The 144179-nt window shown below is 38.5% G+C and overlaps 10 protein-coding genes, 1 long non-coding RNA gene and 3 pseudogenes across 13 annotated transcripts; 5 read left to right on the top strand and 9 right to left on the bottom strand.

Moving 5' to 3' along the window:
* The first annotated feature begins 16270 nt into the window (after positions 1-16270).
* On the top strand, positions 16271-17146 carry LOC147514942 (uncharacterized). Its single transcript, XM_086592747.1, has one exon. The coding sequence runs from the start codon at positions 16271-16273 to the stop codon at positions 17144-17146; it is 876 nt and encodes a 291-aa protein (XP_086448873.1).
* Positions 17147-18634: 1488 nt separating this feature from the next.
* Positions 18635-19177, top strand: LOC147514941 (uncharacterized). Its single transcript, XM_086592746.1, has one exon. It carries the CDS (start codon positions 18635-18637, stop codon positions 19175-19177), a length of 543 nt encoding a protein of 180 aa, XP_086448872.1.
* Positions 19178-19256: 79 nt separating this feature from the next.
* LOC147514940 (uncharacterized) lies at positions 19257-19811 on the top strand. Its single transcript, XM_086592745.1, has one exon. It carries the CDS (start codon positions 19257-19259, stop codon positions 19809-19811), a length of 555 nt encoding a protein of 184 aa, XP_086448871.1.
* A 91-nt stretch (positions 19812-19902) lies between these two features.
* Positions 19903-22691, top strand: LOC147514939 (uncharacterized). Its single transcript, XM_086592744.1, has 4 exons — positions 19903-21244; positions 21363-21697; positions 21757-21905; positions 22004-22691. The coding sequence occupies exons 1-4, from the start codon at positions 19903-19905 to the stop codon at positions 22689-22691; spliced, it is 2514 nt and encodes an 837-aa protein (XP_086448870.1).
* Positions 22692-27776: 5085 nt separating this feature from the next.
* Positions 27777-30794, bottom strand: LOC147514938 (AAA-ATPase At3g50940-like). The gene is made up of 2 exons (XM_086585617.1): positions 29603-30794; positions 27777-28580 (listed from the first exon to the last, which is right to left on the bottom strand). The coding sequence occupies exons 1-2, from the start codon at positions 30593-30595 to the stop codon at positions 28221-28223; spliced, it is 1353 nt and encodes a 450-aa protein (XP_086441743.1). The 5' UTR covers positions 30596-30794; the 3' UTR covers positions 27777-28220.
* Positions 30795-50691: 19897 nt separating this feature from the next.
* Positions 50692-51237, bottom strand: LOC147514937 (uncharacterized). Its single transcript, XM_086592743.1, has one exon. The coding sequence runs from the start codon at positions 51235-51237 to the stop codon at positions 50692-50694; it is 546 nt and encodes a 181-aa protein (XP_086448869.1).
* A 7456-nt stretch (positions 51238-58693) lies between these two features.
* LOC147514936 (serine/threonine-protein kinase STN7, chloroplastic-like) lies at positions 58694-60777 on the bottom strand. The gene is made up of 2 exons (XM_086585610.1): positions 59647-60777; positions 58694-59566 (listed from the first exon to the last, which is right to left on the bottom strand). The coding sequence occupies exons 1-2, from the start codon at positions 59836-59838 to the stop codon at positions 59360-59362; spliced, it is 399 nt and encodes a 132-aa protein (XP_086441736.1). The 5' UTR covers positions 59839-60777; the 3' UTR covers positions 58694-59359.
* On the bottom strand, positions 60493-61164 carry LOC147514935 (protein HYPER-SENSITIVITY-RELATED 4 pseudogene; annotated as a pseudogene).
* An 11729-nt stretch (positions 61165-72893) lies between these two features.
* Positions 72894-100876, bottom strand: LOC147514931 (uncharacterized). Its single transcript, XM_086592742.1, has 4 exons — positions 100548-100876; positions 90024-90031; positions 73846-73861; positions 72894-73456 (listed from the first exon to the last, which is right to left on the bottom strand). The coding sequence occupies exons 1-4, from the start codon at positions 100792-100794 to the stop codon at positions 72894-72896; spliced, it is 834 nt and encodes a 277-aa protein (XP_086448868.1). The 5' UTR covers positions 100795-100876.
* On the bottom strand, positions 73944-77040 carry LOC147514934 (eukaryotic translation initiation factor 2A-like; annotated as a pseudogene). The gene is made up of 7 exons (XR_015214475.1): positions 77008-77040; positions 76570-76917; positions 76297-76489; positions 75197-75439; positions 75044-75112; positions 74322-74374; positions 73944-74234 (listed from the first exon to the last, which is right to left on the bottom strand). The product of XR_015214475.1 is annotated as a eukaryotic translation initiation factor 2A-like (transcript).
* On the bottom strand, positions 79327-88658 carry LOC147514933 (uncharacterized). Its single transcript, XR_015209742.1, has 3 exons — positions 88530-88658; positions 79552-79640; positions 79327-79463 (listed from the first exon to the last, which is right to left on the bottom strand). It is a non-coding gene; the product is annotated as an uncharacterized LOC147514933 (long non-coding RNA).
* On the bottom strand, positions 99123-99875 carry LOC147514932 (peptidyl-prolyl cis-trans isomerase FKBP62 pseudogene; annotated as a pseudogene). Its single transcript, XR_015214474.1, has 4 exons — positions 99839-99875; positions 99507-99575; positions 99250-99418; positions 99123-99162 (listed from the first exon to the last, which is right to left on the bottom strand). The product of XR_015214474.1 is annotated as a peptidyl-prolyl cis-trans isomerase FKBP62 pseudogene (transcript).
* Positions 100877-112221: 11345 nt separating the features above from the next.
* LOC147514930 (TIM-barrel signal transduction protein) lies at positions 112222-118327 on the bottom strand. The gene is made up of 9 exons (XM_086585594.1): positions 118153-118327; positions 117222-117872; positions 116171-116377; positions 115514-115729; positions 115147-115369; positions 114383-114630; positions 113602-113780; positions 113241-113494; positions 112222-112528 (listed from the first exon to the last, which is right to left on the bottom strand). Exons 1-9 carry the CDS (start codon positions 118282-118284, stop codon positions 112377-112379), a joined length of 2262 nt encoding a protein of 753 aa, XP_086441720.1. The 5' UTR covers positions 118285-118327; the 3' UTR covers positions 112222-112376.
* Positions 118328-118336: 9 nt separating this feature from the next.
* LOC147514929 (F-box/FBD/LRR-repeat protein At1g13570-like) lies at positions 118337-120492 on the top strand. Its single transcript, XM_086585598.1, has 4 exons — positions 118337-119289; positions 119374-119529; positions 119637-119915; positions 120279-120492. The coding sequence occupies exons 1-4, from the start codon at positions 118480-118482 to the stop codon at positions 120396-120398; spliced, it is 1365 nt and encodes a 454-aa protein (XP_086441724.1). The 5' UTR covers positions 118337-118479; the 3' UTR covers positions 120399-120492.
* Positions 120493-144179: the final 23687 nt, after the last annotated feature.

The raw sequence follows: 144179 nt of genomic DNA, 5'->3' as shown, positions 1-144179 counted from the left end.
ACCAAATAATGGCTGCCTACGTACCCAAGATCTATTCTCTAGGGATCAAGTTTCCATGTAGTTCCTTATGAAAAATAATGTAGTATTTATAGAGGTAGAGTAAAGAGTCCTTGTAACTCAAGTAATCTTGTAGCTTGAGCAATTGTGATAGATATAACTTTCAACTGATAATTATCTCTTTGATAATAAACGAATCTGGACATAAATCAATGTACATTAGTGGCAAGCCATGTGGCTAAGGTTCAGCCTTAGCCACATAAGTTAATGGGCCTGTACATTGATCCATGGCATTGCAAATTGGGCTTTTGCCCTGTTGCTTAAACGAATAAAATGGAGACCCCTACTAATTGGCGTTTGCCGCGTATGTGGGGTCGAACACCCCCCTCTTTGTCATGCGAACAAAGTTCACATGGCAAAGAAGAAAGAAAAAAAAGGAAAAAATGAAATACGAAAATAGTAAGTTTAAATGTATAATAAAGTGTCGTGAACGTAAACGATAGGAAAATGGATAATCGGAAAAAATTCGTGAATTATCGGAAATGAAATAATGTCAAATTAACGTGGACGGGACGCAATGACGTAGTTAAATAAAAGATGGCCGAAAATGCACAGAAAAAACAAAAGATGCATAGAAATAAAATTGCAAAAAAATTCGATTGGCTTAAAACTGTACGAGCAGCGTCACGTAATATCTGAAAGTTGAATTCGACGATGCGTGCCAACGGAATAGCGATACTTGGATTATACCGTTGAAAACTGTTGAGAAAAATTCGCGAATTATTGTGAACAGAATAATTGGAATTCGATAAATGTACAAGAGTCAAAAATTTGTTCCGAAATATGAATACGAGTAGCGTGATAAGTGAGCATAAGGAAATATAAAAGAAGTGTACATCATATAAAACTAGGACTCTAAAATAAATCCGGATTGGATAAAGCTTAGAATTGGTCACCCACCTTAAGTCGGTTTGTATAATAGACTTACACAAGGACTTAGATACCGGACCACGCAAGTTTCGGAAAAAAAAAACTATAAAAGCGGATGGTTTTCCCGAAAACAGAGCGAGAGAACTTAAGTAGAGAGTTACGCAAAACAAACCCCTATTACCACAAACCTCAGAGAGAGATAAGTGTGATCGAGCTAGCTGTGTTAACCGAGAAGAAAATAGAAGTAAACCACTGCGAGAGTGATCGAGTGTCCGTACTGTGCCGTTGTTGGTGTCGAAGAAAACGAAAAAGGTTAGTACTGTTGTAATCCACCTATACGTTCCTATGGTTCCAGGTAACTCCTCTCCTCATCTTCTTTATCTATTCTTACTATCGCACCAGTAAAAAGGTGATCCGGGCGACCAAAAAAAAAAACCGCGTATCGGCAAAAAACTCAACCTATTACTGGGATGCTGAAAAAAAAACGTTTTGCATCTTGCCTGAAACAGCAAGATGTGAGAGGCGTGTACATACAAGGTCCTCACAGGAACCAACAGCGAACATGCGAGAGAAAGAAGAAAACAAAAAAAAAACTGACGATGGCGCTCATGTTTGAAACTTGATAGTACAAAACATGATACGGTGCAACGCCAGCAAAGGCAGGGCACCATACCTGTGTTGTATTAAAATGGATAAAGTGAATCCGGTTTTGAGATTTCTGACTTGATGACGATCGCAGACTTGGTGAGGTGGAAAGAAGGTGACAGATACAACGACTACCTGGAACCGCGTCGATGGTCGCTTAAGAAAATATAGAAAATACTAGGACTCGAGAAATTTGAGATTGATGAAGTGTACGAATTTGAAACGAAAGTCAAAGAAGATGAAGTAGTAATGGCTTACACACAATTAAATTGCAGGAATGCAATTCCGTTGAGCAAAGAAATTGCACAATTATTGGAGTGGTGGCAAATAGCACCGGGACAACTACCAATATCGTTCTGGTTGATCTTTACGAGAGCGCACCGTTTACAAAATGAATTTAACAGAAGGTTCGGGGCTCAAGAAATCTTCACGTTGATACGACCGAAAGCCATACTGACAAAAGGGTACATAAAATTTGAAGTTGAATTCAAGGATTCAAACAGAAGTTTTCAAGGGTTCCTAAAAATATACACCATATGGGATAGATTTTTGTACCGCTTGCGAGGGAAGTGGAATCCGATAGAGTTTAAAGTGCCGAACAAATTTCGAGGTAAGCCAAAACATAAGTATAGAAAATTGTACTACGAGTAAACTGTTGACTAACACGAGTTATTATTGTGTCTAACAGAGAACGCGAGTACACTACCAGACATTGAATTGGACAAGGAAGTGGAGAACAATCTTTGTTTCTTCTTTCATGAATGCTCTGATTAAAGATTGGTAGATCTGAGCTATTTTGATGATATCGTTGATTTCTGACATTATGGGGGTATCGAACAACGGCCCGATAGGTCCAAGGAGACACATAGTGAAATGGCGAAGAAGAGTAAGAGTCTCAGAAATGCAATATTTGGCAGCGACAGCGATAGTGAAAAAGAAGATGGAACGGAGTTAACACAGCGAGAACTAGTGCTGAGTTTGCCAAGCACAAAAATCGAATTGTACAAAAGAAGATGTGCCACAAGAAAACGGGCGAACGGAGACCAAGAGAGACAACCAACGTTACAATGTATGATGCCTCGAGGGACGAGACTACAATGCACAAAACATCCCAGACGAAATATAATACATACGCAGCATCAAGAGGAAAAGGTATGTACCGTAGAAAACATAGATATGTAAAAGTGTGGTGAGATGTAATATCTCGCTTTGGTTTGGTATACACAGGAAAAGAATGGAGGGGAAAAGAACGAAATAGTGATACTTACAAAAGATAGTGCAACGAAAGAACACAAAGTCGGTAAAAAAAATAAAACCGCAAAGCAAAATCGCGAGAACAAAGAATCCAACAACCAGCGGCAAGTCTTGTCGGGGTAATACTACTCATGGAGGAAAACCACAGAAATCATTAACAATGAAGTTAACCGTTGATTTTTACTATTGCGTTAGGATGGTAAAGAAATTTGTGTCCAACACTAAACCGATGAAAATTGCAGATGAAGCAGAGATGTTCAAGCTTGGAAGACGAAGTGAAGGGATCGCCCAGGATTACGCCAATGGAAGGGCTCGAAAAATATCAAAAATGTGACTAGAATACGGAGAACATCGGAGAATATGACAGAGCAATGTCAATGATTTTCGATAGTATAAACTAGGTATGATAGTATTATTTTTATCAGTTATTGCAAACTTGTGTTTAAGTCTGAAAAATGATGAAATCAGATATTTTTCGCCGCAGGTTAAAACGACGGTAGTACGGGCCAAAGAAATTCATGAAAAAGTCGCGAAGAAAAATATCATTCCGAATAAAGTCAATGCCTTAGAAGAAATAGAGAAAGTGAAGATACTCAACCAAAAATTGGAAGAGGCAAACAAAGCGTTAAGCAAAATCATCAGAGAGTTAGAAGACGAAAACAAAAACTTAACCGAGCGGACGGAAGAAGCAGAGGAGAGATCGTACGAAGAATTTGGGAAAGCCTGTGAGATAATGGAGGAACACAAACACTTAAAAGTAGATGTGATAGAATTGAAGTCACTCGTGGCGACCAAAGATCGAGGAACTTAAAGCGTCATAAAAAGAGGTAGAGAAAAATAACAAGTTTAATGATGATTTAAACGAGCGGCTCGGCCAAGATCACGTGCAAATGGCACACTGTGAATCGTCTGTAAGACAACTGACATAGACTTTAATAGAAATGGGAGATGAACTAGAACGTGAGAAGATGAATTACAAAGATTTGTACGAGTTGTATATGCGAAAAGTTGGGAAGAAACCATTGGATTTTCCCAAACCAATGATCATGTGATTGCGAGTATGTAATACTGTAAAGCTAAAAATTCTTTTTATGAAAATAAAAATAAAGTATGTGTTAGCTATTGAATATCATTGTGATGTCAGATAACATACCTGTATAAAACTTAGTGTTGTTGATTTATGAATGTAAAAGAACGAGACGCCCCCATGTAGAGAGAAAAACTTCCCAATATAGAACCATTGGAGAAAGTTATTGAAAGGCAAAGGGGACATGATCGTCCTCAATGAACCTAGCTATTCAGGTGTTAAAATATTTGTACCAAACGTGAAGCAAGGCCTGACAACTGTTGGAGTTGTCACAGGTTCAAAGTCGTCACCCCCGGCTTTGGGACCAAACTAAAACACAACGCCATTGCCTTAGTAGTGGAATTAGCACGGATATTGTATTGTGGGAGTATTGCAATAATTTTTCCGAGCAAGAATAACCATCTTATTGACTCGGATTTCCATCAAGTAGGCATGAATGTGACTTACTTGGACCGAAAAAGGCATAATATGAATGACCTCCCTAGAATGAACGTTAATGAATGACATTGTTGAAAGTAAAAGTCTGAGAAGAATAGAAATGTAAAATGACAACCAAACTAAGAGAATGGAAGTTGAATGCCTTTATTGATGGATAAAATAGAACGAACTACATAGATGGATAGATTTGTTATTGATGGAGTAATGTAAAATTGCAAAAAAATTCCTAACGGTAAAACTTGCGAAGGTGGTAAGCATTCCATGGCTTCTCTATTATTCTTCCAGAAATAGTACGGAGGAAATATGACCCCTTAGATGCTGGACGATCTATGATGTAGGGTCCTTGCCAATTTTCCCCAAACTTTCACGATTCTATAAGCTTTGGGTTTCTCTGAGAGAACCAGTCTTGAGAACAAAAGACTTAGGACGGATCTTCTTGTCGTAGTTCCGTTTCATGTCGACTTGATACTTAATAAGGCTGTTGTAGTCCCTCGAGGCGAACCTCATCAATAAGAGCTTTTGGTGAGCCAAAGTAGTGTCATTGGAACTGTTTCAACAAAGAACCGACCCGAGATGATCTTGGAAATCAGTTACGTAGGTAAAAGGCGCCCTTGACACCATATGCAAGGTTAAAAGGTGATAATGTAGTTGAATATTTTTGCGTTGTCCTATAAGCCCACAAGGCGGTGGTAACTCCTTGACCCAATTTCCTTTGGCGCCCGGTCAAGCGCCTCTTTAGGTTGGCCAAAATCACCTTATTGATGGCTTCGCCTGCCCATTGGGTTCGCGGATGATAAGGTCGCGGAGAAGTTATGCCGTATCTTCAAATTAGCCGCAGGCCCGACGAATTTCTTCAGCATCAAATTGTTTACCATTATCGATACAAGTGCGCGAGGATGCCAAAGCGACAAACAATATTTCTCCATAAAACATTTTGACGTTGGAAGCATGGATTTGGACCAAAGGCTTTGCTTCTACCCATTTGGTAAAATGTCGGTTGCCACAAGAAGGAATCGTATACTACCTGGAGCTTTAGGTAAAGGGCCGATAATGTCTAAGCCCCATTTGGCAAATGGACATGGGCTAAGCATGGGATGCAACTCAGTAATAGGTAGTTTACTCATATTATCGTGCTTTTGGCATGGCTCACACCTCTCAGATAGGTGTTTTGCATCCTTTTGCATCTCTGGCCACCAATAGCCCTGTGTCATAGCCTTATGAGCTAAACTTCATCCCTTGGAGTGGCTTCTGCATAAGCCGGAGTGAATCTCTTCCAAAATTTGAAGTCCTTACTGTTTTGAGAGGCATCGCAACATAGGGTTTAAGTCTGAGCCTTTACGATATAATTGCAAACTTCCGTCAGTAACAGATATCACCAAAAACTTCCATGCATCGCGTTTGATTCTTTCAGCGAGTTTTGGTTCTGGCGGAAGCGAAGAAACTTGCAAATAGTGGATATAAGGAAGACGCTAATCTTGCTCATCGAAGATCATCGGCGCTCGATAGTATCATATCGGGAACCGGGACTATCATCGCTTCATGTACCAATTCACTATCTATTTCGGGAGCGAATTCAGGAGGAACAAATGGATCTATAGATTCTAATGGAAGATCCAAAGTATGGTCATGTTGTGTATTTTCCATCTCCCTTTTCCGCTTCCGAGTCATGATTGGTGCGATTATCGTGGAATTAAGTATTTGGCTTTAGCGTACAAAGCAAGAACAAGTAATTGCTTTCATGTACATACAAGTCATGCAATTCTTTTTCGGTAAAAGTCAATGCTTGGCTCTTTTCCGGAACTCCACGGTGATGTGTCTTGACTCTTCGCTTCTAACGGCGGAGAGAGATAAGCCAATGAATCAGCATGGCGTATGTCATTTCGGGGTCTTTGAGTGATAGAGATGCTATCAAATTGTCGAGCAAGGCTATGTATCAAACCAAGATAAGCCGCCATACGGTCATCTCTTGCTTCAAAAGACCAGCCAAACTGATTGGCCACCAGGCGAGAATCCGTGTATAACTGGACCTTTCGCTCCCCCAGTTTCAAAGCTGTTTTCAAGGCACAAACGGCAGCCTCATACTCGGCTTCGTTATTTGAAGCGGTGAAGCCAAGTCGCACAGATTTCTCAATCTTCTCTCCGCCGGGTTTAACAAAAACGCATCCAATTCCAGACCCAGATTTAATATGGGAGCCATCTGAGTAAACAATCCATAGGTCAATGGGATTAGGAATTGCGTTTTTAAGTTGGTCTTCGTCGCCCCCAGTTATTGGTGGCAGAATGTCTTCCATAGATTCTTCCTGGCGCAAGGAATCATCAATAGGAGAATCATCAATCGGAAAATCAGCTATCAAAGAAGCTAGAGCATGTCCTTTCTCAGCAGTACGACTTTCAAAGACAATGCTATATGCACTAAGATAACTTTCCCATTCGACTAATCTGCTTGATTCCTGTGCATTATGAAAGATCTTGCGTAAAGGATACTCAGTATAAACTCTGACCAACCTCCCCTGGAAGTATGGTTTTAACCGACGAGCGGCATGAACCAATGCAAGTGCAATTTTTTCCATCTTTGAATAACTTGAGACTTCAGCTCGGTTAATGTCTTCTCGATAAAAAGGCGGGTCTACCATCATCGACGAAAAGAACAGCACTAACAGCTTGAGTTGTAGCTGCTAGGTACATGCCAATAGGTTGACCCGTTGAAGGACTTGTCAATATAGGAGGACTAACCAAGTATTTCTTCAGTTGTTGCAATTTCATATCACAATCAACGTTCCAAGTTGCCGCCCCTTTTAAAGTCTGGAAGAAGGGATGACAACGATCGGAATATTTAGAAATAAATCTATGAAAAGCGGCAAGCCGACCAGTAAGCCGTTGAATTTCCTTCTTATTTTTTGGTGATGGCATATCAATAACGGCACGTATCTGATAATGATTAGCCTCAATACCTCTACGAGTCATGAGGTATCCCAGAAATTTTCCAAAAGAGAGGCCAAAAGAACATTTGGCCGGATTGAGTCTCATGTTATTATTTGGTTAAGCCAATCAAAACAATTTGAAGATCGGAAAGATGATCACCCGGTAAGCTTTGATTTACGACTATATCATTAATATAAGCCTCCATTATTATCCCAGCCAGATCGGAAAAATTGTATTGACAAGCTTTTGGTAGGTTTACGCAGCATTTTTTCGGACCAAAAGGCATAACAGTGTAGCAGAAAATGCCTTGGTCAGTAATGAAAGCGGTGAACTCTTGGTCATCCACATTCAAAGAGATCTAGTAGTACCCTGAAGAAGCATCCATGAAAGATAGGCGTTGGAATCCCGAAGTGGCATCCACTAGTTTGGAAATTCGTGGCAATAGATACGGATGAATCGGACAAGCTGCGTTAAGGTTTGTAAAGTTAATACAAATTCTGATTTGTCCGTTCTTTTTTGGCACTGCGACGACATTAGCAAGCCATTTTGGGTAAGTAACTCGTCAGATAAAGTTAACCGCAAGTAGCTTATCAATCTCTTCTTTAACTTTGAGCTTCCGATCAGGTGCCATTCTTCTTGGTTTTTGGCGAACTGGCCTGAAACTTGGATCAATGTCAAGTTTATGACAGGCAACAGAAGGGTCTATTCCCGGCATCTCCTCAATTTTCCAAGCTAATATATGCTTATTTCGCTGTAAAAGGGAAACCAACTCTTGTTGTTCTACGCTCGAAAGTTCAGCGGAAATAAAAGTGGTTTCTTCTGCTGAATCTCCTACTTGCACTTCCAAAAGTCGATCCACTGTAGGCAGCCCTTGCACATGAGCCTCAATATTATAGATGGAGGGCACGCCGCTTGGCAACCTGAATGGCAGGCTTGCAAGGATCGTATTACCTCGAACTTCAGATTTTTTATAGTCATCCATTGCTTTGTCATGACAGGCATGGGCAGATACCTAGTCACTACGAACCTTGCAAATATGCCCAGATAGTGGAAACTTGACACACTGATGAAATGTAGAGACTACAGCCCCCATGGAATGTATCCAATCTCTGCCCAAAATTGCGTTATAGTGGGAGCGACAGTCCATCAATAAGAAATCGATCTCAACTTCTTTGTTCATTAATTTGATTGGTAAGGTAATTCTTCCAACCGCTGAAGACGTTGGCCCGTCAAAACCGATGATAGGATTGTCTTCGGCGATGATCATACCCTCGCGAAGTTGCATCTGAGAATAACATCCACTGAAAATGATGTTGGAAGTGGCCCCTGTGTCGATCATTACCCGTTGAACACGAGAAGCACCTATAGACACAGAAATTATAACTGTGTCATAGTGAGGGTGATATACACCAAGGAGATCATCATCGATTGAATCGGAGGGCTCTTCTTGAAGTTTCGGTCGGATTCCTTTGACAAAATCGACTTTGTTGATACGGTTAAACTCACCAACATAACTAACTTTCAAACGCTTTTGATTCTTACTCTGACTTTTGGAAAGAGACTCAACATGAGAATGGGAAACATTAATGACATGCTCATAAGTTGCAGCAACTGCCTGTTGAGAATTTTTCGTAAGATATTCGTTTAAAAGTCCTTTCTCCACTAATTTCTGAATCCGACCCCGGAGAGAGCGACAAAGTTCTGTGTCATGGCCATAGTCATTATAGAATTTACACCGTAAGGCTTTGTCCCTTGTACCTTTGGTATCTTCTGAAAGTGGATAAGGCGGGGAAAGAAGATTCCCACTTTTCAACTTCTCATATATAACAGAGTACTTGGCATTGAGCGGGGTTAGTTTTAGCTCAGGTAGAGTTTTTCCATCACGATTGAAATTGACTTGCTTCTGATTGTCATTCTTTCCATCGTTATGTTGTTGATCTGACTGTCCTTGCTTCGGCTTAAAATTCTTGCTGTCAGAAAAATCTTTACTCCGAATATCTTTGTCTCTTCCTGCTTTCGCCGATAGGTTTTCCTCGATACGAATGTGTTGTTCAACCCTAACATACAGATTGTACCGAGTTTTAGGGACATCTTTAATTAGAGAGTGGTAAAGATCCCTTACAATGAAGTTCAAACTTCTGTCTCTTTCATAATATAATGCTTCTTTAAAGGCGAAAAGAAGCATCCCATCAGAAACTTTTGGAACATCTGCTGCTGCCTTTCAGAACCTAGTAACAAAAGTACGTAACTTTTCATCACGTTGTTGCTTGATGTTCAAAAGTGAGTCGACATCCTTTGGCGTCTTGCAATTGTGGCGGAAACGATTAACAAACTGATTTTCTAGTTCATTGAATTTATGAATTGATCTTGAAGGCAATTCACTAAACCAGCGTAATGCTTCTCCCTTTAGAATTGATGGAAAGAGCTTACATATGAGCGGGTCATCTCCACCCCATAACACCAACTTATTTTTTAACGATAGAACATGCAAGCCAAGATCTCCTTCCGACTCATCATAAAGTTCAAAATCGGGTTGTTTGAAGTCGGGATGGTGGTAAGCTTCTTGAATGTCGATCGAAAACTTTTCAAGTACGCCATCATTGACTGTCAAGTTTTTCATTCTTACATCCCTTGACTCTCTATCGTTAAGTTCTTTTGCAATCAACTCTTTCAACTGTTGTTCTGTTAGAGTTAAAGTATTGGCTCGAACAACTGGACGCCCCCAGTCGTGCCCATGTGGAGAAGGATACCTTCCATCATCTCTTATTGGAGTTAGAGATCTTTGGCAGTACCCATGATCAGCTCCGACCGGTGATTGTCTTTGTCTATCCTTGTAACCAGCCTGTCTAGGCCGGTAGTCACCCTTGGCCGGGTGGTCGGAATAATTATACCACTTCTCCATGTTTTGTTGCTCTTGTCTGGGATGCCCGCCTTCCCAGTCATGTCGGACATATCTCGGAGGACGGCGGTCTTCCCTGAAATTGCTTCTCAGAGGTAAATCTTCCCTTTGAGATCGGACATGTCTAGGGTAGTAGTTATCCCTGCCAATCCGATTCTCCCCATAAGTACGAGTAATAGGGTCATTACTCCTAGAGCGTGCACTGGTTGATTGTGCTTGAGAAATAGCACGTTGCTGAAGACGACGAAGTGGATCGTCAAGACGGTCCCATACACTGGAATAGCCTGCGTCCCTTCGTGGTCGCCTTGATGTTGTTGAATTTGCAACATCGTCAACCGGCCTTTGCCTTTTTGCCAGCTTCCTTCTCAAGTTCCTATTTAAATTTTTGACTAGTCGTAACTCCCGCTCAACCGTATTAGGGGTGAATTGGCTGTTACTATCACCTTTTCCGTTAGTTGGCGTGAGAGTAATGTCCACGTCCATATCCATGTCAACTGAAGGATCGACATGGACAGACGGGCGGACCGCGATGGAGGATTCTTACCGACTTGTCGGTTTTCTTGTTGCAAGGCTGTTAGGGTTGGTGCGGCGGTTGTATGCGGCCTTTTCGCGATGGCGAGGCGGTGGTGGTTTTGCCGCTGATCCGGATGTTGAGAATTGATCCTACCACTAGGATCAACTTGATTGTTCAACGGTTCTTGCATTGGCCGATTTGAATTTCGAGGGTTGCGAGTATTATTAGCAGGAGGAATATGTCGACTATTTGGTCTGCTTCTTGTGCTTACCATCTTGGTTGTTTCACGTGATAATGAATTCTAAATTCCCCACAGACGGTGCCAATTATGTTTCGGCTGTAACCTGCTTCAACACAACGAGAGCAATGGTGACGAACGCACTAAGAAACAGAGGATTTTGATGTTAGGGGAGATGAAACTGAACCAAATAATGGCTGCCTACGTACCCAAGATCTATTCTCTAGGGATCAAGTTTCCACGTAGTTCCTTATGAAAAATAATGTAGTATTTATAGAGATAGAGTAAAGAGTCCTTGTAACTCAAGTAATCTTGTAGCTTGAGCAATTGTGATAGATATAACTTTCAACTGATAATTATCTCTTTGATAATAAACAAATCTGGACATAAATCAATGTACATTAGTTGCAAGCCATATGGCTAAGGTTCAGCCTTAGCCACATAAGTTAATAGGCCTGTACATTGATCCATGGCATTGCAAATTGGGTTTTTGCCTTGTTGCTTAAACGAATAAAATGGAGACCCCTACTAATTGACGTTTGCCACGTATGTGGAGGTCGAAACACCCACAAATTCGATACTGAGACCAGTATCAAAGTCGATACTCGAGAACCAAAGTTTGATACCCATACCGAATCAAGTATATAGCAACAATAAATTCAATACTGCCCTTAACAACCAAGTTCAATACCGATTTCGATTCGTCAACAACCAAATTCGATACTGCCTTCAACACTTCAACTTCAATACCGATACCCACAGCCACATAACTAACGCCCATAACCAAAATACCCGATACTGATACTGGGGGCGACTTTCCACTGTCGACAGGAAGACCATGAACATAAGTTTCGATACCAAGGAGGAAAAGAAGATAAGTTTCCTCTTGAAATCTTTAAATTTTGTTTTTTTCAAACAACCTCAAATTATTTTTTATAATTGTTATTCCCATTTTTCTATAATTTGATCATCTCTTACATTCAATTCGGTGGTGATGTCTGTTTTTGGGTTTAAGAATAATTAGAAGAGGGGTTATGGAGAAATAAGGAAATTTGCCGATATATGTTTTTGGGAGAAAGAAAGCGAATATGAAGTTTAAATTGTCTTGCCGATGAGCTTGGGCTTGGGCCTAAGAGGAACCAGATTTTCGATACCAAAATTTTCGAGACTTAGATTTCGAGATCGAGACCAGAATTTTCAAGATGGACATCGAAATTAATCACTTGGGGGCAAGATGCCGTGTTGGTTAACCACGACCTCGATGCAGAAAATTTCAGTGCCAATAGAAATATAAGATACTGAGATTTGGTATCAAAATTGATTATTTGGAGGTCAAACCTAAACCCTAGTGATCTGTAGATCCTCATCTCGATACCAGGTCAAAAAATCTAATTATTGGCAGAAATGTGAGTTCAGGTAAATTAAATCCAGTTCTTGGCAGAAATGTCGAGTTCGGGTCAATAAAATCCAGTTCTTGGCAGAAATGTCGAGTTCGGGTAAAAAAATCCAGTTCTTGGCAGAAATGTCAAATTTGGGTCAATCAAATCCAGTTCTTAGCAGAAATGTCGAGTTTGGATAAAAAAATCCAGTTCTTGGCAGAAATGTCGAGTTCGAGTAAAAAAATCCAGTTCTTGGCAACAATGTCGAGTTCGGGTCAATTAAAATTCAGTTCTTGGCAGCAATGCGAGTTCGGGTCAAAAAATTTCACTCACAATGTCTAGCCTCGAGGTCAAAAAATTTATCATTCATGACGTCTATGTCTAAACTCGAGGTCAAAAAAATTTCACTAATGATGTATAGCCTCGAGGTCAAAATTTTATCACTCATGACGTCTATGTCTAGCCTCGAGGTCAAAAAAAATTCACTCATGATGTCTATGTCTAGCCTCGAAGTCAAAAAAATTTCACTCATGACATCTATGTCTAGCCTCGAGGTCAAAAAAATTTCACTCATGACGTCTATGTCTAGCCTCGAGGTCAAAAAAATTTTACTCATGATGTCTAGCCTCGAGGTCAAAAAAATTCACTCATGACGTCTATGTCTAATCTCGAGGTCAAAAAAATTTCACTCATGATGTCTATGTCTAGCCTCGAGGTCAAAAAAATTTCACTCATGACGTCTATGTCTAGCCTCGAGGTCAAAAAATTTATCACTCATAACATCTATGTCTAGCCTCGAGGTCAAAAAAATTTCACTCATGATGTCTAGCCTCGATGTCAAAAAAAATTCACTCATGACGTCTATGTCTAGCTTCAAGGTCAAAAAAATTCACTCACGATGTCTAGCCTCAAAGTCAAAAAAAAATTCATAATGTCTATATCTAAACTTAATGTCAAAAAAATTCACACTCGACGTCTATGTCTAAACTTGATATTCCAAAAAAAAAGAAAACAAATCTATGAATAGTATTAAAGAACAGTGTCGATGCACAGTGTTGGATGAATAGTATCTATGGAAAAAAAAAAAAAAAAAAAAAACCCTATTTTCTAATTTATTCTCGAAATCTTCAAAGTTTTGCTTATAAAATTTGAAAAATTCGAAAGAGGGCGATGTGGTGTCCAAATATCGTACATATCGATATTCGACATTATTTCAATAAAATTCTAATACAATATCGGCATGAAGGCGGATATATTCATTATAAATTTCAGGTACAAAGAAAAGAGACAAAGATAGACACATGTTAAAAAACTATTGAATGGACATATGTGGAGCAACTATAAAATGAGTGGAGACAAAAGAAAAAAGGACCAAATTCATTTTCTCCCACTTTACTTTTTATATTTCTTACATGTGGTGGACTGTAAACACCATTAATGCATAAGAAAAATTTTTGTTAATTTTATCTTTTTCTTCTTGAATCTTACATAAGCCATCAGGAGTGCAATTATAACGAAATTACAAATACCACATCAAACCTAAACAAAGAAACAACAGTAGAACACCCGTTGCCAAAGGTCTCAATAACATGGGTGGGAGCAACGGAGCATTCCATTGCCACCCTACCTTTCTAATTAACTACACTTTTAATTTTGAAAAAAAAATAAAAATAAAAAAAATAAAAAATAAAATCATACCCAAACTAACTATGCACTACCAGACTAACCAGAGTGATCTATATCAATACATCTATAGCCCTTTCCAACTACAGATTCTTCCGTACCAAAGCCTAATGTAGTAGTTAACAACTCTTGAAATCATAAACAAAATAGTCCCAGAGACACTCCATTAACAAAAAAATGTCTTTGGGAGCCCATTAAGGCATCAAACTCCCCAAACAAAGAGGCAGCACCATCACGGCATCATCGCCATGTAGGGGTGTTCATTTGCGTCGGGTTGGGTTACTCGTATCCAAAATATCAGTTTTTTATGGGTTTCGGATTACCCGATAATTGAACCGATAGTTTCGGGTCGATATTTGTAAATTACCATGGTATTGGGGGGCGGGCATGGCATCAGAAAGCGAGTCTTCCTCGTTACAGGCGGGGTGACAAATAGTCCACATCCGCATATGTAGAATCAACCTAAACCACAATTGACTGGCCACAGTTGTTATCATTCGTGGCACTTTCCTTCCTTCCCCCAGGCAACAACACCTTTGGAAGGAAGGCGATCGAGACCGGAGAAGGTCAAACTCTGGGCGGGCTGCCAGGTTTCGCCTACACTACGGTTGAACAAGATTTCACCTTTTTTGAGGGCTATCTCGTGCCTCTCAATTCCCACTTCAAGCTTGGGAAGTGCCTTGCTTTATCTCGGTATGGGGTTCAAGTAGAAGATGAAAACCACCAACCGAAACCTACTCTATACCCGATTGGGTCGGGTATTCTGTGGGTTTCAATTTCGGATAACCCGATTAAAACCCGATTCTCCAAAACCCCAAAAAAAAGTACGTGAATTTGTGAAAGAAGAAGAAGAAGAAATTGGAAGATGCTGGGTGACTTGAACATTTTCATACAAAAAGAAAAACAAATAACAGCACACCACAAAGCCAAATGAACTCAAACACATCAATAACCAAGCATCACCTATGCAAATGCAACACCACCCGCAAGTTCTTTCAATGTCAGTAATTCTCGACGGCGAATAACAACTTCTAAATCACTTTCCATGAATTCAAACACAAGATACAAACCATCCTTGTGAAAATGCATCCATTGATTGAATTGTATTCAGATATTTTAATTCTTTGAACAATTTTATTTTCCTTACTACTATGAAATTCATTATTGAGTTGGTGGTTTGTGTCTTGTTCATTGGTAGGGTGGATTTCTTTGAAAATGAAGAAGAAGGGTGTGTTTGGAAAGTGGAGATGTGGTGTGAAGGTTTCACTTTTGATGAAGTTTCCTTGTTATCCTCGATGAGAATTTTTTTGCTCCCAGGTCTGAGCCCCACAGTGCTCACAGGCACGACACGTGTCCAAAAATGTCAACAAAAAAATAAAAAACCAAAACAAAAACCGAAAAGACTCGGACTCTCACTCTCTCTTACAATTCCTCTCTTTCCAACCCGGAAACAGTTCCTACCCATCTGCAAGCAACAATCCCACACTGTTGAACTCGCCATTGAATTGTCGGGAAGTCATAAATAAAAAGCATTCCAACTATTATTACACCTAAAGCATGGCATTTATTTGAATCTATTTGGGCTTCTTGTTAATATGAGGTTTCTTGTTAATATGAGGTTGTTGTGATTTTTTTTATTTTATTTTATTTTTTTGGTAAAGTGGGTTTTGTGTGAGTTTGGATTTGAGGTTGTGCGCCATGCGTGTGAGGTGCTGAAGATAGAAGATAGGGACCTTGGTGAATATGGGAAATGAGATTGAAGGTATAAAGTTTCTTTAATGGTGTTAGAATATGTCGGTATTAGAATATGTCAAATATGGAAAGTCTCACGTTTATATAAGTGTGGACATTCATATCTAGTAGTTTCTATTTTATTAGGTTTTAGTTTAGTATAAGTATGTAACTCTAGGTAGAGAACTTTTCCTTGCTGTGGGAGATAGCAGCACTTTTCCTCTTCCTTTGGGGCTACCTTGCTGGCCATAACTTCACAACTCCTCCTCCCTCTCTCCTCCCCTAAACCCTTTCTCCTTCTCCCCCTCCCCTCTAAACCCCACCCCCCCCCCCCCCGTTTCTAGCTTTCTTTTTGATTCGTACGCATCGTTGTGTCCTTTCTTTGGCCTGAAGGCAAGGACTGGCCTGAGTTAGTGGAGTATCTAACTCTGGTTGTGAGGTGTTCTTGGGCTGGCAGCTGAACAGGGGAACTATGAGCATCTTAATTGAGACAGATATAGTCCAGAAAGAAGATAATAGTAACACCAATTAGATTGAGACCCTTCAACAGAACATGAAAAACCTGTTCTTTGGAAAGAAAAGGACTACAGTTATAGAGCTCAACTGCATTAATATAAAGAAAAACGTCATTGAGGAGCTTACTCTGATTGGAAAGTTTCTTGGTAGATACCCACTAAAGCTAGAGGAGGTTGGAAAAGATATGCATAGAATCTGGCAAACAAAAGGCAGCATAACTCTTGAGCGCCTGGATAGGGAACATGTAAAGATGAGTTTTGAATCTGATAAGGAATGGCAACATGTGCTACATAATGGCCCATGGATGCTGGAGGGTCAGGTATTCTCTGTAAAGGCATGGTGTAGAGGATGGAGCTTAGATGACTACCAGTTTGACCTAGTCCATTTCTGGGTACAAGTCTGGGATCTTCCAAAAGAAAGAATAAATAAGGTTAATGTCTGGAAGATTGGGGCTGGGCTAGGGAAGGTCTTGGAAGTGGACATATCCTGTCCACTTGAATTCAATCAACAGGTAGCTCGGATCCAAATAGAGATGGATGTTAAAGAAAGACTGCAGAAGGACCAACAGATCAAGTTGGAAACAGGAGAAGAGATAGTGGTTAGATTCAGGTATGAGAAGTTGGAATTGTTTTGCTATTTCTGCGGTGTTATTGGACATGACCAGCTAGCATGTAGATTGCGCAACCAACACCGATATGATCTGATGAAATGTGGAGGATCTCTGAAGGATGTCAAACAAAATTTTAACAGCCAAATTAAAGCCAATAAGTTTTACAATGGAGTTGCTTTTATGGGGAAACAATCTCTCATTATAGCTGGGCTCCCATCTAAGCTACGATTCGAAGAAACTCCGGCATCGGAAAGAATGATCTGGGAAAATAGTGGCCGGAAAAATATGGTAAGGAATAAATAGGACAGCTGGGTAGGGCCTAGGGCAACTGACACAGGGGACGAAAAAGACAAGAATAAGGAAGGAGCAGTGGTGTCAGGAACAGGATTCAGAACTACAGTCTCAACGGCTACCTTAACAGATACCCCAACGGCTAGTAAGTCAAAGGTCGCCATGGGAGCTAAGATCAATTCAAATGGGGAACACGGACCTGGGCCTCAGGCCCAAAGGCTAGAAGTACAGAAACAGGGAAGTGGGCTCAAGGACCTAACTGAATGGGGGAAACAACTAAGCCCACAAGTGAACCAGATGAGTCTAGGGCTCGTGATGCTGGATACTCAAGCGACTTTGGGCTTAACCCACTCTGGAATGATTTGGGATAATAAGATGGAGGCCTCTCACACAGAAGCGGTTTGGGTGTTGGATAATGCTAATAAAAGGAATCAGGTGGAAGGTAAGGCTGATGAGTGCGATAGGAGTAGGACAGAGGAAGATAAATTAGGTGAGCAGAGTGATTATCCATCCCCCAAAAAACCTTCGCTTGTTTTCAAAAATGGTGCCTCGAGCCTCAAAAGATCTGTATCAGACAAACCAAACCAGAAGCTACATATGCAAGAGGACCAAGCTGGCAAGCAACCAACCAACCCCAACAGACCAACACATGGTAGAGGCTTTAAAATCATGGTTTCCCGAGGTGGAAGAGAAAAGGGCACCAGAGCTGAGCTTAAAGCAAGGCTGGAAAGAGAAGAAAGGGAGCAAGGTGAGAGCTTTCAAAAAAAAAGAAAAGAGAAAATTAGATCTGAGTTGTGTCAAGGAAGGGGAAATGGTGTTGAATGGGGGAATTGGATGGGTTAGGAGGAGGAAAAGGGTAGTAGAACAAAGGTCAAAGAAAGCTAAGCAAAAGGCAGCTGAGATTAGGAATCAGGGGAAAGGGCACCTCTTGATTCCAGAAAATGCTTATATAGTGCAAGTATCGAGTGACTCAGCCATATCTAACTCCTCAGAGGAGTATATTGATATTGTTTCTACTATAGATACTAACCCAACTGCATCGGAGGAGACGATGGATACAACAGCAAATGAGTCAGGAATTTCAGAAGAGATGATTGGGGAACATCAAGTACCAATGGAATTTTATTTTTCGGATAATGAAGAGGAACTGGAAAACGAAGGGGGAAATCAGAATCAAAGGGGAAGACATGGACAGGAGGAAGAGCTAGTAATCCAACCAGCACCGCTGGCTATCGATGACTCAACGGTGGATAGAAATGAAGTCCAAGGAATACAAAGGACACAGAGGGAACAAGGAAATGCTGGAGTAAGCAAGACATGTTCAGAACAGAGGATGGAGGAAAAACAAAGCATGGGGAACTCTTACAGTGGGGGTCTGGATACTCCTCCAGGGTTCGCGGCGGCTGTCCCATCACAGCTGCCTTGGTATCCATGATGATCCACGCCTGGAACTGCCGGGGGATAGGTACCACCACGGCGGTTCAACAATTAAAGGACCTGATGGGTAGGCACAATGTAGATATAGTGTGTTTGGCTGAAACTAAAGCAAGCAAAGAGGGTATTGGTAGGTTAAGTAAGAAGCTCAAGCTGAGTGGACATTTTGCGGTTCCTGCACAAGGTCTGAGTGGAGGTCTGGCTATTCTATGGAAAGAAGGAGTGGACATAGAGATTATGGGGGCATCTCACAATCAAGTCACAGGTAAAATTTCAAATTATTTCAGTACTGTTGACTGGTTTTTCTCTTTTGTTTATGGGGAACCAACTGCCCACAATAGGAAAAAGGTTTGGGATGAGTTGAGGGGACTAGCCCCTTTGATTCCTGGCCCTTGGGTTTTATTTGGTGACTTTAATGCCATAACTCAGTTAAATGAGAAGGGGAGAAGTATCTTTACCAAGAGTATGCAAGAGTTCAACAGCTTAATTAATGATCTTGGCTTGGTGGACTTGGGTTTTAAGGGACCCAAGTTCACCTGGAGCAATAATCGTAGACCTGGTGCCCATGTTCTTGAAAGGCTAGATAGATCGAGCTTTGGCCTCTCCTGAGTGGTTAACTCTGTTCCCTCATGCCCTTGTCCAGACTGTGGCCAATGCCTCCTCTGACCATATTTCTCTTATTATTAAGATGGTTAAAAGGGAGGAGTATAACCCTAGACCCTTCAAATTTTTTAATATGTGGCTCGCTAATGATATGTGTAGACCTGTGATAGAGAAAGCTTGGGATGCTATTACTCATGACCTTCCTGATAGCAACTTGATTCATAAGCTTAACAAAACTAGGGGGGATCTGTCTGTGTGGAATAAAGTTGTGTTTGGTAACATTTTCTCGAATATCAAGGCTACTCATAAGGAGCTGGACAAGGTCTTGGCTAAGCCTTTCTCTAGGGAGAATTATATTAAACCAAAAGAGTTGAAAGAGACTCTGCTGGACTGGTATGATAAGGAGGAGGATTTTTGGAAACAAAAGTCCTCCACTGACTGGATTAAGGATGGGGGAAAGAATACCAAATTCTACCACCTCTCAAATTTATACAGAAGGAGAAAAAATAACATTGAGAAAATAAAAAATGAAGATGGGATTTGGCAGGAAGGGAGAACTGCTGTGGGAAACTCTCTCAACCACTATTTTTCTGAGATTTTTCATTCTGATCAACCTGAAAGGGATGATCGGGGATTATGAATCTCTGTTCCACAGAATAGTGAGTGAGAGAGAGAATGAGATTCTCATTAGTGTCCCCAGTAAGGAGGACATTTGGAAGGTGGTGAATAAAATGGGCAGCCTTAAAGCTCCTGGTCCAGATGGTTTTCAAGGTGTTTTCTATAAAAAGTGCCTGGACATTGTTGGTCCAGCTGTGGTGGCCTTTGTGCAAGACTTCTTTACCAATGGCCAGCTTAACCCTAGTTTCAACGAGACCTACATTGCCTTGATACCTAAGGTGGTAAACCCTGATCATGCCTCCAAATTTCGTCCTATCAGCCTATGCAACTTTGGGTACAAAATTGTATCAAAAGTTCTTGCCAATAGGCTGAAAGGGCTGTTGAACAGGATTGTGTCTCCTTTCCAAGGGGCCTTCATCAAAGGCAGGAGCATTGGGGACAATGTAGGTCTTGCCTGTGAAGTCTTCCACAATATGAAAAATATGAAACATAAGGGAGAGGGATGGTGTGCCCTTAAGCTAGACATGGCCAAGGCCTACGATAGGGTGGAATGGACGTTTGTGGATAACATCTTTAAACAACTTGGATTTACAAACAAGTGGAGAAGCATGATTCACCAGTGCTTATCCACTGTTTCTTTCCAAGTTATGCTTAATGGCTCTCCATTGGAGAAGGTGACTCCTGAGAGAGGGCTGAGACAAGGGGACCCCCTATCCCCATATATCTTCATCTTGATCTCGGAGGCCCTCTCAAGGATGATTGCTAGAGCAGAGGTCAACAATGAGCTTCATGGTGTTCGGATAAGGAAAAATTCTCCGGCCCTAACACACTTGCTCTATGCTGATGACTTAATCTTATTCATTAAGGCTAATCTTGCTGAAAGTGGACACCTAAAAAAGATCCTGGAGGATTACTGCCAAGCCTCAGGGCAGAACATTAACTTTGAAAAGTCCAGTATTTTCTTCAGCAGAAATGTAAAGTATAGACAAAAGATTAAGCTTAAACGTTTCTGGAAGATGAGGAACTTTGACCCAAAAGAGAAATACCTTGGTGTCCCCATTATGCTGTCTATGAAAAAAGCTGAGGATTTTGACTTTCTTGTGGACAGAATCCATAGGAAAGTCAAGGGTTGGAAAGCTAGAGTGTTGTCTCAAGCTGGGAGAACTACACTCATCCAAGCTGTTATCCAAGCCACCCCCCTATATGTTATGTCTACTTACATGTTGCCTGTCTCAACATGTAACAAGATAGACAAAGCTTGTAGGGATTTCTGGTGGAATGGAACAGATCAATCAAAAAGTGTTCACACCATAGGGTGGGATCAGATTTGTAAGAGCAAACTTGAAGGGGGCCTAGGGCTCAGGAAAACAAGAGATATGAATGTGGCTATGTTAGCCAAACTACCTTGGAAAGCAGCCACAGACATTCACTCTCTGTGGACTAAAACTATGTTCAGTATTTATGGAAAGAAATAGATAGGAGATGTGGAGAAACCTCCTGATCAAGCCTCCTACTTCTGGAAGGGCATACATCAAACTTTTAACTCCATAAGTGGGGCTGATATGGAGAATAGGACAGGGATCTACTACTTCCATTCTGAAGGATCCATGGCTAAAATGTCTTGATAAGCCTGTGACTCTAGAAGAATTGGGAGTAGTGGATGACTCTCTGTCCAATTTGCATGTGTCCGACCTCTTCCTGCCAGACAATAGTGGCTGGGACTCAGCCAAACTTAATCAGCATTTCCATCCATTCATATGTCAGATGATTCAAGAGATTGTTGTCAGACCTGAGGGGGCAACAGCTGATAAAATGATATGGGCTATGGAAAGGTTTGGAAAACTTACTGTTAAGTCTGTCTATGAGTATCTGAGGGGAAATAAAATGCTGAGATGGGGCAAAGTTCTGGTATGAACTGCATAGCTCTTAAATAAATATGGAAAACCCCTCTGCCTGCCTATATCCAGATGTTTGTCTGGAAAGAGTATATGAATGTGCTCCCTCTAGGAGACAGGCTGGCTGAAAAAAATATGAAAGGGGATTTCACATGCCCTTTCTGTTACAAAGAGCTTGAGACAGCTGAGCACTTATTCTTCAAGTGCACTGGACTAGAGCAGTATGGTTTAGCTCCCAAGTGGGATTGCGAACCAATCACTTCCAGCAACATCAAGACTTGAGGGAAAGAATTGATATGTTCCTGTCCTGGTGCCATAGCAAAAATAGTGAGATAGCCTGGGCTGGGACTCACATCATGTTCTTGATCCAACATATTTGGAAAGCTAGAAATGAAGCCAAATTTGAACACAGGAAGGCAAATAGGGATCGCATCATCAGACTGAGCAAAGGATTGGCAGACAAGTGCTTCGAGGCTTTCAGAGAAGCTTCTCTAAACCCTCTAGAACCTTCTCTCTCTGAATATGATTTGAATAATATGTTTCCTATTATACCAAATGATTGCATAGTGATGAGATTTGATGCATCTTTCTGCAGGAACACAGGATGGACAGGGGCTGGAGCAATCTCCAGTAACAGCGAAGGGGATATAGTTGGAGCTGCAGTAAGGAGATTCAAGGCTAGGGAGTCAGGGGAAGCAGAGATGGTTGCAGCAGAAGTGGCAGCTCTGTTGGCAAAACAGCTGGGACATAGCAATTATGTTTTGGAAGGTGACAATCGGGAAGTGATCAAGGCGCTTCAAGGAGATGACTGCCCTTGGTTCCTAGAGACGCTGAAGACATCTATATCATATAACATTTTGGGTTTGAATTCATGTTCTTTTGTTTGGAGAAGTAGGACTTTTAATGGGGATGCAGACACCCTAGCAAAATGGGCTAACCATCAGCTGGGTGGGTCTGATCTTCTGAAGTGTATGCTTGATCAGAATTGTTTTCCTGTTCATCTTTAGCTGGTTTTATCTAATCTAAAAAAAAAAAAAAAAAAAAAAAAAAAAAAACTCTAGGTAGAGAACACTCTATATACAAGAATATAATGACTCTAACCCTATTATTCTAGCCTACTCTCTTCTAAATTCTTCTTCTTCTTGGTTTTCTCTCATTAAAACAATGTCATAACTCTCCTAGCATCAACACTAATATAAAATTCTACATGGTATCAGAGCATTATGTTCAAATATAAATTTGGTATGCTAGGAGAGGTATCTCCTAAAATTGGTATACAAGAAGAAGAAAAAAAAATCAATTCTTTTTCAGTTTTTTAGTATTCAAGTCAAGTTTCAAGAAGAAGAAGGATTTCTCACAAGAAGAAGTTCTTATATCTCAATTCAAGTTTCAATTTTTTCTCTGGTGGGTTTTACTGTTCACATGCACTATTCACAGGCAATGTTCACGGTTACTGTTCACCAGTACTATTCACAGTTACTATTCACCAACACTGTTCACGGTAATGTTCATCGCCATGTTAAAGTAAGTTTTCGAGATTCCGCTAGTGTTTAAAGTTTGTTTGAAGAATGCTAGGAGAGAGATCCGAAGTTTCTCAGTATTGGTTTATTAGTATTGTTTCGCTTCCACAATCTACGTCTTCCACAATCACTCTATCTTAATATTGATAAGAGGGGCACAACCTCTTTGTATCCCGGAGTCTTTGAAGTTAGTATTGGACAGGCGCGCACGCGCTCAGTCCGCACGCCAAAAGTTGATTTTCAGTATTGTTCGTTTTGTATTCAGAGAAGATGGCATGGGGCACGCTCCAGAATTGCCTGAGATGGGCGCTGGGTGCGCTCTTACTTGACTCGACTTCCAAGCAGTTAAGCACGGGGCGTGCTCCAATATGCCTTGATGAAGGCGCGCCCGCGCTCTAGCTTCCACACATCAGGTTTTGAGATTTTTAGAGATTGCCATTCCAAAAGGTAAATATGTTTACTTTCTTAGAGATTTTGTATGGTAATCTAGTGATAAACGTAAAATGACTAGCTTACCTACAAAATGAACTACGTATCCACAACGTAAGTAAACTAAACTTTTTACGTTTATCAAAGATTTATTCTACTCTCAACCAATTGAGGTATAGTGGAGTAGATAGAGTTCGTTCCACTCCTAGTACTCTAGCATGCTTGTTCTCTAATCTAACTAGTCGTTTTTAAGTCTATGAGAGATTTACGAAGGGAAATTAGACTACGATGCAACTACCCACGAGATGCAACTAGTCGCTTATCAGTCAACTAAGGGAATGCTACGTTGATTCTATGATAAGGAGTTAGAGGGGGATTGATTCCACCTTAACTCAACTTAATCCACTAAACGAATTTAATCGTCAGTAATCCGAATTGAGCGCCCTGAGAACAATTGGTTATTCCTAATCCCTAATTATACATGGCATTTCTACCAATTATAACTAGCATGTGAACAATTAAACCCATTCTCATGGTGAACTAATCATTTCTAGAGTGGAATAGAAAATACGACGACTTCTACGATAATCGAATCAAGCTTTCATCAAGGCTTCACAACCCTCTAATGGAGGTTTAGCCTTGAATCATTCATAATCATTTCCATTTATATTAAAACTAAACATAATATAAAGCATTGAAATTTATTTAATTAAACAATAATGAAATCTAATTTAATGACTAAATTGAACTAAGGACATAAATTGAAATTAGATCTAGAATTGGAATTGACAAAATCGAAATGGATAAAGAATACTACTTTATTGATCTAATCAAATGAAGAACAAGATTCAAAGGTTTAATCTAATAAGGGATTTGAAACTAATTAAAGAAAACAATTAAATCTAGATCTAGAAGCTATTTTAATGGCTACTTTCTATTCTAAGCTATGAACCCTAATTCTCTACTAATTAATCTACCCTATGCTACCATTAACAAAGACTTAAGCTTTTGTTCTTATACATTCAGATCCAAAATTCGTGCATGGGCTTGGAGCCATGGGTTGGGCGGAGAATCGGGGCCCAAAACCCAATTCTTTTCAAATTCAAAAGGCCTCTTCAGCTGCAGTTGACTTCCACAGACTTTTCGTCCACTTCTGCTCCTCTGATTGGGTCAAGGCTTGGACCATTGCAAAGCTCTTTCCGAGCGGTCGTTTTGACATAAGGTATGCCCAATTCGAGGTCCGAGTCCAAAGATACGGCTTTTGGAAGTTCTTTGACTTTTGCTCCTTTATCTCGCTAAAGTGGTACATTTCTGCACATAATGGACTTTGAAACCTGAAATGCATAAAAACGCGTAATCAGTGTTAACTCTTACTTATTATTCACATAATTGGTCTAACAGTATGATTATTAAGGGGTTAAAACTACAGTTTTGGGCTCTTATCATCTAGTGGTGGATAATAAAGGTCCAGTCACGCCTATGTGGTATTTAATTTAGTAATAGAGATTCGTTACTGACTAATGGAATTCAAGATTCTATTGGTGAAAATATTGAGGTTCATCCTTGCCGACAGTTACATATTATCAGCTCGTTTCTATATGGAGTTTGATTATAGGCTTGTTGGGTGTTGTGATCTGGTATGTAAATGGGTAGAAAAGAAGGTCAAATTGGGCAATGTTGAGCTATTTCCTATGTGAGTTATCATGTTCGTGTTACAGATTTAACTCACTCGAAGAACAAATAGTCGGTCAAATTGGGCCAGATTCGATCTAGTTCGCGGTTTTTTGTTATCCTCATCATGTTTGGGGTGATTCTGTCCGCGTTATTTTTTGTGATCCTCATCATGTTTGGGGTTATCCAATTTGCGTTTTTTTGTGATCCTAATCATGTTTGGGGTTATCCAGTTCGCGTTTTTTGTGTGATTCTCATCATGTTTGGGGTTATCCAGTTCACGTTTATCATTTTTTTTACCCTTTATGTCGCTATGGTGCTCAGTGCTCAGTTCAAGTCGGAATAGACAAGCCTTTGTATGTTCCAACTCCATCTTGTATATGTAAACTTGAGGGGGAGATTATGGAGATATGAGGATCCAGAGTAATATATAAGGCAAGGAGAATATGGAGGCGTATGTGGAAGAGTACTTATGTCTCCATATTCCATCATGTCTTGGCGAATATGGAGACGTTGGTGGAAGAGTACTCATGTTTCCAGGTAGCAGTCAAAGAAAATATGGACTCTTCAGTATTCAGCTGGTAGCAGTCAAGACTAAACTGCAATTTCACTATTCAGTATTCAAGAGTACCTATAACAGTATTTTGCAAGACTTTAACAATGATATTGATAGTAGCAACCAAGAAGCTCACATCAAATCACTATTATTGTTTGCAATTTATGTTATGCAAGACTTCAACAGTGATATTGGTAGTAGCAGCCAATAAACTCACATCAAATTAGTGTTATTGCTTGTCATTGCCTAAACCGACAGCTTCATTTCCAGAATGTCTTAACAGTTGTTCGAGTTCTTTAACTAAAGATAGTTTTATCAGAAAGGGGGAGCTGCATTATTATATTTTCTTTCTGCCATTCAAGCTGCAATTTGCAAGTTTGCAGCATTACAACTTGAGGGGGAGTGTTAGAATATGTCAAATATGGAAAGTCCCACGTTTCTATAAGTGTGGACATCTATATCTAGTAGTTTCTATTTTATTAGGTTTTAGTTTAGTAAAAGTATGTAACTCTGGGTAGAGAACACTCAATATACAAGAATACAATGACTCTAACCCTATTATTCTAGCCCACTCTCTTCTAAATTCTTATTCTTTTTGGTTTTCTCTCATTAAAACAATGTCATAACTCTCCTAGCATCAACACTAATATGAAATTCTACAAATGGCTAATGAAGAAATGGGTATTTAACAAAATGTAAGGTTACCAATTTACATTAAATCATTAGGAGAAAATTAAAATGAATGAAAAGATTGATTTATTTTTTCCAAAATTTTCATGAATAAGTAGTTGGGTTAATGGAAGGATTGTGGAGAAGTGGTTGGTGGTGAGTTGTGGGAATCAAAACAATTTTATTCCCACATTTTTCAGCCGTAAAGGAGTTGGACTGATTTCTTTAAATGTCTCACCGGAAATTTGATGGCGATATTGTTGCCGGCACTGATGGTTGGAAATAGAGGAGAAGTAAGGGAGATAGAGAGAGAGGAGAGAGTTTTGGTTTTTTTTAATTCTGACTGACTTTTCTTGGACACATGTTGTGACTGTGAGCAAAAAATTTGAGGATAACACTCAAACTCGAAAACGACTTTATCAAATTTAATCAACTCAATCTTCCCTCCAAAACTCGCCTCCATGGTGACTGCCTGGCTGGTGAACTACTGAGTGGGCTGGGGTTTGGAAGGGTGAGCAAAGCCCACTCTCAAAGCTAAAGTTCGGCTCAATAAAAAAGGATTCCATCAGAATTTCATGGGGCAACTGAGAGTTTGAGACTACACATATGAAAGATGCACACATTCTAAGGGGGCCCTGAGAGGCTGAGACTAACCAGGCACAGCTACAAGTTTAAGTTTCTAACCGTCTGTATATCGATTCTATAATATAAATATGACAAACAGTGAGGAAGCTGGAATTGATTGCAGAATGGACACTTGAATCAGTTCAATCTAAGATTGCAACTCAGAAATCACAGCACTGAAGCTACGGCTACTAAATGCATTGGGAATCTAGAGTTAGTAATCTCATTCTTTGTAGCAACTAGTCGACTACTGAAGCCTGGTCGATTAAATATCTGGTACATGAATATTGTTAGTGTGTGTATACTGTCATACTTGAGGGTCAAGTGTCTTTTGTTTAAAATTCTGAAACCGAAGGGGGGATTCTGTTTTTTGGAAGGTAATGTACAAGATCGGCAGGTGCCGACTAGCAAAGTCGGTAAAACTTTAAACCCGCCGCCATCAAAGAGTTACTGATCTCATTTAAAACAGGCTTACCAATAAATAATAATAATAATAATAATATATACAAGATGAGCTAAACAAAACAGCTCATACCCTTGTCTCTATTATCTGATGGAATGATCTAGACTTTAAAAAGAAAAAGAATAAACATATGAGCAATCAACCAGGGCGGTCCTGTTCATATACAAGAGGCCATTCTTTTACCGGTCCAGTAAACAATATTCACAAATTCACTTTGCATTTATTGATACACATTTATGCTTTTTTTTTTCTGATAATAACAAAAAAGTTCTGAACTATAAATCAAACTAAACACACTAATCCTCTTATGAACGCTACTATATCTGACAATGTTATAACTAGGCCTCCTTACACCAAAAACTTCAGAAATTGTGTGCCCAGAATTCGTACCAAAACTAAGAGTTGCATATAATGTAATGCAATTGCTGCTGCTTTGTTACACATTCTATTCTTATATCCCTTCAACAACTTATTCTCAATAATCTTGCTTCCCTTCAAATCTTTCTTATCTCCATCAGCATCATCCTTGTCACCTTACTCTTCATCCTTACTTTCTCTTTTGTCTTGTACTTCGGTGTTATCCAAATTTATTGCTTTGGTTTCTTCAGGTGGAGTTTTCTTTTTTTTCCTCGAGGAAATCAAGGAGTTCTTGGATGACAATATCGGGTAAGTCGTTCTTCATGAGTTTCTCAGCAACTTCTGCGGGGGTTACCTCAACGTTCTTCATCAGATTTTCAATATTTTCAAACAGAGGGTGCTTCTGAATCTGCAAGTAGTTAGAAGCCAGGACTTTGAAGCCATCAGGAGTGCAATAAGACATATGAATGTGCACGTCCATTCGGCCTGGACGTAACAAGGCAGGGTCTAATTTGTGCTTGTGGTTAGTTGTGAACACAATAATCCTTTCATCACCACAGGACGACCATAGCCCATCTATCGAATTGAGCATCCCAGAGAGAGTCACCTGTGACATACAACTTGAGCTAAGAGGCTTTCCTTGGAATTCCACAGAAAGAGATAATCACAATTAATTTTGTAAGTGCTTTATAGTACACGAATCGCTTCATATAAACATAAATACGATGGTCCACATGGACCAAAATATCGCCGATAGATATATATCGGTATATTGGTACACCGATATCGATATTTCCGATATATATCTACCGAATATAGAATTCTTTTTTTCCGATATATATCGGAATTTCCGATATAAAACTTTATATCGCCGATATAATCGATATATCCTATATTTACGATATATATCGGTTGACTTTTTGACTATTTTTTAATATAAATCCGATATTTCCAATATATTTCCGATATTATATGTCCGATATATATGATATTTCCGATATTTTAAATAGTTTGGAATAGTCACCAAAATAATAGATATATCCGATATATCCGATATATATCGGTTTTTGGGTACACCGATATATTGATTGATATCGATATTTTGGGCCTTGATGGTCCATGCTTTTAGTCAACTTTCTTCAACATTCTTTTGAGTTAGAAAGTTGTGCACTGAAATCATGGCTCATGAGTTTCATTTTCTACTTGAAATCAAAATAAATTTGGGATTCTACTATTTTTTTTCTTTGTAAACAAGTCTGCACAATGAAGTCCAAATCAAGAAAATGGACAAACAAGCTAATAAAACCCATAAGTGCATGAGATCAGGCAGGACCTACTGTGAACCTTATGACAACAACTTGACCTTTAATGGCTCGTTAATGGTGTACTGAGACTTGGCCTAGTTTTCAACTGGGACTTTAGACGCCATGCCAATTTGCTACCTATTGGTCAAATGCAAAAGGTAAAACAAATCACAAATTGTTGTCATTTAAATTCAAACAACATATTCCATATTTTTTTTATAGTATTCACTTAACATCTATAACATTTATACTCCAATGCCTATATACGCTGATTTTCTAAAGAAGCAATCAATATCATAGGTAGGATCGTGGGAATAAAACTTACCTGTCTTTTGTCATCAACAGATAACTCTTGTTCTTTTTCCCTATCAAGCATGAGGCTGCTGCAGTCAACGTCCTCAACTACGAGTATTGATCTGTTTGCTGTAGCGACCATCAATTTTCTAAGCTCCGAGTTATACCGAATTTGATTGAGATCCAAATCATAAATGTCAAAATTTAGGTAATTTGCCATTGCAGCAACCAAACTAGATTTCCCTGTTCCAGGAGGTCCGTACAGCAAATACCCACGTTTCCAAGCCCTCCCCACTCTCTTATAGTATTCCTTCCTCTTAACAAACCCATCCAAATCACTAATAATATTCTTCTTAAGTTGGGGATCCAATGCAAGTGTCTCAAACGTCGACGGATGATTAAAATTTACCGAGGTCCACACATTTCCCAATGTCTCATAAATACCATCATAATTTACTGCAAACAATTTCACCGTTTTCTTTTCATCCATTATAATTTTCGCCTCCTCTAACACATACGGCAAGTAAGATCCCAACACCATATCTTTATACTTATCATGAAAACTAAGTTCAAACGATCGATTCTCAACCTGTCGTAGAGACACTGTAAAATTATTTGAACCCTGTGCATTGTTCTTAACTTGTTCACTATTCATTCTCCACTTAAACTTCACTCCCTCATAAACATCTACAACTTCTTCATCTTTTTCCATTGCTACTCTAAAACTCTTCTCACTCTTCGGTTTGCTGACTCTCAGTTTCTTTGTCGAAGGGTTTATCTTTCCCGCTAAATATATCTCCGCCGCTTCGTATAATTCATCACCAAATAGTCCATCATATTCTCTAATTGTCATTGTTAACTGCCGCGACATACGAGTGGCCACATGTCGAATGTAGCCATAAACATACTCTTGTGAGTTGTTTGGCAATATGGTTTGTGAAAATGACTGGAAAAGTACTACTGATGCTGCTACTGATGTAAGGGCCTGACATACGGTTGTTGCTACTAAACGATAGTCTGACATGGTTTTTTTTTTCAATAGGAAAAAAAGGGGTTGTCAAATTAAACGAAGTGTAAAAGGAATGGTTAGAATGAACTTACTGGAATGGAGAGATTAGAGACCTTTGATTACTTGAATTGATGCCTTCTTGTTTCTCCGCCAGGGTTTAAGGAGAGGTTTGATTGTTTGAAGCCGTGAAACCGAGAAGAGTCTTTTAAGTTTTGAAGCTTTTCTTGCAAGACACGTAGGCAAATTGAACGAAGTGCAAAATGTCACGATATATCGAAATTCAACACGGTTAAATGTTTCAGACATATCGATATTTGACACTAGTGTGCTGAAATAATGCGATTTTATATTGAAATATAACTGTTTCACTTGGGGATGGTCCGATTTCTCTGATACAAGCCACACAACTTCACCATCTTCTTATCAGTTAATTAATATGGATTTTGCTTTTTCTAGTAGGTGATATAGAGTAACGCGCTTGGTACGCAAAATTGTGATTCCCTTGTTTTTTTAATACACAGAACTCTCCATTCTACCGAACTCACAAGACATTGGAGGGAACATAACACAATTTGATGTAGGACAATATCTCATCTATCTATCTATCTATATAAAAGCTCATGTATATTCTTTCTCCTCACCATATCGTTCTATTTTCCAAACCAAACAATATTAGTGGCTCCTACAAAAATAGAGGTGCTAATAATTAGAAATACCTCCCTCTATTTGCTTAATTCTCCTTCTTTTATTGTCAAATTATAATCACCTTCCTAATATATGAAAATTTCGGCCAATTTCAAACATATCGGGAGAAATATTAGAAGTTTTACCAATTTAAAACACAAAATAACAAAACTCTTCGAAGGGGGTTTCTTCTTCAACAAACCCGAACTCTCAATTTTTAGTATAGGGCAACGTAATAGAATCGTAAGCCTCGCAATACGAAGAATCAACATCAAGTTCATCAGAACAATTTTCTATCACAATGTGCTTTAGATTAGGACCAATGATGAGGAAACTTTTCAATAATGACCAATGATTCAAGAACCGGACAATTGCTAAAGAGCTTATTAGCAAGTTCTTCACCAACAAAACAAACAGATTCAAGATGCAAAGTTTTGAGATTAGGTAAAGTGATATCACCACGATAAAACAACAAGGACATAATTTCAAAGGAACGTGAATTGATCCAAATTTCAACAAGGACATAATTTCAAAGGAACGTGAATTGATCCAAATTTCAACTTCAGTACTTTCAAAGGTTTACACTCAAAGAGACAAGATGGCAAGTGAAGGGAATAGCTACTACTAAAGATAGGGTTTTTCGTGTCACTTTTTAAGTGACACAAGAAATCGCTTGTGTAACTTTTGAAATTAATTCTGAAGTAACCTAACAGCCCCCGACATATAAAGTTAAACCAAAAGAAGAAATCGCTTGTGTAACTTTTGAAATTAATTATGAAGTGACTTAACAACCTCCGACACATAAAGTTAAACCAAAAGTGACACAAAAGCCTTACTAAATATGTCACTTTTTGTTAATAAAATGACACTTAAGAATAGCCTATTGTGTCAGTTTTAAGAAAGAGTGTCACATGGCTTGTCAAAAGTGATACTAGTTATATCTCTTTTGGACCAAAGTGGGACATAATCACGTCAAAAGTGACATATTAAGTATACTAATTGTGTCACTTTTGGACCAAAGTGAGATATAAGTACGTCAAAAGCACACATTAAGTATACTAGTGTCATTTCTAGACCGGAGTGAGACATAAGTACGTCAAAAATAACACATTAAATATACTAGTTGTGTCATTTTTGGACCAGAGCGAGACATAAGTACATCAAAAGTGACACATTAAGTATACTAGCTGTGTCACTTTTGGACCAGAGCGTGACATAAGTACGTCAAAAGCGACACAAAAGCTCCCACTTCTTGTGTCATTTTTGGAAATCAACTCCATATAACTCGTATGCAAAAAGAAAGCGACCTATAAGAGTAGTCAATTGTGTTACTTTTAATAGATATTATGTCGCTTTTTTCAAAAGTGAGACAAATGAAAATATTTATAAAAAAAAAACATTTTCTCATATTTATATTCGATCGTATTCATTTCTGCACCCTATACGTCATAACCAATTCAAATTCCATTAACCTGTTTTATGACAGAAACAACATCCATATACATTTATCAAAACATTACAACCAAAATCACCTTAACTTATTTTATGATATGGAAACATCCACTTGGGAAAAAAGAAACAACATTCAAAACAATTAACTTCTATTGATTCCATGGATCAAACCTAGTATATCTATCATCCAATTTGACTCCCAACAAAATAAGTATCCATCATATTTCCTATTTTTGTGTGAGATCTCACTCTAAGAGGGTGACACACACTCTAAAAGGGTGAGTCACTCCATCATATTTCCTATTTCTTTTGTGTAAGATCTCACTCTAAGAGGGTGAGTCACACCGTCATATTTTCTGTTTTTGTGTTGGGTTTCTGTTTTTGTGTGATCTCATATTTAGAAATAGAGTGACCCATTTTAGAAATAGAGTGAGTCACCCAATAAATAGAATTTCTATTGTACAAGGAAGTATTTGGAGAATTTCGATCAAACGGGGAAGCTTTTGAGTCTTTCATATAAATACATCTTTCGAAAGACTTTTTGATTATCTTTTGAGAACGTGTTTTGAACTAGTGCTAAGGTTTATCGCCTCCATTACTAAAACCTAGTTTTCATTACTTTTCTCCATTGGGTTTTCTTCTTGAGCATGATTTCATACATAGAAACAAATAGAAAACCATTTTGCCTTCATGATACTACCGAAAACCATAATCTTCATTCATTGAGTTGTGGAAGACGGTTGATCTAGCATGTGGAAATCTGAAGACCTGCCTTGGTTGTGCAAGGAGTATGATTGGTGCTTAGCTTGTGAGGTTCATGTAAGTTGTTTTCAGATCCGCTGTAAACTCATATTTCTATAGTGGATTGTTTGTTGACACGTGGACAAAATCACATGTCAAGGTTTTTCACCTAGGTTTTAGACTTGGGTTTCCATGTTAAAATTCTAGTTTTGTGGATGCTTATTGAGTTTGTTTTACTTGTTCATTGATTATAATTTTTATTGAGGTTAATTGGAACTTGTAGACCTTTTTTAATTTACTAGGAATATCAAGAAATTCCCCATTTCACCCCTTGTGGGAATTTTATACTCAACTATTTATATGCTAAATTCTAGTATTTGTTTGATATTTATTTCTGATCAACTAACAATAATATAGGAAAGAATGTGTGAACTCAGATCTGAACCTCCACAAGAAGGCTCGTCCCCATTGACAGATCAACAGATATTTGATAGAGTATTGGGTGTAAGACATAGTTACAATAGAGGCCTTGGTCACGCACAAGAAGCTCCATCAAGCAAAGCTAGAGGTGGATATGTGAATGCATAGGTGGATCAGTTGAGGAGGAGAGCAGCAAATGCGGAGAGCCAGCTTGAGGAGTTGTGAAATTCGACACAAGAGAGAATGAATGCCCAACAACAGGAAATGGATGCCCAGAAGGCAAGTATCGATGAGCAACAACATGCATTGGACTTCCTTATGTCGAAATTCCAGAATGCTCCTTAATTGTGGTACAAACAGCTTTTGCTCCCTTCACCATTTGTGTTTTAATAGTTGAGATTTTACATGGATTGGTGAGTTTCTTTGGTAATATTTAAGCGAGTGGATATACGTAAGTTATGTTGGGTATTATTTTGGCTAGTTGTGTTTCGATCATTAATTGGCAGATATTTTGGTTAGTTGTGTTTCGATCATTATATATTGTTTAGGTTAGTTGGTTCTGCCATGCATTGGTAGATTGTACATAACTTTCTACTCACTCCTTTGTTTTATAAACCGTTTGTTGTTCCTAAAAATGGACTTCTCAAGCTTTCTAATGGTACCAACCTTGCATTATAACTCCTACTGGTTTAGTATAGGACTGTCTGCTAAGTTACTGGTATTTTCAGCCTGCTATAGTTTCTATTTTTTTGTTTTGAGTGTTGTCCAATTTGGTTCCTATGACTACAGCTGTTATTCCATTGTGTTTATGCACTTTCAGATATGTTCTTGTTTGTTTAGATGTATTGGGCTGTTGGGCCATCAAGATTTTATAGTTTAGGATCTGTTTGAAGTTGCAGGATCTGGTTTTATAGTTTAGGATCTGCTCTTACTTAGAACATGATAAAAGCTTGTTTGAGGTGGCAAGCATTTTGGTTAGTTGTAGTTTTTATGTGTTTATAGGAATGAGTTCATTCTAGGTGGAAGTGAGTGTTAAGAAATGAGGAGAACACGTACTCCTATATCTAGAGTTGGTGAACTTGCTTTCAAGTACAAAGTATTGCAACGGTTTTGTCAAGCTAGTAGTTTAGTTAAGCTTGTTGTGTGTCCATTGTCCAGTGTCAACTCTATTTATCCTCTTTTTAATTTTTAATTTTTTAGTGTACTTATCATCATAAACAAAATAATAAGAAGATAAACTATTTTCTTCCTTCATGCCTAGGTTGTGCCTGTACAAGGTCAAAACAAACTTTACCCCATATCTTTTTCACTTCACCTTTTTATTAAACAAACCTATTTTAAAGTATTTGGGACAGAGTGATAGAATTGGAGATACACACTAGGTGTGGCAGATCGAGCGTTGTCGTTTTGACTCGAGCAAAATTTGATTTCGATTTCTTCCTTTAACTTTCATTAATTAGTTAGTTAATTAAATAGATTTCATATTTAAAATTTGTTGGAATTGTGAGATGTTGTGTAGAACTTAAATTGGGTATTATGTGGCAGTGGGTATAAGAGAAGTAATGACTTGAAGAATTAAGGGAGAGGGTGCAATAATGGAGCATTAGTTTGTTTATGGAATGGATCTTAGGTCAGTGGTTGCACTTGTCTTAGAGAAGGGGGAAGTAGGAATAGTAGTGTAAGGTGGAGGAAGTGAAAGTAGCCCTCAAGGAATTGAGGGAAGGCAAAGGCTCTCGGAAGGAAGGATAGGGCATAGGTAAGTCCACGACGAGCGAGAGCTTTCATGTAGTGTAGGCAGGCAAGTATAGTTCTGTTGAAACAAGCAATCAATCTCCGGGGGACTGGCAGCCCACTTAAAGAGTGAAGGCACCAACAAGGCGAAGATAGCATACTTGCCTTGAGACAGGAACATAGCATAGGGACATTGCTCCGGACTAGTTAAGTAGTAGGTTGCAAAAAGATCCTCTTTGTTGCTCCTAGTAGACTACTAGACATATTGTCTACTTTGCTTTTATGGAAGAGCTAAGTCCAAGAAGGGCTCTCCAAAGTCAACTGCCAAGCTTTTGAACTCACCTTGAAGTTAATGAATGATTGCAAGGCTAGCAAGAAGCAGGCTTGCTTATCATTTGCTAAAATAGTACATCCATTTTTTTTTTATTAATCCCTCACATTCATGAATCAGATTGTCAAAAAGGGCATCTGCAAGTAGGAAAATGATAAATAAAAAATGAATAGTTTACCTACGAAATGAACGATGAATTCACAACGTAAGTAAACTAAACTATCTTTTGTTAGAGCGTTTATCAAAGTTTTCTTCTTCTACTCTCAATCCTATGAGATATAGTGGAGTAGAGTGATTCGTTCCACTCTTAGTCCTTCCGTATGCTTGTTTTCTAGTCTCAATACTCTACTTAAAGTCAATGAGAGCTTTACGAAGGGGTAACTAAACTATGGTGCAACTACCCACAGGATGCAACTAGTCGATTATCAGACAACTATGGGAATGCTACGTTGATTCGATGTTAAGGAGTTAGAGGGGATTGATTCCACCTTAACTCAACTTAATCCACTAGCGACGAAGTCGTCGTAATCCGAATTGAATCGCTACGTGAGAACAATCGGTTCTTCCTAATCCCTAATTACACATGGCATTTCTACCAATTAATAACTAGCATGTGAACAATTAAACCCATTCTCATGGTGAACTAATTATTTCGTGGTGGAATAGAAATTTACGGCGACTCTACGATAAACGGAATCAAGCTTTCATCAAGGCTTCTCAACCCCTCTAATGGAGGTTTAGCCTTGAATCATTTCGCAATCATTTCCATTTAAATTAAAACTACACATAATAATAAGCATTAAAATTTACTAATTTAAACAATAATGAAATCTAAATTAATGACTAAAATGAAATAAGAACAAGAATTGAAATTAGATCTAGAAATGGAAATGACAAAATCGAAATTGATAAAAAATACTACTTTATTGATCTAATCAAATGAAGAACAAGATCCAAAGGTTTAATCTAATAAAGGATTTGAAACTAATTAAATAAAACAATTAAATCTAGATCTAGAAGCTATTTTAATGGCTACTTTCTATTCTAAGCTATCTACCTAACCTAACTGCCCCTGACTGCCATTAACACTGAGTCAAGCTTTTGTTTTTATACATCCAGATCCAAAATCGTGCATGGGCTTGGAGCCATGTTTTGGGCCGAGAATCGGGCCCAAAACCCAATTCTTTCAGTCCAAAAAGGCCTCTTCAGCTGCAGTTGGCTTCCACAGACTTTTCGTCCACTTCTGCTCCTCTGATTGGGTCAAGGCTTGGACCATTGCAAAGCTCTTTCCGAGCTGGTCGTTTTGACATAAGGTAGGCCTCAATCCGAGGTCTGAGTCCAAAGATATGGCATTCGGAAGTTCGCTGATTTTTGCTCCTTTATCTCGCTAAAGTGGCACATTTACGCACATAATGGACTTTGAAGCCTGAAATGCATAAAAACACGTAATCAGTATTAACTCTTACTTATTATTCACATAATTGGTCTAGGTATGATTATTAAGGGGTTAAAACTACAGTTTTGGGCTCTTATCAAACCACCCCAAAACGGCATTTTGCTTGTCCTCAAGCAAAGATGAGAAATTAGAATAAGTGACCAAAATGGAGTTCTACCTAATCTCGTTTTTACTGAGTGCGATTGCATTGACCATATGCAACAAGGCCTTAAACCACTAGGAATTCCCTAGTGGACGAAGTTATAGCCTCGTGAGAGTTTTCCAGTGAAGGTACTCACAAACTTCATCTATACTACAACGACTAAGAAAATAAAACTATTGTTTCCTTATTCATGCTCCAAATTATCTATAATGCCTCACTAGCTATGAACAAGAATAACCAAGTCAAAAACCTAAGCTAATATATGCATAATAATCTATCATCTACAATAAACATATACATAATGAGTAGTACTATAAAATGTTTAGCGAGGTTTGTTTTAGAACTTCGAATAAGCGCCCTTAAGTAGGTTCTCACAATAATAGTCAAGAAACAACACTCGATTTTTCCACTCAAGTTTATTTACTCCATTAATACAGTGGGCACACTTTACCTTACAATCTCAATGACACACAGGAAGTTCGAGTCGATCAAACACATCTGCCACTTACTATCACACTAACCTATTCCTAATTGAGCTAGAGGTCTTTATTAGGTGTTACGAGGGGATTAGGAGATGGTTTAAGAAGGAAGGAAATGGATATTCTAAAGGACAAGTCCGAGAGATAATAGAGTCTTCATATTATGTAACTAGAAAACCTTGTTATTTACTTTTTTGCTTCTACACTTTGTTTCCATCCTTAGCCATATTTTTCTTTTTCTTTCCTTTGGCTTTTGACTCCCTTTTTATTCTATTTTTGGAGTTTTTATTTTATTTCTATTTTTTTTTCTTTTCCTTGGATGGAAACTTATTTTCTTTATTTTCCCAAGCACTAACTAATTTTTTGTTTACAATGTGTTTTCTCTTCTTCTTTCTTCATTCATTCTATTCTCGGACTTATTCTAAATTGGGTAGGTTGATTTATTATATATATATATATATATATATATATATATATATATATATATATATATATATATATATATATATATATATATATATATTTTTTTTTTTTTTTTTTTTGTAACGAGGGTAAAAAGGAATTGTGGTTTATGGAAGGGCTAATGAAAGGCTCGATTAGGGGCTTGACTAGCGGAAAATAATTCATAGGTTTGAATTTCGGCTATATCGATCCAAAAAGGGCCTAAATTCTCGCTTTTAGGATATGGTTTAGTGATCAAGCAAGTGGACGTGTGATTTCTCTATCCGATTTTTTTCTCCCTTGTGTCATTTCTCAATTGTTTCCTCATATAAGGCTTTAGGCTATATTCTCACAGGATTTGTAGAATAAGTACTCTAGCCTAGATTTCAAAACTTATCTTGCCAAACAATCATAGATACTCATGTAATATATTTATAGATAGATGCAAAGATTATTACCTACATATTAACCTAAGTTTCTAACAATTATTCTGATGCAAAAGCTATGTGAGACTTCTAGATTGTTAAGAGCATAGAGAAAGAAACAATACCAATATTCCTAAGTGTATAGCATAACTTATTTATTTATATTTTTAAATTTTTGAAATTTTAACTAGAAAACAAATGCATATTATACATATTTATATCCTAGCAGATCTCTTAATTACACGTGTTTCTATGCCCACACCCCCCCCCCCCCCCAAAACAAGAAGTATGCTTTGTCCTCAAAGCATTTAAATAAAATGGGTAGGAAAAAAAATACCATTGAAGCGCGTGAAATTCGGGAACATCCGTAAAAAGAAGGTTAGAACGTACTAATATAGGAAATAAACCGACTCAACTCTCAGACGAAGTTCTACCCATTATGGGGTTAAAAGAATGAAATTGCTTGGGACATAAGCAGACACTAACAGAAAATAAAACTTACCTCCACTCCCTCTGTTATTCGTCATCTTCGTCATCCTCCACTTCTATAAAGAAGTGAGGCTCCTTCGCGTCCTGCCATGCTATGATAATTTGCCAGGCCTCACGCCATTTATCATCTATGGTTGCTAACCTATTAAGTGCCACTTGGTCTGATGGGGTGTAGGGTGCAACCTGGTGAGGTTGTATCCGCCACCCTTGCCAAGTCATTGCACGGAAAGATCGAATAATACTATTGGTGGGTCGCACCGTGTCTACCGTAATCCAATCCGCGGAAACGTGTACAAAAAACAGGAAAGAAACATAGCATAATACGTGAAATTAGAACAGGCATAAGAAGGTACTTATGCCTCATGGTATGGGCTCGTGCTAAACTAGACATCAAGGTTCTGGGAAGGTCATAGAACCGGCGTCCCGTGGCTAAAGCAAGGAAAACGCTGCAAGTGGCGTCATTCACAGAAGAAAAACGCCATTCCCCTAAAATGTTTAGCATAATCCAAAACATAACAGTTCCTATGTTCATGGACAGGCTACCAAGGGCAACGCGTTATAGTCCCCTTGGTCCTCAATATCTGGAAAATGCCCGCCCCATAAGCCTCGTGCAAAAACTCATAAGTGTAGACATGCATATTATCGACCCAATAGCACCATGGGTCTTGTATCTCAGCGGGCATAGCAAGTCCAAGAACAAATGCTAGCAAGAACCTGGTAATTTCCATTGGTTCTTCGTCAATGTTGATGGAGAACACTTGTTCTCCATCCGGTCTCTCAAAGAAAATGCAGTTATTATAAAAATAAGATGCAAGTCTTTGGAGAATAAAGTTCAGCCGGTCTTACCATAAGAGGTTCCCACCAACGATGTGATCACCTCATGAAACCAAGCACCGTAAGTAGTGCTTTGGAACAAATCTTCGAAAAGACTGTTTCGGTATCAATGTTGGAGATGTCATCTCAAAATTACGCTTTGGAATAGCTGCGAAAGATCCGGATACTACGCGAAAAACTGGAAAATTTCTGGTCCACGAAGTCGGGGCGCGAAGCGGCATTAACTAGGGCGCGAAGTCGCTCTTTGTATTTTGGAATTCCAAGAACTAGGGTATGGTCGCTTTGACTTGAAGCTGGCGCCATTCTTAGTATTTTGAATTCCGGTGTTTTAGCGCGCGAAGCTGCGCTGCGGGAGGCTGGCGGCGCCTTCGAGTAAAATTTTCGTCGAAGTGTAGGGCGCGAGCGCTTACTCAAAGGCGCTGGCGTGGCCGGCCCGAGTTCTGCAGATTTGCAAAATGAAGTCTAAAAATGGGAATCGCGGGTGTGAAGGGTGAGTGATGGAGTTTAGGTATAGTGTGAGTTGTGAGAATAGTTTGTATCAAGTTTATATAGGTTTAAAGTTGCTAAAAGGATCGGAAAGTTGCCAAAACTAATTATGGCGGTTCGAAATCCTAAAATTTCCAAACTCGAAAACGGAAACAACTCATAACCTGGATTCTAATTCAAACCCAGTATCTTTTAGGTTGATTTTATGATAGAATGTACCTATTTAATCTAGATTTCATCCTACAATGATACTTGATCATATTTCTGCCTAAACAACCATATTTTCACCTTGACTCCGCAATTAACTCTAATATGAGGGTTATACAAAAATAATGCTTGAATTGATAAAACCACCCCCAAACAAGTTGGGAAGGTGGGGTCAATATGAAACAACCATGCATAATGAAAATAGGCCCTTATATTAAAATTTCATTCGGAGTACCACTACAAAATTCAAATTACGAAAATAAAAGTTACATTACAATAAAAACAACAAAAATAAATAAAACAACAACCACTATCAATCCTCAGACTCTCTAAACATTTCGCCGCCGGTGGCGGAGGGCACACTCTCTAGTGGTGGCTCCACGGGCTCGAAGGTCCAAAGAAATAGATCGTCCTTCGTCGACGACGCCATGCCTCGTGAAGTCGTGTGTCCTCGTAAGCAGAATCGTATGAGGTGGGAAGCGTGCAAGCATATCCACTCTAAACCGGTATTTGGGCTTCCATCTCAGCCCTCGCCGCTCCCATCTCTCATCCTCTCTCCGGGTGCGGATCTCGAAGTTGTGATGAATAGTCGCCTGTCGAGTCCGGAGGTCGCGGCAGATAGTGTTTAGTGAACGATTCCCCTATGAAGCATAGCCATGCGTTACGCATCGACCAACACCTCCGGAAGGCATCCGTGATCAAAAAGAGGTCACGCCCTCCTCATCCCCGGAGGCATCCTCATCCTCCTCCTCTTCATTCTCAGCTCCTCCATCCTCTTCTTCTTCTTCTCTATCCTCAGCCCTCCTCCAAACTTGTTGGACACACTCCCTATAGATACGCAGCGTTACGGTGCGGGGTAATGTAAATCCTCCGCATTAACCGGAGTCGCTTTCATCTTCAAAGATGATCTTGGTGATTAACACGGGGAAGAGGTGCCAAAGACCTTCCGACCCCTAATCATGTTTCAAGAAAACTCCGTGATACGTAAATCGTGACTTCTCGCCCTCGAGTACCCATAGACGATGGAGGCAGGTCGATCGATGTCGCCGACCTTGTCCTTCCCTAGGACATTCGACTAATCCATCGGGTCAGATTTACCGGTTGGGTAGTCGAGATGATGCTGGCGAACACAATGGGAGTTTGTATTGTAGCTCCCATTGATGACAGTAACGCCCATCAATGGCTCTACCCCGTCAAACTGGGGCTCCTGTAAAGTGGCCTCCAGATGGATTCTAGGCGAATGCCTAGAATCTCAGCCAACAAATCCGAAGTTAACTCCCCTTCTTCTTTCCTTACCATCACAAAATCCTACTCCCTCCAACTCCCGGTGTTGTAGAACCGTCGGACCAAGTCTTCGTGGTAGAAGGCTTCGGTCGAGTACCAGAGACTATTCCAGTCTCTACTAGCCATTTCGTCACCGTAAAACGGAGCGAAATGGTCGGCAGTGAAAACTTGCTCGGTATAATTCCGGCGTTGTTGAGCCATCTAGTGTTTGAAATGGAGTGAGGGTTTAAATATGATGTGGTGGTGGTGGTTTGACTTGACCGACTGAAAGAAACGGTGGTGGTGGTGGAGTGGTGATGGGCAAAGACCAAATTTTGAATTTTTGGTGGTTTTAGTTATTTAAATCGATTGGGGGGGTTGTGGTGGTTTGGTTTTAGAGAAGATTTGGGGTTAGGATTTGATTTTTGGCGTGGGTTTATGGTATTTTGTTTTTAATTTTTATTTTTCTAGGTTTGGAGCTTTGTTAATGGCGGTGGAAGATGAAAAACGATGAACTGTTGCTGAAGAAGGTAAAAAGCATGGCGAAGCTACCGGTCGGTGGTGGGTTTGGCTGGTTGGGCCCAAGCCCAAAATCGAAAATTTTGATTTTTTCGATTTTTTCGCTAATTTCAAATCAAAATTGCCGCCGTTACGGGTCCGATTTTTTGCGAATGAGATATGGAAATGATCAGGAGGGAATTTCCTATCCAATGATCCATAAAACACTCTATTCCGACTTCGGATGACATACGAGATAGTGGAAAACGCCTCGAAGCGCGTGCATGACGTAAGTTATCTTAACGAATGAACTCTAAATTAATAGATTATGTCAATCCGAAGCGTAATACAATAAAACGGCCTAAGCAACTCTAATGGGACATAAAACATTTATTACGGAAACATTTAACACCCACCCCCAAACAAATTTTTACAACGGCTTAGAAAATTTGTTTTTAGTAATGGTCTTTTAAAGTCGATTCGAGACTTCCTAGATTACTATGTTTATTTTTATTTTTTTATTTTTTATTTTTATTTTATTTTTAGAAGGAAAACGATAAGCAATAAAGACATAATTCACACCATAGAGAAACATGACTCAAAAATCCGAGAAAAACATGCAAGAGTGGAAAACGTGAACTATGTGAACCGTGGACTTAAGATCCAATACTTACAGCCACACACTCCATAGGGAGGGCCCGGTTACCTTAATGGTGCACTCACCAATATATTAAAGTGAAAGGAAATGCACCAAACACGAAATTGAGTCGTTTTATAGTCGATACTCGAGACTTTATCTAAAACATATGTATGAACATGCGGTTGATCATATATCAACAACCGAAATAGTTGTGGATCATTCCATAAATAAATATCACAGAAAACATATCCAAACACAATGAAACACCAAGATTCCCTATAACTCAACCTAGTGAAATGAAAGCGAAGTCGGATTACCCTTGTGTAACCTATCATGCACCTTCTTTTTAATTTTTGAATGAGTGGGTGTTCTAGTAAATAAGTGTGGAAAAGTGAATGGTTGTGGAGAATATGGTAGATATGGATAAGTTCTAGAAAACAGCTTGTACACAATGAGGATGTGGTTTTAGCACCGAACTCATTCATTGTGTGTGTAGTGGACTGCCTCAATTCTGAAAATGAAGGTGTCAAATAGTTTGTCCTTCAAGTATCCGTTTGCTAGGAGGATTTAAAAAAATTATGAAGCACAGGGAGAAACAAAAGGATCGAAAGTGCAAACTCGAGGTTCCTTTGAAAGGGTGGAAGGAGGGGAATCGAGGTGGATGTTGTGCAAGTTAGTTCTTGATAGGGGTGAATTTTCACCTACTCGAAAAAACTCATCGAATTCCCCATCTAGATTGGTCATATCCACATTACTATGGTAGTCCTCTACATCTTTGAGAAAGTCATCTATCCCGGCCCTCATCAATAACATGTGTATCGACTAGTGTAGGAATGAAAATGTTGGAGTCCGACTTTCCAAAGGAAAGAATTTTGGTAATATGATTATCGTGGAACGTGTTGTTGAAATAATCTCGAGCAAAGCTCTCGGTCATGCTAATCTCTCCATCCATAGACTAATCGGGTAATCGTGTCCTTGTTTTAAAAACATTGACTTCAAACAAAGAAGATGGCCAAAAGACATGGACATTGAACCATCACGCAATTAATGAGCGCATTGGCGGTTGCCAGGAAAGGGCGCCCTAGAATGATGGGGACAGAGTCGTTAGCGACTTCAGATCGAGGACTACAAAATCAGCCGGATAGTAGAAATCCTCGAACTTTTACCAAAGACATTTTTCGACTACACCCTTAGGATACTTAATAGACCGATCGCCTAATTGCAACGCCATTTTAGTGGGTTGCATCTTGTCTAGACCTATTTGTCTATACAAATAAAATGGGAGTAAGTTAACACTAACCCCCGTGTCTAATAACGCTGTCGTCGATAGGAATCTCCTAAGGTGCATTGTACGATGGGATCTAACCGTGGTCCTTGTACTTAACAATTCCATTATTTTCAGATAAGGTTGGGAATTGTTATGTTAAAAAGGCGCCTTTTGGTATATTTGTCTTCGCCTAGTAGTACACAATTCCTTAAGAAACTTAGCATGATGTGGTAGCTTTTAATAGCTTCGAGGAAGGGAAGGTTTATAGTTAGATTCTTGAAAACGCCCCTAATCTCCTCGTAATTTGTATCACTAGTTAACATGGCTAATTTTTGTGGAAACGGTGGTTTCGTCTATATTTAGCAATGGTATCACCCGGATGTTTAACCGTGGCTTTCGTTTCTTAGGTTGTGTTGTAACCGGTACCTCTACCCGTGGTAGGCTCTTCAGTTTCTATGTCGGTATCTAGTAAAGTAGTAGGTGTAGGGTTATCGGTGGGGTAACTATAGGCATAGTTACCTTGTTATCAACCACTGCCGTAACGGAGAGTGGTGATGGCATTTATCTCACCTACATTTTCAAATTCATTACTAGTATTATCCGTTACCTCAAAGGTCGTGGTTTGTTGTTTTAGGATTATGTATTGCGTGACTTGGCAACACACCTTTGGTTTGGGCTTTATCTTGAGCCAACCGTTGGGTTAAATTATTAACGGATTGTAGAAGCCGTTGGTTAGATTGAGCCATAGTTTGGAAAAGTTTTGGCTCACTTGTATGAAGGTGTCAAGGCGATCCGTTGTGTGGGTGTAGTAGTCACGGGTGGTGTGGACTGGAACTATTTCACGGAATTATTTATAGGTGGATTCTCGATAATTATTATTGACCGAACGATACCTCTATTAGCATTATAATTATTATAATTACCTTGACCTTGTGCTTGACCTTGTCGAGGTTGCACTTGGTTGTTATAATTATTAAAATTACCCCGACTCGCCCTTGTCGTGAAGTGGAGCTTGGTTAAAGCCGCGGCGCTGGCCTAACATATTGATTATTGTACCCTTGAGGTGTGACTTGTTGGTTATTTCTCCAACCGAAGTTGGGATTTTGTCTCCAAGGGGCGTTAGGTTCACTATTAATGGAAGAAGCCTGTTCATAGGCTATAGGACAGTGGGAGTCGGGATGCTCAGGACTCCAACAGAAACTACATGGGTTTGAATTTACATTCATGACGGGGATAGGCTTTTGTTGTACGTAAATGGCCTCTACCTTTTAGTGAGTGATTCGATTAGAGTTTTAAGCTCGGAATCGTGTTTAATTTCAAACATACCGGCGGCCTTAACTGTATTAGTAGAACTAGCGGAGCGGGGGATATCATCACTACCCCCCCAATTATTATTTCGCTTAGTTTGGTCCTCTAAAAATTTATAAGCCTCCGAGGCTCCTTTACTTAAGAAACTACCCCCATTCATAATGTCAAGGACTTCTTTATGGTGATGTTGAAGTCCTTTTGAAAAGGCAACTAACTAACGTGTCTTTTGCTAGGTTATGGTGTGGACACTCTATAAGCGGATCGGTGAAACGATTCCAAGCCTCGAAAAATGATTCATGAGGATTTTGTCGAAAAGAAATGAATCTTGGAAAGCATCTCATCCGTCTTTAGGGGTGGGTAAAAATGTTCCATAAACAAATGAACAAGTTTAGCCCACGAAGTCCATTAATTAGGCTTTGGGCAGTTAACCAAGACGCCTTTATCAACTAAGGTGAAAGGGAATACCTTTAATTTAATTTGTTCCGCATCAACCGTAGGATGGTGGAATGTTGTTAAGACTTGTTCAATCCTACGCGATAGCCGATAAGGTTTTTCATGGTCTAAACCATGAAAAACGGGTAACAAATTAAAAATATTTGAGGGATTCTCAAATCCCCACTGGTCTGCTAGAACGATGCAAGATTTGGGGATATCGCCAAGGCTTTGTAGAAGTCCGAGAGAGGAGTCTCTCTTTCTTTCCCCATTATATCGGTGGTGTGTGTAAAATAGTAGCTAGAGGTGTAGTGTGTGGTATACTAGATAGATTTGTTTGTTGGTGTTGTTGTGTATTTACGTTAGGTGTTTTGTTCTACCGCACCTTAATCTCATGCAAGACTAAGTCGAGCTTAACTAAACATGCAACACTCCAAACAATCTCGATATACTAGTATAAAACCTCTAACAGGAGATCGCGAGGTTTGGAAGAAAGGAATACCTGATTAAGGCCCTTGTTTTCGCTTTTATGAATAGCGCCTTGTTTACGCTTTGTTCGGTGTATATAGCAGGTTAGAACACTGAAAAATATGAAAGATCAAAGTTCGAATCAAAACCGCCGAAACGAAAAAATTTAACACGTGGCGCCAAGGCCAATAGGCAGAGGCGCTCCGAGGTATTTTCAATTTACAGTGTTTTTAAGTGGTCGCTTCCAGTGTCCAATAGAATATAGGGCTGGTCAGGCCATGAAGGGAGGCCAGCCGCTTCGCTGTAAATTTTGCTCGAATTTTTCAACTAAAAAATGGACAACCACAAGATGATTCAAGCAAGGGTGGGTGGGTGAAATGGGACTTTAAAAACAGTACTAACACTATGAAAACAATACGAAAAGTGAAACTAAGATGGCAGCCATTTGATAAATGAAAATGAATAGTTTACCTACTTAAAATGAACGATGAATTCACAACGTAAGTAAACTAAACTATCTTTGTTAGAGGCGTTTATCAAAGTTTTTTTCTTCTACTCTCAATCCTATGAGATATAGTGGAGTAGAGTGATTCGCTCCACTCTTAGTCCTTCCGTATGCTTGTTTTCTAGTCTCAATACTCTACTTAAAGTCAATGAGAGCTTTAAGGGCGGGCAACTAAACTATGGTGCAACTACCCACAAGATGCAACTAGTCGATTATCGACAACTATGGGAATGCTACGTTGATTCGATGTTAAGGAGTTAGAGGGGATTGATTCCACCTTAACTCAACTTAATCCACTAGCGACGAAGTCGTCGTAATCCGAATTGAACTGCTACGCAGAACAATCGGTTCTTCCTAATCCCTAATTACACATGGCATTTCTACCAATTAATAACTAGCATGTGAACAATTAAACCCATTCTCATGGTGAACTAATTATTTCTGGCGTGGAATAGAAATTTACGAATTGACTCTACGATAAACGGAATCAAGCTTTCATCAAGGCTTCTCAACCCCTCTAATGGAGGTTTAGCCTTGAATCATTCCGCAATCATTTCCATTTAAATTAAAACTACACATAATAATAAGCATTAAAATTTACTAATTTAAACAATAATGAAATCTAAATTAATGACTAAAATGAAATAAGAACAAGAATTGAAATTAGATCTAGAAATGGAAATGACAAAATCGAAATTGATAAAAAATACTACTTTATTGATCTAATCAAATGAAGAACAAGATCCAAAGGTTTAATCTAATAAAGGATTTGAAACTAATTAAATAAAACAATTAAATCTAGATCTAGAAGCTATTTTAATGCTACTTTCTATTTTAAGCTATCTACCTAACCTAACTGCCCCCCGACTGCCATTAACACCGAGTCAAGCTTTTGTTTTATACATCCAGATCCAAAATCGTGCATGGGCTTGGAGCCATGTTTTGGGGCCGAGAATCAGCCCAAAACCCAATTCTTTCAAATTCAAAAAGGCCTCTTCAGCTGCAGTTGGCTTCCACAGACTTTTCGTCCACTTCTGCTCCTCTGATTGGGTCAAGGCTTGGACCATTGCAAAGCTCTTTCCGAGCCGGTCGTTTTGACATAAGGTAGGCCTCAATCCGAGGTCCGAGTCCAAAGATATGGCATCGGAAGTTCTCACGACTTTTGCTCCTTTATCTCGCTAAAGTGGCACATTTCTGCACATAATAGCTTTGAAGGCCTGAAATGCATAAAAACACGTAATCAGTATTAACTCTTACTTATTATTCACATAATTGGTCTAACAGTATGATTATTAAGGGGTTAAAACTACAGTTTTGGGCTCTTATCAGAAAACGACCTTTTTGACAATCCACAGGTTGTAGCCTCGGTCTCGGGACTTCCCAAGTCATGGAGTCTTTGATGAAGTTGTAAAACAAAAAGAGTATACCATATCCAATATAGATTTTCCAAAGGCTTATAGTTAGTAAGACAGGTATTGGTACCAAATCCTTAAGAAATAGTTAACTTTAACTACTAGTTAACGCACTACTAAAGTAGAGTAGCCTGCGCACATCATAATTTGCTAAAGGAGATTTTCTCAGTGAATGGAAGAAGCTGGCAGGGATAGAAAGAATTTGGTAGGGAAAAATGCTCTTTGTTGGACTTGTTCACATGAATAAAAACAACGTGTTGATTTATCCTACTAAAGAAACTGGGCTTCTATCAGGAGTTTTCTTTGTCGATCGATGTGAAAGGGTCGAAAAGTCTCGCTTTATGGTTGAGAAACAGCCTTCCTAGCAATCTGCTTCATGAATTGAAGGGTGGAACCAAAGAAGACAACTGAATACTGGGAATTCCATTTGATCTCCAAAGGTAAATATCAGGCATTGAGCCCCGCCTATTATAAGTATGAGTTAGGAGAGCGAGATAGAGACAAATACCCAATGGATGGTGAAAAAGCCTTACTGCACGCGTGAACCCTCCTTCTGTCTTGGAGCCTTGATGTTAAGTTATGTTCTCCCGCACACCCGCTCTTGCAAGGGGGAGGTGCTTTTTCTCGATTTTATCTCCAATCTCTTGTTTTATTCCTTATAACCGCCGCTTCAAAATAAATGGAATTACTGCAAGCCCTCGGTGCATGTTATGCCTTTAGATGGAATAGCCTATTTTTTCTAGCTATTAGTTTCCTTCATGCAGGTATTGTGGCTGAGGTTCGAGTAGGCTTCGTTTGAGAAGGTGAACGATGAATTCGAGTGATCGAAGGTTCAAGTACTGAGCAAAAATTCAAATGTCTATTCGTATGAGAATTTCTTGCGCTTTTGGTTGACACTACCTTAACCTTAGTTAGTAAGGAATGGGGGTGACTATTAGATAGGGACTCCGAAAGTTCATGTGAAGAGGTTAGTAGAAGAGATCATGTTTCTGGGGTTGGAGTCACCAAAGTGGACGATAGGCAAGAGAAGACCCAGGAGTAGACCTGACAAGCATCAGATTCATTCTATAGCCAAGCCGGAGAGTCCTACACCACTTCGAAGTACTAATAACTAAGTTAAAGAGAGAGTGGGGCAGGCCATATACGAAAGTGAACTATAGACTACTTACCGAACACCATAGGCAATGGGCGAAAAACCAGCTAAAGAGCATTAATCACCGAGGAAGCTAGTGCGCGTAGACCAAAGCTTAGTGGAGAGACCATACATAGGCCTGCTCCAAGATCAGGTTCTTAACAGGGGAAGAGGCGGTATGGCAGGTTTGATTAGGAGAAGTTAATAATCAATGATTATGCGGAGGGTCCAACAGTAACGAATGACACAAGCAAAAGGGTCAAGCCTATTAGAATTTGTTATTGGAAAATGAGGAGGAAGCCATCTATCATGGAGGGCAATCCGAAAAGACTGATTTAGACCTGATGGCTTACCGTTCTTAGCTTCTGATGATAATTCCAGTCCATCGGAACCATCAATCATAAGATTAGCCATTCAGAAAGTGTACGCTCTTCCAAAGCCTCATTAGCACGCCAAGAAAGATAGCATACTCTTTCCCATCATCCACTGTTTATGCTTACTTTTTCCCATCATTATTATGTAATTATAAAAATGTTTATGAAGATATGATTATCCTCAATGAGTTGTACTTTAAATATATTTTGCCATATCTTGCTTGGTTTGACATTTCAGCAGATATGAACTAAATGTTGTCATATTTTGTTTGCAGGTTCTCTTGCGGTTTGGAAGAAGCAATTAATATGGGTTTGTTTGGGCATATTTCTTTTGGAATATAAAGTACTATGTGATAAATGTTGGATGTTCAGACAATTTCTTTTGATGTTTTGTTGTTTATAAAACTATTATATATATGTAATGAATCATATTACTTTTTTTTTTTTAAAAAAAAAATTTAAGCTGGGGTTAGGTGGACCCCTACCTGCATTAATCAACCAAATCGTACATATATGGTACCCGCTGCATCCTCCTCAACAAGATTATATAATTCTCTATCTAGAGGAGGACCAACATGCAAAATATCAATACCATGGGAACTAGAGAGTCCTGCAAGATGATCAGCGACTCTATTGGTCTCCCGATATACATGAGCAAAATTACAACTTTTAAATTTGGTCGAAATTTCTAAGATGTGTGTTAACACATCAAGATAGTTCCATGGTGGCTTCGCCACATCTACATTCTCGAAGCCCATTTCCATACATCTGCACAACCCAACCTCTATAGCTTTTAGTACCTGGAATAGAACTGATCGCTCGCCACCACTACCTGAAAACACTGCCAGAACTTCGCCCTTTCTGTTCCTGATTGCTCCACCATGTCTTGTACCCTCTCCTGTTAGTGACCCATCAGTATTCAGCTTAACTCGTTCTTGTTTTGGTGGGATCCACTGACAGTGTTGCTGTGTCGCTCTTTGAAACTTGACCTGGATGCCGATAGCCTGAGACAACCTTCTGGCTTCAGTTGTGTCCTCCATTTCCGATATTTGCACTTGAATGTAGGTTTTCATATTTCTTAGGATTCTTTTCAAAACCACTAATGCGGGCCTTCCCTGATTGTTAAACCTACGTGCATTTCGCTCTTTCCAGATTCCATCAACTGTTGCACAAATGTAGCTCTTATATATTTCAGTCACCCAACTTGAGCCCCTGCAGAATTTTAGAATAGACGACCATTCTCTGTTGGAATTTCTGCAATCAGTAACTATACCCAAAATCTGCTTGATTCCATTAATGATTTCACGAGAATACGTGCAGTCAAAGTAGAGGTGATTAGAGAACTCCCTACTTTGCTGACACAAGCAAAAAGAGGAGTGAGAGAGTATCTTCTTTTGCACTAACCTATCTTGGGTGGACAGACTATTGGAGAATAGTTTCCAACAAGTAAAGGAATGCCGAGGGATTACCAGTCAGCCCCATACCAGTCTCTACCATTTTACTTTTTTCCTTTGTCTTCTCAAAGCTTGATATGCATTGTTTGAAGTGAAGGAACCACTGTGATGAGGAAGCCACACCACTCAGTCTCTATTGAGGTGTTGATTAATTGGTGTGCGCAAGATATCTTCTCTGAGGTTGTGACACTGCAAATCTTTCACTATGTTATTCCACTCTCCACTTGTCAAGAGTTCCTTCACTGTCGCATTAGGAGGTAGCTGAATTTCTGCTACTGCTTGAGCATTGTTAATTTCATGGACTACTACTACACCAAATGTCATGCCAAAGTAGCGTATCTTTGCCATTTGAGATAGAGTATCTAATCAACTCTTTTGCTTCTTTCCTGCACTTCAAGATGTTTCTCCATGACCATGAGCATTCAGCTGGAATAGGCATGGTCCACAAGTATTTATTTCTCATCTGATTCTCCCAAATCCAATTGACCCAGACATTGCTATCTTTACTTGCTATCTTGAACAACAACCCACAATGAGCACCCTTATTCCATGTTTCCATATTCATCATGCCTAAACCACCCTCCTCCTTCGTTTTGCATATAGTGCTCAATCTTGCTTCATGCACACATCTCTTAGCTTCTGTCCCACTCCAGAGGAAAGTGGCACATATCTTCTCCACTTGTTCAAGGACCGTTAATGGCAAAATGAAAGTTCGAGCCCAATAGATGTTTAAAGAGCTCAAAACCGACAGAATCAATTGTAATCTACCTGCATGGGATAGAAGTTTAGCTTTCCAATCCTTGATTCTACATGTTATCTTCTTAATCAAAGGTTGACATTCTTTAATACCCAGACGATTAGAAAATAGTGGGAGGCCGAGATATCTCACTGGCGGTTTCACAAGTTCCAGACCCAGTAACTAACTGAGCCAATATTGTTGCTTTTTGATGCTCCATAGCACCCGTCATGATTGTAGTCTTTTGAGAGTTGATTCTAAGGCCAGTCGCTTCACTGAAGATCTGTAAGCAATCCCTGAGAGCTACAATATAGCTTACTTCCCCTTTGTAGAAAATAAGGACATCATTAGCGAAGGCCAAGTGCGTCAACAAAGTCCTCTTGCATTTAGAATGGTAGCGCATGAGTTTTGAAGCAATACTCTCCTTGGTTACAATACCCAGAATTTCCATGACAATCACAAATAGATATGGGGACATGGGGTCACCTTGTCTCAACTCTCTTCCTCCAGCAAAAAACCCTTCAGGAGACCCATTCACCAAGACAGAATAGAATGGCGAGCTGATGCACATATGAATCCATTGGCGCATCTTCGGGGGGAATCCAAATCTCTCCAGTAAGTAGAGAATAGATTGCCAACTGACCGTATCATATGCCTTCCTGATATCTAGTTTAATAGAACATCTTAGAGTACCATGTCTTCTATTATACCCTCTCAACACTTCATGCACCATGAGTATGTTGTCTTGTATAGATCTACCTGGGATTAAAGCAGACTGGTTCTCATTAACAAGGTCAGAAATCACCAGTTGCATTCTAGTAGTGATTACTTTGGAAACCCACTTGTATATCGTGTTGCATAGTGCTATGGGTTGAAAATCTTCCACTTTTGAAGGATTGCTCACCTTTGGAATGATGTACAGGAAAGTTGCATTTCTACCCTGCGACATCTTGAAGTTACTAAAAACATTTTGGATTGCATTTATGACATCGTCTCCCATTGTTTCCCAACACTGTTTGAAGAAGAATGGATTAAACCCATCTGGTCCAGGCACTTTGTTATTCTCCATATAAAAAATTACCTTTCTTATCTCTGCACCCGTTACCTCGGCATCTAGAACATCACACAAAGTCTCTTCAATAGTATTCCGAACTTTCAAGTCCATGAAGAACTCTTTTTCCCTAACTGGTGATGCTGCAGTGCCCAACATCTTGGTGAAGTAATCAACAATGATCCCTGCCACTTCTGCCTGTCCATGGACTGTCTCCCCATTTTCATTGACAATAGTGCATATACCTTTCTTAGCTATTTTTTCCTTTAATGAATTGAAAAAAATAGCTTGTGCATCTGTCGCCATCTATCATCCATTTTTCCTCAGATTTCTGGTCCATATCTATTGCTTCTGCTCTTGCAAGATTGATATATTTCTGCATGTCCTCCCTTTCTGCCTCTCCTAACATGGCATCATCAAACTTGTTTTGGAGCAAAATTTGAGCATCTTGAAGGTTCTGCCTTGCTACATTTACTCTCTCATGTAAGTTGGAGAAGTTTCTCCGTGCCCATGGTCGAATCCTTTCCTTTAGTATCTTGAGTTTCTGCATCAACTTGTACATCGGATTATTAAAGATTTTTGTTGCCCAGACTTCCTCTAGCATAGTCTTAAACTCTGTCTGATAAACCCAAAAATTATGAAATCTGAAAGGAGTGGGTTTTTTGGAGAAGTCATTCCAAGTTAGTAGCATTGGAGAGTGATCAGAGACCCCTTGAGGCAAAAATTAGCTATAGCTTGTGGATAGCGAGTTAGCCACAAATTATTAACCATACATCTATCTATCCTCAACATAACTATAGCTATTCCAATAGATTTATTCCACCAAGTATAAAAGAATCCAGTAGACTTGATGTCCGAAAGCCCCGCATTCTGTAGACATATATTAAAATTAGCCGCTTCAGTACATACCATGGCTTCTATACCGATCTTTGAATGACTAAAACCTCTTTCCACAACTATATCCTTTCTTGTAGAGAATTACTCGCATATACCACTGTGAGTAAGAAGTTTTCTGCCTCTGGAAGATAGGTAACCCTACAATGTATAAAATGTTCTGAATCTGTTAAATAGACTACTTTAACAACATACGGATCTCAACAAACCCAAATTCTGCCTGACTGACTCTTGCCATAGTTGTTAGTATGCTCCCAGGAAGAGCAGCAAATTTTTCTTATGAGATCATACTTCGGATACTTAACTTTCGTTTCCAGTAAACCAAAGATACACAACTTCTTATCTACCCTCACCTTATTGATTTCCTTTGCTTTTCATAAGTTATTAGCTCCTTTCACATTCCAAATACAAATAGGACCTATAATTTAGAACTTAGGATGTTTGTTTTTTGAACCCTTGGGTCGCCCCCTGCTCTTTTTTCCTTTTTTTTTCCTTTCCACTTGATTCATTCGTTTTCTTTCCTTGATTCTTTGTCTCAATTCCATTCCTTGGAGTAGCCAGAGATTGTAGATCAGCCAGTGGAATATTGTTCATATCCTTAAAGTAGAAGGTTTAATCCTCTGATGGCTCCTCGACAAATAAATCCCCATTTCTAATAGTTTCAAGGAGATTATTATACTCATTATGCTCTAAATCATAGTGCATCAAAGGGTTCAAGTTAGTCTGCATATCATCACTCTGCCTGCCCTCCACATACGGCACTAAAGCAGCAAACATATTGCTCCAGCTCATTTCAGTATCACTTTCGCTATCATATTCCTGTGCATTCCCTGTGGCTACTTCTGTTACTTCTGCTGTTGCTATCACTACTACCAACTCTGAGCCCTCAAGTCTATCCAGAACCATGTTCGTTTCCTATAATCCCACTGCAGAACTCTCTACAAGAGGGATTGACTCTTTCGTAGCAACTATTCTTTCTGAATTCTTGGACACCAATATTGTCTCATCATTTCTCCTTAGTACCCCTTCAGTTTCAACTACTATTGCACTCAAACACAAATCTGACATTGAAACCTCATTAGAATTTCCTTCAGTTCTATCCACTACCTCTTCAGTGACTGCTTCACCTCGCCTATGTATAGTTGATGCATCAGTATGACCTATGTTTACTTCCCCTGGCACATTTATACTGTTACTGTTTTCATCCACCTCCACATTAGTATTCACCCCAGCTTCCACCTGAGTATCTGCCCTTTTATTATTGCCTCTCCTGAGACATCCATCTATTTTGTGTCCAAACCTCTTGCAATGATCATAGAGTTTTGGAATCCACCCATATTCAACTGAAATTTTCCTTATATCATCTCCACCCATATTCATATCATATGATTCAGGTAACTCTGAGGCAATCTCAACCAATACACAAACCCTAGCATACAAGAGTCTTTTCCTAGCTGCTGTAGCTTCATCCATCCTCTGAGGGTCTCCTATTCGACTGGCTAAAAAACCCAGCCCTTCCCCAGTCCATAAGTCCTTCGGCACATTGTACAGATTTAACCAAATTGGAATTGCTTTCACAGTATTCTTTCTCTTCTCAATATCCTATGTCCACTGAGTAACAATAAAACATTTCCCTGCAATATAAATTTGAGATTTTTCTAGCACTTTCCTCTTATCTTCCTCATTGGAGAACTTGAAGTAGAACAGTTTTGTATCTGCAACCATCTCATAATCTCCCTTTGTTTTCCATTTTTTCTTCAAGACTTCCTTTACTATCGGATATGGCAACCTTTGTTCCAAGAAAAAGCCCACCACATAATCTCTCCACACATTTAATCCTTTCCATCACAGATCAAACGGTACTTGGGTAACACCCTCTATCATATCAAGTTCAAATCTTTGAAGTGATGTATCAGTGGAACTGTCCTTACCTCCCTAAAATAGCGAGCTCCAGCTCGTCGTTGGGTTTACTGGGGGGTTTGTTTGATTATTTTGCTCTTGGATGTTTGCCATAACTGGATTGTAACCCTGCTCTTGAGACGATTGCATTGCGACATTTGGAGCTAGTAGCAGTGGAAAAGGCTGTAAATTTTCCAACTGAGTATTCATCTTGGATTCGAAAATCAATTGCTAGGTCAGGTTCAAATTCTTCTTTCTCTGAACTCACACTGTGTGCAATGGAAAATTTTACCAGAGAAGGAAAGAACCATGAAAAGGAGCGGATAAGAGAGGGGAAACTTGAAGTTTTAGCTAAAAGAGGAAGGAACGGTGTGTACACGATCACGAAACCACTTAAGTTATGTTGCTACCAATCGCCCAAAAAAAGGTCCCCATTTCAAAAAATAGATGGAAGTTATGTTGCTACATGATCATATTACTCTTAAACATGGCGAAAGTGATCTTTATAAATTACTTTTGGGAATATTGTTAGTTAAATTTAACGTGGTTGGATTGAAATTATTTATATAATTATTTTAGATTTTGTGATTGAAAGAAGCGAATTCATGTAAGTATGTAATTGAATAAAAACAGGGTAAAATAAAAATAAAAATCGGCGCTTTGTCAAAGCGTCACTAAAAATAAATGTATAATGACGCACAAAAGCGTTCCTATAAGCATATAATTTGCGACAAATTTAAAAAACGTCGCCACAAGTTCATTTCCAGCGATGGTAAATAATGTCGCTATATCAATTTAGTAACAAAAAATATAGTATTGTTGCCACGAAACAAAACGTCGGTAGTAGAAGGTTACAACGACGAGAAGCACAACGTTATTAAAAGTTAATCTTTACCAATGATAAATAATGTCGCAATATTAATTTAAGTAGTTAAAAATTGGTGTTCTTGCCACAAAATAAAACGTCGGTAATTCTTACTATTACCAGCGTTTTGTCAAAACGTCGTTACTAAATAATCTTTAGCAACGATACATAACGTCGCAATACTAATTTAAGTAATGAAAAAACTGATGTTCTTGCCACGATATAGAACGTCGGTAGTGTTCAACATTACCGACGTTTTCTTGAATTGTCGTCAGAATATAGTTTTTGCCACGGTTTAAACAATCAAATACAAAATATATACCGTCTTTTTTCTGGGCACTATCGACATTATAAAATGTCGTTGATGCTTAACATTTGTCGAAGTTTTTTTTTTGTAGTTTTAGATCTTTTGCGACTATACTTCTTGCGACGACCGAGTGACGATCATAGAAACGTCGCCACTAACAATTACTGACGTTTTTCTTACTTTTTCCAACAGTTAGTTTCGTCGCTAAAACTCTTATATGTTGTAGTGGTTTGGGTCGTGGTTACATCCTGGTCCTGGTGGCATAGTACGACCTAGGGATATACGAGTTGTGAAGATACGACCTGGTGTGTGGACACATGTGCTGTTGTGATTGGTTTTAGAACGGAGGGTACTTACATATGGTTAAAATTCTCTTCAAACCAACCATGAAAACTTTTGTTGGAAAATTATAACTGACCTTCGGTTTGTCATCAGATTTTTTCTCATTCGACGATTCTTCTTCTTCTTTGTCCCTGTCTTTCAAGCTGTCGATGCAGGCTGTCGATGGTGCAGTCAATGTCCTCAGCAACGAGTATAGATCTGTTTGCCGTAGCAAGCAATAATTTTCTAAGGTATGAATTATACGAAAGTTCAGTGAAATCCAAATCATAGATGTCGTACTTGAGGTAATTCGCCATTGCAGCAATCAGGTTACTTTTACCTGTTCCAAGGGGTCCATACAACAAGCAGATTTTGGGTTTAATCTCCCTAGTTGATACATAACCAGCATAAAAACCCCCTTTAACCAAACACATGCATAAAACCTCCCTATTATTTAAAACATAACATTAAAGCCAAAACAGACCAAAATACCCCTATAAAAACCGGGCCGACGTCATCAATCTTTACTTATAATTTCGACTTAAGGACAAACCGGGCTGACGTCATCCTATGTAAATTTGTATTTACATATGACAATATAAAATTACACAGTCTTTTTAACCTATTTAAATTTAAATTTTCATATGAAATTTTTTTTCATAAGAAAATTTATATTTATATTTACATATGAAAATTCATATTTACATAACCTGTGTCACCTGTCAGATGTCAGAAAAAACGTCTATGAAATTTCATATTTACATATGTAAATTTGTATTCACATATGTAACTTCATATTTGCATATGTAAATTCATATTTCCATAACCCGCGTCACCTGGTTAGAACTCAAATGTCAAAAAAATGTCTATAAAAATTTAGTGACTGTAAATATAGTTTTACAAAATGTGTCTATATAACATCAAAATGAGCAATCAAATATATTATGCATTGCTTCTTGAACGAGCCCATCACCAAAATAGAGATTTGCCATAAAGGAGCAAATGTATTCACTACTATAGTTACTCATGAAAAAGCAAAAATCCTGATAGCAGGTTATTTAAATACAAGATGAGATTACCACAATTTAGCTAGACTTTAAGTATTCCATGCTGTATACAAATGCATGGGAACAGAACACTAATACAAATCAGAATGATAGAATTCAGCACACATATCTTCTACAAGCCTGCAACTGAATATTCAATTGCAATGTTGGCGAGTACTCCATAAGAAATTTGAACCTCAGCTCATGGGGGAAGTAGATCAATGGAGCAGCACCACCAAGGCCAGCCGGACGACGAGAAAGAGGAGCTTGAACAGGTTCTCTCTCCAATCCCTTCGGCAAGTCTTGGGCCTCTTTAAGAATCATTGCTTCAACCTGATATCGTTTGCACTTACTAATTATGGACTGAACGAATTCTGCATATACACTCTGATTATTTTGACACAATTTCCATAATGGCTAATTCTTCAAGCCACAATTTAGATGCGTATGTATCAACAGTTGTAGTGATAGTTTAATACATTGTATTTTATTATATGGAAATTCTTTACACCGCATGAGATCCACTAGTGTCGTGTCACCTTCAAATCACCATATGAGCCAATATTCATCTCCTTTCTTTGATGATTTCTCAAGAAAGCCATACACAAAAATCAGCACAGCTATTTGCACAGGCCCATCGAACACGCTCATTCATCCATATCTCCACCGCACCATATTCACTAGCCCTTTTCAACACCAAACCTCCTTCCTTGGAACCAGGTTTCTTAGTTAACGAAACTTTATTAACCACACCAAAAGCTCCTTCACCCAACTTCTTTCCCAGCTGAAAATCATCCTGTAGAGACCATAACCCAATCCAAAATCACAACTGCCACTTACAACAAAACTCCATGATGTCTCAGAACTAAATCAAACCTTTCTAGAAGTGGGTCTGAAAAACCTCTCAACAAAAGCAAGAACAAACATATCCCAAAAACCAGGAGCAACACCAGGTGTAGCCCAAAGATAAGATAAAGTGCCCAAAGCTAAAACAACACCAAGAGCAGTAATAGTTAAAGCATTTGATCTTGGAAGTGTACTTCTATAAATAATATCACCACATTCCATAACTGTACATGGAAGTCCCACACCAACTCCAACAAATAGATTATGAACTAAGTCTACTACTACCAGCTCTGGAGTTGCTGAACTGATTGTTGATAATGGTTTGGAATTTGAGATTGAGTTTATTTTTTTTGAGTTTTGAGGATATGGGTATTTGATATGTAAGGAGAAATGTTTGTTTTTCAAGTGGGGAAGAAGAAGTGTGGTATTTTTCAAAATGGTGCCGAACTAGTTCTTCCCACTCTAAAAGACTCCATCTTTACCGTTGCCATTATACCAAAAACAGCTCTCTCCTGCTTCCGCGTGATACCATGAACCGATCGGTTGTTGAGAGTTGAGATTTGAAACTTGAACCCAAACCCATTTGTTTTAGGTTGGTTCGATCCTTGACTCTGTGTTCTCTTTTTTTCTTCATCAACAAAGTCAGCCGAATCCACTGCTTTCATAGACAAAGTCAGATGGATTCCTCCTTCTCCACGCATGAATGCAAGTCGAATATTTGACTTTGAAAATAGTTTATCAGTTCAGCCGAAGTCCCGACGTTCCCCACAGGGTAAAACGGGTAATAAAATAAAATAGGACATAGAAATCAGACTGGAATTTCATTGATATTGGAAAGCAGGGAGTTTTTGTGATATGGGCTGATAAATAGGGAGGTTATGTGATATGGACCGATAGGAAGGGGTTTACACTCATCCGGATTAAAACCAAGGGGCTGAGCCCCATTTCTTGATACAACAAGTAGCCACGTTTCCAAGCCCTTCCCGTCCTCTTATAAAAGTTCTTCCTTTTAACAAATCCATCCAAATCATCCATTATAGTCTTCTTGAGTTGTGGATCCAATGCAAATGTATCAAACGTCGAGGAGTGCTCTAGATTTATTTTTGTCCATGCATCTCCCAAGTTCGTGTACAAGCTATCAACGTCCACTGCGGATATCTTCACTGTCTTCTTCTCGTCTATTATGGATTTTGCTTTCTCTAGAACGTGAGGCAAGTAACTCTTGTCCACCACTTTTTTGTGTTTTTTGTGATAACTGAGAAGGAATGATCGAATTTCAACTTGTTGTAGAGAAGATTTTGGGTTATGAGAAAAGAGTGTGATATTTTTCTGAATTTGCGTAGTCTCCATCCTCCACTTAAACTTTATTCCATCAAAAACATCGGTAATCTCTTCATCCTTTTCCATTGTTGTTTTAACATTTTTCTCTCTACGAGGTTTGGATATTCTTAATCTCCTAGTTGTAGGGTTGATCTTTCCACCCAAGTAGATCTCCATAGCTTCATATAGTTCATTGTTAACTAGTCCCTCATATTCTTGGATTATCATGGTTAACTGAGGCCAAAAAAAATTGAAAATATAACAAATCCAATAGTAAGCATAGTCTTGTAACTCATCGGGTAACAAGGTTTCATAAGCTTTTAAAAAAAGTGTAGATGCAGCAATTGAGCGTACGCCGAACATGTTTGCAATTACAAGATGGTCTTCTGCTTAGATAATCGTTGAGAATCAATGTAGTTGGTGGAGATTTTCTTCCCCTGAAGGTGGAAGCTGAAGGAAGTTTTGTTTAATACATTGCAACGTTTGGAATATATATAGACAAAAGTTTTTCTTTTTCTAATGGGTGATCTTAGACATACCCATAAAAACACTCCCGTACCCTATAACTAACATAAATTTTTGTCATACCCCAATAACAGCCTAAATATAATAATATCTCCCAAATAATTTGGGGTATTTTCCATAAAGGCAAAAGAATAAAAAAATAAAATAAAATAAAATAACGACATATCTATTTGGTACTGTTTTTTAGTAAAAGTTTCTTTCACATTCTTCTTCGTACCTCTCGCTGTATCTTCTACACAAAAAAAAAGAGAAAAACATCCTGTTTAGGAGATTGGTTTCGTTGTTGTTGTGTTTTTTGACTGTTTTGAAAGTTACGGCTACGAAGATGTTGGAGATGAGTATGCTTGATCAGATTAGGGAGCCGGTTATTAGGATGGTTCCACAATTGTTGAATTGTTTTTCTATGGTTGGGAATAAGTTTGGGTGGGGGAAACAGATTGGTGAGTTGTGGAGATGTTTGAGACTTTTGGCTGAGATTTTGTGTGAAAAGTTTTTGAGTTTTTATCCGGTTGCGTTTGATGTCTTGTTCTAGAGTTTGAGTAAAGGTAGTAATGGGAATGGGAATGCTTCTGTTAGGTCTCGCAAGGTTAGGTCTGTTGAAGACGAATCTGCAGTTACTTGCTTTACAAAAGCTTGGTATTCTTCCGGCGGCCATGGAGAAAATACTGCAGTTTGATTCGTCTGTTAGTCAGTTGCGTTTGCATCTGAATCACCTTGTGACAGGGGGTTGTGCAGTTTCGTATTTGTTCTAGCTCCAACATTGGAGTAATGAAGTTGTTGAATAGTCGATTTCATCGTTGATTGAGGAGCTAGAGTTATTAAAGTCGCTGCTTCAAAAAAATTTGGATTATGAAAAAGAGATCAATCGTGTAGCAGTGCGATACTGTGTCACTGTCCGCCTACGAACAAACCTCGACGGACCTTCACAAACGTTTGCAGCCTTGGAACACATGCTTCTTGATATATCACATATTTTGCAATTGGAATCTGAACAAAATGATGTTAGCTTAAGTACAAGCATAGTACAAAATATCAGGATATGGGTATTTATCGATATTCAATTTCTAGATATGTATCGTGGATATATCCCTCTCTTTGGGGATATTTGACATTGTTTCACATGCAAATATCGTAGATATATCCAAAATATCGATAAATATCGTGGATATTGTGGATATTTCTTGATATATCATGATACATTATTTATATTTATTTGAAATATAATGGTAAATATTAAATAAAATTGTTATATACACAAAATATCGCCAAATATCTCAAAATATCCCCAAATATCATAAATATTGTAAATATCACCGATATTTGCAGTCGTATATATCTCTGAACATATCGTGATATTTATATATCTTTTTCTGAAATCTGGATAGATATCTCCAAATATCGCAATATATCGGGATATTTTGTACTATGAGTACTAGTCTATGTGGAGCTCACTTAGTACCTATGCGGTCATTTTTGGATTTTGTAGAAGCCCTCAAGAAAAATGTATATAATGCTTATGATGGGTCTTTAGTGCTATACAAAGCAGAGTTTTATATTTTTTCGTGCAAACAAGAAGGTCTGCGAGGAGTGGTTTTCTCGCATATCTGAGCCAATGCTAAATCTTTGGATTGGCCTTTGCATAGTCAAGATGCGATATTTTCATTATTGTGCAAGACACTTGCAAGAACTCAAATCTAGTGGCATCAACTTTAAAGGACAAACCGAGGGGGCAGATGATCGAGAGTTGAGAAAAAAAAAAAAAATTTGTTGGTGATATCTTGAGGATTCTTCGCATGTGTGGCTTTGTCGTAAGTCGGGAACCGAGGCTTTAATTGGCCTTCAAAGATGGACTGAAATGACGTTCTTGTTAGAATAGTTGTATGAACACAACAACTAAAGTAGAACAGAAGGAACAAGTAGCAATGAAGAAACAAGGACAACGATGGCGGGAATAACCAAAGGCGCTGGATTAGGTCGGGTCCTTAAGGAAAGATTTTCGCCCCTTCCAATGGTGCGAAAAGGCAGGTGGTGGTGTCTTCCTCACGAGGATTCAATGGTTAACAAAGCAGCCTGACTTTGCACTAGAAACGGACTACCCTCTAGAACAGCAATATAACTCTCTCGGGCGGCCGACGGAAGAAGAGAAGAAGAAAAGGACTGGTTTGAGTTTTTTTGTTTCTCACGAGTTGAGTTTCTGATCAAGTCCATTCTCTCTATGGACTCACAGTCCTATTTATAGAGGTTAGGAGGAAGAGAGACCAACTCCTAATAGAACACTGAAACTTGCTGCTCAAGAAAAAAGGCAAAACAAGTTTAGGCTATTGGTCAAACCACTACCCACAACAGTAAGCCCAAGCCCAGGCCCGAACCCTACCTGATGTGGTGGATAACCAATGTGGGACTATCTACTATGCACTAAAGTGGTGAGAACACCATTTGTTCATCTCCTCCACTTTGCACACACACACTAGTATTTAGAAATACACAAGAGATTCAAACAATCCCCCACTATTTCAAAATACTTATAGTCCCCCACTATTTAGGAATAGGATATTACAAAAGAAATGGGTTAACGAAATGCAAGAGAGAATCGAAAAAACAATGCATAAGATACTGGTGCTTTACGAGCTTGAACCAGTCATAGGGTAACATGTCTTATAATACGTGAAAGTGGTGGATTAAAAAATCTTTGAACCAACATTCCCTTGTAGTAAAATAGAGGACATGCACCCACATTGCTCTTTCATTATATGCCCGTTTGCGATTGTTGCGCTTTTTTGGCCCTCGGCTGTTTTTGTGTTCCATGAATGCTCTAGAGTACTTGCACGAATACTCATAAGAACCGACCCAGTTCTACATTCACGTAGGTGGATATCCATCAAGTGTACATTGCAGTTAAAATACACTATCTCATTATAAAAAAATGGACTATGGATTCCAATAAGAGTAAAATAACTCATCCTTTCTCATTGCAATTCAAGTTATACTAAGTATACAAAAAATGCTATCTAGTCATAGGGTGGGACGTCTCAAAGAAAGACAATAGCATACCAGAGCGACGAGGTGACTTGTTTTTCCCTTTGAACCTAATTCATGGGATCTCCAATCACATAGGTGGGGTTGCCGTCAGTGTCGCCCTTTATCTAAGGCAAAAGTCCCATCCCCCTCGACGTATAACCACTTGCCTCCAAAGAAGTGGTGCGGTTAGACATGTGGCCAAACTAAGTCCAACCTAACATAATCTTTAGCAGTTGCTTGATTAAGTTATATCTCAACTTACATGTATTCTTTTCCCATTGCACATAAGATAACATGTTTTAGCTATTACAATGAGACAGTTGCAAAGCATATACACATCAGGAGGCTGTTTAGAGCCAATGGAAAGATTTGCCAAGAGGTTGCTAACCCACTCAGCATCATCACATGCCTTTTCTAAGGCGATTAGCTTGGATGATATCCAAGACACTCAATTTCCACCAAAGGTAAACACATAAACATTACTGGATCCAGTTTATAACATATTACCCTTCTAACAATGATGGAAATCTACTAAATATCAGTCCATAATCAATGGCTCTGTTATAGTACTTGGATAATCTGACAATATACATCAAAGTTCCTTATAAGGACACAATGGGTTATCATTTCGATTATGCCATTAATGTAATTAATGTCATGTCTCACATACATTATCCATCAAGTACAATTGGCTACCATTGATATTGACATATTTAGTATGAGAAAACACAAGGAGATTACTTTTCATAAGATGGATATTTGCCACAAAAGGTGTTAACACATGCTTACTATCATAATACCCATACTTTTCAATGAAAAATATTTCTACTAAGTGCTATAACAATATAATGAGACCAACATGAGTTTTAATTCCTATATTCACCAGTCATTCAATTCTGTAGTGCCCGAAATTCCCCTATACCATCCGGCCGGTCTGGTTTAAGGTACGTTGTGGCCTTCAACCATATTCAAACGTCAACATCTTGACAACTAAATATAGTAGTTACAGAAATGAGTTTAACAACATAATAAACTATCATTTTCAATGACGATTTATGATGTGTTTCAAATAGGAATTTCTCTGTCTCATACACATTCTCAATACTAGCACTCATGATATTAAATCATCTAAACACAGAGAGATTAACACATATGTCTTGCTTTGCTCTAAAGAAAGTACACATATTTTATCAACAACGGTACTTTGACATCCATATGACACTAATATGTTGTTGAATTGCTCATGCTATTTATAGGCGCTTGAATCAACTCATACAAAGATTTAACTAAATTGTATACCTTCATTTCATCACCGGTACTACTTGGTATTGTAGTTCGCACAACTACTCAACTAGAGTCTTTAGAATTCGTAGAAGAAATTCTAGTTATATGAGCAAGGTTTCAAAATAGTATAAATCTTGTCTCTGATTGAAACCCCTTGGCTATTATTATTAGCATTGTATTTTGCAATACAACTATCACGTTTTAGTTTTCTCTTGAAGATCCAATTCAACCTATAGATCCCCCAATAAATCAAGAGTCCAGTTTAGAGGAGTTGAATCCTTCAAAAAGGACATTTCTCATAGACAGACAACTTCCTTATAGGTTAATGAATCTTCCTCAAGAAACATATAAACATCATCATCGTGAATGGTGGAAATACTCATTGATAGTCTTCCAAATTTCTTGTGCAGAAATAATGGGATTATCTTATGTAGTTCATTATGAACATTCAACCACTCTGCCAATTTCTCAGAAAGCACAACCTCAAATAAAATTAGCATATAAGACATTCAATAATAGTGTGGTATCTACAAAATTGTTATCACTCATGACAACTGAAAACAAACATCACTATTATGAGTTTCACCAATGAACATCTACTAGATAATTCTAGGTCTCAAAAAGACTTCTTTTAGATTCATTCACAATAGCCTTGGCAAGACACCCCCACATTTTGAAGCATTTTTGGATAGGCCCAAGACCTTTCCATACTTTGTAGTTCAATGTCTTTCCAATTATCTTGTGAGATGAACTATGGTAAAATAGTGTTATGCATATGGGTCACCACCCCCCACAGTTCAATAGTTACTCAACCTATTCAAACTTACATGCAAAACACATTATACCGCTACAAACACTAAAAGAAACAACAACAATAAAATGCACTCTTATGACAAGAATATACTTTACTCAAGTCTATGATTCTGGATCATATTAAACATAGTCATATTATGTTCATGTTATCTATATGAAAGGAAATCCACAAAAGATTCTAATGAATCTTAAAGAATAGAAGAAATAGATGAAAAGGGTTTTACCCGAAATAATATCATTATCATCCTTCTTTTCATCATTCAACATTCCAATTGTCATAGGGAGACAATTCACGCACTTGTACATCACCTTGGCTATTTATCCATAGTCATAGGAGGATAATGCCTAATAAGACAATCTACAAGCGTTACATCTCCTTGTCTAAAATAGTCACTGGAGGATATTGTCTAAGAAGACAAACCATTACCTTACATCTCCTTGACTAAATTAGGTTTAAGAGGATATTGATTGTTTTCCATATTGTTTCCTCTCGTAGACAACGATGCTCATTACTTAATAATATATAACATGGTTAAACTTCATGTCAATGTTAAATAATGCATTCATGACAAACATGGTAAATATCATATCATAGGTTCAGGAAAAGTAAACTTTAACTATACCCCTCACAACAAAAAGTATACGATATTTAAGCAAATCTAGCCACTAAATATGCAAAACAACGGAGGACTCCACCTTCTCTTTTTACATGAGCTCAAGTAAGATAGAATACCCTATCAACAAGACCTCAAGTACTACCACAACATCTAATGGCTCAACCCATTAATGTCTTCAACTAGAAAATTTTACTAATAAACTATTATCAAGTTTAAAGTAAATCCACGATGATTAATATCCAAAACTAGCATGCTACACAACTTTAATATATGCTATATTAGATATAAGCTACAAGTTACTTCATCTAACATGAATTTTCACAACAGTACAATTATAACCATCATCTAACAACATGTTCACTCAATAAAGGTAAGCAATTATGCATTGAATACATTATAATTACTATCCAAGATTTGAGTGTGGTTGATATTAACTATCTTAAGGTCTCTCTTAGACCATCTACATACATCTACATATGTACAAAGAAAATTAATATCAAACTACTTCTAGTCAAACCAATTAATTCCTCAGTGATAAACACGTATAATTTGTTGACTAGGTTATTAAATAAGTTTAAGCTTAGGGATTTCCTTCCTAAGAAAACTAGCATGCAACTCAAGGCAAGAATATCATCATATAATTAAACCAAAAGAATTGCAAAGAGTGAAAGAATACGATACCTAACCGATTGAAAAACCGGATTACCATATTTTTTTTCCTTCTAGAAAAACAGTTCAAAAGAACTGTAATTCTAAACCAGTTCAGGACGAATTGGGTATCAAGCCTTATACCACTGGAAAGCTCTTTGAATCAGCTATCCAACACAAGAAGCGGATTGCAAAACCGAGCTCTGAGCTGAAAGTTATAGCAGTTTCCGTAACGAGTGACGCAGCTGTCAAAAAGACGAACTTTGACGTTTTCTTTGATAGAAATCTCATATTTGACTCCTACAAACGTAGGAGAAAGGTCTACAACCATATATGGTTTGATAAACCACAAAAGATCAATAAATATTCAATCTTTAATTGGTTTCTCTACCAAAAACGAAATTATTAGAAAATTTCTAAAGTCATAACCCAATAACACAAACAATAACTCAAAGTAAAAGACTTATCTTTTGATTGTCGTATTAAAGCACTCTCCTTTGTTCTACTACAAAAATTCTTTTCTTAAGATTGTTAGAATAGTTGTATGAACACAACAACTAAAGTAGAACAGAAGGAACAGTAGCAATGAAGAAACAAGGACAGCAGTAACTGGGAATAACCAAGGCGCGGATTAGGCTGTCCTTAAGGAAAGATTTCGCCCCTTCCAATGGTGCAGAAAGGCAACAGTGGCGTCTTTCTCACAGGATTCAATGGTTAACAGCAGCCTGACTTTGCACTAAAACAGACTACCCTCTAGAACAGCAATATAACTCTCTCTGGCGGCTGACAGGAAGAAGAGAAGAAGAAAAGGACTGGTTTGAGTTTTCTGTTTCTCTGAGTTGAGTTTCTGATCAAGTCCATTCTCTCTATGGACTCACAGTCCTATTTATAGAGGTTAGGAGGAAGAGAGACCAACTCCTAATAGAACACTGAAACTTACTGCTAAAGAAAAAAGGCAAAACAAGTTTAGGCTATTGGTCAAACCACTACCCACAACAGTAAGCCCAAGCCCAGGCCCGAACCTTACCCGATGTGGTGGATAACCAATGTGGGACTATCTACTATGCACTAAAGTGGTGAGAACACCATTTGTTCATCTCCTCCACTTTGCACACACACACTAGTATTTAGAAATACACAAGAGATTCCAACAGTTCTCTTCCTTGTGTATGGAAGAAAATCAGGTTAGAGGTCAGACTTGGATCTTAGGATCTTTTACGTGGATCACAGCGCTTGTATATTAGGCTCGAGGCGATTATGAAAGGGCAGCTTCTCGGTTCTCACACTGCTTTGACCGAGGAGGAACTTCGGTTTAATGGGTTACGGCCGAGTACAATTTGTCATTGAAGCGTGTAATCGAGAGTTATACCGCTCTTTCTTATTGGAAGTCTCTAGAATCCCGGCTATTGGAGTTGCGAGGCACTTTGCGTGAAGCATCTTTGGGAAGGATTATTACGGTGCTTTAACTGCTGCTGCTGGAAATGAAATAAATGTTGTTCATGTTTTGGCATGCTTTGATGAGGGAGATTATCAAGCGGCATGGTTTTACTTGGATTTGACGCCAAAACCCGGTAATATGCTCACACTTGATCCAAAACTAGCCTTTGCAGGTGGAGTGAGCGGATGCTCTTGCGGCAATGCTTCTTCAAAGTGATGGGAAGGTAGATAAGGTACCACGGAAATAGAGAAGGCCAAGGCGATCTTTGGACGAAGTGTTGTCTGTTTTTTCCTTCCGATGGATTAACCGAGGAGGCGTGGCATATGCCACCCAATTGCATTGCATTTCTGTTTTTGAAGAAGGCTACAAACCTAGGGGTGGGGCAAGAACAATCGAAGAACTTCGGACAATTATGAACTCTTATAATCAAGTTATGGCATCTCCAATTAGTACAGTTCATCAAGATTGTAATCTATGGCTAAAGGTTTTCCGTGTTTATCGTGATTGTGCTCCCGAATTTTCCCATGACCCTACAACTTTGTCGAAACTCGATGAATCAATCCCGTAAGCGAGCAATTTTGCTATGGCACATCGTTTGAGCCATTATCTTAAAGATAATATCGCAAGTTGCCGGACGAGGTATATCGCAAGTTTCTTTCATTAGATTTTGCAAGTATGAGGAGATCCTGGCGATGCATCTTTGAAAACCATCTTGAAGAGCGCCTTCACTAGTCTATGGTCATTTGTAGGCCCTGATTTGATATCTCTAACAACAATCATCCCTGATACTACTGAGAACAGTCTGAAGGCAAAGGCTTTCTTGAAACTCTCAATTTGGTTTAGGTTTCTTATACTCGGTATGTACCCAAAAAAAAATAGCACTTTGTTTAATATTGCAAACAAACTCACAATTTTTGTTTGGTGTTTGTATCTGTTCATTCTAGTAATCCAAAATATAATGGTTTTCTGCGTTCTTCCATTCATCAAAATTTGATTTTGAATTTTTTTCTTCATCCGAAAATTTGATTTTGAATTTTTTTCTTCATCCTCATTCGGTTGGTATTCATCGTCATTACTTTGGTATGATTGATTCAAATCAAAAGTAGGTGTTTGCATGTTTATTGATGAGATAAAAGAATAAGAGATTGAGAAAAAGAAGGAAAAAAAAAAACGCCGGTCTTTCTTCTACAATTACTGAATCACGTCGAATAAATGATTTGTTTTACTCAATAAATATCTTCGATACGCCTAATAAAAAATAAGAGTAATTTAGAAAGCTAAATGTGTTTAAAATGATTTTATTTATTTATTTTAAAGTTAGAATTTGAGAGTGTTTTGTGTGTCCAAAATCACCTTTTCTAATAGGTAGTTTAGTTTTAAGAAACTTTCTTATTACTGTTTTGGTATTGTAGTAGTCTAGGAGAGGCGAACAACAAATTTAACAACTCTGATTCTTGGAGTCTACATGGAAACTAGCGAAATAATAGAAAATCAGAGTCGACAGTTGTTTACAATATTTCAGCAGAGCGAGAACTCTCTAAAGTCTAATCAAGATTGTAGAACATCAAGATCAGACATTTTCCGAACTTTTGGACACGAAAGATAAGGCAAATCCCCAATTTAGTGCCTTTCTACAAGTTAAAAAGCTGAAATTTTCCTGAACTTCGGTATTTTCCTCAAATCACATTTAGCCGTTTCGTGGCCTACACACATATGGTGGGACTAGCTTCGGAAGATTCACCACTATTTCATTTCATGTTACTTTGCTTTATTTTACTGCAAAATAAGGAGCCCATTTTTGCTGCAATATCTAGTATCCTCAGTTTGCTTCTGGTCTAATTGTGAAGAGCCACGTGGCTAGTAAATAAAGGACCAAACTCCACAACATTTCCCCCAAACTAGCCAATATGCCGGAGTGTGGCCGGCTTACTATATTAATAGTTGATTTACTCTGGGCTATTATAATTGTATATTGTGCTATTATTTTGATGATGAACTAATTAACTACTCAATGTTTTAAAAGAAAAAGTTCAAGCCTATTATTCTAGTGTATTGGGCTTTAAAATTAGTTGGGAATGTTGGTCTTTATAATTGCTTGGGGAAAGAATAAGACGTCTGAGACATAATTATTTTTGGGCAAACACAAATGCTTTTAGAAAGAAGACATGTATTGCCAAATTACACTACTTGTCGAATGTGTTGTTGCACTTCTTGTTTTAGGGTTACTTTTGGAATCGTCTATGAATACAACACCAAAAAAAAAAAGTAAATATGTAAATATTTCTTTGGTAAGTAATACTTACCCCATCAAATGCAAGAACAATGAATTGATCCCTCTCTGTTAGTAGCCTATAAGAAAATTCAAGTATAGAGATCACCTTGTAATCTTTCAAACAAAAATCTCCGAAGGCCCTTCTGGTTGCTAATCTAGGGGCATAATCAAATGGCAACCAAACCCGAGGCACTTCTGGTTCATTTTGCAAGGCAAAAAGCCTTCCTCTACACCTTTTGATTCGTACAGCTTCCCCTACACAAATAGAGAGAAGTGGGAATTAAAGTCAACACTATACTATCACACTGTTAAGACTGGTATATAGAAAGTCATATTGGGTAAGTCGGGCTTCAGAACAACGATCAACTGGACTGCCACTATCGCATTGCTATTGTCTTTAGCATAGTACAAAATATCAGGATATAGGTATTTATCGATATTCAATTTCTGGATATGTATCGTGGATATATTCAAAATATCAATAAATATCATGGATATTGTAGATATTTCTTGATATATCATGATACATTATTTATATTTATTTGAAATATAATGGTAAATATTAAATAAAATTGTTATATATACAAAATATCTCCAAATATCACAAATTTTGTTGAAATATCACCGATATTTGCAGTCGTATATATCTTTGAACATATCGTGATATTTATATATCTTTCTCTAAAATCTGGATAGATATCCCCAAATATCGCAATATATCGGGATATTTTGTACTATGGTCTTTAGATCCCATTATCGCCCTGAACCCCTTTAAGTTAATTATTTGAAAGAAGTCACCCCCTTTAGTCTAACTTTAGGTCGGTTAGAAGAGAGGAAAGGTAAAGGTCATCTAAGATATCGATTGCCATACCGGCATAAAATAGTTCAACAGTTTACATACATATACTTTCTTTTTTTCTTTCGAGAATACTCTTAGAATACCAAAAAGAATTGACAAATTGTAGTGCGAAAATCAAATTGGCAGAAAACACACCATGAAAATATCATCACAAATCCACGTTATAACAATCATATGATTGATCAATAGCTAGCTTTGTGATTTTGTATAAATCAGAAGACTTTTGTATATCTATTGAAAAAAAATCATCTGAAAAAGAAAACTTTTGTATAAAGAAATGAGATGTTGAAATTGCGCGGTTGATATTTCCAATTCTGGACAGTCTTTGAGTCAGTGTCGGCCCTGACATTTTCGTGGCCCAAAGCGATGCACTAAAATGTGGCCCTATATGCAGTAAAAAAAAAACAACAAGACAAAACAAAATACTTATATTATTCAACTTTAATCTGCCAATATAATCCGGGAGGGGGGCAAAAATAAAACCTATAACTTAAAAATCATTCTTCTCGCATTTTTAGATGCGAATTCACTAATTACACTTGAATAGTCAGCCTTTTCAACAACAACTTTTTCAATAGATAACATCGCTAATCCATTCAATCTTTCTTGTGACATGGTCGAGCGAAGATAAGACTTGATCAACTTTAACTTGGAAAAACTTCTTTCACCGGAAGCAACTGTAACAGGTATAGTCAATAATATCCTATATGCAACCCAAGCATTCGGAAAACAATGATATCTTAATCTCAAATAATTCACCACATCAATCGCCTTCTTTGTCTCCTTCGGCAAAATTTCTCTTAAGATTCTTAATTCTGAAAATAAATATTCTCCATCAATATCAGAAACATCTTCGTGTTTTAGAAACACTTCAAGGTGCTTACAAGAAACCTTCAAACTGTTAGCATCTACAGAGTTTAACTTTTCCACATTAAATAAAAACCCAAATAATCTTTCATATATTTGGAATTGTTCAAACCTGCTTCTCAATGAGGAAAGAGCTTGGTCCAAAATAAATACAAAATAATGGACTCTAAAAGATTCCACTACACCATAACAGGCTATTTGCAACGGCAAAAAAGCGTTGCTAATAATTTTTGCAACGCTTTTTAAGCGTTGCAAATATGGCGTCGGTAAAGTGTTGGAAATATTTGCAACAAATAAAAATTTCTAACGCTTAAAAAGCGTTGCAAACAGAAATTTCCAACGCTTAAAAAGTGTTGCAAACAGAAATTCAAAGCGCTGCAAACAGAAATTCAAAGCGTTGCAAACAGAAATTTCCAACGCTTAAAAAGCGTTGCAAACAGAAATTTCACAAACGCTTTTTAAGCGTTCGTAATTTGTTAAAATTTTTACCAACGGTTTGTAACCGTTGCAAAGTTGTTAGTTAATTTAAAAAAAAATAATTTAAAATTCATTTGTAACGGTTATAAACCGTTGCTGATGGGTTGCTAATAAAAAAATAATAATTTCTCATATTTTGTAGCGAGACCAGCTAAACCTACAATAACCAATGAATACAAGAATCCAATGAATACAAGAATGGTTTAGACAAATATATATATATAGCTACAAACTCACTCCAAACTGAAGCAAACAAAATTAAGGACAAAAAGCAAACTTCCCACGAAACAAACCACCCTTGCTTTCAAAATCTTCCTTTCACTCTAGGAAGTCCTTGGCATCTTCAAACCCAAAAAGCTCAACGCCTTCGCATTCCCCTTCCATGGCCACAGAAACCATATTCTAGAGCAATAGTCGACTCTACAACCTCCCCTTTCTTCATTGTCATGACAGCTCTATCAAGTCCATCAATAACTTGCTCTGCAAAATGTAAAGACTACACTTCAGTATCAAGTTTAATCATGATAACAAAGAAAGCATGCCAAATCCAGCGACGTGAAAAATTACCTTCATCCATCTTGAACTCAAATAGCTCATCATCTTCAGAAACACAGTTCCATCTTGCAATTTCCCAATAAGTTTCTCATCAAGTCACGATGGTTACTATATATATTTTGGGTGTGAAGATATCATTGATATCAATATTAAGAGCAAGGCCTAATTACTTCATTAGTAAAAAAAAAATTGATTTTTTTTTTTTATATATGCTATTATATGAAAGTTACAAGTTATAAGGATCCCAAATAGAGCGTAAACACATGATGAAACATAACAGCGCACATACTTGAACATAACTTTTTAAACTCAGATAACTTCCTCTCAATCAAAAAAAAGTAAATAACAAAAATAAATTTAAATAGTCTTCTTTTTTCTTTTGATCTCAGATAGGCTTCCAATATAAGTTCTAACAGAAAATAATAAGAAATTAATATTTTATGTATCTATCTCCAAGATTTGACAATCCAATTTACATTACATTAACTTAGTAAGTTATATGTATCCATTTTCTTTATTATGGATATATATCCGGATATATTCATATGCATGTCCGTAAATGCATAAATAATGTATCTTAGCAATATAGAATACAATAAGTTGACAACTACATGCACTATAAATTGTATATAAAAAGTTCATCGACAAGATGATCGAGTGCATTTTAACTTTCCTTCTTTTTGTTACACTTATGAAAAAAGCACTTGTCAAAGTAGGAGCAGAGAAAAGGATACACCCATAAACAACAGCAAATTCTGAACTAGTGGAAGACCATCGAACATCATGAACAGGCCCTTCTTTACCTGCCAAAAAGTTTAAAATAAGTAGTCCCACTTTCAGACCATAAAGTAGAATACTTGATCTTACAAAGTGAACTCAAAACATACGTAGAGGCACAAGCCCTTCGTGAGCTCCATCAGTTGTCAAGTAGTTCAGCTTTGATTCTCCGTAGTAACTCTGGTTAGTTTTATCAACGTCTGATTGTGCTTACGACAAAGGAGTCCACTAGAACCATAATTCCAGCTCATTTTTGCACTTGTGGAGCACCGAAAACCCCCGCCGAGCAGCAACAGCTTGAGCTTGTTCATCCTTTGCACATGAAAATATTTGAATCTTTGGCGGGGAATCCCCTATTGGACCAAAACATTGAGTTTAAGAAAAACTTTAGCATGTTAACTATTACTGTTATCTTCTAAGGTGGAAACCAACATATTCGACATAAAATTGGCATTTGCACTCATTCATGAGACCTAACTACATGGTAGTTAATTTATAAATGGAACAAAAGGTGTGTTTAAATGCATGGGAAATTTTCAGGTGTATAACCGAGTTTGTAATAGAAATTTTTCATTAGATGTGAAGCATATGTACTATATATTCCCCGTCAAGAACTTTAATAGGTGAATTTTCATGGGAGAACTCCATACAAGGAGGCCATAGGAGAGAGTGAAAAGCAAAAGGGAACTTCCTCTCTTGCGTAAAATCCTAACTAGAAAGTGGGATTTACCCATGAATATTCATCCCATAATCAGCCCTAAAATCAAACCATTTTGTAGCCATCGGGTAATTTAGATATTCAGTTCGCTCATGTACTCAAAGTTTATCAGCATTCAGATGTACTATCCAAAGTACTACCTATTTATCTATGTTACATGGACACGCCATAATTTGAAAACAATCCATGTCGGATACAATTTTGATATTTCACCGTGTCAAACACTTCGTATCCGTGTTCGATACACGGACACACCTATCCGTCTCAATGTAACTTAGCTATTTGTGTTTCCCCGAATTCATCCTGTATTGAAATGCTTAACATTTAGGTGTTTTCTAATACAAAATTATATTATAAACGTATCTATGAATTTGACAAAAGAAAATGTATGCATGTCCACAAACTACGTCTTCTTCAAAGACAACCTAGTTTTCAACTTTACCAAGTAACATAAAACCACTCGCCAGGGGATACATTTGGACAAAAGAAAACAAACCTTGGATTCTGCAACAAACGCTGCAACATATGACCCGGATGCCTTAGAAAGCTCTACAGCAGCTATGCCGGGGATTCTAAGGCGATAAGTGAAACCTTTTGAAAAATCCCCAAGATCAAAAAACGTCAGATCTCATTTGTTGCAAGCCGACACGCATAGCCTTCGCGTCGAGCTAAATTGGATAGAGGGCTGCATACAATCAAACTAATTAATATAAACACACCTCGGTTAGTCAAAAGTGAGTATAAAATAGTTGTCGAAAAAGTTACCATGTAGTTTTAGACATGTTTTTCTCAAACAATTGATAAAACAGGAGTACCGGTGTGAATGTTCCACAAGACCAAATTCTTTTCCTGTGGTGTGGAGGATTTCTGAAAAGTTTGTAGATAAGTCCCACGTGGAGATAAAGTAGCTGCAAGAGCATTGGGGATTGCAAAGGATCTAATCTCAGAGTAAGTGGTGCAATCATATAGGCCAATCGTAGAGTCAGGTTTGATGACCATAAGTGTAGAACCATCTTCACTGAACTTTGAATTGGAGCAATGAACTTTTTCAATGTCACGCCCCGAGACCCAACACACATCCCGAGGACGTGGAATGAATCTCGAGGCAGACACCTATCACGATTCTACCGAAATTTCGGCAGAGTTTCCTTTGTTTGATCGACGTTCGTAAACCCTAAAAACCTGTCATAACCTGTCATAAACCTTGAACATCTTATAATTCATTCCTCCAACCATACATACATCCAACAACCATATATACTACACTTAACTCTAACTACTACAGGGATATGACGATATAACTACAAAACAAGGAGAACCGTTGCCAAATACGCTTATTACATCAAAATGACCTAGCTCTATATATATACAACAAAAGAAACTAGTCTCTTTCTATACAACCAAAGGAAAAGAGCTAGGCTCATTATATACAGCAAAAGAATAACCTAGGTCATCTCTATACAAATTCAAAATATAAACTTGACTCGCCTCGTCAAGCATGGGGAAATCCTCCCAAAATCACCATACCCGTCATCACTAGGGGTTAGGGAAACCCTCCTCCGCAATCGCTCGTCTGAAATGTTAAGTAGGATGAGCAAACAACTATGCCCGATAGAAACGCACATAGCCAATAAATAGTTTACTTATAGAAAACATTTAAAAAACATGCGGGGTTTCTATAATAGTATTCAAATATTGTGACTAGGTATATATACATCACTAACTAACGTAAATCCTCTTGACATGCTTCATTGATATATAAAATAGAGTTTTCACAATCATCATACAACTATTGGGGCGGCTGATCCTATTAGAATGGGTGAGGGTATTTTCGACCGGGGTATCCACGGGCAATCTCGGTTCAAGATTCTTCCCAGTGTGAACCATGCAACCGTTGTTTTCCTGATTTTACCGGCAGGGGGAGCTGAAATGCCGTTGTTGTGTTCAGACACACAAAATCCCCAAAGCTTTTAGGGCTCGGGTGGGCCTGTGACCACGACCCCATAACGGGCTGTCACCTAACTTACGGTGGTCAACCGTTCGGACGACCGCAGACCGCGCCGGGATCCTCGACACACATCCGTGAGTGGACTAAACTCTCACTCGGCGCCTAAACCTCATCGAGGTAACATGTAACCCCACTCAAGCTAATCACCATACAGCAAGTGACACTACAAGCATGGTTATCTAGAAAAGTAGAAAAGGAATTCCCGGACTACATCCGGTGATGCATCCCTTTAAAGGTGGCCCACCACCTCGAAAGGTGTACACCACAGTTGAATCCTAGAGCTTAACTGCCGCCTCCGAAATGCGACAACAGTTCCTTTCTTTATAGGAATTCACGGTTCCTTTTCTAAATCTCCTCGTGATAAACATAGTAATATCTATATATATATACTCAGATACCGATTATTTTCAAATACTCTAGTTACATATCTAGTTTTTCTTTTAAAACTGTTGATTATATAGGTGTGAGTTCCCGGATTTCCTAAATCGAAAGTAACAACCTATGACTCCCAAACGGGCGGTCATAGTAAATAACAACCGATGATTCCCAAACGGCTAATCATCGTAAATAACACGACCATCCCGGGACCAATCGAACTTCGCACCTAGTTTACAAACAACCGGGTAATCCTTACCCGCATTACAAAATCCATCTCTGTCTCCCATCGAGACAAAGAGACGAACCTTTCCCCAAAACCAGTTTTTCACTTTCAACCAGAAAACAATCCCTCGCTACCCCGATTTTACAGAAAACCATTTCGCGAAAAGCTATCCATATACTTAATTCATATCGAGAAAACTACAATGCAAAAACATGAATATCATATATACATGCATGGTTGATAATGCTAAAACTATTTCTTAACATTTTAAACAACTCAAATCATGCATGAAAATAAGCGGACTATATATTGGTATGTAGGTTCCTACCTTAGCAAGCTCCGTTCTCCTCAAGCCCACTTAATGTAATCAAGCTCGCTTTAACTGAATCCCCTCAGATTTACTCCTACACATCATATATATATATCGCCGACCATTAGAAATTATCGAACGAACGAGAATTTTTATATAACGTAAGTCGAGAAGAATCTCGACACTAAGAATTTGGTTTCGGTATTTATTTTTATCTAACTATCGGCATCAGAGCTACAGCCATTTTCTCGCATCATTATTCGACGGCGATCTCTACGGCTATTTCAGCCATGGCAGGCCCTCATATCTACGCCAATCCTATCCCATCCCAATTCCAATTCCAAATCTTAACTACAACCCATTCTACACCTCTCAATTAACATTAATTCTATTAATAAAATCGGTGGGTGTTCTTATCCCTCGATCACTACTCAATCAACTCTTATACAGTTATAAATCGACATAAATCTCTTGAAATTGTAATGAATAATCAAATTCTTACCGAGTCCGCAAGCAACAATCGCTCCTAGCTCGCAGCTCCACCAAAATTGCAGCTCTCTCCTTCCAAACCGAAGCTCTGCCGGTACATCACCCCCAACCCAATTAATTCCATCAATACATCACCAGTTAACGCTATCGAGTTTAAATTATTTGATGGAGGCGAAATCACTCACCTTTCACTTCAATTTCGCTTGGTATGCTCGAAATTCCCTAGCTTCTCCAGCTGCTACTGCCGAATTCTACAACCACCCCATTCAAATGTCTTCAGTAACATATCCAATCCATTGAAACTAGTTTAAACTAATTGTTTGAAACCAAATTACTCACCTTTCGTAGAAAACACGACGCAATTCAAATAAATTTTCGAATCCACCACTGTTTCACTCCACTCCAGCTCGTCCACTGCTGCTGCCGACCTTCAACACCCACAATACACTCAGTTACAATCGAGGTATCGAATTCCATCAACATTTAAATCAAATTATCACCTAGAGACGAATCGCGACTCACCTTTTCTCTGATCCGCTAACTTCGATAATTTTTGTATCTCCACCTTCGAATTCACGGTTTCTAAGGTTTGGGGTTTCAATTTCTTGTTTGAATCGATTGGATTTGGCGATTTAGAGTTTCTCTCTCTTAGGGTTTTTAGTAGTGCGAATTGGGGAAGAAGAGAATGGGTTTCGCGATTTCGGTTTTTTCGTTGGTTTCGATGCGTTTTTTTTTTTTTTCAATTTCACGATTTTTTTTTTTTCTAGTTGGGCCGATATATTTGGCCCAAGCCCAATATATCCTACTTAGATTAAACGCGTCCTACTTAGACTCCTAACCACTAATTTGACGCCGCTACCGTAATTATTTTTCCGGCTCATCCCGCTAAATTTAATCTTCTATATTCTATCTCACCGCATGCTATAATGATGACCCAATCATGCGTGTAAGCTGTTAACTTCGTGCAAATTTCAAGACGCTAAAACCGCTAACCGCCATTTTTGGTCAAATTTTCGCCTATGGTCGTCTACCTAACGTGACTTATGAGTCGGAGTTAAGTTTCCTTAAGTTTCGTACGTTTGAAAAATAAACCCGACGACCAATTTACATAACGACCTTAGATTTAATATGAAATTTACAAAAATACCCTTAATAATAATTCAGGACTTTACATCCTACCCTCCTTAAAAGAAAATTTCGTCCTCGAAATTAAATCATACCTTAGTCCTCGAACAATTTCGATATTGTTGCCTCATATCGGCTTCTTTCTTCCTCCCATGTTGCTTCCTCCACGTTGTGATTTCTCCATAAGACCTTTACCAATGGAATGACCTTGGACCTCGATCTCTTCTCTCGTGCATCTAGGATCTGAACTGGCCCTTCCGGATAGGTAATGTCTTCTTCCAACTCCAACGATTCCAAATCAACAATATGTAGTGGATCCGGCTCATACTTGCGTAGCATCGAGATATGGAACACGTTATGAACACGTGATAGCCTTTCTGGTAGCTCGAGCTTATAAGCTAGCTCAGAGATCTTCTGAATAATCAGGAATGGTCCCACATATCTAGGTGCAAGTTTCCCTTTCATCCCGAACCTCTGAATGCCCTTCTTCGGAGATACTTTCAAAAATACCCTGTCACCTTCATAAAATTCCAAGGGACGCTCTACGCCTATCCGCCATAGCTTTTCTCGACGACTGGGGCTGTGAGCAACCGATTCCGTATCACTCTAATCTTCTCGGTGGTGTCACTAACCATCTCTGGCCCCAACATAATACTATCTCCGGTTTCAGTCCAACAGAGAGGTGTTCTGCAAGGTCTGCCATACAACGCTTCAAACGGAGCCATACCAATACTAGATTGGTAACTGTTATTGTAGGCAAACTCAGCCAATGCCAAATGAGTCTTCCAACTACCCCCAAAATCAAGCACGCAAGCCCGAAGCATATCCTCTATGATTTGGATGACTCTTTCCGATTGCCCATCGGTTCATGGATGAAATGTCAGATCTTGAATTTCAGTTTGGTCCCCAATTCCCTTTGAAGACTTCTCCAAAATGAACCGGTAAATTGAGTACCTCTATCTGAAATTATAGAGAGTGGTGCCCCATGCAACCTCAGTACATCTGACACGTAGATCCTACTTAGCTTTTCAGCAGAGTAAGTAGTCTTAACAGGTATGAAATGGGCAGACTTGGTCAGTCTATCAACAATGACCCATATAGAATCCATTCCCTCACTGGTCTTCGGTAACCCGGATACAAAGTCCATGGTTATATTCTCCCACTTCCATTCCGGAATCTCCAGAGGTTTAAGAAGACCAGGTGGTCTATGGTGTTCAGCTTTCACCTGTTGGCATGTGGCACACTTCTTCACATATTCCGCAATGTGTCGCTTCATGCCCGGCCACCAAAACTGACGACGTAGATCTCTGTACATTTTGGTACCACCAGGATGAATGGTATACTTCGATCTATGTGCCTCCTTCAAGATACTATTCCGCAAAGAGTGATCAAAAGGTACCCAAATTCTTCCTCTGAATCTGATGCTTCCATCTCCGGATTTTTCCCAATCAACATCCTCAGCATTATCCACATATCCTCGATACCTAGGTCCATCCCTCGATGTAGTCTGAGCATCCACAATCTCCTGAACCAAGGTGTTTTTCGTCACATCGTCATCGTGCTAAATAACAGCACTTATGAGGATCTCCACCTCCATTTCCCGTGATCTCGAAACCATAAGAAGCAGCAGACTCCAGCAATTGCCACTCCTTCATCATCATCTGAGCACAGACATGTTCTCGCTTCCTACTCAATGCATCTGCAACTACATTTGCTTTACCCGGATGGTATTGCAATGTGAATGTATAGTCCTCCATGTACTCAACCCATCTCCTCTGCCTCATATTCAAATCTTTCTGCGAGAACAAGTACTTGAGACTCTTGTGATCAGAGAATATCTCTAACTTCTCACCATACACATAATGCCTCCATATCTTTAGAGCATGGATAATCGCCGCTAACTCCAAGTCATGAGTAAGATAATTCTTCTCATGGGCATTCAATTGTCTAGACGCATACGCTATCACTTGGCCTTCTTGCATTAAGACACATCCTAACCCAGTGTTAGAGGCATCAGTATAAATCACATAGCTCTTCTCCGGATCTGGAATAGTCAAAACTGGCGCTGTTACCAATCGCGTCTTTAGCTCTTGGAAAGCTTTCTCACATGCTTCTGTCCATTCAAACTTCACATCCTTCTATGTCAATCTAGTTAAGGACGACGATATGCTAGAGAATCCTTCTACAAAACGACGGTAATACCCTGCCAATCCCAAGAAACTCCTGATTTCCGTCGCTGACGTCGGTCTCGACCAATTATTCACTGCCTCTATCTTTGAACGATCAACTTTGATTCCATTCTCCGATACAACATGCCCTAAGAACCTCATTTCATTCAACCAGAACTCACACTTGCTGAACTTGGCATAAAGCTGATGATCAACTAATGTTTGGAAGACAATCCTCAAGTGTTCCTTGTGTTCAAAATTTCTAGTCTTGGAATAAATCAAGATGTCATCTATGAATACGATAACAAATTGATCTAGATATTTCCACATCACTCGGTGCATGAGATCCATAAATGCAGCCGGAGCATTGGTCAATCCAAATGGTAACACCAAAAACTCAAAATGCCCTAGCCGTGGTGCGGAAAGCTGTCTCTTGTATATCTTCTTCCCGATTCTCATCCGATGGTAGCCTGGTTCGGAGATCTATCTTCGAGAAATACTTGGCACCCCTTAACTGATCAAATAGGTCATTGATCCTAGGCAACGGATATTTGTTCTTGATAGTCACATTATTCAGCTTCCGATAATCCACACATAGCCGAAATGACCCATCCTTCTTCTTCACAAATAACACCGGTGCTCCCCAAGGTGACTGGCTTTCCCTTATAAACCCCAATCTTTTCAATTCATCTAATTGGGACTTGAGTTCTCTCATTTCGAGAGGAGCCATTCGATAAGGAATCATCGAAATAGGCGACGTTCCCAGCATTAGATCTATTACAAAATCTATCTCACGCCAGGGAGGCAATCCCGGCAATGCATCTGGGAACACTGCCGCAAACTCACTAACTACAGGAACAAGCTCGGAAGATTCGAACTTCGGCCCTTGGAGACTAAGACCAGCTAACAATCCGTATCTATCATACTTGAAGTCAGACTTGGCCTTCACCACTCGAGATACCGTATTTCTAATCCCCTCAAACACAACCTCAGCCGTCCCAGACTCTAAGCCGCCACTGCCTTGGCAAAACAATCTACATGGGCATGATATTTCCCTAACAAATCCATCCCTACGATGATATCGAAATCTTTTAGGTCCATCACCGTTAGATCGACTATCATCTCCCTATCACCTATCTTTATCACACAATGGTGACAAACTTCAAAGAACATAGTTTTCTTTCCTAGAGGAGTAGATAAAATAAGCTTCCTCCCGGTATTAACTACTTCCAACCCAAGAATTTCCACCATATTTTTAGAAATGAAGGAATGAGTAGCACCCGTATCAAACAAGACATGCACCTATGAGTAAACAAACATATCATACCTTCCACCATTTGATCGGTAGCACTGATATCTGCCCCCATAGCATTATATACCGTGGGTTTCCTCTTGGATGATGATGGGATCCACAACTTCTTCCTCCGCACTAGATAATACACCTTGGCCTCGTGGTCTCGTTCCACCCCTCGAAGTGGACTTGGGACAAAACCGCTTGATATGCCCAAACTTCACCGCGAAACCATAACAAACCACTCTCTCTCCCCGACGTGTGTACTCTGGGGTATTACAGATTGCAATCTAGCTCTCTGACCCTGAGGCCTCAAATTCTGCACTGGTGCTCTGGTCTGAGAAGGAGCAGGTACCCTCGGTGGCCTCTGTGATCCACTCATCGGTCTCGCGAATCGGGTAGACTCGTCTTTGGCCGGCCTAACCACATTCAAACCCCCTTTGTACAGCCTGGTGCCCTCCAGCGTGGTGCTGCTGAAAGGGCCTATACATCTGTTGCGATACTGAACCATCGCCTTTGGTAGACTGTCTCTTTCTCGTTATCCCGCTTACCCCGAATCAAGCCGGTACCGCCTTACCCTTCCTACCTCTTGCCTCTGTAGCAATAACTGATCATCCACTCTTTCAATGCCTTGAGCTCTTCTCACAGCCTCAGCATAAGTATCGATCTGAAGGACCGACATCTTGCTCTGCATATACGGTTTCAAACCGTCAATGAATTTCCGAGCCTTAGCTTTTTCCGTGGAAATCATCTCCTTCCCGTATCGTGAAAGAACAGTGAATCTCTCTTCATACTGTCCCACGGTCATGTTTCCTTGTTCTAACTTGAGGAATTCCATTCGCTTCTTATCTCTCGCCGCCTCGGTGACATACCTCAAAAGGAAGAGTTCCTCAAACTTAGCCCAACTCATAGGAAACGTCTCCACATCCTTAACACTGATCCACCAGTGTTTGGCTTCACCTCTAAGCATGAAGGCAGCCAAAGTAACCCGTTCAAAGATCAAGACACATCATGGAGTCCAAAGATACTAGACATGTCTAACAAACCAGTCTTGGCTACTTTAACCTCGAAGACCCCACAAATTCAGGTGGACGAGCGTGGCGATGAAATTTGCAAGCGTAAAACCCCGATTGACTTTGCAATCGGTGGTCCGAACTCCTCAACTCTCACCGTGGTTGGGGATGCTACCTCCGGTGTTACACGGGTGGAATAACAATGGATGTCGAAGAGTTTGGGGCTCGTTCCGACTAGCCTCAAACTTTCGATCTCACTCTCATCTCATTTTGTGCTTGAGCCATTTGATTCATCATAGCGAGGAGCCTATCCATTCGGTCCTCCCGACCACGATCCGTAGCATCATCACCACTAGTACTTTCCGGATCCATGGTGACTATTCTGCACATACACAAAGAGCCAACTCAGTGTATGATACATTAGAGAGAATTTCTCAAAATTATGCAAGAGCATAGGCCGCGCCCTATTGAATTCACATGCATAGAATGAGCGTGAGTAGAATTTCAAGAGATGAGCGCAGGTCGCGCTCAGGTAAGGCTTGGGCAAGCGCAGGTCGCGCCCTGCACCTCGAAATGAAAATTCACTCCGACCTAATGGTGTCCGATTCGTCAAATTCCTCCGACACGTGTCCACACTCTCCGCTGTGACAAGACAACTACCCGTGCGACGTCTCGACATTGCTAAGCTAGTACTAACGCTTAACGTACGTAACCCCTACTTAGAGTTTTATCGGTTTCCGACTAAAACATTTGAAACATCGCGCGACCGAAGTCCCCACTACAGCTCTCGGGACGGATCTAATAGTGGGACGCCCGATACCATCGTTTTTGTCACCCGAGACCCAACACACATCCCGAGGGCGTGGAATGAATCTCGAGGCGCACACCTATCACGATTCTACGAAATTTCGCAGAGTTTCCTTTGTTTGATCGACGTCAGAACCCTAAAACCCTGTCATAAACTTGTCATAAACCCCGAACATCTTATAATTCATTCCTCCAACCATACATACATCCAACAACCATATATACTACACTTAACTCTAACTACTACGGGGATATGACGATATAACTACAAAACAAGGAGAACCGATTTGCCAAATACGATTATTACATCAAAATGACCTAGCTCTATATATATACAACAAAAGAAACTAGTCTCTTTCTATACAACCAAAGGAAAAGAGCTAGGCTCATTATATACAAACAAAAGAATAACCTAGGTCATCTCTATACAAGTCCAAAATATAAACTTGACTCGCCTCTCGTCAAGCATGGGGAAATCCTCCCAAATCACCATACCCGCCATCACTAGGGTGTGGAAACCCTCCTCCCCAATCGCTCGCCTCGAAATGTTAAGTAGGATGAGCAAACAACTATGCCCAAGAGAAACGACATAGCCAATAAATAGTTTACTTATAGAAAACATTTAAAACATGCGGGGGTTTCTATAATAGTATTCAAATATTGTGACTAGGTATATATACATCACTAACTAACGTAAATCCTCTTGACATGCTTCATTGATATATAAAATAGAGTTTTCACAATCATCATACAACTATTGTGGGCCGTGATCCTATTAGAATGGTGAGGGTACGACCGGTACTTCGGCCCCCACAGCAATCTCGGTTCAAGACTTCCCGGTGTGAACCATGCACCGTTGTTTTCCCCGATTTTACCGGCAGGAGCTGAAATGCCGTTGTTGTGTTCAGACACACAAAATCCCCAAAGCTTTTAGGGCTCAGGTGGGCCTCAGGACCACTAATTCCCCATAACGGGCTGTCACCTAACTTACGGTGGTCAACCGTTCGACGACCGCAGACCGCCGGGATCGACACACATCCAGAGTGGACTAAACTCTCACTCCTCGCGCCTAAACCTCATCGAGGTAACATGTAACCCCACTCAAGCTAATCACCATACAAACAGTGACACTACAAGCATGGTTATCTAGAAAAGTAGAAAAGGAATTCCCGGACTACATCCGGTGATGCATCCCTTTAAAGGTGGCCCACCACCGAAAAGGTGTACACCACACAGCTTGAATCCTAGAGCTTAACCGCCGCTGCCTCGAAATGCGACAACAGTTCCTTCTTTATAGGAATTCACGGTTCCTTTTCTAAATCTCCTCGTGATAAACATAGTAATATCTATATATATATACTGTGATACCGATTATTTTCAAATACTCTAGTTACATATCTAGTTTTTCTTTTTAAACTGTTGATTATATAGGTGTGAGTTCCTGGATTTCCGAAATCGAAAGCGTAACAACCTATGACTCCCAAACGGGCTACCATAGTAATAACAACCGATGATTCCTAAACGGCTTAATCATCGTAAATAACACTCACCATCCCGGGACCAATCCGTAACTTCGCACCTAGTTACAAAACAACCGGGTAATCCTTACCCGCATTACAAAATCCATCTCTCTGTCTCCTTACTGAGACAAGAGACGCGAACCTTTCCCCAAAACCAGTTTTTCACTTTCAACCGTAGAAAACAATCCCTCGCTACCCGATTTTAGAAAACCATTTCAAAAAAAGCTATCCATATACTTAATTCATATCGAGGAAAACTACAATGCAAAAACATGAATATCATATATACATGCATGGTTGATACGAAAACTATTTCTTAACATTTTAAACAACTCAAATCATGCATGAAAATAAGCAGACTATATATTGGTATGTAGGTTCCTACCTTAGCAAGCTCCGTTCTCCTCAAGCCCACTTAACAGAATCAAGCTCGCTTAACTGAATCCCCTCGTATTTACTCCTACACATCATATATATATACGTCGACCATTAGAAATTATCGAACGAACGAGAATTCTTATATAACGTAAGTCGAGAAGAATCTCGACACTACGAATTTGGTTTCGGGTATTTATTTTTATCTAACTACCGTTAACAGAGCTACAGGCCATTTCTGGCACTGTTACTCTGACAGTCTCTACGGCTATTTCAGCCATGGCAGGCCCTCATATCTACGCCAATCCTATCCCATCCCAATTCCAATTCCAAATCTTAACTACAACCCATTCTACACCTCTCAATTAACATTAATTCTATTAATAAAATCGGTGGGTGTTCTTATCCCTCGATCACTACTCAATCAACTCTTATACAGTTATAAATCGACATAAATCTCTTGAAATTGTAATGAATAATCAAATTCTTACCGAAGTCCAAGAAGCAACAATCGCTCCTAGCTCGCGAGCTCCACCAAAATTGCAGCTCTCCTTCTCCAAACCGAAGCTATCTTTGCCAGTACATCACCCCCAACCCAATTAATTCCATCAATACATCACCGGTTAACGCTTATCGAAGTTTAAATTATTTGATGGAGGCTTAAATCACTCACCTTTCACTTCAATTTCGCTTTGGTATGCTCGAAATTCCCTAGCTTCTCCAACAAGCATCCGAATTCTACAACCACCCCATTCAAATGTCTTCAGTAACATATCCAATCCATTGAAACGAGTTTAAACTAATTGTTTGAAACCAAATTACTCACCTTTCGTAGAAAACACGACGCAATTCAAATAAATTTTCGAATCCACCACTGTTTCACTCCACTCCATTTCGTCATTTCCCAGGCTGCTGCCGACCTCTTCAACACCCACAATACACTTTCAGTTACAATCGAGGTATCGAATTCCATCAACATTTAAATCAAATTATCACCTAGAGACGAAATCGCACTCACCTTTCTCTGCGATCCGGCGAACTTCCAGTAATTTTTGTATCTCCACCTTCGAATTCACGGTTTCTAAGGTTTGGGGTTTCAATTTCTTGTTTGAATCGATTGGATTTGGCGATTTAGAGTTTCTCTCTCTTAGGGTTTTAGTAGGTGCGGGGGGGGAAGAAGAAGAATGGGTTTAGCGATTTCGGTTTTTTGTTTGTTTTCGCGTTTTTTTTTCAATTTCAGCGATTTTTTTTTTCTCTAGTTGGGCGATATATTTGGCCCAAGCCCAATATATCCTACTTAGATTAAACGCCCTACTTAGACTCCTAACCACTAACGAATTTGACGTCGCGCCGTAATTATTTTTCCGGCTCATCCCGCTAAATTTAATCTTCTATATTCTATCTCACGCGTCGATGCTATAATGATGACCCAATCATGCGTGTAAGCCGTTAACTTCGTGCAAGCTTCAAGACGCAGTTAAAACCGCTTAACCGCCATTTTGGTCAAATTTTTTATGGTCGTTCACCTAACGTGACTTATGAGTCGGAGTTAAGTTTCCTTAAGTTTCGTACGTTTGAAAAATAAACCCGACGACCAATTTACATAACGACCTTAGATTTAATATGAAATTTACAAAAATACCCTTAATAATAATTCAGGACTTTACATTCAAGCTTCATACTTGGTTGACCATTGTTAAACGGGAGTCCAGTCCAAAGACAGAAGCCGTCAGGTTCTCAAGCTGTACATTTATAACAAAAGATTGTTTATTTATTCAAAGAGATGTGGGGCCATGTGGGCAAAGGTTAGTAAGTACCTAGAATCTGTAAAGGTGGTGAAGGATCTCTAACAGCCATTATAATAAGCTACCTGTAATAATAATTAGCACATAGAAAAGGAAAAGAAAATGAGAGTAGCAGTGTCACACCCCAAATTTCGACAGAATTCGGAAAAACATTATTTGTCCCCGACTCTTCGATTTCCGAGGTGTGACGCACTCTCCACTCCCAAAAACCCATAAACAGTTTTAAAATATGCGGATAATTAAAAACCAATAAAAATTTCAATTATACAAAAGTCCTCTTCATTACAAAAATTCCCAATTAATATTAGGTTACAAATCTCTTTTCAATAACTCTTTAATTAAAATATACAAATGAGAATACAAAAACATTGTCTAGACTGAAAAGTTATATCACCCTCGGGAAAAACAAAACGATCCCGAGATGTAACGCTTAATGCAAAACCACAAGCAAAGCCCAACCTTCTTCAACACTAAACCTGTCAAGACTTATCAACTATGTTCATTTAATGAACACACCCGATAAGCAAACATGCAAATCGGGTCAGCATTATAAAAATGCTGGTGTGAGTAGTCCTAAAATACAACATATAATATACATATATATACACAATCCATACGGCAGTTAGTTCCTCCATCGAGGCGCCTTAACTTTTAACGACTAATACAACATCCTTAAGTTCAATAATCTAGGCAGGTAGTTCCTCTACTGAGGTGCCTTAACTTCCCACTAACTACACAACAAACTATACACATCATAAATAAGGCATGTAGTTCCTCCATCGAGGCGCCTTAAGTTTTAACTAAACAAATAACCAACCAAACATATTACCATAATTAGATTATTTCAGGCTTTCTTTGTGTGTCCCTAAAATCACGTCGTATCTATGTCTTACCTAGTTTCCCTGGCTACCACAATCGCAAACCCAACGCCGAACATGTACATCCACATGCCTCCCTTACATAATGAGCCACTCCGTGCGTAACCACCCTGAGCGGGATGCCGCACACCAGGTAAATCCTCACACGGAAGCCAAATCTATGTAAGCACCGCCACTATTCGGCATAAAATATTTGGCATCATCGTTCTATTTTGCCGAACGGAATATATCAAGCCACTATTCGGCTACGATTGCCCAACACATGGGTCAATCACATCTTATATATACACCCAACACATGGGTCAATCATATCACATAAGCCCACACAAGGCAAATCTCATGAGTTGTGGTAGTCAGGTTCTAGGATTTTCGTTACGTAATTTATTCAGGTGTCATACGTTTATGACTCATAAGCATTTCTACTATACCACGTGCAGGTCAATTACCTTATTGCACTAAGCCACAATACATAGAAATATCTCAGTTACCTCATAACCATTTTCATTCTTTCACGTGCCAATATATTATTGCACTACACCACCCTCCCGTGGGCAAATATTCACCAGTGCTATACTAGCATCTCACATATAAAATAATGGAATGTATATACATTCCTCCAAGATATTGCATCAATATATTATAACGTATTATATCATGTCATGTCACAATGCTTCCACGTATCGCATACATTATTTATTATAACGTATTAGGAATATAATGTTTCCTAACATCTCAATATCATCACGTGTCAAAAATACACAACATCAAGGTCAAATCTTTCTTAGATAATGACCACCAAATATATACTAGCTTCCACAGCATTTTATTACTATATGTGTCCATATAATATACACATAAAACGTAGCACAAATAAACAGTCCACAGTCCACAATCAAAGCCCAATATATATATTTTACACACTACTCACGTCAAAGCTAAATTAGATAATGACCAACCAAGTTATACAATATCCGACAATACATTATTACTATATTTGTCCATATAAACAAATATGTGAAAAACTGGAAAAAGTCAACATTCACAGTCAACGGTCAAAGTCAACGGTCAAAGGTCAAAGGTCAACACATCATGGTGAAGGTCAAACTCAACATGTCATGGTCAAAGTCAAAATCAACATGCCATGGTCAAAGGTCAAAGTCAACCGTCAAAGTCAACGGTCGATGGTCAAAGTCAAACTGTCCTAGTCAAAGTCAAACTGTCAAAGTCAAACCGGTTTAAGTGTTCGACAGGTTCATGGTCATAGCCATGGTTCATGGCTAAGGACAAAGGTGTATGGCTCATGGGCTCATGGCCAAGGTCATGGTTCGGACCCCACTGGCCAAGCCCAAACCTTAAAACCCGGAAGTCTAAACAGTGAAAGACCCATGTAGATCTATTTTAAGTCCAATGGACTGGTCCATGCAATATTATAAACGGGCCCAAAAATTTATACTGAACTGGCCCAAAACATAATTTGGAGAAGGCCCAAACAAAACTTAATAAACTGATCCAAAAATACAAATGGGTTCGGCCCAAAAATTAATTGAAACCGGCCCAAAACAACTTAAAAGGAAATGGGCCCAATACACTTAAAATGAAATAGAATCCGGCCCAACATACAAATAACATTTTGGCCCAACCAACAGCCATCTAAGGCCCAAACCCAGGCCCAAATTCGGTCATCTTCCTCACAGCTCCACCACCAGCACCAAAATCCGGCCACCACAAACACTAATCGACCACCCCTTTTGCTCAGGCGGTTTTAATCCCCATAACAAACCCAACAACATTAATGAAAGCAAAAAAACCAAATCATTCTTTATCAAAACTAGATCTATAAATTTTCGCCGCCATTAAAGCTTGTTTCAAGCTTCGACAGCCCCTATTCACGCCTCCTCACTACCCCCATTCCTCAAACAAACAACCCACGACACCAACAAAACAGTTCACAACAACAATTCACATAAAAATCAAAACCTCAAGATCGCGAAGAATGGCTTTAACGCCATTAACGCCTCTTCCCCGAGCTCCCAATCCATACCCGACCACCATTCTCTAAACTCCGACATCAACCCTAACAAAACAACCACAACCCATTCAAGCCGACAAAAATAAAAAAACAAACAAAAAACGATTTGATTGGTCGACGCCATTATCGTCATTCGAAGCTTCGACAGAGCTTCGAAAAGCCCGATTTCAACCAACGAATTTCAACCAAATCCACAGTTCAACTAAAAGTAGTAACACCAATATCAATGTCGACGGTGTAGACCACAAGATCCCAGTTCGACAGGTTTAACATTTTAACAGGTTTAACTAGAGTTTTAACAACTCGATTTAAAACACTAAGTCGAATAAAACAATATAATGAACGATACAAAAACGAAACCTTAGACAAGATACCGATATTCGAAAACGATAAAATCGGGTGATATAGCAAAATAGCTACTCTCTCGATGATATGAAATTTCGACGAATCCTCTTAGTCCAGAATCGTCGCTCCTTCCACCTCTCCGTAAATCCAACTTTCATCTCTGCCTCCATTTTCATTATTTTATTATTTCTGAACCCTATTTTCTAGAAAAATGTGTTTATATACTTGGGTCCGAAACCCAAGCCCAACACAGACTCGGGCCCAAAACCAGGCCCACGTATCCCGAGTCCAATCCGACGAATTTTGAAAATAAATAATTTAATTAATAAATAAATAGAAAATACGTATTTAAAAATACGGACGTTACAGCTATACACATCTCAAAAGAATCTCGTCCCGAGATTCGGAAGTAAAGCTATACGAACAAAAACGTTGGTTATTAACTTAGAACCTATACAAGAATGTACCGAGTTTAAACTTAAGCAAGATAACATTGATATTAATTATTTTTAAATAATACCCGAATATATATCCTCATGCCATTACAAAATCTATCATAGCTTAGCAGTCTATATTAAAACAATTATTATTGTCACTTAAACGTAAGATAAATACATCCTTATCTTTTTAGCATGCAGTTTCTTGACACGTAGCAGACTCTACAAAAAAAATAATATTCTACGTAACTAATCAATAATATGGAGAAAGTTCATCCCGGTATAAAATATTAGGGAGTCTTTCATTATCATGCACCAAAGAAAAATTTGTGTCATGATACACTTAAAACAAAAATCACTCCTGTCATTAATACTACAATAAAACTTTATATTACTTTAGTCATGCTCTCAGAAATGTTAAATTTAAAACCACCCTTGAATCCTAATTCATGCTTGCAACTGGATCAAATATAGCACGTATTCAAAAATAATTTTTTTCATATTCCTCTATCAAAATCATATAGACTGAAACAAAACAATTAAGAGTAAATACTCGAATATGCCAAAATCATGTGAAACTAATTTAACGATATTAATCAATCATATACGCACGGTAATAGTTCACCTATATACAATAATATAAAAATGTGTATACGCAAGTATACACATCTTAAAAAGAATACACGTGTATACGCAAGTATACACGTCTCAAAAAGAATACACGTGTATACGCAGGTATACACATCTCAAAAAGAATACACGTATATTTTATTATTATATTCAGTCTATTTCTAACTAATCACCTCTAACAGATTAATCTCTTATACTTTAAAATACTATTCATCCATTACAATGTACGAGTGAGGCGAGATAGTTCCTCCAACACCGAGGCAATTAGTTCCTTACTCAGTACGTCACAACGCCATCAGATAATACAACTCATTCAATATAGATTAAAAATATCTCATTATTTCTTGAATAATATCATACCACTCAAATACAAAGTTCACAGACATGTGGTCATACTTAATCCATACTCCACGTGAAAATGAACACAAACAATAAAACAAGATTATAACAGCACACATCATTTTGATCAAATCCATTAATATTTAACATATTACAAATATAACCACTCCTCATATGATAAGGAAAAAAATAAAAGCATCTCATATGCACTCCACCAGAGTAACTAATATAAATATACACATTACACATACAATCAAATCACGAAAAATATTGACTCTCTTTATTTTTATATCTCTTTCATTTTCTTTGTAAAAATAACACAACTAGCGGAAATAGTTTTGAAAATAATACTTCCTAAACACTACCCATAAACCATGATCCGAGAATCACCTAGACTCACCTAAGTCTAAGCTAACCAAATGCTCTGATACCAAACTGTCACACCCCAAATTTCGACAGAATTCGAAAAAACATTATTTGTCCCCGACTCTTCGATTTCCGAGGTGTGACGCACTCTCCACTCCCAAAAACCCATAAACAGTTTTAAAATATGCGGATAATTAAAAACCAATAAAAATTTCAATTATACAAAAGTCCTCTTCATTACAAAAATTCCCAATTAATATTAGGTTACAAATCTCTTTTCAATAACTCTTTAATTAAAATATACAAATGAGAATACAAAAACATTGTCTAGACTGAAAAGTTATATCACCTCAAGGGAAAAACAAAACGTATCCGGAGATGTAACGCTAATGCAAACCACAAGCAGCAGCCAACCTTCTTCAACACTAAACCTGTCAAGACTTATCAACTATGTTCATTTAATGAACACACCCGATAAGCAAACATGCAAATCGGGTCAGCATTATAAAAATGCTGGTGTGAGTAGTCCTAAAATACAACATATAATATACATATATATACACAATCCAATGGGCAGCTTAGTTCCTCCATCGAGGCTTTAACTTTTAACGACTAATACAACATCCTTAAGTTCAATAATCTAGGCAGGTAGTTCCTCTATCGAGGCCTTTAACTTCCCACTAACTACACAACAAACTATACACATCATAAATAAGGCATGTAGTTCCTCCATCGAGGTTATTTTAAGTTTTAACTAAACAAATAACCAACCAAACATATTACCATAATTAGATTATTTATTTTCGGGCTTTCTTTTGTGTGTCCCTAAAATCACGTCAGATCTATGTCTTACCTAGTTTCCCTGGCTACCACAATCGCAAACCCAACGCCGAACATGTACATCCACATGCCTCCCTTACATAATGAGCCACTCCGCGGCGTAACCACCACGGCGGGATGCGCGACACCGTAAATCCTCACACGGAAGCCAAATCTATGTAAAGACCGCCATTATTCGCATAAAATATTGCATCATCGTTCTATTTTGCGAACGGAATATATCAAGCCACTATTCGGCTACGATTGCCCAACACATGGGTCAATCACATCTTATATATACACCCAACACATGGGTCAATCATATCACATAAGCCCACACAAGGCAAATCTCATGAGTTGTGGTAGTCAGGTTCTAGGATTTTCGTTACGTAATTTATTCAGGTGTCATACGTTTATGACTCATAAGCATTTCTACTATACCACGTGCAGGTCAATTACCTTATTGCACTAAGCCACAATACATAGAAATATCTCAGTTACCTCATAACCATTTTCATTCTTTCACGTGCCAATATATTATTGCACTACACCACACTCCCGTGGGCAAATATTCACCAGTGCTATACTAGCATCTCACATATAAAATAATGGAATGTATATATACATTCTCCAAGATATTGCATCAATATATTATAACGTATTATATCATGTCATGTCACAATGCTTCCAACGATCGCATACATTATTTATTATAACATTATTAGGAATATAATGTTTCCTAACATCTCAATATCATCACGGTCAAAATACACAACATCAAGGTCAAATCTTTCTTAGATAATGACCACCAAATATATACTAGCTTCCACAAGCATTTTATTACTATATGTGTCCATATAATATACACATAAAACGAAGCACAAATAAACAATCCACAAATCCACAATCAAAGCCCATATATATATTTTTTACACACTACTCACGCCAAAGCTAAATTAGATAATGACCAACCAAGTTATACAATATCCGACAATACATTATTACTATATTTGTCCATATAAACAAATATGTGAAAAACTGGAAAAAGTCAACATTCACAGTCAACGGTCAAAGTCAACGGTCAAAGGTCAAAGGTCAACACATCATGGTGAAGGTCAAACTCAACATGTCATGGTCAAAGTCAAAATCAACATGCCATGGTCAAAGGTCAAAGTCAACCGTCAAAGTCAACGGTCGATGGTCAAAGTCAAACTGTCCTAGTCAAAGTCAAACTGTCAAAGTCAAACTGTCGTTTTCGTGTTCGACAGGTCCAGGGTCATAGCCATGGTTCATGGCTAAGGACAAAGGTGTATGGCTCATGGGCTCATGGCCAAGGTCATGGTTCGGACCCCACTGGCCAAGCCCAAACCTTAAAACCCGGAAGTCTAAACAGTGAAAGACCCATGTAGATCTATTTTAAGTCCAATGGACTGGTCCATGCAATATTATAAACGGGCCCAAAAATTTATACTGAACTGGCCCAAAACATAATTTGGAGAAGGCCCAAACAAAACTTAATAAACTGATCCAAAAATACAAATGGGTTCGGCCCAAAAATTAATTGAAACCGGCCCAAAACAACTTAAAAGGAAATGGGCCCAATACACTTAAAATGAAATAGAATCCGGCCCAACATACAAATAACATTTTGGCCCAACCAACAGCCATCTAAGGCCCAAACCCAGGCCCAAATTCGGTCATCTTCCTCACAGCTCCACCACCAGCACCAAAATCCGGCCACCACAAACACTAATCGACCACCCCTTTTGCTCAGGCGGTTTTAATCCCCATAACAAACCCAACAACATTAATGAAAGCAAAAAAACCAAATCATTCTTTATCAAAACTAGATCTATAAATTTTCGCCGCCATTAAAGCTTGTTTCAAGCTTCGACAGCCCCTATTCACGCCTCCTCACTACCCCCATTCCTCAAACAAACAACCCACGACACCAACAAAACAGTTCACAACAACAATTCACATAAAAATCAAAACCTCAGTATCGCAGTAATGGCTTTAACGCCATTAACGCCTCTTCCCCGAGCTCCCAATCCATACCCGACCACCATTCTCTAAACTCCCGACATCAACCCTAACAAAACAACCACAACCCATTCAAGCCGACAAAAATTAAAAAAACAAACAAAACGATTTCGGTGGCTGACGCCATTATCGTCTGTCGAAGCTTCGACAGAGCTTCGAAAGCCCGATTTCAACCAACGAATTTCAACCAAATCCACAGTTCAACTAAAAGTAGTAACACCAATATCAATGTCGACAGTGTAGACACAGTATCCCAGTTCGACAGTTTAACATTTTAACAGTTTAACTAGAGTTTTAACAACTCGACGAAACACGAAGTCGAATAAAAACAATATAATGAACAGTACAAAAACAGAAACCTTAGACAGTATACCGATATTCGAAAACGATAAATTCGGTGATATAGCAAAATAGCTACTCACCTGTATGAACAGCTCGACGAATCCTCTTAGTCCGAATCGTCGCGCTCCACCTCTCCAGAAATCCAACTTTCATCTCTGCCTCCATTTTCATTATTTTATTATTTCTCTGAACCCTATTTTCTAGAAAAATGTGTTTATATACTTGGGTCCGAAACCCAAGCCCAACACAGACTCGGGCCCAAAACCAGGCCCACGTATCCCGAGTCCAATCCGACGAATTTTGAAAATAAATAATTTAATTAATAAATAAATAGAAAATACGTATTTAAAAATACGGACGTTACAAAGCGCTTTTGGTGAATGGTCAACGGCGATGGCGATCATCGACAAAACGATTTGACACGGTTCTTTTCTTTACTTTTCTCGTGAAACAAGCATTCTATGTTAATGGGACTACACAATATTGGCAAGTGATCCCGAAAAGCATAAAAACAGAGGGGTATAATAAGCAAGATGACTGAAGTTCCACATCCTTTATTATAAGCAAAGCTCATCTTTGGAGAACTTTTATCGTAAATGAAAAATACAAAATTAATAAACCCATCTCTTAAAAGCATGTGATCCAAAGAAAGAGAAATTAGAACATTAAATGCTTACCCTGTCTTTATCACGAGTGCGTTCCTACAAAATCAAATAAAAGTAGAGTTACATCCATCGCCAAACGTAGTAATACAAAACACATATAGTAAAAGAAGGGGTAAAGCATATCGTCAACGCTTGAGATCTGGCGCCTCTCACTGGCCGCTTTCATGGATAGATAATATTTGTTAGGAGAACGGTCAACTTAAACCAAAGAAAAGTGACCCTCACAATTTTTTATTAAAGGTCGAGAACTTACATTAGTATCAAGGGTTTCTAATTTGCTCATCTTGGTAAATATGTTGCCATAGCGAAAGTGTCCTTCTTATTGAACTCCTTCATTTTTCTCCTTCAAGACTTTATACTCCGACTTTTCGTCCCCTGATTGCACAAAGATTCCACCCCAACATACATTTTGTCAAGAGACATTGGACATCAATGAATTGGTCGGTACAATAAAAGGCACAATACATACCTGTGTTGGGATCAATTTCCAACACCTTAATATCGATCCCGGCAATGTCCAAATTAGCCGGTGAATGTAAGCTTGGGCATGTCTATAGAGTGCCTTAACATTAAGTACTCTCCGCGTTCTAGCACCAACAAAATTATTATCACAACATTAATACTCGAGGCCCCTTGGTTTGATGTGATTTGAGTCGTATGCATAAGTTAATCCAGATTACCTTTGTGCATAGTTTTCTGCTTGTTTGTAGTCCTTTAGCTTCAACTTTTGCAAGTCTGCATTATTCAGATTGCAGCTTACCTTCTAACCTTGGACTGTTTTGTTTCCTCTTCACTGAAGTTGGTGTCATATTCAATAAAATTTCCAGCCTAATTACAAGGAGATTTTCGGTCGCCATAGCATATTTTCCGACTTTGAATGCATCATTTCCTTCCTCTTTTTCTTTTACCGGCTTCAATTTTCTCGGTGTGTTCTTGTCCCACAATTCTCTTTCCTATTGAAAGAAAAAGGAAAATTTTGAACTCACTCATACCAAGCACAATGCAAGAGCCGTACAAAAAGAAACCCAATCTGAAGATACCTTGACAAAGGATTCAAGCTCAACTTCATAGTTGAATTCGGGGTAACAACAGCCAATTCTTGCTTGAATTCAGATGAACCGAAACCATATTCTAGAGCAATAGTCGACTCTACAACCTCCCCTTTCTTCATTGTCATGACAGCTCTATCAAGTCCATCAATAACTTGCTCTGCAAAATGTAAAGACTACACTTCAGTATCAAGTTTAATCATGATAACAAAGAAAGCATGCCAAATCCAAATGACGTGAAAAATTACCTTCATCCGTCTTGAACTCAAATAGCTCATCATCTTCAGAAACACAGTTCCTTGAACACATGAGTTTGACTATTTACCAACATGCATTATCAAACATAAAATAATTGCCCAGAAAACAGATGCAATAAGTCCCATATATAAACATTTATCCAAACATTCTAAGTACATTTGCAAATTCAACTCAAGTTCATCAAAATTCTAAAATCCAAAATTTAAAGCAACTTGCTTTCAACATTTAAACTCAAGTAAAAAATTGCATTGCCTTATTCTATGAAATTCTACACATGAGACAAACATATAGCAAAGAAATGTAAAATTCGAGATTCAAATACCTGAACCGATAAAGTAGTAGAAATTTAATTTGGAAAGCTCTCCCACCATTTGCCATTACAACACCAAAACAATGAGGAATCTCCACTTCAAATTAAATGAATTTTTAGAAGGAAAAAAGACAATGAACCTGGTTGTGAATTAGTAGTATGTTGAAATCTTTTACTTTCGGTAAAAGGTATGAAAAAGGGTTTTGATATTACAGCCGCCTAGTTTAGTTTGGAAAAGAGAGAAAATAGTTAGGTCTATTTTGTTTTGGGTTCTTTGTTTTCGATAATTTGTGCTTTTCAGAAAGAGGAGGAGGGGTTGAAGGACAGAAAGAGGGACAAGGGTCACCAGCAAGGATAAAAAAACCCTAACCTAACCCAGCGGCTGTGAGAGAGAAAGAGAGGTTTTCTATTTTGACATACCGACGGCGATTTCTTTTTTGTTTCCCTATTTTTGAAATTTCAAAGTTGTTTTGGTTTTTTGGATTTGTAACACTTCTCCAACGCTTTTTAAGCGTTAGCAATTAATTCCGGAAATTCACTCAAATAAACCAACGCTTTACAACATTGCCAACGCTTATTTAGCGTTGGCAATTTACTAACGGTAAATAAGCGTTGCAAAGCAAAAAAGGTGCGTGTTGCAAATATCCTATTATGGTGTAGTGTTCCTCAGCTGATAGTGGCGCCTCCTCAACAACATTTTCATCAAACTGCCTCTTTCTACGAATAATACGCTTCTCACGGAAAATAGGTTCAATTTGCATAGAAGTTGCAACATCTTTAGCTTCAGCCTTGGCCTCCTCAAATCCAGCTTCTCTATACTTTTCAAATGCAGAAATAAGTCCCTTCAGTTGATCTATGGCAACATCAATGTGCATATCTTCAGCTTGCATTGTTTTACTAACAGAGTTCACAGCAAATAACAAATGATGCCAGATAACCATACCAAGCAAGAACTCAAAATTTTCCATCTCATGTGTTACTAGGGACTCAGCTTCACTCTTTGTTTTAGGGTCATCATTAGCATCTGCCAAGAAAATTAAAGCATCCCTTATCTTTGGCGCTTGATATCTTATTGCTTTAACACTTGCCACACGACTTTCCCAGCGAGTTTGAGACAATGACTTAACACTTATACCTTTCTTACCTTTCTTTTCTTTGTATTTTACATGATCTTTGAAGACCTTCCACCGCTTTGTAGAAGAAGAAAACAACGAATATATGCGTTGTACCACTCCAAAAAAAGAGACAGTTTTAGAACAAGAGTTAGCCATATCACATAGAGCAAGGTTGAGACTGTGGCAACCACAAGGCGTGTACATTGCTCTTGGATTTATTTCAAGCAACCTCTTTTGCACACCTTTGTGTTTCCCTTTCATGTTAGATCCATTATCATATCCTTGTCCTCTTATATCACCGATTTCTAGCTGAAGAGAGTTCAGTGCATCTTTGAGTGTGTTAAAAAGTCCCAATCCCGAAGTGTCGTCCACCTCTAGAAATCCTAAACAAAATTCTTTTACCTTTATCGAACTTGTAGAAACATCAACACACTGTATAACAATTGACATTTGTTCTTCATGGCTTATATCTAGGGTGCAATCAAGTATCACAGAAAAATATTTTGCTTCTTGGATCTTCTTTACAATGATACTTTTGGTCTCCTCTGCTAGCAAATGTATTAACTCATTTTGTATCTTGTGACTGAGATAATGGTAATGAATTTCTTTTTTTTGAATACGCCGAATATGTTCTTGCATTACAGGATCAAATTCGGCAATCATCTGAATTATGCCTAAGAAAATACCATTGTTCTCTTGATAAATCTTCTCTTTTGTCCCACGAAATGCTAAATTATTTCTAGCAAGAGCTTTCACAACAGAGAATATCCTCAGTAATATGTGACTCCAATGTTCTTTCTCTTTATTGATCTGTTCTTGCACACGTTTATCAATCGTTTCATTCTTTTTCAATCTTATCTCTCATTCAATCCAACTGCTCATGCAACTGGTGTGCCTACTACTTTTTTCATGACTTTTAAGCCTCTGTAAAAGATTCCTCCAATTTTTAAATCCATTATTCGCCATCTGAATATTGTTTCCGTCGTGCTTAAACAACTTGCAACAAAAGCAAAATACCCTATCCAAAGCATTGGAATATACAAGCCATCTTCTATCTTGCTTCTCTCCATTTGATAAGTGTCGAACATAAGGAGTAGAAGAAAAATGCCTACCAAGATCATCTTTAGAAAAATCGACAGTGTTATCTCTTTTAGGGCCTCTTTCCACTAATAAATCTCTGTAATTTTGATCCATTTTATCCCAATTTCGCGGGTCATCAATGTTTACTGGCCCAAATAAGTCAGCCACATTTGTTTGTTGATTAAGTTCTTCATCAATGAAATCCTCATCATCTTCATCCACCAAATCTTCATTGTTTGCAGCCACCAAATTTTCATTGTCTTCAGCTACCAAGTCTTCATGTGTGTCATTCATCATATGATCCTCATTATCATTGGCAATTGTATGTTCCTTATCTACCAAATCTTCATGTGGTGCATCCATCAAATCTTCATGTTCTTCATTCACTAAATCTTCATCAGAACTATCTTTTTCTTTGCCACTAGAAAAATACTTATGAATAGCTCCTGTTTGAGATTGAATAAGTTGTTCTGTTTTTTGTTTTTTTTTTCTTTTGCTACTACCAGATGCATGCATTCTAATTCTAGGAGGCATGATTATAAACAACAAACACTCCAATCTAATTATCTAAATATTTAATACCAAAACCAGCTAGAGTGAGTAGAGTTTTGTACCTTTTACGCCTTTACTTCTTGAACGGACAAAACATGACTTGACTTGAGTTTATTTTTTTTTTTTTTTGGGTAGAAGTTTGGTTTTGGAACAGTTAAACAAATGACTTGGGTTTTTTTTTTTTTTGTTGTTGTCCGTAGGTGGCTTTTTGAGAAACGTAATAAACTTCCCTTTTTGTGGGCTTTTGTGGGCAGTATAATGTGGCCCTTAAATTTGATCTTGACTTGGTGTCCCAAAGTGGTGGCTTGGCTCGCTTTGCATCGGGGCCGGCGCTTGCTTGAGTTCTAATGTCTCGACTGGAGGGCTGTTAAATGTGGCGGGGATTGGGGCAGAGATGTTAGCATCGGTAATCCCTCAATCATTAGCTATGTTACCGCTCTCGAGCTTTTCTAATCCCTCCGAAAAGAATCCAACTATCCACAACACTTGATGTAACGACCACGTTAGTCTTTGTGAGACATTTTATTCCCAGGTAGACTTATCGGTTCTTCGCAGTCCTTGATCACCAAAGTACGCATTGGTAAGGTTTCGCAGAGCAATTGCATTAGAAAAGCATCTAATGAATTTCCGCAAATTTCAAGCTTAATGAAGATGAGGGAGGCTACCAAACTCAGTGTAGCCTCATTGCATGATCTTAGTATGAATAGCTTGCCTGCATGTATGTTAAGACATCATCATTGGGAGTTTGGGACAGATCATAGTTTGAGTTAACAACTAACAATAATTTCTGGAAAAAAAAAGTATAAAATAGCATAAGTAATGCATGCCTTGTAATATTTTAGAAGTGTTGGATTAAGCGTTAGTACATTGCAAGGGCTAAGTCTTCACACTTAACCCTAAACAGATACAAAGGTCCTGAAGAAATACACCAGCCCAAAATCCTATGCAAGTCCTTCAAAGATTTGGAGCTTAATAGGGATGTGTACTTTTTCGTGGTCCATCTTGGAAAGGAGCTGTGTACTTCTCTGTAGTTCGTCTTGGAAAGCACATAAATGAATTCATCCATTTTTTCTGTTAAAACAAAAGTTTTGGTGGGCTGTTATTATCTCCAACTCATCCTGCCATTTCAAGAGCAATGTTAGTATAACCACGTGTATGTTGCATGCCCTACTTACAGAATTTTCCATAGAAATAGGAAAAAAGCTTGGTCATAATTCATTTTATACAGCGTAGTTCATATGAGATTGCTAGAAGGAACACATGATCTATGTCCGGTGGTGCTCTTGATTTCCAACTCTATATATTACGTCATTAACTTCTTGAAGAAAAAGAAAGAACATTGAAAGAGTCAAGGAATGTCTATCTTACATAGATCTTGGCGGTTTGGGAAGGAAATTGACATGTCCCTTTGAAACATTAACCGGAAGACCCTCAATATGAACTATAGCACCTCCAACCTCATCAATTAGATTTGCAATGGCACCGAAGAAAAATTTCGGTTGCATTCTCGCACAAATGATTGAGAAATCAATATAGTGCCAAACATTATGGTAATTAAGAAAAGGCCCGTTTGCACATTCATCAGTTTTGCTTAACGATAAAGCCGGTTAGCACACTTATCTGTTTTGCTTAGTGATAGAGCCGGTTACTCAAAGCACATTCACCGGTTTTACTTAACAATAAGAGCCGGGTAGCATATTCATCAGTTTTGCTTAAAGAATGGAGCTACTTAAACCACTATTCATTTTGATACGGCTAGGAACCTTGGTCATCCTTTCTTTTTAATCCATTAAACAACTTACTTGCATTGCAAAGATTATTGTCTTACCGCATTGTTGGAACGAAGGTGTCGAAAATTCAGTTAGTGATTTTAAATGAGCATAATAAAATAGGAGATTTAGCTTCTTGTTAATGTTCCCTTATAAGTAATTTTTTTTTTCATTTCCAAAGTAGGTCTGTTACACTCATAAGCAAGAGGATGACTCAAAACAAATGTAAGCAAGAAAAAGGGTAGATCGTCAACAGATTATAGCCCTGCAAGGGTTCTCAAGCTAAAAGGATGGGACAAAAAGTAACAAAATCTACAAAGGGGTTTGTTACTCTTTCCGTACCTCACTTTTGCCTTCTTTAATTCAGTTTATTTTCCCACTTACGTTTCCTTATTAGCGACTCATATACTTACACGAATAAGGAAGCCATCTTGGTAGCGTCTTAGTCTCAGACTCTCAGTAAGGCTATAGAAGGATTGGCTAATAGTTTTTCGTGTCTTACGTTTGCTCATGTCTGTGCAGAGACATATAGAGAAGCAGACACCTAGCTAGTCTTCACTTGAATCAAGACCGTAATTACTTCTTACCTCCTCATGATGAGCAACTTCGCAATTTTGTAAAGGGGACAAAGAAGGTAAAGTCTACCTCTAATTTTAAAGCAGCTGGCCTTCCTAACCCTAACAAACTTGTAGCACTAAAAAGGAAAAGAAATACTTCCTGTCCAAAATTACCAAAGGATTTGGCTCTTGGTGTAGGATTTTACATGCACAACAGGTTTGCCAATCAGAGATGTACTCGATTATCATATAGTATCCAATTTATTTCTAGTACATAACTGAAAATTGATGCAACAGTTAGTAAACAAACGACTTACCCAATAAGTTCAATCAATATACACTGCTCACAAACTCATTGTTCCGTGACAGAAAAAAAAAAAAAAAAAAAAAAAAAAAAAAAAAAACAACAACAACGGCTTAATTTGGCTAATAATGAATTTAGAATAATAACATGTCTTAAAAACCATGAAAATAGTAAAAAAAAATTCATTTAACATGTCTTAAAAACCATGAAAATGGAAAAAAAAGATTCATTTAAGAGATGGGGATCGTCTTACAGTGAGTCTAGAAGGGACTTTGAAGGTGCAAACGATTACAGCAAATCAAATGGGTAGTGTGGCTAACATAGACTACACCTAATGACTATGCTTTCCCCGTTTAGATGCAAAATGGTCTTCAGATTCATCATCCTTTTCCCTTGAAACAACATTATCACTCATTGTTTCTTCGGTCATGACTTTCATCTCCTCTCCTTGAACATTGCCAAATTCAATGATTCCTTTTTCTTCTCTTGCAACTCATTGCCTCTGTTGTTTATAAACCCATGTTGTTAATCCTCTGAGGTGATTGAGTCATTATGCTCACAAACTTCTTCGGTATTTGTGAAGGATAATGATCTCTTCGTAGAAACTGGATAATGAGATAATGAGCAACAGACTTAAACCCGAGTTTTGCAATCTGGAAAGAGTGATGAGTCGATGACTTAGAATGTCATCTCCAGTTGGAAGAAGAGAAGAATAAGAGAGAAGGTTTGAAGAGATGAATTTTTTTTGGAGAGTTGGGAGTGTTTTGTAGAATTGAAAAAAGAATAGAGAAAGAGGTTTTTAACTATTTTGGGCTACGATCAATTGAAATCGGCAAAAAAATGGTGTAGAATTCATTTTTTTATGTAAAATCTGATGTGTCAGTCTGAGAGAAAAAAGGGGGACTGACGTGGTCACTGCGAGCATTCTCAACTACTCAGTATTAATGGTCTTTGATAGCAGCGTATAAATTATATCAGCATGGATAATTTAGCATAACTTGGTTCTTAAAGAATAACAGCCCAAAGTGGAAATTATTGTTTGATCTGGCAAATGATGATCATAAGAAGCCAGGGTTTTGGGGGTTGTTTGAAGGCGGATATGCTGCATCTGAGAATTTCAGAAAGGACCTAGGAAAATTTGCAGAATAATTAGAATTGATGTATGCTTCTCGATTATGTGATCAACGCATTTCAACGGAACCTAGATGAGAGATTACAAAAGGAAAATAAGATCACTAATACTTTATCGAGCTTGGTTCCGGGTAGCCAAGTGACATGTTTATTAACATGAAAATAATCATATTTGTGAAGATGTCATCGAGGTGAAAAACTTCGGACTGTCAGAGGTATACTAAGATGGATGTTGGAAATCATGCCGAAGTTTCGACACACACACATTATTTTTTTTTTTTTTTTTCTTCGACGATAACCACCACCGTATCCATATAGCCCATAAAGCAATCTCATGTGCCAACTTATTCCCAGTTTGCCTGATCCAACAAAATTTGCATTCACTAATTCCTGCAACTAGAGTTTTAATGCTCCAGTATTATTAGCCAGTACTAGCATAACACTTATGCAGTCACCCTCGAAAATGACATGTTGTATACCCATCTGTATTGCCAGCATCGCAGCTATCTTTGCTCCTATGTACGCAGCTTGCTCAGCGTCCTCAGCAAGAAATTGCTTATATGCAGTCCCTTGGATGCTCCCATCTCCATAACGGCAAATGGCCCAAACAACTCCGCGACCCGTATTCTTGTTGAAATCACCATCAAAATTCAGCTTATACCAAGGGGGCGAAGGTGGAAACCAAATACTAGCTTCCTCATTCCGCGAGCCAAGTAACTAGCTATTGTTGATATCGGAATTAAGCCTTGCATAAGCTGCTTCACATTTTGTACTTCTGAGAATTGCATTGTGTAGCATTCTATTCACTCTTGGTTCATGGTGTTCCATCTTTACCTTGTTGCGACTCTTACAGATCTGGTACAACAATAAGAGGTTGTACATACCTCTTCTTCTTAAATATTCTTCCGTGCTCTCACACCAGCAAATGAATTCTTGTAGCCAATCTCTGACAGACCAATCGCTATGAAGGTCAACATGTATCATGGATTCAGAGACATACCATACTTGTTTAGTCCACTCACATTTGAAAAATAAGTGCTCAGCTGTTTTGATAGCCTTGTTGCAGAGTATGCATGAAACATCTCCCTTGAACTTGTGTTTATCCAGAATATCCCAAGAAGGCAACCCCCCATATACAATTTCCCGAGAAATAACTGAGTATTAGCAGCAACTTTAAGTTTCCACAGCTTCTTGAGCACCTTAGGATTAAAGGAAGAATTAGTCACTAACTCATCTTGCTTAGTAAGAAACCTATATGCAGTTTTGACTGATAACTTGCCATTTTTGGACGCCGGCCATATGATTTGGTCTGTGATAAGGCTTGGTCTGATAATAATAAGGTTTATGGAGTTCTTGATTGGATCAAGAAACAATTCTCCCAATCGATTTTGGTTCCATGAAAGGGACAGAGGGTTGATACGATGACTTACCGTAAGACCGGCTATAGATGGGTCAGGTTCGAGGTAATCTTTAAGCAAGATGGGTTTAGAAAGATGTGTAAGCCAGGGATCATGATATATAGACACCTTTGATCCGTTTCCAATTCTCCACAAACAACCCTCCTTGAAATCTTTCATGGTTCTGACTATACCTCTGAAAAAATAAGAAGTACCCTTAGGCAACACCTTCATCTCTGTCATATTCCACCAATTGGGGTAAATACTTTTTAACAATGCGACCATTTCAAAAGCTCATCTTTAATTAGTCGCCAACAATGCATGCTGATGAGTGCCTTGTTTATATCTTTGCTGTCGCGGAACCCAAGGCCACCTTTATCTTTGCTTTTGCATAACCGTTCCCAACTCAGAGTGTGATATGAGTTGGACATGTCAGTCCCGTTCCACCAAAAATTCCTGCAGATTTCGTCTAACTTGTTGGTGATTTTACAAGGCAACATGTAAGTACTCATGGCATAAATTGGAATTGCTTGAGCTACTGATTTAACAAGTGTAGTCCTACTTACTTGGGACAAGACTTTAGCCTTCCACCCTGTAATTTTTCTTTGTACTCTTTCAACCAGATATTCAAAATCAACACTCTTTTTCGGACCCAAAAGAACAGGTACACCAAGATACATTTCCTTTTCATCAAAACCTCTGACCTTCCATCTTTTCATGAGCATTTTCTTGTGTCTTGGATGAACATTTCCACTAAAATAGGCTCTAGATTTTTCAAAATTTACCGCTTGGCCAGAGGCACGGCAATAAGTCTTCACTATTCCCTTCATTTTTTGCAGATTCCGCTAGATTAGCTTTACAGAATATTATAGAGTCGTCGGCATGGAAAAGATAGCTTATCCCTGGTGCATTCCTCCTTATTTTTATGCCCGTTAAAATCTTTTCATCTTCAGCTTGAGCAACTAGAATATAAAGGTATGGAGAAAGAGGGTCTCCCTGCCGAATACCCCTCTCAGGATAAACCTTATCAAGCTGGGTACCATTTAATAACACATTATATGATACTATGCTAATACATTGTTGGATTAATCTCCTCTATTTTGCTGAGAAGCCTAACTTGCCCATAATCTGATCCACAAAGCACCACTCTATCCTGTCAAAAGCTTTTGCTATATCGAGTTTTACAACCATCCAACCTTGCTTATGTTTCTTCATCCTCTTCATGTTATGCAGGACTTCACTAGCTAACCCTATATTATTACCTATAGATCTGCCTTTCACAAAGGCACCTTGAAGCGGGGAGATAAATTTATGTAGGTGAGATTTGAGTCGAGTAGCAAGGATTTTTGAACAAATCTTATAGGTGAAGTTACATAAACTGATAGGTCTGAATTTCGATATATGGTCTGGGTTGGGAATTTTAGGTATCAAGGTGATGAAAGACTCATTAATGCAAGGGGTTAAGGTTGCAAAGGTGAAGAAATATTTGACTGCATTATTAATATCTTCCCTAATAATATCCCAATACTTTTGAAAAAAAACCCCTTGAAATCCATCCGGACCAGAGCTTTAAGAGTTCCCATACTTTTCACAGTGTTCCAAATCTCTGCATTAGTAGGGGCTTCAGTGAGATTAAGATTTTCACGGGGAGTGATACAAGGTTTGAAAAGGCTAAGAAGGTCTACATTTGGAAGAGGTTCATCAGAAGTAAAAATAGTTCAAAAATAGTCATTAACATTTGCACCCACCGTTTTTTCGTCAGTATGCCAATTCTCTGCATCATCTTTCTGTTTTTCTATCTTATTCTTCCTTCGCCTATAAACATTGGAGAGATGAAAAAATCATGTGTTTCTGCCTCCTTTAATCCAATTAAATCCTGCCTTTTGTTGCCAAAAAATTTCTTCTTTTTCTAGTAACTTTTGGAGTTGTTGCGTCAGTTCTTCAACTTTGTAATAGTTCGCTACATCATTCATATTACCAGAGCAAACAAGCTCCAACTCCTTTCGAACCTTTTTTATCTGCTGTGTGATAATCCCAAACACTTCCACATTCCATTTCTGCAACTTGGTACTTGTCTTCTTCATCTTATAATGGACATTTAAAGCAGGAGAACCAACTGATTTCTCTTTCCAAGTTGAGTCTATTGTGTCCTTGCAAGTAGGGTCATGGTCCACATCAAAAAAACGAAAAGGTTTCTTTGAGTTGGTTGTGGTGCCAGATAGATTAATAGAGGTATAAATAATCAGAAGAGGTAATAGGAATGTTTTGTACTGAGGCATGGGGAAATAATTCAAACCAATCCGCATTTACAAGCGCTCGGTCTAAACGTTCAAGTATATGATCACCAAACAAACGATGGTTATACCAGGTGTAATTAGAGCCTCTATATCCCAAATCAATGAGCCCCAAGTCGCTAATCATATCATTGAATTCAATCATGCTACGACTTAGATGACCATTTCCACCAATCTTCTCAGTCGGTGACGATATGGCATTAAAATCACCAAACAAAAGCCAAGGTCCTGGAATGAGGGTGGCCATATCTCGCAATTCATCCTCCGAGAGGAAACAGGTTCACCATAAACGAATAAGAAAAACCAATCACAATGAGAAGGATAAGCAGTGATTTTGCATGTTATATGATTAGAAGTAGCACCTAAAATGTCTAACTGCACACCGTCCTTCCAAAAGATAGCCAATCCGCCCTTCTTACCCATCGTTGGAACAATACATTGACCCCCGAACTTAATTCTTTTGCGAACCATCTCCATTTTTTTTTCTTGGACCATAGTTTCCGCCAAGCAAATCACATCCGGTTGACTTACTTGAATCAGGTCTGTTAGAGATTGAATTGCCGAGTGGGAACCCATACCTCAACAGTTCCATGCAGGGCCGGCTCTGGGGCAAGGCCAACTAGGCGGCCGCCTAGGGCCCCCGAGTCAAAGCCCAATAATAAGGCCCCTATTCAGTGCTTGGGTCCGGGGTTTGTCTACTATTATCAAATGATCTAGATACAAAAATGTTCACAAAGAGAGTCGAACCTGGGATAATTGTAGAGAAATTAGAGTAGCAACCAACTACACTAATTAATTTTGGATGCTTATTAGGCATTTAAAATACTTTCGTAGCATAAACAATAGGTTACTTAGGCCCTTTTTAAGAATTCGCCTTGGGCCCCAACAATCTCAGAGCCGGCCCTGGTTCCATGCTGTAATCATGGAGATAGAGGAAATATAGCTAAAAACTCAACATGCTCCTGTCCTATTCCAAATACAGAACTATCCAACAGAAGAAAAAATAACCCCACCAATCAGTCTATTAAAGCAACCACACAGACCTCACCACAAAATTACCACCGACAACAGAAAATTTTAGAGAAACAGCAGCCACCAACTCTAATCTAGAATCCTGGAAATGCAAATTCCGTAATCCAAAACCCAAGTTGTCTCCAACAAAACAAGGACCAAGATCAGCTTAAAAAGAGGATGATCTGTACCTGTACCGACTACAAAAAAGTGATATGGAATTTTATCTGGTAAAAGCTGATCTTTACCTAAAAACTCCCACAGAAGCACCACTTTAATAGCCCACAGAGAACACGCACAAACTATTTCAAACTTCAAAACTTGAATCCCCAATTGACAGACTTTCAGTCACCTGAATTTGACTAGCAATTTGAATTGGAACCAAAATATCACAAGAGAGGGGAGGCTTCTGTAACCTAACGTTCACTGTAGCAGGTAGAGTAATACATTGAGGAGGATATGTTCTACTGAAGATGGTCGGAGTTGACCTAGATCTCGCCGGAATCACTCTGGACAGGCCGTAACATTGGGATAAACTACCACCTTAGGCAGCACTGCCATCAAACTGGGCTCAAACACTAACCAGACTCAACTGTAAGAGATGAGAAGAATCACACTAACCAGTTTAGTTACCTCAAATAAGATTATGCTCAGTTGTCTTCTTCCCAAAGCTCATTCCTTTTTCACCTCACAAGCTGACTATCCGAGCACAAACCAGTCGACTTGAGTTCTGATCTTCTTCTCCATCTCTCAATTGATGAATTACACTCGAAAAACAGTGCCAATCGGTTGGAACTATAAAACTCGGTGCGTGACTCAGTCTGAATCGGCACTGATTCGGTCTGATTCGGCCCTAACTCAGTGCGTCGGGTGAGAGCATCCTATTAGTTGCCTTATTCTTTGACACACATGTTATAACAGTAACATGTGTGACTCAATATTACTCTATTGACGACCATGTTATAATGACACACATTATAACATGGTCGTCAATAGAGTAATACTCTATCAACGACCATTGTGATGACAGGATATACATATACTGCTTACCTAGAATGATCATTTCTATATTATCCACTTAATATGACATGCGAGACACCAATAGGTCCAACAACTAGAGGGTAGGTTTTAGATTTCAGTAAACTAGTATATGTAGAACGGTAGAGCTGGGTGTGACATTGCATGGAACTTCAAGTCTAAACAAGCATTTTATTGGATAACTTATACACGGTCGACACAAGATAGTATATAAGGAATATTTCATTTACTGAGACAACTGTCAGTGATAAAGAAGAAAACAATAAAGACATAATAGATGTACAAGACACAAAGCTTGAGCCTCACATAATGGAAATGGATTTGTATTGTTTGACAGTACTCGTTATAGCTTGTTCAACAGGAAGCCTCTCCAAGCTTGATGCACCATAGAACCCACGCACTTCCTTGGTTCTCTTCAAAACAAATTCTGCGTCACTTGGACTTGATATAGGACCTGAGAATCACAAAGAGGTCTTTTAAGGTAATGAAGAAACTACAAATTTGTAGAGTCCCATTCAGCTGATGAACCAAAACGCATCTAGTATGTGGTATGATGCTCCAGATAAACTGTAACATGTATTTCTACACTAGTTTAACCATAATCCATTTGAAGCTTAGACTTCAATTGTATACGATCATGAACTGAAAGAATATAAATGAAAAAAAGTGGTCAAGACCCTAAAAGTACAGCAAGGAATAGATTATTAGAACAGTAAGACAGTAGTGGGACTACGGTTTTTAAATCATCTGAAAAAGAAAGCTCAATGGGAAAATAAAAAAAATTATACCATTTTGTTTTGAAGTACCCAGCTAATACCTGTTTTCTGATCAAAATGATAGACTACTCAATAGACCGAACAACTAAGCTGATGGATGAGATATTAGAATGACAGTATGTCATGGTATGGCAGTTTAAAACCTAAGTTACATTGACACGGATAGGTATGTCCATATCCAACACGGATACGAAATGTCTGACACGGCAAAATATGAAAAATTGAGCTATATCACATACAATATGTGTCCGACATGGACTCTTGGATACGACACGGATTTTTTTTGAAATATGGCGTGTCCATGTTACATGGTTTAATATGAATCAATACATACTGAAAAATACTGCACATCCCTGCATATGTAAAGAAACATAAATCTCTCAAATGTACCTCCATGGCAGAGTACTATAATACTGGAATTAACTCCATGCGCAGCGTCTGCAATAGCTTGCACGCGAGCAACACTATCCTCCAATGAGATTGCTGTTTTAGCACCAATTGAACCTGAAGTTGTAAGCCCCATATGCGCCACCACAACATCAGCGCCAGCCTCTGCCATGGAAATGGCTTCGTCTTCATTAAAAGCATATGGTGTTGTTAAGAGACCCATCCTGTGTGCTTTCCTAATCATTTCAACCTCCAAGCTAGTCATGAAAGGCAAAAAAAAGGTTCGTTATAGAAAATCACATAAAATATCTCAATAAGTAATGAGGACAAGGTAATATCTAGGCGAAGTATTTGTGTGACCTACTTATATCCCATTCCTGTTTCTTCAAGGTTTTGCCTAAAGTTCCCATCAAAAAGTCCGACAGTTGGAAAGTTCTGCACCCCACAAAATCCAATTGATTCCAGCTGCTTGAGAAAGTATTCCATTCGGCGGAATGGATCAGTCCCGCACACACCAGCAAGAACTGGTACTTCCTTTACCACCTATAAATCTATTGGGAGTTATGAACTTGGAAAAAAATAAAAATTAGAAATAAAAACAGGGAAGCAGCTCGTGTAGAAAAAGCTTCCTATATGTTCTCGCTATAGCTATAGTAGTCGGTTTTACTACACCCAGTGCAATAAAAATGGGTCATATTTGACTCAAAACCTGACTAACCCACAATTAAAGTTTCACGGAAACGGGTCGTCCTTCAACTGAACCTAAAGCTGTGATTGTTAACTTTGTGAATTTATTTCAACTAAAACTGGGGATGATGGAAGGACTTGTAGGTGGTTCTACAATCAAAAGCTGTATCAAAGTAGGAGTATATATATCCAGTAAAACTTTTGGTGTTTATCTGAATTTGCATCTTCTTTCTAGAGATTTTGGCGGTGGAACCACCTATCAAGCAAAAACAGGATATTACAGTCACCATAATAAAGGGTACGTCATTTACAAGGATTTTGGTAGAATATGAATTTAACTTTAAAGGCAATCCTTTATGGCTGGTTACAAGTATCTTCAGATTTTTCTGTTGATAATAGAAAAATCATGCAATCTGTATCAAATCACTGCGCTAAAATAAGGTGTCGGTGAAACTCACTGGCAATACTTCATTAGCCATGTCAAGTACCACTGCATTTGCATCTGCAAAAGGCAATAGACCCGCCAAAGAACCCCTCCCTGCCATGCGAAAACGCCCTGAGTTGTACAGGACTATCAAATCTACCCCACCTGCTTCCTCAAACTTTGCAGATATGCCTGTCCCTGCACCAGCCCCTATTATCGGCATTCCTTTATTTATTTGATGTCTCAACTGTTGAAGAATTTCCCTAGTTCTTTGTAGTGTTTCTGTTCGGACAATCAACACTATAGTTGGCAAGTATTGAAACTAATTTTACTTTACATACAGCACAAACACAAAAAATAAAAAAGATGACAATACCAGGTTACATGTAGACTGAAAAAATATTTAAACAGGCAACCAACACGATGCAAACCACCTTCCAAGATTGGTACCAGCAATGCATTTAATAGACAGTTGTTGTCACCGAAGCTAAAATAACAAAGAAATAGACAAGCCAAACAGACAAGCCAAACAGACCATATTTTTTTTTACAAACATACTAACAGCCAGCCACCTCTTCATCAAAAGGAATAGTAGAAGCAATCAAAAAGATGGTAGGGACAAGCGGAAGAATATATGTAAGCGTGAAAGTAGCTTGTTATAGCCATCTATCAACAGTGTATCACAAAATAAACATAAAGATTTTAAAGGTGCACCACGAGTAAACTTCATCAGATTATCTTTCCAATATCTTTACCAGGAGAGAGTAGAAAATTTCCCAAACTGAAAAAGAAGATAACCTGGTCTTGCTTCAGGAAAATCCACTGGGGTTGAAGAAATGGTTCCACCCCCAGAAAAATCCTTTCTAGAAATGCATTCCCCACAAAGATCTTGATCAGATCGTGGATGCTCTTCCGTTCGAGGATCAAAATCTTTGGAAATATCGGGGCTTATCTCTAAGAATGAGTCTACCAATGCATTTGCAAACTCTGGATCATTAATATGATATGGGAACGCCTTGATCTAATAAAATAATAAACATAGGTATCTTTAGGAAATGACAGACATGATGGAGATAATTGAATTTGAAAACACATAAAACAGCAATGCATGACATAAAAGGAAAAAAAACGCACTAAATGCTTTAGGATGAGCAGTTAGTTTTACCTGGCGATCTTCGTTTGTCTCCACAAGCCTCTCCAATTCATTTAAAAGTGTAGAAGTAGCCTCAGGATCATAAAAGGGCTTTCCTAAATCATCCAGAGCAGAGATACCACTCTGTGGAAGGCACACATGTACCTTTGACGTTGACTTGTTTAGTTTTTCTGCTATAAAGGCGGCAAATTTCTTGTTTTCATCTGCTGTAGTGCGCATGAGCGAAACCTGTGGAGATTCAATTTAGTTTCAAATACAAATAGGAATGTCAACAAACTTTCTGGAGGTCAAGATGAACTTATTTTCTTCATTGAGGAGAAAGATAACTCAATTTTTTTTACTTTGGTAATTGAACTGGTAAAAGGTGCATCACTGTTTATATCAATGGAAGGCTAATTATTTATTGTGACACAAATCAGACAATAGAAGAATAAAAGAATTGAATTCAGAGCATCATATCCCTCAGCATATTCAGGGTTCAGTTTTGAACTCTGAATGGGTCACACCAAAGATATTAATATTTTGGGCGAAAAGTTGTCTTATTAAGACGAAACTGTCGGCCAAATTAAAATATTCAATAGACGGCTCATATCTGCTATTGCTGAGTTTTTTCTATCGAGTAAATTGAGAAAGAAAATAGAGTAACGCGAAAAAGGAAGCTTTATGCACCTGCTCATTGTGGATATAAATGTTTCTTTGGTGAAACTCAGAAGGAATAGTATGCTTGGCTCCGAAGTTCACCATATCCAAAGCACCTACACTGAGAACTAATGGAACCTTCTTTTCTATGATACTATCGAAGCGGGAACTGTCACAGGCCATGACACCTCCAACCACATAATCTGCAACTTCTGTTGTTGTGATATCCAAAACACCCTAATAAAATAAAATAAAAAGGAGTAAAAAATCAGTGCTTTGAATGAATAAAGAACCACAAGGAGAAAACATAACAAATTCTTGGAAGCCATGAAAAGCTTGATCTGAGTCAAAGTCAAAATTGCTAAATGGGCCACTATGCTAGCCTTGACTCAGGTTCCAAATATGATAAGGTAACTACTTACCATACACATAATGGGAAATTGAAAATATAATCTACAACAATTCTGAACACCAAAAATAGGTTGAGTGAGTGTTAACTTGTAACTCCTCAAGTCATATAGACGTGCAAAGACAAACCCTTGTACGTACACAAAAAACAAAGTTAACCAATAAAGAACTACAAGCAAGCAAGTTCTCAAGTCTGATTTTTATATCAAAGAGAAAATAATCCAGAAAACTTAATAATCTAGTTAAACAGAGCTGATAAAATTTGAAGTCAAATATGTTTTAGAGCACCGGGGCTTCAGATTATTGTGAAAAAAAAAATATCATCTTCATCCTCTCCGTTTACTTCAAGTAATAATGAACAGCTTTTAAGTTTGGATAATATGACAAGAGACTAAATTTGATTAAAGATGAATCTCCTAGGAACATGATTCGACACGGACACGTGGATACGTATCCGACACGGATTTTTTTCAAAATATGGCGTGTCCATGTAACCTAGGAAATTGGTAGATTGGTCATATATGTAGTAAGTAGTAAGTAGGATTCATCTCGCGGACTTGCAGCTACTTGATACTGCAAATTCAAAAGTTAACTAATTCTACCAAACCAAAAAACACTCGCTCTAGAAAGTTAAAATAATACATGTTTCAACTATAGTATGTAACTCTTGTACCTGTATGAATCCTCCTTTAACAAGATCCTCCAAAGCCCTGCCACCAACTCCAGTCGCATGGAACACCATCGTCTCATAACCTTCTTTCTCTAGCCTTTCCTTGACAACATTTACACAAGAAGTTGTAACACCAAACATAGTTATACCAACAGTGAGTTTTTCATTTTTCCTAGTAGTCTCTCTAAATCCCGAAACTCTCCCAATAACCATTCCAGCCACAGCAGCCCCAGCATTAGACAACACGACCCGACTAACACTGTTAATCCCACAAATATCAACCACAGAGGGAAACAGAATCAAATCTGAGGTTCCGATATAAGGTTCAGTATTACCACTAGCTACAGTCGACACAATAACTTTAGGCACTCCAATTGGAAGAGTTTTTAAAGCAGTGGATATCAAAGATGTTCCTCCACTGCCACCTAAGCCAATCACACCACCAAGACCTTGATCCTCATTAGCTTTCTTAAGGAAGTTTTTTAATGCTTTTGTCATTATTGCTATTGCTTCCCCTCTGTCATCTGGTTGTTTCTCTTCTGGTCCAAAATGGTGAGACAGAAGCTCGTTTTTATTAACAAATGGAAAATCACCAAACCCATTTGTTTCCTTATTATGATGACTACATGAAACATCAACAACAGTCACTTGTACCTGCAATTATAAAACTTAATTAAATGTTGCACTAGAATAATTTTGAAATGGGCTACCACGAGGATATCCCTATAGGGATGAGTGTTTCGAGACCGTTGGATCCGATCCAACGGTCCGAAAATCAAAAACAAAAAAAAAGAGAGAATATGGATTTGTTTTTGATTTTCGGACCGTTAGATCTCGGATCCAACGGTCTCTGGCTGGCGTCCCTATAGGGATATCCTCGTGGTAGACGAACTCAATATAAATTATAAAGTACGTACGTTAGAAATAGACGTGCCTTGAAACAAGAGTTGTTGGAAAAGGTTCCAAGATTGGATCGAACTGAATTAGCCAGATATTTAAGCTCGTCCATCTTTGTGTCCACTGTTCCTATGCAATATAATTTGATAACCTTTCCAGTCGCACCCATTTTTTTTTTTTCAATCTTGTCTATTCACACTGAAGAAAGCTCAACTATGAAAGAAGTTGGCATATGAGATTTGACTAAAGAGTTGCATGGGTGCAACTCTGCTAAAACGGTGGCCCAACTGGCAAGTGGTATATATATATTAGGCCATACGTTTTTTCTCAAGAAGAGAAAAGAAGTTTTTTTCCAGAGTATATTATGGCGAGTGATGTTGTCCATATCGAGAAGAAAGCTAGCTTTGAGAGTTTGGATAGGATTAGCACTTTGCCTATAGAAATAATCGATGAAATATTTCAGTTTATGCCGATAAGAGAAGCTGTGAAGACAAGTTGGTTATCAAGAAGTTGGAGGTACAAATGGATGTCCATGCCCAATCTTGTATTTGACCCTCAATTTATTGATCTTGTGAATTTTGTGAATAATATTCTCCGTCTTCACAATGGTATGATTTCAAAATTTGAAGTCAACGAATTCGTGGAAAAGGAATGTCCGTATGTTGATGAATGGATTCTAGTTTTACAGAGAAAAAACGTGAAGCACTTGGTTCTCAAGTTCAATGAATACAGGAGCCCCGTCTATGATGTGCCAACATGTCTCTTTTCGTGCCAGACATTGTGCAAATTGAAGTTGCAAGGATGCATACTGAATTTACCAACTCAATACAAAGGATTTAGAAATCTTACTGATCTTGAACTTGTTTTTGTGACCATAACCAATCAGTCTTTTGAAAATCTGGTTGCCAAGATTCCACTTCTCCGAAGGCTGAGTATCTGGAATTGTGAATCTTTAACCTGTTTCAACATTAGCGCTCCAAATCTTAAAACGGTTCGTCTGTGTGGGGTTTTTGAGAGCATCAATTGGCGAAACACGCCAAATGTAGGAATTGCAACCCTCGCCACAAGGCGGCCTTCTGGCTCTGGGCCCACTACTATAGTGTGCAAGCTAGATGATGTTCTGGGAGGGCTTAGTGGAGTTCGATGCATGGTTATACGTCATCCCTTCCTGGAGGTAACATATTTTCATGGACCAAATTAAACTTTTAAACATACTTGTTTGCTAAACTGGTTCTTGTCTGTTATTGCTGTTGCCCAGTTTCTGTCAATGGATACTGCACCAAAGAGATTAGCTATTGATTTTGATCTTCTCAGATATCTCAAATTATTTGTCAACTTTCAAGATATGAAACAAATTGTGGCCGTTCTATGCTTGTGCAGAAGCTCACCACGTCTGGAGGTATTGGATATTACTGTAAGTCTCCTACTAGAAAATTTTGCGAACGTCCAAACTTCATTTTTTTTTGGTCTATTATGAGATTAAAATTGATGTATATGTTTATTTATTTTTTTCATTCGTAGGTCGTCTGGAGTGGCCAGTCTCTGCTTTTATATGAAAAAACCTTTTGGGAAGCACTACTACAAAAGGAAAAGAAGATTTTCGGTCGCCTTGAATACGTGGTATTAGTTGGATTCATGGGAGGACAACGTGAATTGCAATTTATACAGTTCGTCTTGCAGAACTCTTCAATGCTTAAGACCTTTAAGATCCAATGGACGAAACCAGCTCTCTCGCAGGATGAAAAGTTGCATGCAGTGGAGAAGATGATGCAATTTGAGAGATCTTCAGCCAAGGCAAAGGTCATATTCTCCAACAGAATATAGGATTTCAAATGATTTGCTCATATTTTGGGATTACTGGCCAACCTTTTAAAGAACACCATTTATCGGCTAATGACTTTCTGACTGTATATTATCTGAAAGACCTATTAGTTTCTTTCAGCTCTAGATTTTTTCAAACTTCAGTCGAGCAGTAAGTTTGGCTTCATGAACTAAATTATTTAGTTTCTTACTTTCTTTCATAATTATGAGAGTTTTAAACCATATCGTTGCAGTAACTATCAATTTTCCCTCTTTAGTGTGGCACGTGTTGTGATTGTTAGAGATTAGTGATTAAAAATGTGGATATTTTGATGAAAATTACTTACCATTTTGAGGGCGCAGGGTGGTAGGGAAAGCACGAGGCAAGAAACGCATCATATCCATTTGGTTGATACTGTCGTGGGCAAATATCGTCAATTCGATATTTCAGCGATTATTATCGATATTTTGTATTACAATTGATATGTTGGCGGAAAAAGGAAAAAAGAAGAAGAGGATGGACACATGTCAAGAGGGGATTGGTCCAAACTATTATAAAAGAACTATAAATAGACTAGCAAGAAAAAAATTAATTCATTGGAGATCATTACAACAAAATGGAAAACTGAGAGTAAGAGAGAGAAAAAAAGAGAAAATTGTAACCGATATTATTATTCAAGAACAAATATTATTTCAACTCGATTTCAATCTTGATATTTCATCTTAGCAATTCATTACTGTTAATAATGATTAATTTCTTAGAGCACTACATTGGCGTCGTCTGGGTTCAAAGACAAAGATCGCGACTGTGATTTCTCGTTGTCTTTTTCTTTGGTTGAATCCATTAATTGAAGTTTTTTGGTTAGAAAGAGTAATCAGAATGCCTCCAAAACGTGCTACAGCAAATAAGGCAATGATGGTTAATGAGGGAAACACTTCTCAGGCTATATCTAAGAATGAGGAGAGAAGAACTTGAAGATCCACTAGTAGGATGATAGAAGAAGTAGAGGAGATACAAGAGAAAGAAGTGTCATTGAAAGATTTGTTGAGAATGATGAATGATTTTGAAAAACAGAATCAGATGTTAATGGCTGAGAATAAACTAATAAGGGAAGAGAAGGAAAAGCATGCTGAAGACGCTAGGTATGAGAAGGGTGATGAAGAATTGAGTTCAGAAACTCCAATAGTGCGAAAAAGTTATTTAGAGGAGAGAAGAAGGAGTCATATTGGAGAAGTACAATCGGTGGCAAGAACAACACCGACAGTAGCCAAAGAGGAAGAAGGAAAAGTACTAGTTACAAAGGAAATGGTGCAAGAAATGATGTCGAAACAGTTAGGAGATCAGTTGTTAGAAAAAGTATCAGCATTGATAAGGAAGCTAGCAGATGATGTCGGTAGAAATCCATTAAATAAAGAGATAGAGAGGGCTTCGTTACCTCCGAAGTTTAAGAATCCAAAATTAAGCCAATATGAAGGAGCTACGGATCCAATGGACTATCTTTTTAGTTACCAACATTAGTTCTCAATATATCAGGGTACCGAATATTGGGATACTGTACTATGTCGATCTTTTTCATCAAGCTTAAAAGGCAAAGCTTTAAAGTGGTTCTGTACAATTCCAAAGGGGTCAATCTCAAGCTTTAGAGAAATTGAAGAAAGGTTCCTAACTAATTACGGTCACCAGAGGGTGAAACCTAAGCAGGTGTCGGCTTTGTTTCAGTTAAAGCAAGCAAAGAAAGAATCTATGAAGGATTTCTTAACAAGGTTCAATTTGAGACCACGGTCGGTGGAAAGGTTAGATGAATTGAAAAATGGCCGGTATGTCATAGCGTTTCAAAGCGGGGATTAATGCCGGGATCTTTTATGCATAAGTATTTACTGAGAAAACAGGTTAAAACATTGCAGGAGTTGTATGACAAGGTCGATAGAGATCTATTAGTAGAAGAGGGGTTGAGAACTGCCAATACGCAGGCAGTTTTACAAGTAACCGATGTGGGGAAAAAAGATAAGGATAATAAGGATCGCCATGAAGGACAAGATTCCTTGAGGTCAGAGAATAAGAGACCTCAAGACGATTACTCTAATCGAGATAATCAGCCACAACAGAGACGGAAATATGATAAGACTTTGAGAGAGGAACTCGATCCTAGTAACTTTATAGCTCTGAATTCTACCCCAGAAGATATTTTGTGAAGAATAGAAAAGGAAGATTTTGTTGTGTGGCCAAAATACACTCTAAGAGAAATAAAGGGGAAGCCGTATTGTCAGTTTCACAAGGTCGAGAACCATGAGACAAATAGATGTCTCCAGTTAGTTAAGGAAATAGACAAGGCTAATGAAAGATGGAAAGTCGAGAGAGTTTGAGGCGGATATCCAGCCAGAGACGGCAATGATAATCTGAGAGAAGCCTTTGGGGTAATAAACATGATTCATCGGGGAAATTCCTCGAGAAAAAAAGATTGTTCGAGATAAGATAAGGAAGATCTCAACGGTCAAAAAAGAAGTGCTTTCGAGGTCAATATCGAGCGGTACCCGTATGAGCGATGAGCCAAAGAACCGATATCGGCTAGTGTTCCAGGGGCAATCATGTTCGTACCGGAAGATTTGTCCAAGGTAATGTTACCACATGATAATGCTTTGCTAATCACTTTGCGTATTTCGGGTTATGATGTACAGAAGATATTAGTGGACTGTGGTAGTTCAGTTAATATTCTATTTTGGAAGGTGTTTAGCAGAATTGGTTTCGATGAGTCACATTTAAAGCCCCCGAAGTTCAGTTTGTATAGGTTTAATGAAACGTGTACCAGACCAGTTGCAGAGATAAAATTGCGAGTAAGAGCGGGGCCTCAAACGGTGATGACAAAATTTGTGGTCATCAAGCACCAGTCTAATCATAATGCTATATTAGGAAGGAAATGGATACATAAAATGCGTGTTGTTCCTAGTACATTTTATCAAGTTTTAAGATTCCCAACCATATCTGGTTTACATGAGATTAGGTGATCAGTCAGAATCAGAAAAGTGTAATTTTGTTACAGTAAAGGGAATGATGAAGGGTAAATCCCAAGATACTGGGGGGCGTCGTGGAAAACTCTACATAGCAGTTACAACAAACTTCACCTGCCGACATCAATATGCGGAATCTGAGGGCGAGGTAAAGTTCACTCAAGAGCTGAAACAACATGAGGAGCAACCATGGGAAATAAAAACAATAGAAGCGGTGGAAAGGATTAATATCGGGATAGGAGAAAGTGAACGTCATACGTTCATTGGTATAGAAATGGATAAAAATATAAGAAAGGAGTTGGTAGTCTTTTTAAAGGAGAATCAGGATGCTTTTGCATGGTCGATGTCAGATCTCACTGGTATTGATCCAGATATCTGTACGCACAAGTTAAATATGGAAGAAAACGCAACTCCAATACATCAAAAGCACAGAAAGGTGAGACCAATATACGAAGAAGCGGTGCAAGCAGAGATACAAAAGATGTTAGATAATAACATCATCAAAGAAGTCGAGCATTCTGAATAGGTAGCAAATATAGTGGTTGTGCCCAAGAAAGATGGTAGAGTTCGGATCTGTGTCGACTTTACTGATGTAAATAGAAAGTGTCCAAAGGATCATTATCCTATGCCTCGAATTGACGAGTTGGTGGACCGAACTGTTGGTTTCGAGTTGATTAGTTTTTGTGATGGTTATTCAGGATATTTTCAGATTCTAATGGCTGTACTAGATTTGTTAAAAACGGTATTTGTAGTCAATGGAGGAATATACTGTTTCATCAGAATGCCATTTGGTTTAAAGAATGCTGGAGCCACGTACCAAAGATTAGTGGAGAAGATGTTCAAAAAACTTATCAAATGTATTGTCGAGGTCTATATTGATGACATGGTCATTAAGTCTATGAAAACGGGAGATCATATAAAGGACCTCGGTACTGTATTCAGAATACTGAGAGAGTTTAATATGAAGCTTAATCCGGAAAAATGTACATTCGGGGTCAGCTCGGGCAAGTTTTTGGGTTATATCGTTACGAAGCGGGGTATCGATGCTAATCCTAATAAAATACGAGCACTTCAGCAAATGCCGTCACCAACAACCCAAAAGCAAATACAAAGGTTGATGGGAAGGATCGCGGCGCTAAATAGGTTCATCTCCAGAACTTCTGATTGCTGTAAGCCACTTTTTAAGTTGCTCAAAAAGAATGTCAAATTTTGTTGGAATGAAGAGTGTGAAGAAGCATTTTTTGAATTAAAGAAATATCTCCAAGAAGTACCGACTCTAACAAAGCCAGAGGAGGGAGAAAGTTTGCTCCTTTATTTGGCTGTATCAGATTTCGCTATAAGTTCTGTCTTAGTGAAAGTTGAAGGTGGGTTGGAAAGACCAGTGTATTTTCAAAGTAAAACAATGCTCGAGGCTGAGACTCGATATTCAATGCTAGAAAAATATGCTCTGGCGCTATTATTCTCATCTTAGAGGTTAAAACCATATTTTCAAGCACATTCAGTGATAATGATGACGAATCTTCCGTTAAAGCAAATTATGGCAAGGACAGCGAAGTCAGGAAGGATGTCTAAATGGTCTGTACTCATAAATGAATTTGGAGTCGAATATCGAAACCGTGTATCAGAAAAGAGTCAGATATTAGCTGATTTTCTGGCTGATTTTCCATCTGAGGATGCCAGTTGGGGTATGGAAGAAGAGGAATTTGCAATGCTTCAATGAAGATGTTATCGATGCAGATGATCCATGGGCTGGAACGAATGGTTGGAGACTATTTGTCGATGGATCCTTTGGAGGAAAAGGTTGTGGCATTGGAGTGGTGTTGGTTACTCCTGAAAATCAAAGGCTCGAGACAGCAATAACGTTGGGTTTTCATGCATCCAACAATGAGGCTGAATATGAAGCTTTAATAGCTAGGCTCGAGATGGCTAAGTCTCTCAATGTTAAAGAATTGTCGATTTTTAGTGACTCGATGCTCGTGGTAAGTCAGATCAATGGGGGATACTCAGTAAGATGTGAAAATATGGTGGATTATTTGAATTTTATAAAATCCAAGTTGAAGTATTTCAGTAAAATAAGATTTCAACATCTCAACAGAAATGAGAATAGGCATGCGGATGCCATAACATATGTGGCAGCGATGCTAGAAAACACGGAGGGTCGTGACTACTGATATATCGGAGTCGCAAAAAAAGCCTAGCATCGACATCGACCAGCAAGAAGTCATGGAAATTGATACACTGGGGGCGTTATGGATGGAAGCATATATTTCATATCTAGCAGAGGGAAAAGTAGTGGAGAATAAAAATGAGGCTAGAAGAATTAGGTCGGGCACCCAAAGATATGTATTGGTTGATAATGAGTTATATCGAAAGAATCCTGGAGGGCCACATTTGAAATGCATATCGTATGAGGAGGTGCAGCTAATCATTGCAGAGCTTCACGAAGGCGAGTGTGGAAACCATTCAGTTGGTAGATCGTTGGCAAATAAAATCACGAGACAGGGATATTTCTGGCCTCAAATGCGAAGGGACTGCCTTCGATATGCAAAAAAGTGTGTAAAATGCCAAATCCATGGGAAAGCCATACATGTTCCGGCTGAAGAGTTACATTGTGTTTCAAACCCATGGCCTTTTGCTCTATGGGGGATGGATATTGTAGGACCGCTTACACCAGGGAGAGGTAAAAGAAGGTTCATATTGGCAGTCATAGATTATTTTACAAAGTGGGTTGAAGCCATAGCTCTGCAGCATATCAAAGAAAAGGATGTCATAAATTTCCTTTTTGAACGAGTCATATGTCGATATGGGTTGCCATATGCTATTATATCAGATAATGGGCCGCAGTTCGAAGGAGGAAAGGTGAAAGTTTTTTTGGAATCTTACATGGTTAAACATTTCACATCGGCGCCATACTATGCTCAGGGTAATGGGCAAACAAAGGCAACAAATAAGACCATTATGGATAATATCAAGAAAAAACTAGAAGACAAGAAGGGTCTTTGGGTGGATGAACTAAATAACGTTTTGTGGGCTTATATAACAACACCTCGAACAGCCATGGGGGAGTTGCCTTTCACTTTGGCATATGATATGGAGGTGGTAACGCCAGCTGAAATGGTGGTATCGACATAAAAAACAAGGATGATAAAGAGCGGTTAGAATGATGAAAAAATGGCTTCAGAAGTGCTCAGTCTCGAGGAGACAAGGGATCAAGCAAGGGTAAAACTCGATTCCTATCATAGGCAGCTGAGAAAAGCTTTCAACAAGAAAGTTAGAGAAAGGCATATTCAGGAGGGTAACTTGGTATTGAAAGAGGTCACTCAAGCAATTAAAGAAAAAGGGGTTGGCAAACTAGCGGCAAGCTGGGAGGGGCCTTACATCATTCACAAGGTTGGAGTAAATGGAGCTTATTACTTAAAAACGGTTGAAGGTGTAATATTACCAAAGCCTCAAAATGTAAGCAATTTGAAAGCATTTTACCAATAAAGGACATTTCAAGTATCATGATGTAGTATTTGGTATCAAGGTTATACATTCAATAAAGATATTGTCATAGTAAGTATTTGTATATATGGAGTTATATGATTGATTGCAGGTCAATAAAATCCTGTTCTTGGCAGAAATGCGAGTTCAGGTCAATAAAATCCTGGTGATCTGTAGATCCTCATCTCGATACCAGGTCAATAAAATCCTATTCTTAGCAGCAATGCGAGTTCAGGTTAATAAAATCCTGTTCTTGGCAGAAATGCGAGTTCAGGTCAATAAAATCCTGGTGATCTGTAGATCTTTATCTCGATACCAGGTCAATAAAATCCTGTTCTTGGCGAAATGCGAAGTTCAGTCAATAAAATCCTGGTGATCTGTAGATCCTCATCTCGATACCAGGTCAATAAAATCCTGTTCTTGGCAGAAATGCGAGTTCAGGTCAATAAAATCCTGGTGATCTGTAGTTCCTCATCTCGATACCAGGTCAATAAAATCCTGTTCTTGGCAGCAATGCGAGTTCATGTAAATAAAATCCTGTTCTTGGCAGAAATGCGAGTTTAGGTCAATAAAATCCTGGTGATCTGTAGATCATCATCTCGATACCAGGTCAATAAAATCCTGTTTTTGGCAGAAATGCGAGTTCAAGTCAATAAAATCCTGGTGATCTGTAGACCCTCATCTCGATACCAGGTCAATAAAATCCTGTTCTTGGTAGAAATGCGAGTTCAGGTCAATAAAATCCTGGTGATCTATAGATCCTCATCTCGATACCAGGTCAATAAAATCCTGTTATTGGTAGAAATGCGAGTTTAGGTCAATAAAATCCTGGTGATCTGTAGATCCTCATCTCGATACCAGGTCAATAAAATTTTGTTCTTAGCAGCAATGCGAGTTCAGGTAAATAAAATTCTGTTCTTGGCAGAAATGTGAGTTCAGGTCAATAAAATCCTAGTGATCTGTAGATCCTCATCTCGATACCAGGTTAATAAAATCCTGTTCTTAGCCGAAATGCGAGTTCAGGTCAATAAAATCCTGGTGATCTATAGATCCTCATCTCGATACCAGGTCAATAAAATCTTGTTCCTGGCAGAAATGCGAGTTCAGGTCAATAAAATCCTGGTGATCTGTAGATCCTCATCTCGATACCAGGTCAATAAAATCCTGTTCTTGGCAGCAATGCGAGTTCAGGTAAATAAAATCCTGTTCTTGGCAGAAATGCGAGGTCAGGTCAATAAAATCCTGGTGATCTGTAGATCCTCATCTCGATACCAAGTCAATAAAATCCTGTTCTTGGCATACATGCATGTTCAGGTCAATAAAATCTAAATTTGAGCATAAAGGTGAATGGAGGAGATATGGAATACATGGGGTTGATTGATCGACGCCAGAATACGGATGAAGTAAGGTATGTTTTTAGGAATAATATTTAAATATAATGTGGATGTCGAGTGTTGAATATCGACATACATTTATTTTTATGTCGAAAACAGAAGCAAATATTAGTAATTAAGGAAACTAGTATCAGAGATAGTACGATAATATTTCATTAGAAAGAGAGCAAGGGTAGGCGAAGCAGCCTATCACAGGTTTCAATAGAAGATAAAATGTAAGAAACAAAGTTAATCATAATTTTCATCGTCATCTTCATCTTCATCTTCATTATCACCATCTTCACCATCATCTTCATCAGAGTAAATATTGGGAGTTTCTTCATTATCATCTTCGTTATCTTTGGCATAGTCATTACAATGGGGATCTTTCAACCATTCATCGCTAGGGGCATTTTCATTTTCTTCCTTATCAGTTTCTTTGTTTTTGTTTTCTTCTTCTTCTTTAGGCTCTTCTTCTGACTGCTCTTCCTCATCAGAAAGGTCAGTGGTGTTGCAATCAGACCAGCGTTCTGGGGAAGAGGGAGAGTGGTCAGAATGATTGGGTAAAACCATAGTAATGGCCAGAATAATAAGGAAGAAAGAATGGGCAATCATGGTGTTATTTGTAAGAAAATTAGTGAAGAGTGTGAAAGTTGTATGTTAAAATGCAAAGATTGTAAGGCGTTTTATAGAAGAAATAGTAGGATGAAAAAGTTTGTTTATTAAGGATTTGATAAGAAAAAGAGAAGTACTAATGGTAGGTGGGCATGAAAACGAGGAAGAGGTACAAAAAAGCTGTTTTATTCGTTGTATGTGCATGGGACAGTCAGAGGTTTGAGAGATGTTTGTGTAAAGTTTAATAACGTGGTTTAGTACAAACAATATTGGTATTTGAGCCTGTACTTTGTGAGTCAATAGAATATTTAATTGTTATAATAAATGCATGCCAAAGAATAATATTATATGATAAGTATCAATACTACTTTTAGTAGGAGTGGTATCGAAACTCGTTTGAAATTTTTTAGTATATGATAAGTATCGATACTACTTTTAGTTGGAGGGGTATCGAATTTCGTTTTAAATGTATAAGTATATGATAAGTATCGATACTTCTTTTAGTTGGAGGGGTATTGAAACTCGTTTTAAAAATATAAATATATGATAAGTATCGATACTTCTTTTAATTGGAGGGGTATCGAAACTCGTTATAAATATATAAGTATATGATAAGTATCGATACTTCTTTTAGTTGGAGGGGTATCGAAACTCGTTTTAAGTATATAAATATATGATAAGTATCGATACTTCTTTTAGTTGGAGGGGTATCGAAACTCGTTTTAAAACTATATAAGTATATGATAAGTATCGATACTTCTTTTAGTTGGAGGGATATCGAAACTCGTTTTAAAAATATAAATATATGATAAGTATCGATACCTCTTTCAGTTGGAGGGGTATTGAAACTCGTTTTAAATATATAAGTATATGATAAGTATCGATACTTCTTTTAGTTGGAGGGGTATCGAAACTCGTTTTAAATATATAAATATATGATAAGGATTGATACTTCTTTTAGTTAGAGGGGTATTGAAACTTGTTTTAAATATATAAATATATGATAAGTATCGATACTTCTTTTAGTTAGAGGGGTATCGAAACTCATTTTACAACTATATAAGTATATGATAAGTATCGATACTTCTTTTAGTTGGAGGGGTATCGAAACTCGTTTTAAAAATATAAATATATGATAAGTATCGATACTTCTTTTAGTTGGAGGGGTATCGAAACTCGTTTTAAATATATAAGTATATGATAAGTATCGATACTTCTTTTAGTTGGAAGGGTATCGAAACTTGTTTTAAATATATAAATATATGATAAGGATCGATACTTCTTTTAGTTGGAGGGGTATTGAAACTCGTTTTAAATATATAAATATATGATAAGTATCGATACTTCTTTTAGTTGGAGGGGTATCGAAACTCGTTTTAAATATATAAGTATATGATAAGTATCGATACTTCTTTTAGTTGGAGGAGTATCGAAACTCGTTTTAAATATATAAATATATGATAAGGATCGATACTTCTTTTAGTTGGAGGGGTATCGAAACTCGTTTTAAAACTATATAATTATATGATAAGGATCGATACTTCTTTTAGTTGGAAGGGTATTGAAACTTGGTTTAAAATTTATATACATGTTAGAGAATAGGAGTTTATTTACTGTTTAAAGGTGGTAAATATCATAAGTGTTGTATGCAAGAGGAATTTATAGAAGGCAAAAAGATATTTTGTTCACATATCAAAAGGAGTTTTAGAAAGATTACAAAAGAAGGTTTAAATCAGAATCAACATTTAAAGCTTGTCATCGGGATCGTGGACAAAAAATAAATGGATCATTGTATCAAGATTACAGTGACAGAGTAATAAGACAACAAATTAAAGTGGAGTAAGATCCTCGTTGGGCTTCAAATCAGCTTTCTTTGCTCTAAGAAGGATGTCGAGATCAGCACTAGGAGTACTAATGAAAGTGTCAGGATTAAAAGGTGGAGTAGATATCTCTGGGTCGCCAGTCCCAACAACATCATTTACATGAAGGGTATAATCTACAGCATCGGTATTAGCAGGTTCGGAGGGCAACTCGATTTCAGTGTTAGAATCTAGCCCTTTCTCTTCGGCAACATCGTCAGGAATGTATCTCCGTAAGCTTCTCATGGTCTCGGCCACATATTCCATATTGGCAGCATATGAAGCAACTTGGGCATGGGCTTTTTCCAGTTCAACTTCGAGATTGTTTTGTCGAGTCGTCCAGGCAGTTTTTTCAGTAGCAAAGGCGGTTTTGGTTTGAGTAAGTTCTTTCTCCATAGACTGATAAGATGCGGACAATTTTTCATTCATAGCTGAGGTGTCGTCAAAAAACTTCTTCATCTTGGTAGAATGTTGTTTTTCGATCTCGAGAGTTTGCTCAAGATGATGTTTATCTTTCTTCAGTTGAGCATTTTCTTCTCTATATCGACGAAAGCAAGACATTTCATAATCAAATTGCCCCACCGCAGCAATTTTAACCTGAGAAGGAGAATATATGATTTATGAATAATAAATAAGTAGATAAAAATAAAGGAAATCATAGAAACTTACTTTTTTCAATAGAAGAACACAGAAGTTGAAATCGTTCATCGGAGCTGATTGCAGCAATTGCTCGCCTATCTCGAGAAAGTATAGTATTTGTCACAAGAGCTTCCCCGAGACCGGGTACTGCAGGTTCAGATAACAGAGAAGCAGTGTTTTGGACATTGGTTTGATCTCGTATAACGAGTTTAACTTCAAAGTCACTGGAGGGCGAAGAAGAGGCAGAAGCAATAGGGTTTGTGTTAGGTGGAAGGGTGGAAGTTTTGAAGGTAAAGTAATAGATGCAAAGTGTCGGTGGAGTGCGATGGGTTTGCTTATTTTAGAATTTTGGTGGAGCCAAAGGATTGGATGGTTCTTTTCTTTTCTTGAATGATGAATGGGATCGACATTTTATCTCGGGGAAGAAGTAGGAGCTTGGGAAGAAGCGCCATCCGTGGTTTCTTTTTTTGCTCAAAATCTTATCTAATAATTTTGAGGATTTGACAGGGACTTGTGGAATACGAGATGCCATATCTGTGAAACAAAAACAATGCTGATCAAATATGTCATTCAAAAGAGGATAATTATAGAAGTCAGGAATTTCTTGTTTGATTTGAGGGTAAACATCTATAGTAATTTTAAAACCAGTTTGCATATATGTAAAATAACATGGGGGAGTATTAACGGGTAGTTCAGTAAAGTTGAAAGTCATTCGTAGTGTTTGTTCAGAAGAACAAGGTTGTAAGGGACAGGGCATGGAAGGTAAGGAATCTTGACCTCAAAGAATGGAATTCTTTAAGCAGTATAAAGGAGCAACATAGTTGGCGAGATAAAGAAGGAGAGGATATCGAAAGATAACATACCATTGAGGTTAAAAACAGGGTGCGCCAAAGATGGAACTACTATCGGTTCAAGTGATTCCCACCGACCAGAAACAATGATAAGGTATAATGGCCATCGGAAGTCATTATCTCGGTTTATCCTTGTAATACCAGCACGACCAATTCGTTTCTTAGGATAAAAATAACCACTGGGTACTTTCGTATTATGGTTATTTTTCTCGTAACGTTCAAGAAAGGAATAGTGTTTTTGGATATCGATAAGACGAATTCTCTTCGAAGACCGGACATCGGGTTCAAGATGAGAATTGTAGAAGTTGCAAATGTACAATAATCTCCAGAAGTTGCCTGTGCCTTGACTAGGAGAGATGGCTAGATAGTTCAGTACTTCTCGGTCAAGGGTAGAAAGGGGAAGGCGTAAGCCGGCAGCTAATTATCCAACAGTGATAATGGTGGTGTTGAGCTTGCCACTTTGGCATTGAGTTCCTTTTTTACTTCCAGCATAGTGTTGAAGTTGGACGCAGTCTGGAATTTGATAGGCAGCTCTAACTAGATGTAAGTTGGGTCTTTCTAGTAAACAAGGGTTCAAGCCGCCACTCCAAATACTCTGGTCATCAATAATCTCGCGATCGGTGTCAGAATCAACAGTCTCGAATGGATGGCAGGGTAAACCATCAGCCAAATAGGAGGCATGCCATTCTGGTTCGGCAGACTCAGTTCGTTGGGATGACAAAGTAGAAGCAGACGAGTTGATGCGAGTTGCAGACTCAGTACTTTAGTTCGACATGGTGGTATCACTAAAAACAATAAATTTTTTATTAGAATTATATCCTTTATCTGAGCTACTATCGCTATATATAGTATAAGTATATAATATATTATGTAATAAGCATGTGTCAGTGTCTCGAGATGATAATGTCGGGTTTCGAGGTGAAGAGGTGTGTCTCAAACGCATACGTTCTTGATGTCGAAGCCGGTATTGTTTCGAGAGAGTACGTATAAAGTTAACACAAGTTTTTCTTTTAGCCATACTGTCAAAGATTGGTGTTAAAAATATAGTTAGTATAAGGGTACACAGGTAATTCAAGTATTCAAAGCCTAAACGCTAAGTAACATAATTTAGAAAAAAGAAGATGGTGAGATCAGTTAAAATATTTTCAACAAACTATGGAATCGGAATAAGAAATAACATGTTAAGTTACTTTGTAGTACTAACCTGAGATTGTGCAGAAGAATTTGTTGAAAGTAACAGCAAGTACAGAAAAAATGAAGCTTTTCTGAAGACGATAATGGTGGTGGGGTTTGGAAAGATAAAGCTTTTTGGGAGAAAGTGAAGAGAGAGAAAGCGGTGAAACTCTTTTTATAGTGAATATTTCGTGATAAAGCTGTTGATTTCAAAGGTGTAACACTTTGATTTTTGAAATTTTAAAATTTGAAACTGTTCATATTCTGATAGATTCTCGAAGCATTCAAATTTTGCAGGTTGAAATTTGAAAGTTTCGAGAGGGGGCGATGTCGTGGGCAAATATCGTCAATTCGATATTTCGGCGATTATTATCGATATTTTGTATTACAATTGATATGTTGCAGGAAAGCGGGAAAGGAAGAAAGAAGGAGAAGATGGACACATCTCAAGAGGGAATTGGTCCAAGCTATTCTAAAAGAACTATAAATAGACTAGCAAGAAAAAGATTAATTCATTGGAGATCATTACAACAAAATGGAAAACTGAGAGTAAGAGAGAGAAAAAGAGAGAAGACTGTAACCGATATTATTACTCAAGAACAAATATTATTTCAACTCGATTTCAATCTTGATATTTCATCTTAGCAATTCATTACTGTTAATAGTGATCAATTTCTTAGCGCACTACAGATACCACATGAGATCCTTCTACTAATGTGTTGCTTGACTTGCTCCATATCAAACTCAAATTTCGTCTACATTGACACTCTGAATAAAAACGTCTAAATCTTTTATCCTCCAAAATCGAGACATTATTTGTACCGTTGAAAGTAAATTTCCAATTCTTTCCAAAGTCATACAACACGTTACCAAACTCTAAATATTATGTTCTATAGGAATATGTGAAGATGACAAAATTTTCTGACGAGTGTTAACTTGTAACTCCTCAGGCCATATGGATGTGCAATGAAAAATCCATGTACGTTCGCAAAATACAAAGTTAAGTAGTTAACAAATAAAGAACTCCACGCAAGCAACTTCTCAAGTCTGATTTTCATCTCAAAGAGAAAATAATCCAGAAAACTTAATAATCTAGTTAAACAGAGCTGATAAAATTTGAAGTCAAATATTTCCCAAAGGCCAGAGCACAGGGGCTTCAGATTATTGTGAAAAAAAATATCAACTTCATTCTCTCAGTTAACTTAAAGTAATAATCAACAGCTTTTAAGTCTCAATTATATGACAATAGACTAAATTTGATTAAAGATGAATCTCCTAGGAACATAATAGAAATCAGTAGATTGGTCATATATTTAGTAAGTAGTAAGTAGGATTCATCTTGCGGGCTCGAGGCTACTTTTTATTTTAAAAATTATTTAAACAAACAGAACTGGAAATTGTAACAGGCCAACTACTTATCATCTACCCTACAAACCTGTATATCCCTCAAATTGATGTGTCTTGAGATAATATACAATCTTTCTTGCGGTCATCTTTAACATATCTTTAACCTCTTTTGACATATCACCTATCTGCTTCTTTCACTATGTAGCGTGTAGCATAGACCTTCAACTAACCGGTGCACCATGTATCATAAATACATAACCAGTAGTCGATCGTCGTCTATCTAGATCACCTGCATAATCTGAATCCACATACCCATTGATATAATAAGTGCCTCCACCATAAACTAATCCCACATCCAAGGTACCCTTCAAGTACCTTAGTACCCATTTCACTGCCTCCCAATACTGCTTCCCAAGATTTGCCATATACTTGCTTACAACACTAACTGCTTTTGAAATGTCTGGGCGTGTGCACACCATAGCATACATCAAACTGCCCACTGAACTAGCATAAGGAACATTAGCCATATACTTTTGTTCCTCCACCGAACTAGGAGAGAAGTTAGCTGAAAGCTTAAAATGCCCAGCCAAAGGAGTAGAAACCGACTTTGCATTCTCCATACCAAAACGTGAAATTACTTTCTGAAGGTATTTCTTCTGAGATACAACTATCCGTCGTTTCTTCCTATTTCTGTCAATCTCCATGACCAATATCTTATTGGCTCCACCTAAGTCTTTCATCTCAAACTCAGAGCTAAGTTGAGATTTCAACTTGTCTATCTCTACCATGTTTTTGGAAGTAATAAGCATGTCATCCACATAAAACAGGAGATAGATGAAGTCATTACCACGAAGCCTACGAAAGTAAACACAACAGTCATACTTACTTCGGGTGTACTCATGTTGCATCATGAATGTGTCAGAGTGCTTGTACCATTGCCTTGGCGATTGCTTTAAACCATACAATGACCTATTCAACTTGTATACATGATCTTCTTTCTCAGCAACAACAAACCCTTCAGGTTGTCTCATATAGATCTCTTCCTCCAAGTCTCTATGCAAGAAAGTAGTTTTCACATCAAGTTGCTCTAACTCTAAGTCGAAGTGAGCAACTAAACTCAATAACACACGAATGGAAGTATGTTTGACCACCGGGGAAAATACCTAATTGTAGTCGACTCCTTCCTTCTGTGAGAAATCCTTTGCTACCACTCTTTCCTTGTACCTAGTACTGTCGGACTCAGGAAGGACCTCTTTCTTTCTGAACACCTATTTACTACCGATAGTCTTATTGCCCTTTGGCAATAAAATTAGGTCCCATGTGTGATTTTTATCAAGAGACTCCATCTCTTCTTGCATAACAACAAACCAATCTCTATAATGAGCATCTCTAACAGCTTCCTCGAAACTATCTGGCTCATCATCTTAGATATTCAGTGTATATGCCACTAAATCCACCTGACCATAATGTTTCACCGGCTTCTCGTGCACATACTTGTGCACTTCTTTAACTTGTCTCTTTAGCCTAGCTAGGGTCAGCCACTAGAAGTTGCGGATGCTCTTGCTTTTCTTGTTGTTGTTGTTGTTGTGTGGTTTCATGATTTGGTACCTCATCATGAACCTACCAGTCATCTGCTACATCAGACAACTCAAGCTCAGTAGCTTGAACTTCTATAGACTCACCATTTTGCCCAGCTCTTTCCGGCTTACTGAAAGATAACACAGAAGTCTCATCAAAGGTAACATCTTTGCTGACCAAGAACTTTTGGTCTTCTAGACACCACAATCTGTATCCCTTTACCCTATTTGCGAAGTCTAAGAATATGAATTTCTTAGCTCTAGGATCTAGCTTGCTCTCCCTCACATGGTAGTAAGCAGTCGATCCAAACATTCTCAAAATACTATAATTAGCTGGGTTTCCTGACCACACCTCATAAGGTGTCTTGTAATCTATAGCTGGAACTGATGACCTATTGTACATGTAACACGCCATGGACACTACATCTGCCCAATACTCTTTGCCTATACTGGCATTAGACAACAAACATCTCGCTCTTTCAAGCAAGGTTCTATTCATCCTCTCTGCCATTCCATTCTCACGAGGTGTGCCCCCTTTGATCCCCAATCGGCAATTCCCTGTTGCGCACAAAACTCTTGGAAAGGCCCATAGGTATACTTTGTACCAGTGTCAGACCTTAGTGTCTTGACCTTTCTATTTGTGTGATTCTCAACTCTTGCCTTCCACTTCTTAAATGTCTCAAACATTTCATCTTTCGTTTTCATCATATACACCCATATATAGTTAGTATGATCATTAATAAATGAGACATAATAGCGGTTACCTCCTTTAGAAGCCACTCTGGAAGGTCCCCAAACATCAGTATGCACATAGTCAAGGATGCTTGTTGTCGTGTGCTTGTTTGACTTGAACTTGACTCTGCACTGCTTCCCATTGGCGCAATGCTCACAGAATCCCATACTTGGCTTCTTCAAGTCCTTCAATAACCCTCACTTGCACAACTCAGACAAACCCTTTTCACTCATATGCCCTAGTCGCATAAGTCACATCTTAGTGCACTCAGAATCATCACTACATACAACCACTGCTACATCGCCTATCACCGTACTACCTATACAAGGTTCCATGTCTTTGACCCTTCATAACAACTAAAGAGCCACTGATAATCGTTAGGACTCCACCTTCCCCCACAAACTTGTGGCCTTTGGAATCCAAGATACCAAGAGAAATAAAATTTTTCTTTAGCTTAAGAACATGTCTCACATCGGTTAAAGTCCTCACTACCATCATGCATCTTGACCCGTATAGTTCCAATTCCTACCGTCTTACAAGCAACGTCATTACCCAACAAAACGGAACCACCATCAATTCTCTCATAAGAAGTAAACCACTTTCTATTCGGGCACATATGGTAGGAACATCCGGAATCAAGAATCCACCTTTCGGCCATATAGTCTTGTGTGGACACACAGAGACTCAACTCGTCCCCTTCAGAGCCTGAAGCATAACTTGCCTCAATCTTTGCCTTACCTTTCTTCTTACCATTTCTCTTGTTCTCTTTCTTCAGGTGAGGACAATTACTTGCGTAATGTCTCTTTTCATCGTAATTGTAGCACTTCACATATGTCAAAGGCTTCTTTGACTTGGACCTAGACTTCTCATTGCTTGTAGAAGTCTTTTCATGCGACCTTCCTCTTGCCACTAGCCCCTGACCTGCATCAATCCTATTCTCTACACATGTCTTCTTCATCAACACATAAGAAAGAAGTGCACTCTGAACTTTGTCAAGATCAATGTCTTCTCTATTCATAAATGTAGTCATTAGATGCTCATAGCTTTCTGGCAAGGAGAATATTAAACATGCCGCTTGATCCTCATCATCCATCTTCATGCCAACATTCAAATAATCTGCTAGACGTCGACGAAACTCACTAATATGCCCTTGCATCGTTGAACCATCCACCATCATGTACCGATAAAGATGCTTCTTAAGGTACATCTTGTTCGTCATGCTCTTGGTCATATACACAAATTCTAGCTTGAGCCAAATACCGGCAGCGGTATTTTCTCCCATCACACTATACATGACCTCATTAGCAAGATACAACCGGATTGATAAACAAGGCTGAAGATCGAATTCTTCCCAATCATCATTACTCATACTCGTAGGCTTTGAGTTAATCCCCTTTAAAGCCTTATGCAAACCTTGTTGGATGAGGATGTCCCTAACTTGGATCCTCCAAATCCCAAAATTATTCTTCCCATTAAACTTCTCTACTTCAAACTTAGCATTTGACATCTTAGGAGCCATCTTTCAAGTTACACACAATAAGCCAAAAAACAATTTCACTTCGAAATTTAATCGAACACCTTGTCTACATAAATTTTGAGCAATATGGTTCTCCACCAAAACTCAAAATCCTAGGTCATATACCTACGCTCTGATACCAATTATTGTGAATAGTGCAATACGGAAATAACGTTATCCACAACAAATAGATCAATCCTACACAAGGATCGATCCTTCTTATTAGACAAGACTTCAACACCCTTCAAGTAATATCCCAACACTTCTCAATATCAAATAACAAGCATATAAAGTAAAACTATTAATGTAAAGGAGAACAAACTACAAGACAAAGATATATTGTGGTTTGGCAATTTGCCTACGTCCACACTGCGAGTTCCAAGCTTTCCCTGATGTCCATAGTAATAGATTACAAGATCTCTCAGTTTATTCACAAAGAATGAACACTCAACTCACAAAGAATTGCTCTATTCTAATCTCTCTCTTTTTTGGTTTTGGTTAGGTTAAGTTTTTACAAAAAAAAAAACTTATATTTATACTGTTTCCAAAAAACATCCCAAAATAGTCGAAGTCTGCTGAAATACGGTGGAGCGCGGGTCGCACACTTGTCCAGGCAAAGTCGAGGGCGGGGTGTGCTCAATCGCCTGGAGGTCAACCAAGACATGAGCCGCGATTAATGCCCTTTTGCCGTGCAAAGTCGAGGCGGTGCTTTTCGATACAATGATAGAGAAAATGTCTTTTTCTCTACAGTCTTCCTGTGATGCTTTTTCTTATCTTCATCAGACTGAGGATACTCATACTGTCTGAGTATCTTGTGTATCAAAAGCATGGGTTTCCTTGTGTTGATTATGTCTAATAGAGACATCATCAGTTATGATGATATAGTGAGTGTACCTACTGCTCTTATAAACAGACCATATCTATGAAGACTCGTGAAAGCCAGATGTTGTTCAAATGTTAGGTGACGCAGACCTCTCCAATTCCCTTCCAGTAGCCCAAAGTGATAGAGAAACCTTGACAGGGTGTTCTTTAAGACTGACCTTCCAGACAACATGCAGTGGATGACATCACAATTCTGCTTAACTGGCATGAGTCCAGAGACCTCAAATGAAGCTTATTTATGTCATCATACCTTTTTGTTATATGTTCCCATGCTTTAAAGAAATTATGTCTAGATTTTGTAAACAACCACATTATGCTGGCAGCGAGATATGTCATTGTTATCACACAAAAACAATTTCTCGTATCTGTTGGCCACACAACTGCTGACGCAATGTTAGAATTCCTCATTTCTTGATTAGACAGCTTTTCATAGGAAAGGTCTTGTCTGTATTGTTTTTGTAGAGAAAAAAGACGTTTTTTCTCTCTTTGGTATAAGACGCGCCTGCGCTCTAAGTATGCTTGGACAAGGGCACGCTCGCGCTCCTCACATAGCAAACCATCAGGTATTTTCTCGCGCACGCACTCGACAAAGGCGCGCTCGTGCCCCACCATATTTCAGCAAGGTTCGACTGTTTTCGGAAGTTTTTTAGAAATAGTATAAATATAAGTTTTTTTATGAGACTTTCGTGTTATCTTTCAGTAAGCCGGAAAAAGCTGGGCAGAATAGTGAGTCTATAAAAGTTCAAGCTATTGAGCTTGAGTTGTCTGATACAGCAGATGACTGGTTAGTTCATGATGAGGTACTAGATCATGGAACCACACAACAACAAGAAGAAGAGCAAGAGCATCATCAACTTGTAGTGGCTGACCCTAGGCCAAAGAGACAAGTTAAAAAAGTGCACAAGTATGGGCACGAGAAGCCGGTGAAACACTATGGTCAAGTGGATTTAGTGGCATATGCACTGAATATCGAAGATGATGAGCCAGATAGCTTCAAGGAAGCTGTTAGAGATGTTCATTACAGAGATTGGTTGGTTGCTATGCAAAAAAAGATGGAATCTCTTGATAAAAATCACACATGGGACCTAATTTTATTGCCAAGGGGCAAAATGACTGTCGGTAGTAAATGGGTGTTCAGAAAGAAAGAGGTCCTTCCTGAGTCCGACAGTACTGGGTACAAGGCAAGAGTGGTAGCAAAGGGTTTCTCAGAGAAGGAAGGAGTCGACTACAATGAGGTATTTTCCCCGGTGGTCAAACATACTTCCATTCGTGTGTTATTGAGTTTAGTTGCTCACTTTGACTTGGAGTTAGAGCAACTTGATGTGAAAACTGCTTTCTTGCATGGAGACTTGGAGGAAGAGATCTATATGAGCCAACCTGAGGGTTTTGTTGTTGCTGAGAAAGAAGATCATGTATACAAGTTGAATCGGTCACTATATGGTTTAAAGCAATCGCCAAGGCAATGATACAAGCGCTTTGACACATTCATGATGCAACATGAGTACACCCAAAGTAAGTATGACTGTTGTGTTTACTTTCATAGGCTTCGTGGTAATGACTTTATCTATCACCTGCTTTATGTGGATGACATGCTTATTACTTCCAAAGGCATGGTGGAGATAGACAAGTTGAAATTTTAACTTAGCTCTGAGTTTGAGATGAAAGACTTAGGTGGAGCCAAGAAAATATTGGGCATGGAGATTGACAGAGATAGGAAGAAGCGACGGATAGTTGTATCTCAGAAGAAATACCTTCAGAAAGTAATTTCTCGTTTTTGTATGGAGAATGCAAAGTCGGTTTCTACACTTTTAGTTTGGCATTTTAGGCTTTCAGCTAACTTCTCTCCTAGTTCGGTGGAGGAACAAAAGCATATGGTTACTGTTCCTTATGCAAGTGCAGTGGGCAGTTTGATGTATGCTATGGTGTGCACGCCGGACATTTCCACAGACGCGGTTAGTGTTGTAAGCAGGTATATGGCAAATCCTGGGAAGCAGCTTTGGGAAGCAGTGAAATGGGTATTGAGGTACTTGAAGGGTACTTTGGATGTGGGATTAGTTTATGGTGGAGGCACTTATTATGTCAGTGGGTATGTGGATTCAGATTATGCGGGTGATCTAGATAGATGACGATCGACTACTGGTTATGTGTTTATGATGCATGGTGCACTGGTTAGTTGGAGGTCTATGCTATAGGCTACATTTACTCTATCTACTGTTGAGGAAGAGTATATGGCAGTGGTAGAGGCAGTGAAAGAGGCACTATGGTATCGAGGTCTTCTAGATGATATGGGTATTGAGCAGAACATTGTTGCTTTGTATTGTGATAGTCAGAGTGCTATTCATTTGGCGAAGAACCAGGTTCATCATGCTTGGACCAAGCATATTGATGTCCGTTATCACTTTATACAGGATGTCGTTAAGGATGGTGATGTAGCACATGAGAAAGTGGACACCCATGGCAATCCTGCTGAAATGCTGACAAAGGTTGTCACCGGAGTTAAGTTCCAACACTGTTTGGACTTGCTCCAAATCCTACATGCTTGAAAGAGCCTTTTGTGCGCGCATGGCTTCCCTTCGTGTTATTTGTGAGTTCCGGATGGATGGATGTTCTTGCTGGATGTGTTCGACTCGGTTTTATGTGTTAAAACCTCACCGAGTTGGAGAATGTAGAGAAAAAGATGTTTTTTCTCGCTTTGGTTTTAGGCGCGTTCACGCCCTATGTATGCCTGAACAAGGGCGTGCGCGTGCTCATGTCTTTGGCGACTTCCAATACTTTAGGCGCGCCCGTGCTCGACTTTTGCTTGGCCAAAAGCGCAGCTGCACTCCACCGTTTTTCAACACGAATTCGACTGTTTTCAGAAGTTTTTAGAAACAGTATAAATATAAGTTTTTTCTGTAAAAACTTAACCTAACCAAAACCAAGAAAGAGAGAGATTATAAGAGAGCAATTCTTTGTGAGTTGAGTGTTCATTCTTTGTGGGTGAATTGAGATATATTGTAATTTGTTACTCTGAACATCTAGTAAATCTTGGAACTCACAATGTGGACGTAGGCAAATTGCCGAACCACGATATATCTTGTCTTGTGGTTTGTTCTTCCTTTACATTAATTGTTTTACTTTATATGCGTGTTATTTAATATTGAGAAGTGTTGGGATATTACTTGGAGAGTGTTGAAGTCTTGTCTAGTGAGAAGGATCGATCTTTGTGTAGGATTGATCTATTTGTTGTGGATAACGTTGTTTCCGCATTGTCCTATTCACAACACTAAGAATTGCTCTCTTACAATATCTCTCTTTCTTGGTTTTGGTTAGGTTAAGTTTTTACAGAAAAAACTTATATGTATACTGTTTCTGAAACCTTCCAAAAACAGTCAAATTCGTGCTGAAAAACGGTGGAGCGCGGGTGCGCCCTTGGCCAGGCAAAAGTCGAGCGTGGGCGTGCCTAAAGTACTGGAAGCCGCCAAAGACATGAGCACGCACGCGCCCTTGTTCAGGCATACATAGGGCGTGAACGCGCCTAACACCAAAGCAAGAAAAAACATCTTTTTTCTCTACATTCTCCAACTCGGTGAGGTTTTAACACATAAAACCGAGCCGAACACATTCAGCAAGAACATCCATCCATCCAGAACTTGCAGTCAACTGCCCCGATGGGCCATGCCCACAAAGGGCTCTTTCAAGCATGTAGGATTTGGAGCAAGTCCTACATGCTTGAAAGATATCCGTGCCTTCCTAGGTCACGCGTGATTCTACCGTCGATTTATCAAGGATTTCAGCAAAATTGCAAGACTGCTGTCACATATGTTAGGGAAAGATATTGTCTTTGATTTTGATACCTCATGTGTCGAAGCTTTTATGAAGTTAAAGGATGCACTCACTTCAGCACCAATCATTCGTGCGCCCGATTGGAGCTAGCCATTTGAGATTATGTGTGATGCATCTGATTATGCTATAGGAGCCGTTCTAGGAAAAAGAGATAAGAAAGTACCGTACGCAATCTATTATGCTAGCAAGACTCTAAATGGAGCTCAAATTAATTATTCTACCACTGAGAAGGAACTCTTAGCCGTCGTCTATTCTCTTGACAAATTCCGACAATATCTGATAGGTTCAAAGGTGATTGTCTATACTGACCATGCTGCCTTGCGTCATTTACTCGCTAAGCAGGATGCCAAGCCTAGGTTGATCCGATGGATACTACTTTTACAAGTATTTGATTTGGAGATACGTGATAAGAAAGGAATAGAGAATGTCGTTGCTGATCACCTTTCTAGATTGCTAGTGGAGAATGCTGAAGACAACTTACAAATTTGTGAGACTTTTCTTGATGAACAGTTGTTCAGTATATCAGAAGTACCATGGTACGACCACATCGCACATTATCATGTGACCGACAAGGTACCATCGCATTGGAGCAAGCAAGAAAAAGATTTATTCTACTCAAAGGTCAGATATTATTTTTGGGATGATCCATACTTATTCAAGAAGTGTTCGGATCAGATTATTCAAAGATGCATCACAGAATCAGAATAGGAATCTATTCTATCATCCTGTCATGATCAGCCTTGCGAAGGACACTTTGGCCCGCAACGTACTGCAGGCAAGGTATTACAAGATGGATTCTATTGGCCTACTCTTTTTAAAGATGCAAATGTTTATTGCAAAACATGTCCGAGATACCAATTTTTGGGTAAGACCTCGGAAAGGTTCTAGTGGCCTCAACAACTGATCCTTATCTCAGAAATCTTTGACGTATGAGGTATAGATTTCATGGGACCATTTCCACCTTCTTTTGGTTACACCTACATTCTACTGGCTGTGGACTATGTTTCAAAGTGGATTGAAGTAGTTCCTACAAAGACCGCCGATCATAAAGTCGTCATGGAATTTCTGAAGAAGAACATTCTACCAAGATTTGGAGCACCAAGAGCCATCATCAGTGATAACGGTTCTCATCTCAGAATCAGTATATTTAGGAATCTTATGGCAAAGTATGGAGTAATTCAAAAACTAGCTTTACCATATCATCCTCAGACTAATGGTCAAGCAGAAGTTTCGAATAGGGAAATCAAGAGTATTCTGGAGAAGACAATTAATCCTTCTAGGAAATACTGGTCTCTTAGACTCCAAGATGCACTATGGGCATACAGAACAGCATTCAAAACACCAATAGGGATGTCACCCTATCGCTTGGTATATGGAAAGGTGTG

Source organism: Coptis chinensis, chromosome 2, assembly GCF_015680905.1.
Source record: "Coptis chinensis isolate HL-2020 chromosome 2, ASM1568090v1, whole genome shotgun sequence".
In the NCBI taxonomy this organism is placed as follows: Eukaryota; Viridiplantae; Streptophyta; class Magnoliopsida; order Ranunculales; family Ranunculaceae; genus Coptis; species Coptis chinensis.
This window is presented reverse-complemented; position numbering and strand designations above follow the sequence as displayed.

Excerpts from the sequence above, each read along its gene's own strand:
- LOC147514942 (XM_086592747.1), top strand. The coding sequence starts at position 16,271 with ATGAAAAACCTGTTCTTTGGAAAGAAAAGGACTACAGTTATAGAGCTC.
- LOC147514941 (XM_086592746.1), top strand. The coding sequence starts at position 18,635 with ATGGGTAGGCACAATGTAGATATAGTGTGTTTGGCTGAAACTAAAGCA.
- LOC147514940 (XM_086592745.1), top strand. The coding sequence starts at position 19,257 with ATGGTTAAAAGGGAGGAGTATAACCCTAGACCCTTCAAATTTTTTAAT.
- LOC147514939 (XM_086592744.1), top strand. The coding sequence starts at position 19,903 with ATGGGCAGCCTTAAAGCTCCTGGTCCAGATGGTTTTCAAGGTGTTTTC. Across the intron at positions 21,698-21,756 it reads TGAGATGGGGCAAAGTTCTG|ATGTTTGTCTGGAAAGAGTA; the intron begins GTATGAACTGCA and ends GCCTATATCCAG. Across the intron at positions 21,906-22,003 it reads AAGTGCACTGGACTAGAGCA|CAAAAATAGTGAGATAGCCT; the intron begins GTATGGTTTAGC and ends CTGGTGCCATAG.
- LOC147514938 (XM_086585617.1), bottom strand. The coding sequence starts at position 30,595 with ATGTCAGACTATCGTTTAGTAGCAACAACCGTATGTCAGGCCCTTACA. Across the intron at positions 28,581-29,602 it reads CTGTTGATGACAAAAGACAG|GTGACTCTCTCTGGGATGCT; the intron begins GTAAGTTTTATT and ends TGTATGTCACAG.
- LOC147514937 (XM_086592743.1), bottom strand. The coding sequence starts at position 51,237 with ATGGAGGACACAACTGAAGCCAGAAGGTTGTCTCAGGCTATCGGCATC.
- LOC147514936 (XM_086585610.1), bottom strand. The coding sequence starts at position 59,838 with ATGGAATGTGGTGATATTATTTATAGAAGTACACTTCCAAGATCAAAT. Across the intron at positions 59,567-59,646 it reads TCAGACCCACTTCTAGAAAG|GATGATTTTCAGCTGGGAAA; the intron begins GTTTGATTTAGT and ends TGGTCTCTACAG.
- LOC147514931 (XM_086592742.1), bottom strand. The coding sequence starts at position 100,794 with ATGGAAAATTTTGAGTTCTTGCTTGGTATGGTTATCTGGCATCATTTG.
- LOC147514930 (XM_086585594.1), bottom strand. The coding sequence starts at position 118,284 with ATGGGTGCGACTGGAAAGGTTATCAAATTATATTGCATAGGAACAGTG. Across the intron at positions 115,730-116,170 it reads TTTATATCCACAATGAGCAG|GTTTCGCTCATGCGCACTAC; the intron begins GTGCATAAAGCT and ends GAATCTCCACAG. Across the intron at positions 115,370-115,513 it reads AGACAAACGAAGATCGCCAG|ATCAAGGCGTTCCCATATCA; the intron begins GTAAAACTAACT and ends TTATTTTATTAG.
- LOC147514929 (XM_086585598.1), top strand. The coding sequence starts at position 118,480 with ATGGCGAGTGATGTTGTCCATATCGAGAAGAAAGCTAGCTTTGAGAGT. Across the intron at positions 119,290-119,373 it reads TACGTCATCCCTTCCTGGAG|TTTCTGTCAATGGATACTGC; the intron begins GTAACATATTTT and ends GCTGTTGCCCAG. Across the intron at positions 119,916-120,278 it reads GATCTTCAGCCAAGGCAAAG|GGTGGTAGGGAAAGCACGAG; the intron begins GTCATATTCTCC and ends TTGAGGGCGCAG.